Source organism: Neoarius graeffei, chromosome 18 (assembly GCF_027579695.1).
Source record: "Neoarius graeffei isolate fNeoGra1 chromosome 18, fNeoGra1.pri, whole genome shotgun sequence".
Lineage (NCBI taxonomy): Eukaryota > Metazoa > Chordata > Actinopteri > Siluriformes > Ariidae > Neoarius > Neoarius graeffei.
In genome coordinates, this window is record NC_083586.1 from 22,599,039 (window position 1) to 22,736,620 (window position 137,582).

Below are 137,582 nucleotides of genomic sequence, written 5' to 3' on the forward strand. Positions count from 1 at the left end.
ATCTTTGAGGTATTCCTCCATGGCCTTGCGTTCTGGCTGAGAGAGTGAAAACAGTCTGCCACGAGGAGGGGTAGTCCCAGGGAGCAAGTCGATGGCACAGTCGTAGGCCCGGTGCGGAGGAAGAACGGCGGCCCTGCTCTTGCTGAATACCTCCTTGAGATCCCAGTACTCTGTGGGAACTTGAGATAACTCGGTGAGATCAGGGGGCTCGGCAGGAGACACAGGAGAGCTAGAGAGCAGACAAGAGGCATGGCATGCAGGGCCCCATTCCACAACCTGGCTTGTTACCCAGTCTATGCGAGGGTTGTGGCGAGTAAGCCAAGGAAGGCCTAGAATAACTGGGAACTCAGGTGAAGGAATCAGGTGCAGGGATATTTCTTCCTTGTGACCTTGAGACTGGAGGAAAACTGGAGAAGTAACTTGGGTGACTCTTCCATCACCTAACGCTTGGCCATCGAGGGCAGACACAGACAGTGGGACTTCAAGAGGTGCAGTCGGAATATTGATGCTTTGGGCGAAGTGAATATCCATAAAGTTCCCAGCCGCCCCTGAGTCTATCAAAGCTTGACAAGAGTGGACAGACTCACCCCAGGAGATGGAGACCGGGATGTAGATTCCTTGGCCAGGGAGTCCGGGAGAGAGGGTAGGCCCCGTCACAACCCTCCCTCGGCTGGACGGGGCGGTCCTTTTCCCAAGAGTTCGGGACATGATGCTCGGAAGTGACCAGGCTTGCCACAGTAGATGCAGCACTTGTCCCTCCTTCTGCGCTCCCTCTCAGATGCGGAGAGGCGAGTACGACCCACTTGCATGGGTTCTGGACAGTCACTGAAGGAGGTAGACGGTCTCCAGGTAGAGGTAGGGAGGCTGGGGGGGCTCAAGGCTTGGTGGCGTTCTCTCATCCTGTTGTCCAGACGAATAGCATGTGAGATGAGGGTTTCGAGGTCACTTGGGCATCCAATAGAGGCCAGACCGTCCTTGATGGGGTCAGACAGACCATGGTGGAAGGCTGACACCAGGGCAGTCTCGTTCCATCCACTTACTGCTGCGAGTGTTCGGAACGAGATGGCGTAATCTGCGACGCTTCCTCCTTGCCGGATGGACATGAGCTTTCGGGCTGCGTCGGTACTGATGTCTGCCTGATCGAAGACCCGAAGCATCTCTTCAGAAAACAGCTGGAAATCAAAGCACTCAGGTCCCTGTCTTTGCCAGATAGCAGTAGCCCAGGCTCGCGCCTTACCAGCTAATAAGGTGATCACAAAGGCAATCTTGCGGCGATCCGTAGTGTAGGTGGTAGGCTGAAGCTCAAAGGTGAGTTGACACTGGGTAAGGAACTCTCGGCACTCACTGTGCTTGCCGTCATACCTCTGTGGTGCAGGAAGGCTGGGTTCGCGAGGTGAAGAAGGCAGCATTGCAGGAGGCACTGGAGCAGGAGTGGGAGCTGGATCAGGAGCAGGAACTGGATCAGGAGCAGGAGATGCAGGCAGAGATGTCAGCTGTGCCAGGGTTTTCCCAATTTGCTGAAGCAGTTCCTCGTGGCGAGCGAGGGCCTCACGTTGGCTGGTGAGCGTACGTCCATGAGCGTCCATGGTCGCTCCGAAGCGTGTCAAAGCTGCCATAATTCCCTGAAGGTTGGCCGGGTAGACAGTTGAAGCAGCCTCTGCTGAGTCGGTCATGACGGAGTCTTTCTGTTAGGGTTTTGCTGGGATTCGAACCTGGTTCGTTGGTGTGATAATCCAGCAAACCCCCACTAGGCCACCAGGGGGATGACTCAAATGCAGAGGCGTGAGGCGGAAGTAGAAAAAGAATCAAAAGGTTTATTTAAACTATATACAGGGCAAAACAAAAGACAAAAAAAACCAAAGAGTATAATCCAAAAGAAAAGCAAAGTGCAAAAATTCAAAAGCTAAGAAGATCAAAAAACACAGTACAAAGGAAACTGGAGATAAACATAACAGCACAAAGACTCCGTGACAAGAGGACTGAACTCAGGGGTATAAATAGACAAACTAATTAAGGACACAGGTGAAGATAATTAGGCAATTAACACAAACACAAAACACAGGAACAGTGGCGGCCTCTAGAGGCCAAAATAAACACGACATGAAAAGGAAATAACAGCGGCCTCTAGAGGCCAAAACAGTCCTAGTCCTAACAGATTCTTCCAGATTCTCTGAATCTTTTGATGATATTATGCACTGTACATGATGGTATGTTCAAACTCTTTGCAATTTTACACTGTCGAACTCCTTTCTGATATTGCTCCACTATTTGTCGGCGCAGAATTAGGGGGATTGGTGATCCTCTTCCCATCTTTACTTCTGAGAGCCGCTGCCACTCCAAGATGCTCTTTTTATACCCAGTCATGTTAATGACCTATTGCCAATTGACCTAATGAGTTGCAATTTGGTCCTCCAGCTGTTCCTTTTTTGTACCTTTAACTTTTCCAGCCTCTTGTTGCCCCTGTCCCAACTTTTTTGAGATGTGTTGCAGTCATGAAATTTCAAGATGTCTCACTTTCGACATTTGATATGTTGTCTATGTTCTATTGTCAATACAATATCAGTTTTTGAGATTTGTAAATTATTGCATTCTGGTTTCATTTACAATTGGTACTTTGTCCCAACTTTTTTGGAATCTGGATGGATGGATGGAGATGGATGGATAGATAGATAGATAGATAGATAGATAGATAGATAGATAGATAGATAGATAGATAGATAGATAGATAGAAAGAAAGAAAAAGTGTACAGAGTCCAGACCTAAATCCAATTGAAAATCTGTGGGGTGACCTGAAGAAGGCTGTGCACAAGAGACGCCCTTGCAATCTGACAGATTTGGAGCGCTTTTGCAAGGAAGAGTGGGCAAATATTGCCAAGTCTAGATGTGGCAGGCTGATAGACTCTGACCCAAAAAGACTGAATGCTGTAATTAAATCAAAAGGTGCTTCAACAAAGTATTAGTTTAAGGGTGTGCACACTTATGTAACCAGTTTATTGTACGTTTTTATTTTTTATGTTTTTTCCCCTTCACGTTTTTTTTTTTTTGTTGTTGTTTATTTGTTTGTTTTTGTTTTTCAATTGAATTGTACAGATTATCGGTCACATTAAAGGTGGGAAAAGTTTTGAAATAATTTATCATGGTCTCATTTTTTTTACATCATTTTAATGGTGTGTACACTTTTTATATCCACTGTATGTTAAGCAAATAAAAGTGAACAAGGGCAAAAGAAAGAACTGTGACTTATTCTGGAAGTTAAAAAAGCAAGTTCTTCCTTTTTTACTTCCTGTTTTTCCTTTTTCAAATCTAAATTTCATGCCATCAGCAATATTCTTTTGTTCTCTTTGTTGAAGGAACAAAAGCTAAACAAAACATTCAAAATTTTTATTTATAATTACAAATTATCAATAAATGTTTCACCAGTACTTTAGGATTTATGACAATAAATACATTTATGTTAAATTTTCCACACTGTTAATTATTTTTACAAAAAAACATGATTTGTACAATAAAAAAATGCAAACAATATATTAATCTCACATTCTAGCAAATATACAGTGGATACACCCCGTTAAACTGATAATTTTTTCTGATGTAAAAAAAATGAGACCACGATAAATAATTTCAAAACTTTTCCCACCTTTAATGTGACCTATAACCTGTACAATTCAACTGAAAAACAAACAAATCTGTTAGAGGGAAAAACATTAAAAAATAAAAAATAAAAAACATACAATAAGCTGGTTGCATAAGTGTGCACAGCCTTAAACTAATACTTTGTTGAAGCACCTTTTGATTTAATTACAGCATTCAGTCTTTTTGGGTCGGAGTCGATCAGCCTGCCACATCTAGACTTGGCAATATTTGCCCAGTCTTCCTTGCAAAAGCGCTTCAAATCTGTCAGATTGCGAGGGCGTCTCTTGTGCACAGCCCTCTTCAGGTCACCCCACAGATTTTCAACTGGATTTAGGTCTGGGCTCTGGCTGGGCCGTTCCAAAACTTTTTAGGGGTCATTGTCATGCTGAAAGATGAAATTCCTCTTCATCTTCAGCTTTCTAGCAGACACCTGAAGGTTTTGGGCCAAAATTGACTGGTATTTAGAACTGTTCATAAATCCCTCCACCTTGACTAAAGCCCCTGTTCCAGCTGAGGAAAACAACCCCAAAACATGATGCTGCCACCACCATGCTTCACCGTGGGTATGGGGTTCTTTTGGTGATGCGCAGTGTTGTTTTTGCGCCAAACGTACCTTTTGGAATTGTTGGCAAAAAGTTCAACCTTGGTTTTATCAGACCATAACACATTTTCCCACATGCTTTTGGGAGAGTTGATGTATTTTTTTTGCAAAATTTAGCTGGGCCTGGATGTTTTTCTTTGACCCTACCTCATAGTCCAGACATATGGAGAATACGGGAGATTGTTGTCACATGTAGTACACAACAAGTACTTGCCAGAAATTCCTGCAGCTCCTTCAGTGTTGCTGTAGGCCTCTTGGCAGGCTCCCTGACCAGTTTTCATCTTGTCTTTTCATCAATTTTGGAGGGACGTCCAGTTCTCGGTAATGTCACTGTTGTCCCATATTTTCTCCACTTCTTGATGACGGTCTTCACTGTGCTCCATGGTATATCTAATGCCGTGGAAATGTTTTTGTCCCCTTCTCCTGACTGATACCTTTCAACAATGAGATCCCTTTGACGCTCTGTAAGCTCTCTGTGAACCCTGGCTTTTGCTGGAGGAGGCAACTGAGTAAATGTCTGAACTTTATTTGGGGTTAATCAGAGTCATTTTAATTGATGGGTGGTGTGAACCCAAAAAGACTGAATGCTGTCATTAAATCAGAAGGTGCTTCAACAAAGTATTAGTTTAAGGGTGTGCACACTTACACAACCAGCTTATTGTACGTTTTTTTATTTTTATGTTTCTCCCCCAAACAGATTTGTTTGTTTTTCTGTTGAATTGTACAGGTTATAGGTCACATTAAAGATGGGAAAAGTTTTGAAATTGATTATCGTGGTCTCATTTTCTTTACATCAGAAAAAACGATCATTTTAACGGGGTGTGTACACTTTTTATATCCACTGTACTTTAAATAAAATTGTTTTTTAATAAATAAATATGCTACTGTGAAACATGCTTTCAGTTCTTTCAGCTCAATTTCATAAAATATATTTATCAACAACACTTTAACTAAATCCACTTTCAAGTCCATTTTTTTAAAAGTGAAATTTATAATAATTCATTTTAAAATGTGAATACAGTACGTGCTACACATACACAACAATATTTAATAAAACTAATTACAAAAAATGAGAGTTGTATTGCATGTTGTAAAATGTGCTACAATATAGATAGATGGTATTATTATTATTATTATTATTATTATGATGATGATGATGATGATGCAGTATTTTTAGTATGTTTCAAATAAAAATCATGGATTGAAACACATACTGTATATCCACTTAACACAGTTACAGTCTGCTCAGTGTCCATTTTAGCACACGTTAAATGGAGTAATCTGGTTTCGCTTGCTTTAGCCAACTGTTTTTTTTTCACTAGTTTTCCGTAATGCGAACGTCTGACTCAAAACATTATAACAGCACGGCCCTGACCTCATTTATCTTCAACTTTAAAGCTTCAAAGGAAACAGCATGATGACAATCTGCTGATTATAAGATAAGAAACAAAATCTGCAAAAACATGTCCAGATAAAATATTAGCTAGCTCAGAGAGCTGATTGAGCACTAGCCAGATGTGCTGATGTTATGTTTGACTGTAGTTATAACCCTCTATTAATCATCACATTGCTGTTTGCTTGTCATGGTGTTGAATATATCTAAGTGCTGATCCAAACGCTCAGGATAAAGTGTTGGATGAATTTTTGCTAGCTTACTGTGTATGAATTAGCATGAGCTAGCTAGCTAACAAACCTAGCAAGCTACTGAAAATCCCAACGGCTAAGTTAGCTAGCCAAGTTGGGCTGATAACGGAAGTGGTGATTATTTTGTAAAATTGTGAATTATTATTAGTAATTTTACTCACATCAGTGTTTTCTAACCTTTCTTTTTCTTTTTTGTTGCATACATTAATTACATGCCCAGTGATCCCTCTGTATTAACGGCTGTGATCTTTAATGTAAATGATGGTTGTGTGTGAGCACTAATCAGCCAAGTGTAAAACTTCCTCTTTTCAAATCCTCAAACTGTAGAGCAGTGAAGCGAAACGATTCAGAATATCTTGGGCTTTATTTAAACATTGCCGTAATGTTTAAAGGTTATTTCAAACAAAATGGCATTGATGTAGTGGATAAGAACAAGCATGATTACGATTATGTAGTGTTTGGGGGGTTGGTGGTGGTGATGATGGTGCTGGTGGGTTTTTTTCAGTCTTGATTTTTCTTGTGATGGAACATTTACTTCAGACTGATGTTCTGAGCTCATCTACATGAACAACACACATCCAACAAGAGAGCAATCAGGTAACACACTTCATGGCAATGATAAATAAATACAACTATTCCTGGATTGTTTCAGGATATAAAATGTTAACCAAGCTAGTTTAGGATTAGTTAAAATTTTAACTGTATTTACAATTAATTGCAAATCATAAGTACATTTCTGCCAGTTAAATATACTCTGTTCTATAATACATACTGTAATGAGTTTTAAATGTGATGCATCACTTGATGACAAAATAGATCATGGTAGATATTTCCATATATATATATATATATATATATATATATATATATATATATATATATATATATATGAATTATCGCTCCAAATGATGACATTTTATCGGTGAAAATATCCTGTATAAAGTTGAATGTCTCTAGTAGTTGCGATAATAAGATGACAACAAACCAAAAGTATGATTATGAATATTTTTCACTAATTTCAGCTTCAGAATGCAGAACAACACGATGTAAGGCTTGAAATATATAAAAGCATCCAACAACAGATTTTTGCCATATTCAAGATATTTTCATTTGCGAAGAAATACATCTTCTTTTTTTTTTTGCTATGTACCTTGTTTACATTGTTTATACAGTATATTGTCGAGTAAGAAATGTATGTTCTTTTCAGAAAAGTGTACTGCCCTGGAAACTTCAAGTTGAATAAATATACTTAAATCTAAACTAATCGTGAAGGTGTATTTAAAATATTGTAATTTGATTATTATGATATCGTAAAGTTTAGGTTTCATTTTCAGATCAGGTTTAATGTGGGTTCAAGGAAACTGATAATGTTCATTATTCAGTTTATGGGGCAATTAATAAGAAACCATATTATAAAGTAGAAATATTTAAAGTGAGATGGCCTTTCGATTTCATAAAATCGGTGAAATTTAGTTCCCTCTGAAATGTGGTCATTGTGATATATTTTGATTTCTGTAATATCTTAAAATATAGGGCGGCACGGTGGTGTAGTGGTTAGCGCCGTCGCCTCACAGCAAGAGGGTCCGGGTTCGATCTCCGTGGCCGGCGAGGGCCTTTCTGTGCGGAGTTTGCATGTTCTCCCCGTGTCCGTGTGGGTTTCCTCCGGGTGCTCCGGTTTCCCCCACAGTCCAAAGACATGCAGGTTAGGTTAACTGGTGACTCTAAATTGACCGTAGGTGTGAATGTGAGTGTGAACGGTTGTCTGTGTCTATGTGTCAGCCCTGTGATGACCTGGCGACTTGTCCAGGGTGTACCCCGCTTTTCGCCCGTAGTCAGCTGGGATAGGCTCCAGCTTGCCTGCGACCCTGTAGAAGGATAAAGCGGCTAGAGATAATGAGATGAGATGAGATCTTAAAATATCGGGCCATTCTGTAGCTGGGAAGTTATTTAATTTGAGGGGATTCCCTGAGCAAATAATATGCATGAAATCACTTGCTTCGTGCAGTCAAGCATACAGAGGAAGTCCATGTGTGTGCACATGCGCAGGATTACCTTGACCATGCGCTGACAGTTCCATCATTCTGTTGCTAAACAAACAGCTGATCACACCGAGGTGCTCGCTGACCACCGATATTTATTAATTTGGTCCTGTGTTTTTTTCCTTCGTATAGAACATAACGTCTTTTCTTCTCACTTTCTGTTTCTGTAGTCGGTCTTTCACATTTCACTCACATCCTCCATTTTTCTCTCCTGTTTCAAATTTGTATCCCACAATGCCTTGAGTGAACAGGGAAAGCCCACCACGTCATGCATGACGTAGTATCTTGTATTGGGTCATGGTGAAGCAGGAAAAAATAGTGGAGAATTTAGGGCCATGTGGCTCTAAATTCATTAATTGTTCTATTTTTAAAAACCCAATAAAATTGGAAGTCTGTGATTCGAATTCAGTAGCTTTCGGTCCACTAAACAAAAATAATTGGGTGTCAGGGAAAATTCTTTTTATGACCTACACTTGAAAAATCTGAAAGGCAGTCTAGCTGTAATAACATCATGAAGCAGTAACAGAATTATAACAGAAATGGCACAATAACACTTTATATTTCTGATATTCTTACTGAAACTTTGAATAGAAGGGAATATTGATATCCATATGATAAGTTTTTCTTTAAAAACAACTAACTGAAGAAAAAAAATACACAAAACATGATTTATACAAAACTACTTTTTTTTCCATTCACACAATCACTCATATTGCACATATAAATAAATATACTAAAGTGTGTATATATAGGCGACGCGGTGGTGTAGTGGTTAGCACTGTCGCCTCACAGCAAGAAGGTCCTGGGTTCAGGGCCGGATTATGGGGGGTCTGGGCCCCGGGGCCAGGAGTTCCCAAAGGCCCCCCCCCCACACACACACACACACACACAAAGGCTACTGAGGTCGCAAACTAGCAGAGGGCAACATGTGAATGAAGTAAATAAAGTGACATGTGAACATACTGTATGTTTAGAACATTAAGGCATACAATGTTAGTGATTAAAGATATATGTATTGTGTCAAGAAGTTAACAAGGAAACTGATTAGGATATGTCAATAATTAAGCCGTACCTAAGGAATAATTCATTCTAGGCTATATAAGTTTTTTCCTACTCTTCCTTCTTGCAAAGTCATCCACTAATTCATCAAAGTTAAGCTGTCGGACCAACTCTGATTCAATTGCAAGAAGAGAAAGTGAGTTCAAGCGGTTTTGGCACATTGTCATCCTGAGTTCATTCTTAATACGAGCCAGTCTGGAGAATGAACGTTCCCCTTCACAATTTGTAATAGGCAGGGTAAAAAAAAGTCTGAGTGCTATGTAGACATTTGGAAAAGTGGACTGTAGATCCAAATCCACCATGGTCTTCAGCATTGTACTTGGGCATTTTTGATTTTCTGACATGAATGATTTGTATTGTACAAGTTCATCTGCCAGGGTCATGTCCAAATCTGTGGGATATGCCGCAGCAAGTGATTTGGCCCTTGAAGTGAGCTCACTGTTGGACATATTGTCAGGCATGAAAAGAACATGAAAAAGATTGGTCAAGTGTGTGTATGCAGTTAACCGATGGTTAAGACAGGACACAAGTTTGTCAATTAGAACATTGAGCGTTTCAATCCGAAACTTTTCTTTTCCACTAAATTCAACACCTGGCTCTTCACTTTCATCAGCCATACGTTTGCGCTTCTTTGTGTGCTGGAGGTCATGCCTGTAGTCTTGGGAGACTGAATGGGTAACATTTAAAGCTGACCCTTCAAAAAAGGTGAAATTGTCTCTCTGTTCTGCCACAAAGTCACGAAGTGAAAGGAGAAGCCGTGTAGCCGTGTGTATGTCAATGTTATGTTTCTGCAACTGCAGACTTGTGGCTTGGAACCACTGCAGTATCGTATCCCAAAAGTGTGCCATGAAGGCTATCTCTAGGGTGTCCAGCTTGCCACAGAGTGCAGAGGCCTCGCTTCTAGTTTCACGTTTCTCCTGTGAATCTTTGGAAATATTGTTCAGTGCCTCTCTCAATTGTGGATAATATTTCCAAAGAGCCTTTGTGGATTCAGCTCTTGAACTCCAGCGAGTACCTGACAACGATTTCAATGTGAGTTTCACATCTGTATCACGAAACACCTTTCCCCACCTGTGTGTTGATGAGGTACAAAATGTGTATAGTGATTGCACAAAGTCAAAGAAACGGCCAGCTTCTGGGCAACTGTCAACAGCATTGACACCAACTAAATTCAACGAATGTGCTGCACAGGGGACATAACAAATTAATGGGTTTATTCGTTTCAGATGAGCTTGGACTCTATTGTACTTTCCTGACATATTACTTGCATTGTCATAAGACTGGCCTCTACAGTTAGTTAAGTCTAGGCCCAGGTTCTCCACCATAGCAACAACACACTCAGCCAAACTGTTCTCACTATGATTTCCAATAGGCTCAAAAGCCAGAAAACGCTCAACTACTTCTCCACCATTATTTACAAACCTGAAAATAAAAGTGAGTTGGTCCACATGAGCAAGGTCTGGAGTGGAGTCACCTATAACAGAAAAGTATTTGGACTCTTTAATCTCACTGATAATTGCTTCCTTTGCTCTTTCTCCCATTAAGTGGATAAATTCCTCACAGATTGTTGATGAGAGGTAGGACACAGAGCCTTTGCCCTTGCCTCCAAACCTTTGGAGATGGTCAGCTAGAAAAGGGTCAAATTTGGCCAACAGTTCGACAATGCCCAAGAAATTACCATTGTGAGGTGATCCCAGCTGCTCATCATCTCCCCTGAAAGCAAGGCCCCTCTCCCCCAAAAACTGGATTACAGCAACAACTCTTTTCAAAACTTCCCACCAGTATTGCCTCTCTGCATCCATTTGTTTGACAAGATCAGAATCAACTCTTCCTGTGTTTTTGGAGCGATTGTGTAATGCTAGCATGCAAGCCCTATGCTTCTCACTCCTCTCATGCTCACCGATACGCTCAGAATGTTTCCAATCAGAAAACCCATGGACAAACGCATTGTGCTTACTTGAAAATAGCTTGCAAGCAAAACAAAAGATGCAACCAGTTGAAGGGGAGTAAAGTAGCCACTGCCTAGTCACAGATTGGCCATTAGGTAGAGAACATTTGAGTAAGGAATTTGTGAAACTCCTAGTCATGCACCCCATTGTCCTATCCCTACTTGAGGCAGGGTACTTTTCACTTCGATTTTGAAAAGCAGCTGCTCCTCTACTAACCAGAATCTACTTGGCTTGTTCAGTAATGGAACTTGGCCATAAAGCAGGGTCATTATCTGTTTCACACCAGGAGTTTGAGCCCCCAGCTTCTGGTGTGATACTGGTCTCGGTGTACCCCTTCTGACTTGACAAGACTTTCTCAGGTGATGCCTGGTCTGACAGTGAGTCTCCTGTACTAACAAGAGTGCAGTCTTGGTTGGTTGTGGTATTTGGCCGTAAAGCAGGGTCATTAAGTGTTTCACAACTGGAGTTGGAGTCCCAAGCTTCTCAAGTCAAGTCAAGTCAAGTTTATTTGTATAGCATTTTTAACAATAAACATTGTCGCAAAGCAGCTTTACAGAATTTGAACGACTTAAAACATGAGCTAATTTTGTCCCTAATCTATCCCCAATGAGCAAGCCTGTGGCGACGGTGGCAAGGAAAAACTCCCTCAGACGACATGAGGAAGAAACCTCGAGAGGAACCAGACTCAAAAGGGAACCCATCCTCATTTGGGCAACAGACAGCATGACTATAACATTAACAGTTTTAACATGAAGACAGTTTCATTGATGTTATAACTCTTCATTGATGAGCTTCTGGTGTGAAACTGGGCTTCGTGCACTCCTCCTCACTTGGAAACACTTTCTCAGGCGATGCCTGGTCTGATTGTGGGCCTGAGGCCTGAGCCTGACAGGTCGGGTCTACGCTTGATTGGGTCTGTGAGGGCTCCTGTATGATCAAGCCAGTAGTGATCTCTTCATTGCTACAACTCGGGCCACTGATGACATTATCAGTACTTGAATCTTGAGGCTTGTCGAAAAAGTTAGAAATCAGAGGCACATTTTTAAAAAAATCAGCCTGCTTTGGCTCCCTAATTTTTTTGGCTTTTCGTTTTGAAGCCCCACTTTTTTTGTTTGCAATCCATATTACTGATGCCAAGTGTAATGTGGGAGTATTATATCTATTGGATTTTCACTGGGACTTCCTAAATTTTCCACAACTGATTATAATAATAATATATATATATACACACAGACACACATGCACACACTGTTAGGACTAGGACTGTTTTGGCCTCTAGAGGCCGCTGTTATTTCCTTTTCATGTCGTGTTTATTTTGGCCTCTAGAGGCCGCCACTGTTCCTGTGTTTTGTGTTTGTGTTAATTGCCTAATTATCTTCACCTGTGTCCTTAATTAGTTTGTCTATTTATACCCCTGAGTTCAGTCCTCTTGTCACGGAGTCTTTGTGCTGTTATGTTTATCTCCAGTTTCCTTTGTACTGTGTTTTTTGATCTTCTTAGCTTTTGAATTTTTGCACTTTGCTTTTCTTTTGGATTTTACTCTTTGGTTTTTTTTTTTGTCTTTTGTTTTGCCCTGTATATAGTGTATATAGTTTAAATAAACCTTTTGATTCTTTTTCTACTTCCGCCTCACGCCTCTGCATTTGAGTCATCCCCCTGGTGGCCTAGTGGGGGTTTGCTAGATTATCACACCAACAAACCAGGTTCGAATCCCAGCAAAACCCTAACAGAAAGACTCCGTCATGACCGACTCAGCAGAGGCTGCTTCAACTGTCTACCCGGCCAACCTTCAGGGAATTATGGCAGCTTTGACACGCTTCGGAGCGACCATGGACGCTCATGGACGTACGCTCACCAGCCAACGTGAGGCCCTTGCTCGCCACGAGGAACTGCTTCAGCAAATTGGGAAAACCCTGGCACAGCTGACATCTCTGCCTGCATCTCCTCATCCTGATCCAGCTCCTGCTCCTGATCCAGCTCCTGCTCCAGTGCCTCCTGCCATGCTGCCTTCTTCACCTCGCGAACCCAGCCTTCCTGCACCACAGAGGTATGACGGCAAGCACAGTGAGTGCCGAGAGTTCCTTACCCAGTGTCAACTCACCTTTGAGCTTCAGCCTACCACCTACACTACGGATCGCCGCAAGATTGCCTTTGTGATCACCTTATTAGCTGGTAAGGCGCGAGCCTGGGCTACTGCTATCTGGCAAAGACAGGGACCTGAGTGCTTTGATTTCCAGCTGTTTTCTGAAGAGATGCTTCGGGTCTTCGATCAGGCAGACATCAGTACCGACGCAGCCCGAAAGCTCATGTCCATCCGGCAAGGAGGAAGCGTCGCAGATTACGCCATCTCGTTCCGAACACTCGCAGCAGTAAGTGGATGGAACGAGACTGCCCTGGTGTCAGCCTTCCACCATGGTCTGTCTGACCCCATCAAGGACGGTCTGGCCTCTATTGGATGCCCAAGTGACCTCGAAACCCTCATCTCACATGCTATTCGTCTGGACAACAGGATGAGAGAACGCCACCAAGCCTTGAGCCCCCCCAGCCTCCCTACCTCTACCTGGAGACCGTCTACCTCCTTCAGTGACTGTCCAGAACCCATGCAAGTGGGTCGTACTCGCCTCTCCGCATCTGAGAGGGAGCGCAGAAGGAGGGACAAGTGCTGCATCTACTGTGGCAAGCCTGGTCACTTCCGAGCATCATGTCCCGAACTCTTGGGAAAAGGACCGCCCCGTCCAGCCGAGGGAGGGTTGTGACGGGGCCTACCCTCTCTCCCGGACTCCCTGGCCAAGGAATCTACATCCCGGTCTCCATCTCCTGGGGTGAGTCTGTCCACTCTTGTCAAGCTTTGATAGACTCAGGGGCGGCTGGGAACTTTATGGATATTCACTTCGCCCAAAGCATCAATATTCCGACTGCACCTCTTGAAGTCCCACTGTCTGTGTCTGCCCTCGATGGCCAAGCGTTAGGTGATGGAAGAGTCACCCAAGTTACTTCTCCAGTTTTCCTCCAGTCTCAAGGTCACAAGGAAGAAATATCCCTGCACCTGATTCCTTCACCTGAGTTCCCAGTTATTCTAGGCCTTCCTTGGCTTACTCGCCACAACCCTCGCATAGACTGGGTAACAAGCCAGGTTGTGGAATGGGGCCCTGCATGCCATGCCTCTTGTCTGCTCTCTAGCTCTCCTGTGTCTCCTGCCGAGCCCCCTGATCTCACCGAGTTATCTCAAGTTCCCACAGAGTACTGGGATCTCAAGGAGGTATTCAGCAAGAGCAGGGCCGCCGTTCTTCCTCCGCACCGGGCCTACGACTGTGCCATCGACTTGCTCCCTGGGACTACCCCTCCTCGTGGCAGACTGTTTTCACTCTCTCAGCCAGAACGCAAGGCCATGGAGGAATACCTCAAAGATGCCCTGGTCTCTGGGTTTATTCGACCCTCCACTTCACCTGCTGGAGCCGGCTTCTTCTTTGTCGGCAAGAAGGATGGGGGGCTCCGACCATGTATTGATTACAGGGGCCTGAATAAGATCACTGTGCGCAACCGATATCCCCTTCCGCTGATGTCCACAGCTTTCGACCTGCTCCAAGGCGCCACCGTCTTCACCAAGTTGGACCTACGGAACGCATACCACCTCATCCGTATCCGACAGGGAGACGAGTGGAAGACTGCCTTTAACACCCCGTCTGGGCACTACGAATACCAGGTGATGCCCTTCGGACTCACCAACGCACCAGCTGTTTTTCAGGCCCTAATCAACGACGTCTTAAGGGACATGATTAACCTATACGTTTTTGTCTACCTCGACGACATCCTTATCTTTTCCAAGACTGTGCAGGAGCACCGCCACCATGTCCGCCAGGTTCTCCAGAGGCTGCTACAGAACAATCTGTTCGCCAAGGCCCAGAAATGCGAATTTCATGTTCCCGAGGTCTCCTTTCTGGGATTTATTGTACGGACAGGCCAACTCCAAATGGACCCTGCCAAGACCCTGGCCGTCCGGGATTGGCCTACTCCCAAGTCCGTTAAGGAGGTTCAGCGGTTCTTAGGATTCGCTAACTTCTACCGCAAGTTCATCAGGAACTTCAGTTCTGTGGCAGCACCCATGTCAGACCTCACCAAAGGGACAGGTGGATCTTATGGCTGGTCTCCTCAGGCAGAAAAGGCGTTCAAAGACCTCAAGGACCGCTTCTGCACGGCACCCATTCTGGTTCTCCCGGACACCTCCCAACCATTCATCGTGGAGGTGGACGCCTCGGACAGTGGTGTCGGCGCGGTGCTCTCTCAACGTTCGGAAGGAAAGCTGCACCCCTGCGCTTACTTCTCCCACCGCCTGAGTCCTGCTGAGTCCCGGTACGATGTGGGGGATCGAGAACTGCTAGCGGTCAAACTGGCCCTTGAGGAGTGGAGGCACTGGCTGGAGGGAGCACAACATCCATTCCTGGTTTGGACTGACCACAAGAACCTGGAGTACCTCCAGCAAGCCAAGAGACTGAACCCTCGACAGGCTAGGTGGGCCCTGTTTTTCAGTCGGTTTGACTTCACCCTCTCATACCGCCCCGGCTCCAAGAACACCAAACCTGACGCACTGTCCAGACTGTTCTCTGCCACTAACAGGGAGAATGAAGTCGGGCCTATTATCCCTGTGTCCCGGATTGTGGCCCCTGTCCGCTGGGGTATTGAGGAGGCTGTCCGACGAGCCCAACGCCAGGACCCCGGTCCTGGGACGGGGCCACCAGGCCTCTTGTACGTCCCACATCAAGCCCGGGCCAAGGTTCTCCAGTGGGGTCACTCTTCCCCTCTCACCGCCCACCCGGGAGCTCGGAGGACCCTGGACTTCCTGAAAAGACGCTTCTGGTGGCCTAACATGGAGAAGGAAGTAAGGTCATTTGTCCTGTCCTGTGAGGTTTGCACCAGAACCAAGAACCCACGACAGCGTCCCCAGGGTCTCCTGCATCCTCTGACCATTCCCCGGCGTCCCTGGTCCCACGTGGCAGTCGACTTTATCACGGGTCTCCCTGAGTCACAAGGTAACACGGTCATTTTGGTCTTAGTTGACAGATTCTCCAAGGCCTGCCGCTTCATACCACTGTGCAAACTCCCCTCTGCTCTTGAAACTGCGAAACTTTTGTTTAATCATGTCTTCCGAGTCTTTGGTCTTCCACAGGACATCGTCTCAGACCGAGGGCCCCAGTTCTCCTCCCGAGTGTGGCACGGGTTCTGCAAGGTCATCGGAGCCACTGCCAGCCTCTCCTCTGGGTTTCACCCACAGTCCAATGGTCAGACGGAGAGGCTCAACCAGGACCTGGAAACCACCCTGCGAGGCCTGGCTATGGATAACCCGACATCGTGGAGCACCTGGCTGCCATGGGCGGAGTACGCCCACAACACCCTGCAGTCATCGGCCACCAAGCTGTCGCCATTCCAGTGCCAATTCGGGTTCCAGCCACCTCTGTTCCCGGACCAGGAGGAGGACGCGGGGGTGCCCTCGGTCAACCAATATGTGAGACGGTGTCGCAAGACCTGGAGCAAGGTCAGGAAGACCCTCATACAGACCTCCAGAATCAACCAGACTCAGGCCAACCGCCATAGAAGACCTGCACACGCTTTCCGCCCTGGGCAGCGTGTTTGGCTGTCCACTAAGGACCTTCCACTGCGGGTGGAGAACCGCAAGCTTGCTCCTCGCTACATTGGCCCCTTCAAGGTGGTGCGCAGGGTGAACCCTGTCTCCTACCGGCTCCAGTTGCCCCGGACTCTGAGGATCAACCCCACTTTCCATGTTTCCCTGTTACGGCCCGTACTGACGTCTACGTATGCCCCTGCCCCTAGGAACCCCCCACCCCCCCGCATCTTCCAGGGGCAGACTGTGTTCACTGTGAATCGCCTGCTTGACTCCCGCCGGGTCCGCGGCGGGTTGCAATATCTGGTGGACTGGGAGGGCTATGGTCCTGAGGAGCGCTGCTGGGTTCCTGCTCGGGATGTCCTTGATAAAGAACTATGTCGGGACTTCCATTCGGCCCATCCGGATCGCCCTGGGAACGTCAGGAGACGCTCCTAGAGGGGGGGGTCCTGTTAGGACTAGGACTGTTTTGGCCTCTAGAGGCCGCTGTTATTTCCTTTTCATGTCGTGTTTATTTTGGCCTCTAGAGGCCGCCACTGTTCCTGTGTTTTGTGTTTGTGTTAATTGCCTAATTATCTTCACCTGTGTCCTTAATTAGTTTGTCTATTTATACCCCTGAGTTCAGTCCTCTTGTCACGGAGTCTTTGTGCTGTTATGTTTATCTCCAGTTTCCTTTGTACTGTGTTTTTTGATCTTCTTAGCTTTTGAATTTTTGCACTTTGCTTTTCTTTTGGATTTTACTCTTTGGTTTTTTTTTTTTGTCTTTTGTTTTGCCCTGTATATAGTGTATATAGTTTAAATAAACCTTTTGATTCTTTTTCTACTTCCGCCTCACGCCTCTGCATTTGAGTCATCCCCCTGGTGGCCTAGTGGGGGTTTGCTAGATTATCACACCAACAAACCAGGTTCGAATCCCAGCAAAACCCTAACACACACAATACAATAATTAAAGGCAATGAGCCTTTAAAAAGGCTTTGAACCTTTGACGGTGCAGTGTTGTTTCTAGTAATATAATATAATATAATCTCATCTCATTATCTCTAGCCACTTTATCCTTCTACAGGGTCGCAGGCAAGCTGGAGCCTATCCCAGCTGACTACAGGCGAAAGGCGGGGTACACCCTGGACAAGTCGCCAGGTCATCACAGGGCTGACACATAGACACAGACAACCATTCACACTCACATTCACACCTACGGTCAATTTAGAGTCACCAGTTAACCTAACCTGCATGTCTTTGGACTGTGGGGGAAACCGGAGCACCCGGAGGAAACCCACGCGGACACGGGGAGAACATGCAAACTCCACACAGAAAGGCCCTCGCCGGCCCTGGGGCTCGAACCCAGGACCTTCTTGCTGTGAGGCGACAGCGCTAACCACTACACCACCGTGCCGCCCATATCATATAATATAATATAATAAAATAATTAAAGACAATGAGCCTTCACAAAGGCTGTTGGAAATGCACTAGCCTTTTACAAAGGCTTTGAACCTTTGAATGTGCAGTGATGTGTTATATAATATAATATGGCGGCACAGTGGTGTAGTGGTTAGCGCTGTCGCCTCACAGCAAGAACGTCTTGGGTTCGAGCCCCGGGGCCGGCGAGGGCCTTTCTGTGTGGAGTTTGCATGTTCTCCCCGTGTCCGCGTGGGTTTCCTCTGGGTGCTCTGGTTTCCCCCACAGTCCAAAGACATGCAGGTTAGGTTAACTGGTGACTCTAAATTGACCGTAGGGGTGAATGTGAGTGTGAATGGTTGTCTGTGTCTATGTGTCAGCCCTGTGATGACCTGGCGACTTGTCCAGGGTGTACCCCGCCTTTCGCCTGTAGTCAGCTGGGATAGGCTCCAGCTTGCCTGCGACCCTGTAGAAGAATAAAGCAGCTAGAGATGATGAGATGAGATAATTTAATATAATATATAAATGGATATAAGCCTTTAAAAAGGCTGTTGGATGCTAAACTGCTGAACAAGTCTGGTTGAACAGGCTGAACACAGAGCAAGTTGTCAAGCTGAACGGTCAGAATGTTGTGAGGAGTACTGAAGCAGGGAGCCTATAGAGAGCCCAAGTCTCCGCCCCTACTGGTCAGTCCATTGGAAAATCGATATTAGATTTTCACTTAGATTTCCGAAATTTCTCACTGAAAATACACTAGTCCTTACAACGGCTTTGAGGTCATAGCGGCGAATCAAATCGATTAAAACATTTATGTTGTTGATTTGATTGGCCGCCGCAGGCGAAATTCGCTCCTCATTTGCATAATATTAAACTTGGCCAAATATTTTCACTTCACTTCACCCTGTTCGCTTGCCTTCGCCCCACTTCGCTTCCCTCATAGGAATGAATGGCGAATTTTGCTTCGCTTTGCCAAATTCACATGTATGTGTCCCCGGCGTGAGGCACACAAGGCATGTTGTTATCTGCCTATGACATGACATGAAGTAAGGAACAAAAACGAACCCCAACACCAAAACCCTTGGTAAATCAGAGGCCCTTTGTAAGGACATTTGTAATCAGAGGGCTCTCTTCAGGGGCATCAAAGTAGGGGGGAAAGTGGGACTCAGTCACCAGGGCCCTACGTATCGGGGGGCCCCATAGGGAGTCAGTTTTTTTTTTGTAGGGGGGGTCCATTTGAGCTAGGTCCATAGGGCCCAGAATTTGGTGCTACTCTTAACAGTATGCTTTCCCGTTAGGTCTCTCTCTAGGGCCCCCAGATAGCCAGAAGTCATGACCCTTAGCAGGGGCTTTCATAATCATAGGATCCTCTGAAAGCATTCCCCCTACTTCCTTGAACCCCTAGTTGGCAGACGTTATGGCCTCAGGAGTTTTCACAAGAGGCACTACAGCAGGGCCAGGGGCCCTCTGATTGCTGTCCCCCCCGCCGCCCACCAACCCACCCCTTCCCTCTGTTTTCTTCAGATATGCCCTATAACAGTGTAAGTAGTCATAAGATCTTAGAGAATAGAGGCCCTCTGATGTCACAATTGGCATCGGCATCGCTATGGGCCCCCCCAGGCCCCTGGACCCCTTGGGCCCCTGGGCGCCGGCCCCACTGGCCCGGTCCGTAATCCGGGAAAGCCTGGGTTTGATCCCAGCAGCCAGCAAGGGCCTTTCTGTGCAGAGTTTGCATGTTCTCCCCGTGTCCGCGTGGGTTTCCTCCGGGTGCTCCGGTTTCCCCCACAGTCCAAAGGCATGCAGTTTAGGTTAACTGGTGACTCTAAATTGACCGTAGGTGTGAATGGTTGTCTGTGTCTATGTGTCAGCCCTGTGATGACCTGGCGACTTGTCCAGGGTGTACCCCACCTCTCGCCCATATCCAGCTGGGATAGGCTCCAGCTTGCCTGCGACCCTGTAGGACAGGATAAGTGGCTACAGATAATTAATGGATGGATGGATGGATGGATGGATGGTGTGTGTATATATAGGCGGCATGGTGGTGTAGTGGTTAGCACTGTTGCCTCACAGCAAGAAGGTCCTGGGTTCAAGCCCAGCAGCCAGCAAGGGCCGGCCGCTGGGCTGACACATCGCAACGCTGACACATAGACTCCTGTGTGGAGTTTGCATGTTCTCCCCGTGTCTGTGTGGGTTTCCTCCGGGTGCTCCGGTTTCCCCCACAGTCCAAAGGCATGCAGGTTAGGCTAATTGGTGGCTCTAAATTGACCGTAGGTGTGTGTGTGTGAATGGTTGTTTGTTTCTATGTGTCAGCCCTGTGATGATCTGGTGACTTGTCCAGGGTGTACCCCGCCTTTCGCCCATAGTCAGCTGGGATAGGCTCCAGCTTGCCCGTGACCCTGTACAGGATAAGCGATTATGGATAGTATGGAAGAGTGTACTGGCTGAGTTCACTGGTGGCTTACTCAGTGGGTATGATGCCTTTTCTGTGTTTTCCATTTAAAAAAAACAAAACATATCACCTGTGTGTAGGTTATACCTTCAAGATTTTGCTTAAGAAAAGTCAGAGATAGCTGCCTTTAAACCTAAAAAAAATGGTATAGAAAATGTGGATTGAACTGCATTTTTCTTTACTGTCAAAAATAAATAAATAATAAGCCTTTATTTGTCACATGCACACTCAAGCACAGTGAAATCAGGGAGGCTATGGCCAAATGGTTAGAGAAACAGCTTTGGGACCAAAAGGTCACTGGTTCAATTCTGGACTGGCTCAAGTACCCTTGAGCAAGGCACCTAACCTTCAACTGCTCCAGCAAGAGTGGTGGTGTACCTTGTGTCTGATTAGCCAGAGAAAAAATGACGATGTGATTATCAGTTTGGGCAAGAACCCGGCCATAACTAAACAGTGAAATTCATCCTCTGCATTTAACCCATCTGAAGCAGTGAACACACACACACCCAGAGCAGTGGGCAGCTATGCTACAGCACCCGGGGAGCAGTTGGGGGTTAGGTGCCTTGCTCAAGGGCGCTTCAGCCCAAGGCTGCCCCATGTTAACCTAACCACATGTCTTTGAACTGTGGGGGAAACCGGAGCACCCGGAGGAAACCCATGCGGACACAGGGAGAACATGCAAACTCCACACAGAAAGGCCCCCGTCAGCCACTGGGCTCGAACCCAGAACCTTCTTGCTGTGAGGCGACAGTGCTAACCACTACACCACTGTGCCATCCAATATTATGATGATATACAGTACTAATGAGGAGACAGCATGTGTGAACATAAATCTAATAAGAGTCCAGTATATCACTGAGATATCACTGCATGAATAGTCCTAGATGTAATTATCACATTAATCACAGATTGAATAGAACAAAATGGCTTCCACACTCATTATTTATCATGAATAGAATAGCACTTGATCCAGCACTTGATCCTCACTTACAGTTCGAGTTCAGACTCGTACATCACTTCCTGACCTTGTTGTTCAGTCTTAGCACCAGCTGGTATCCCTGAGATTATCCAGTGTTCACTAAACCACACATTCATACTAAAAACTACCGATTTATAACAATATGAACTAAATCTGTTTTTTTTTTTTTTTGGCAGGATGAAGGTGTCACTGTCCATGTTTATCTGTTTTAGCCTGACTTGGACTCACAGTCAGACCTCCGAGAGACCAAACTGTTATGAATGTGATAAAGATCACTTCTGCAACTGTGCTGCAAAGAACCTCCACCATGTACCGAGAGTTCCCACCAACGTTCTTTCCCTTGATGTATCCTTCAACGAGATTGAGTTCATTACTCAGAAGGATCTGATCGAGTATACAGAGCTGAGGACTTTAAAGCTGCAGAAGAACAAACTCAGCATGATCCACAAAGAAGCATTTAATTCCCAGAGCAAACTGGAAGAGCTCGATCTGTCATTCAATAAACTGGAAAACATCTCTTCACTGTGGTTTTCTCGGCTTCGATCTCTGAAACACTTGAACATCTTGGGAAACCAGTATACAACTTTAGGGTCCGTTGCCCTGTTCCAATTTGTCAAGAATCCAGCACTGAGAACACTACAATTCGGTAACCCTTCAATCGAGGCTGTAAAGCGAAATATGTTGGGGAATATTAGACAGCTGGATGAGTTGACATTTGTTGGTGGTAACCTAAGATCTTATGAGAATGGAAGTTTCCAGACAGCTCAACCCATCAGGGCAGTTTCAGTCAGCCTTCAGGGGTTGTTTCAGGCTGATCCAGGGCTCGTGTCAAAGATCCTTCGAGATGTTTCTCACCCTGAGACATCACTGACCATTAGAGATGTTTTCCTGGAGACAAGAGAACCCATAGAACCCTTTAAAGAGGTCAGAGAAGGTTCTACCAAAAGGCTTACTTTGCAAAACATAAGCACAACTGACGAGGCAGTCACCCACCTTCTAGAAGTTTTGGATGGTTCTCCGATGTCTTACATCGGTGTTGAGGATATTTACTTCATAGGTTGCGGCAAGTGGGAAAGAGCTCGGTGGACTCACTATGAAAATCTGAACACCTTGTTTATCCGCAACATAGAAATCCAGGGCTTCTTCAGTTTCAGCAGCATGATCCAGTTGGCGTTTCTGTTGAAGCATCTCACCAAGATATCCGTCATCAACTGCACCGTTTTCGTTATTCCCTGCCTAACCACCTATTTACTACGAAAGGTGGAATACTTAGACTTGAGCCAAAATCTCTTATCAGATATCACCTTGCAAGAATCTTTATGCAACGGTGTCAGCCACATGTGCAAACTTAACACGCTCAACGTAAGTCACAATTCACTAAAATCTCTCCACCTCGTCTCCCGCCTGGTCACACATCTCGACAGGCTTACATCGCTAGACGTGAGTCACAATGACTTTTCGAAGATGCCACAGACTTGCAGTTGGCCTGCAAGTCTCAGGTTTATGAATCTCTCTGCTACAAAACTTCAGCGCATAACTCCGTGCTTACCTCAGAGCCTGACCATTCTGGATTTGAGACAAAATTACCTGACAGAATTTGTCCACCATCTTCCCAACCTTATGGAGCTCTGGCTTACAGGCAACAGATTTATTTCCCTTCCGGAAGGTGGACAGTTTCCCAGCCTACACATGTTGCACATTCAAGGCAACATGTTGAGCATATTCAACAAAAGTGACCTGATGGCATTCCGGTCTCTGCAGTTCTTGGAAGCTGGTCAGAACAATTTTGTTTGCAGCTGTGATTTTGTAGAATTCTTTAAAGATCATATTGACCACTTGATTACTCTAAAGGATGGACGTCATAGCTACATGTGTGACTTGCCTTTCACGTTAAGGGGTCGTACTGTTGATAATGCTCAACAGTCAGTCATTGAGTGTCACATGATCCTGTCAGTATCCATCCTCTCCTCTGTATTTGTCCTCATCCTAATCGCCATCGGGGTCACCTGCTACAAACTTCACGTCTTATGGTATCTACAGATGACAATGGCATGGTTAAAAGCGAAAGGTAAACCAGCCGTACGTAGCGGAGGTGCTATTCTTCGCTATGATGCGTTCGTATCATACAGCGAGCATGATGCAGAGTGGGTCGAAGAAATCCTAGTGCCAGAGTTAGAAAGCTCTGAACCTCCGATTGCTCTGTGTCTGCACAAGCGAGACTTCCTTCCTGGCCGCTGGATCGTCGACAACATCATCGAGTCCATCGAAAGTAGCTATCGGTCTCTCTTCGTCTTATCGGAGAACTTTGTGACAAGCGAGTGGTGCCGCTACGAGCTGGACTTTTCGCATTTTCGGATCATCGACGAACAAAACGATTCGGCTGTCCTGGTCCTGTTGGAGCCCATCAACAAAGAGACGGTTCCTAAGCGCTTCTGCAAATTGCGCAAAATAATGAACTCCAGGACGTACCTCGAGTGGCCTCAAGATGAAGAAAAGCAAGAGGAATTCTGGCACAATCTCCGAGCTGCACTCAAGAGGGAGGACTTCTGATAGGTCTCGGATCAGAACTTTGTCAGCTCAGAGACTGATTCTGTATTTCATTTTGTCAATAATTAAGGTTGTTAATGAGAAGCTTTATGGATTCTTACTAATAAATGTTACCCTATAGTGTTCAGTGTATTATAAAAGCTTCCTAAATATCAATTTAATCTAAACTAACCAACACCGTTAGAGTTCATTGTTCCTGTGCTGTTGTAAAGGTTAGACTCAGACCTAGAGTCCAACCTCTGTCTTAAATCTGATTAAAATCTACTCTCAATAAATACAATTTTTATCTAGTTAAGGATCATTTGCATCAGGGGCTTTCCTTTTCTTGTCAGCTTCCTCATAAAATAGAGAACACACACACCCTTATGAGTGAGTCTTCCGTTATTTATTCAGCGCTCAACTCTACATGACAATTAATTTATAGTCTCTCATTTTAACATGATTTCTATTGCAGTAGTTGAAAAATGAGTAATAATTCACTTGTAAAAGTAAAAGCAGTGATGGAGAACAAAGCCAGTAAAATCAGTCATCTGGTGAAAAACTACGAGAGTCATTATTTCACAAGTGACTATGTTTTGTAATGGAAATTTCTAATAAACAGTTCAGAATGCTTAGCAGTCGTCTTTTCAGTTATTTATTATAGTAGATCATATAACAGATATATAAAATAGGAAAGGAAAGAGAAGAATAGAAGAAAACACCACTTCTGATGATGCCGAGAGTACGCGCACTCTGAGTTGTGTTTTAGTGACTGTTATCTATTATACTCTAAAGGCATTCGCTTACTGCTTGCATCTTCACATGATTGGCTCAAGATTTTCTATGAAGCTTTGTTAAAGCGTGCACCTGGCGTGCTCTGGTATGTGCAGGCAGATGCGTAGTTATGGAGAACTCAGGCACCCTGCTTATCACCAGCCAAGGCCACAGAAAGGCAATTACAGCATTGGAAAAACATCTTTTCTCAGTACATTAAGTCACTTGAGCTCAACATACAGAAACACAGAGAATAAGAATGTTCATCCACTAAATTTCCCTCACATTTCCCCCCTTTTTATCCTATAGGAGGATAATTGCTAAAAGAAAAGAACTGTACACAGTTTCAGTGATAAGAGTTCCCAGAGAGATTCGACTTAACACGTCATTGAGTGTACAGGGATAATGCTAAGGCTGTTTTTTTATAAGACATATAGGCATCTTAAATAAATACTAGCAAGCCATATACATATATCAGGAATAATAGAACAGGAAACAATCATAATGAAAGTGTTTTAAGTCAGGACTAGTTTCATGTCAACTGTGCTGATGTCATCGAACGGTAGGTTGTGGTCTTTGTGTGGGTTTTGGAGGCCAGTCAGGCAAGTCGTCTGGGTCTATTTTCACCATCTGGTAACCAATATTTGTCAGCTGCCTCTGAAACACAGACATACAACTTTGACAGAAAACAGGGAGCAAACATAGCATCACAATCACTAAGCCCAGGACCAGTATGGTGGATAGAATCAGTAGCCTGGCTAACGCGACTTCAAAGCTCTCCGAGCATTTGGTCTGGCCAAGCTATTAAGCCAAACCGTTTCCCAGAGCCCGTGGTTGACCCGCCTCCCTGAAATGCCTCAGTTTGCTACTGGTCGAAGCCAGAAAAGGCTGTGACGAAGTTTAAACCAATCACATCACTCTTTCCTCTGACGTATGTGACGCGATGGAAACTGCTTGAGTAACAGGAAGAAGAAGGAGGAGCTGAAGAGGAAGAGGACGATAATAACACGAGCAGAAATGGAGAGAAACTACTTTTGTCGAACATGTAAAGTTAACATGCGAGTGGCGGGTGTATATTCGCATTGTAGTGTCTTATTTGAAAGAAGGACAAAGCCGCAGTCTATGGCTTCCGGTCGCAGTTCTACTATGTCACTGCCTTGAACACGCCTCTACCCAGGGCCGTTGGAGATGCTCAAAGTTGATTGGTTCCCGATTTTTCGGGAGCTTGGAAATGCTATAGATAGCCTGCCTGGCCAGACTAAGCTCGGAACAGGCCCTCATGTTGCGTCACGCTTAGGATGGGCAGGCCCAGGCTATAGAATCAGAGTCTTCCATCCACTGAACTATCACTATCAGCTGTCTTCAACTCCTCCATGTTCATCTGCTCGTAATTGTTCAGCAACCTTGCGCATCTTGTTCAGTGCCTCAATGATGTTACCGAGTTAACCCTTGCCCTTCTTGACGTGTATTGGTGCTCAGAGGGCGGGCACGCCCTATCAGTCCTCGTCCCACCTCACCGGGACTTGGAGGAAACTCGAAACCCTAAGACTTGTCTATTGGCTAGACACTGAAATACTCTTCCCTATTGAGGGTGCGTACGTGATTGATGTGATACTCACACTGTTCCATGCAGTGATGCCTTTCTTCCTCACAAGCTTTAGTCAGCGTCTGGGTCACTTAGGCCTTCTTTTCCTCCTGCTCAGCCGGTTCAGGAACCCTCCTGCAGTGGCTAGTGTGGATCCACGTCACTCTGCCCGTGACCTTCACTGCCGTTGGGGTCGTGAGCAGGACCTGGAATGGGCCATTCCACTGTGGCCTGTTCCACTTGGTTCGTCGGAAGTCCTTCACCACTATCCATTCCCCTGGTTGTAGATCCCTCAGCGGGTTTGGGAAGTGCTTCTTTTACCTGTTTGTGGATAAATTTCAAAGCAGAGGACAACGTTGCACAGTAATTCAACATTGCATCATCACACAGTGTGGTGTCCAGCAGTGTTCCTTGAACTGGCCCTATCCCCATGTTGGGTACTTGTCCAAACAGAATTTCAAAATGGGCTTAACCCATGTTTAGGTCTAGTTTGCATCCTCATTTGTGTGAGTACTACAGGGAGGACCTTTGTCCATCCTAGCCCTGTTTCTGCACAAGCTTTGCTTAGTTTATTTTTAAGGGACCCATTTTCCCTCTCTACTGCTCCCGCACTGGCAGGATGGTAGGCACAATGTTGTTTCAGGTCTATCTCTAGGAATGCTCCTATTTTCTTTAGGGCTGCATTAACAAAGGGTGTTCCATTGTCACTTGAGTTTTTGCTAGGTATACCCCACCTAGGAATTATATCTCTCAGGAGTGCTTTGACTACTGCCTCTGAGTCTTGTTTAGCTGTGGGGAATACTTCAACCCATTTTGAAAACATGTCAACTATTACCAGGCAATACCTTTTCCCTTCACTAGGTGTCAGTTCAGTAAAGTCCATTTAGAGGTGATCAAATGGTTTGTCTGGTCTTGGGTGTGCTGCTTGAGTTAGTCTGATACCTTGAGCTGCATTATGTTGTGCACATATCAAGCATTGCTTGCAAAATTTTGCAACATAATTTGAAAACCCCTTTGTGAACCATCTCTTTGTTATTTCTGCTACCATCCCCCCTTTTGACACATGGGTGAGCCCATGTGCCAATTTTGCATAGAAAGGGAACATGTATTTTGGTAGACAGGGACGGCCCGAGGGACAAACCCAGACCAAGTTTGCAAAGATACAGCCTGCCTGTTTCCAGACTCGTCTCTCGTCCTGAGTGGCAGTGCTCTGAAGGTCCGCTAGCTGTACGGTAAACAGGGGGTAGAAACCTGAGGAAAAGCAAGGTTAGAGGGTGAACTGGAAGTTAAGGCTGCACACTTTGCTGCCGCGTCCGCCCTGGCATTCCCTTGAGACACAAGATCAGTATTGTTAGTATGGGCAGCACACTTACACACAGCAATGGCTCTAGGGAGTAGAATAGCATCCAACAACTCAGAGACCAGTTTATGATGTGCAGTGGGAGATCCTGTGCTAGTGAGAAAATTTCTGTGTTTCCAAATGGTGCCAAAATCGGGCACAACACCAAATGCATACCTACTGTCCGTAAAAATATTGACAGATTGCCCTGCCGCCAGTTTGCATGCCTCAATGAGGGCATAGAGCTCTGCGGCCTGCGCTGACAGGTTCAAGGGCAGACACGATGCCTTGAGGACCTCGTGATCTGAGACTTCGGCAAAACCTATTTTGTTCTTTCCTGTCTCTGAGTCTCTGGAGGCTGAACCATCCACATAGAGGATCATGTCTGAATTTTCCAAAGGGTCGCTCTTTAAGTCTGCCCTGGGGGAATAAAAATCGTTAGTGAGAGCAACACAGTCATGTGGTTTTCCATCGTCCTCTGTAGGGAGAAGAGAGGCAGGATTCAGAACAGTACAACGTTTCACAATGATGTTAGGCATATCAAGTATGACCGTGTTATACTTCAGCCATCTCTGTGCTGACAAATTTGACGTCTTTTTCTCCAACAGAAGCAGGGAGACAGCATGTGGGACCAAAAGGGTGAGGTTAGAATACCCCACAATATTTCTGGAGGCAGTTACCACCTTTTCAGCTGCAGCAACTGCACGCAGGCAAACAGGAAGTCCAGCCGCCACAGGATCCAGCCTGCTGGAGAAGTAAGCTACAGGTCTCAATCTATCCCTGTGTTTCTGCAAAAGAACAGAGGTCATAAAAACCCTTCTTTTCATCTACACTTTCAACAAAATGGTTTATTGGGGTCAGGCAGTCCCAGAGTGGGTGTGGTCTGCAGGGCGCCTTTTAGGGCCAGGAATATTTCTTCAGCCTCTGGTGTCCATACGACAGGTGACGAAACGGTGAGGGACGAACCGTGCACGAGCTCTCTCACTGGACTTTCCAGGATGGAATAATTCGGAATGAATGCTCTGCAATAGGAACACATACCGAAAAATGACAAAACTTGTTTCACAGTGATCGGCTTGGGAATTTTCTGAATAGCTGAGACTCTGTCCGCAGACAGCGTTTTTCCCTCCCCTGTGATATCATGCCCCAAGAAATGCACCTTCTGTTTTGCAAACTGTAATTTTGTGAGGCTAGCCTTATAACCTTCCTTAGCAAGGTGTCGCAGTAGCGTTACGGTGTCATCTTCACATTGAGCTTTAGTTGGGGCACAAATCATTAAATCGTCAACATACTGCAGCAAAGCTGATCTTGGTGACAAAGTTAACGAAGTGAGGCTGTCTCTGAGGCACTGGTTGTATATGGTTGGGGACTCACAGTAACCCTGGCACAAACGAGTGAAAGTGTATGGACGACCATCATACATAAAGGCAAACCAATACTGGCTGTCTTTATGTAGAGGAATAGAAAAGAACGCATTTGCTAGGTCCACCACTGAAAACCACTTACTGTCAGCGGGCACCTGGCCCAAAATAGTGTATGGGTTAGGGACATCAGGTGTGCGCGGAACAACCGCAGCATTGACTGCTTGCAGATCTTAGACAAACCTCCACTCATCGGGCTGGGACGGTTTTCTTGCCTTCTTAACTGGAAAAATAGGAGTGCGCACTGGAGAGTCCTGGCAAGGGACAATTACATCTGCCTTCAGCAACAAATCAAAGACCGGTCTTATACCTGCGATTGCTTCTGGTTTGAGTGGGTATTGGATCTGTTTAGGCCTGAAATCTGATTTGGGGGTGATCACCACTGGTTCAGCATTCTTTATTAGGCCTACATCATGTTTACCCTTCGCCCAAATGTAATTTGGAACTCCCGCCAATTTGGGGTGCACCTCTGCTGGAGTTATGCCTGTGGAAACAGAGACAAACAGGCCACTATGGCCGGAGTCCCCAGGATCCCGGTCATCAGTGGCTAATATTACACTGCGCTTAACATGCACACACATAGCATGACTTTGTTTGTAGACCCCAAGCTTTTGGCAAAACAACACACTAGGGTCCTCTGTTTGGGACCATTCATTGCCATTGGCTGCGCACTTCTTGACCCACTCCCCACGTCTTTCCAATGGGCAGCTCGTGGCTTTGCTAATGAGACATGGGATATAGAATTAATGATGTCTAAGAAATCATGTTGGCAGCAGTTGACCTCAGAGTCCTCTGACACGAGGCCGCGTATAACATGTTTGAGAACACTGCAATGAACACTGATGCAATTGTTCGGACAATGAGTAAAATGGACCTGCACAGTGCAATAATCTTTAGACCAATATGTAGTTTTGAGGGTCAACCTTTCACGTGTAGGGGTCTGCAAACCAAGTCTTTTCAAACTCCACATCTTGCCCTTGGTGAACATGTGCTGCACAATGCAAATCTTTCTCTTTCATATAATCTGTGTAAACTGATGAGGTGTTCAAGTGTGCGAGCTGTACAAGGTGTTTTGGAGTTTGTGTGAGTTGATCTGAGCAGAGCCGCCAGACATACACATATAGAGGGCTTCCAAACCCATACTGCACACCGCACATTTCACTTACTTCAATAGTTAGTCCATCTGGAGTGGACGTGAGATTTACTCCTAATTTGCACATTAAATCACATGCTAACAAATTTACTGGACATGTATGTGAGATGAGGAATGAGTGGGACGTAACTATTCCTCCCTCGCTTTTACATGGGAGGTTGACTGAGAAAGTTTCGGTTACAGGTCGTCCTGAGATGCCCATCGTCTGAATAGAATTTGAGCTGAGCGGTGGGTCTACTGGAAGTACCCCATGTTGTATCGCTGAATGTCCTGCTCCAGAATCTACTAAAAAGGTTAACACATGCCCACATACAGTGAGGGGCATACAAGGGAGTTTAGAGAAGGGAGTAGTTGTGTATTTTAACAAACTTAATGCAACTTCAGGTGTATCTATTTGGACTGGTGTATCGGGCATTTCTGTGTAGTCTTGCTGTTGCATGCAGGTGCTGCTACTAATGTGTTTAACGTTATGGGAATGCTCCTGTCTATGTGTATGTGTATCATCAGGTGTGTGTGTATTACCTCCCCTGTTTCCTGTGCGGGGCCCATTCCTGGAGTCCACCCATCAGTCTGCTTTGCTGTACTCCTCACAGGGCCTCTGGCTGCTACTGTGGAGACAATTTCGAGCAATGTGTCCCTTCTGATTGCAGTTGTAGCAGGTTGCGCCTTTTATCCAGGACAAGTCACTCCAGGTCGTCCTGTCTCAGCCCCTACCTCGACCTCTTCCTCTTCCTCTTTGTCCAGGCTGAACAGTCTGGAAAAGAGTGAGAGTGGCGGCGTGTAGGTCTTGGTCTCTTTGTGCCGACTTTGTCTTCTCCTTCTCTTTCATCAGACTTTCTGCATGCACAGCGTATTACTCGATCTTGGTGAGACTGGCAGTTTCCCACAGGAGACAGAGCTGCTTTACTAACTTGGCCACTGCTGGATTCATACCGTTCATGAAGCTGTTCCACAGGTGCGCTTCCCAGACCTCAGGAGTGTCTTCCACTCCAGCCAGGATCACGGGTCTGGTCAGGCCACTGTGTTTCTCATGCACGGCGGTAAGACGGGCGAGAAACGCTGACACCACTTCACCATCTTCTTGCTTACACATACTGATCTTAGTCATGTCTACGTTCAAGGGAAAAGCACTGTCCAGACAAGCACAGAGAGCAGTGATGGTATCTCTATACTCACCATTGCCAGCCGCGCTTCAGTCTGGTGTAGTCGCTCGCTGGTCAGCTTCCGGCCACTCTTTGGAAACTTTGTTCCAATCTATACCCATCTTGGTCATGATTAGGTGGCGAAGTTCATGGGTGGTTGGTCGGAATTCTCTGCAAAATATCAACAGTTCATTACCAAATCTCTTTCCTACCTCTCTCACATTGGAAAGAGAAGCCATGCTTTCCTTCATGTCAGCTGTCGTCCAGGGTCTGTGGACTAAAAGCACACCGTCAGCTCCAGCCACTTCCACCATTGGAAGATGAAGGACTTCAGACTTTAGGTTACGGTCTTGTGGACCCACTGGTGAGCACATGGTCAGGTCCAGGAGGGTGTCTTTTCCATCGCCATATGCAAGACCAGATCTCGTGTGTGATGGAGAAGCGCTGAGAGGCGCTGATGCTAGAGGCGGCTGGTAGGCTGGGAGAGATTCCAGAGGCTCAGTTTTTTTTCCTTTGTCTTGACTTCTCCCCCTTCTCTGTGGGTGAAGCGCTTGTGGGAGTGATGCTCTGCCTTGCTGAGGAGGCAGTGTGTGTCGGGGTGGTGGGGCAGACTCCAGGTCAGGGTCCATCTGAAATTTCAAACGCTGAGAAGAGGGTGAGAGCCCTGCCTGTCGTTTCTCTCTTTTGTACTCTCTCTTAAGTGTTTCTTCTTTCCATGCAAAAAACGCCCTCCAGTCCCCTAAAAACTTAACATTATCTGCAGACTCTTCTTTTCCCTTCTGTTTCAACTTTTCTTCTAACTGTCCTATCTGCCTGGGACTAAAACTGCCCTTCTCAGGGAATCCTACTGTAAGTCCTTTACCCATATGTCAAACTGTGCCAAATAATCCTCGCCATATGAGGTTTTCATAAACTGGATGTTTGGGCTGTCATACAAACATCCAATTCTTATTATAGCACATGTAGCTTCAGGCTTACTTGCTTCTTCCTTTCCTTTCCCTAACTTACCATTTCTGTTCCTCATTATACACTGTTATATCAATAGGTTATGACAACAATGGCTGAGTTTTTTTTCAGGATCACAAGAAGAGCAAGTTGGACTATGTCCAAAAATGCGACACAATAATCCTTTAGGTGTGTTCTTATTAGTAAACAATTTATCTAACATTTGCCTTAAACTAAAGTAGGTATCATTTAGCACAACAACCTCAAAGACAACTCACGCAGGTGTACAAAATCTGTTTCTCTGTTTCAGAATTTGGAGGAGGACAGTACTCTGTTACAGTTTTTGCCTGTTGCTTAGACACTAAAGCCCAGTGCTTAAACCAAAGTAGCATAACTTGAAGTTCTTGTTGCTATACTGTAAACAAAATGTGCCATACCTTAAACAAAAGTTCTGCCTAACACTGTTGTAGCAATTCAGCAACACACTTTGTCCCTTATACAACACACTTGCAAATGTTCACTGCACACTTTTTCATTCATAAGACACTCAGTTAAAAAATGTCTCATCATACCATTTGGAAAACACATATATCCAAAACATAAAACACATTGGATGATTGGTTAAACATTGGTTCACACCTGAAAACCCATACCTTCAAAATTGAACACCAATTAGTCAGCAACAAAAAAGCCCCAGTTTAAGCCTTTTGGAGAACTTTGCAAGCATGGATGGAGGGAGAGCCCGAGGCAGAGTTAGAGTGAGAGGAGGAGGAGGACGAGGACGAGGACAACTTAGAGGAGGACGTGTAGTAAGAGGTCAACGCAATGTAATATCGGATAACATTAGGGCAACATTGGTGGACCATGTGGTAAACCATGGTTTGACAATGAGGGAAGCTGGACTTAGAGTCCACCCAAACCTCAGCCGCTTCACGGTGGCCTCCGTCATAAGGACATTCCGGCTGGAAAACAGGTATGTGTTTGATTCTCTTCTCAAATAGCATCTACAGTAATGTATTGTGTAGAATTGTACTGTAATACTGTACCACACAGCCACATCACATATACGTAAGCTACTGTACTGCACTGTGGATGATTCTCCTTTTTGAGCAAAGGTGGTATTCTTGTAACATGTTACAGTTGTACGGTACAGTACAATACAGTTACAGTAAGTAAGGTTACAGTAAGTACAGTGCAGTGCAGAATTACACAGTATGAGGAATATAAAGTGAAAAGGAGTAATCCAATCCATGAAACTTGTCTGCATATTTCTATAGAATGGCCAGAAGACCAAATGGGGTGGGCGTCGACGCATCTTCAGCCTTCAACAGGAGATGTCAATAGTAAACATAGTTCGAGCCAACAATGCTATCCGTCTCTACCAGCTCAGAGCTGAAATTCTGGCTGACCAAGGGACATTTCAAAATGTCAATCAGGTCAGCATATCAACTCTTCGCCGGATCTTGGAGAAGCACAGTGTCACAATGAAGCAGCTGTACCAAGTCCCATTTGAAAGAAATGAGGACCGGGTTAAGGAACTTCACCGTACATATGTTCAGGTATGTATTGTTGTCTTTTACAGTTACAGTATAATGTACAGTAATACAGAATTGGGGTCAGTCCACTGACAGCAGAAATTGGAGCTGTGCAGTAGGTATATTCATAAAGTGGTGGACTGTTGGGTGGGGTGGGATGGTTCCACACATGTTGTAGTGTAGTTGTGCACTTTGAGTATATGCTATTCATACTGTAATTACGTAAAATTAGTATTATGTATGACTGTATTACGTAATTATGTATGTATGTATCTATTCTTATAGAGAGTCCTGGACATGGATGGAGCTGACCAAATACATGAATTTATTTTCATTGATGAGGCCGGGTTCAACCTGTCAAAGAACAGACATCGGGGGCGCAATATCATTGGGCAAAGGGCAATTGTGCACGGCCCTGGGCAGCGTGGTGGAAACATCACATTGTGTGCTGCCATAAGTCTTAGGGGGTTACTTCACCACCACTGTAAAATAGGTGCATACAACGCCCAAAACATCATTGCATTCTTAGATGCACTTCATTTCACTGTTGTGCAGGACAGACCAGACCAGACCAGGTTTGTTGTTATCTGGGATAATGTAAGCTTCCACCGGGCTGCTCTGGTCCGTGACTGGTTCGACAACCACAACCTATTTGATGTAATGTACTTGCCCCCTTACTCGCCATTTCTAAACCCAATAGAAGAGTTTTTCTCTGCCTGGAGATGGCGTGTGTATGACCATCAGCCACATGCCCGTGTGCCTCTTCTTCAGGCAATGAACCAGGCCTGTGGAGACATTGATGTCCAGGCAATACAGGCATGGATAAGGCACTCCAGAGCCTACTTCCCCTGATGCTTGGCAAGGGAGGATATTGCCTGCGATGTAGATGAGGTCATGTGGCCAGACCCAAACAGAAGGCAGGCGCCATAATTGTTTTATTTACGTACTGTAAAATGCAGGCCCCATAATTGTTTTTTTGAAGTGCTTTTGTAAAGTTGTTGTTGTTGTTGTTGTTTTGTTTTTTGAAGTGCTTCTGTGTAGTGGGCCTACTATTGTTTCATTTGGTTTTTATTTTTACTTTGTTTTACAGTAGTTTATGTACTGAAGGCTTTTTGAGTCTACATCATTGAATATTTCTGTTTTGGGGTTGTTATGTGCCTTATCTGCTTTGTGGAGCTGAATAAAACACAGAAACTGAAAGAGTGGATTGTTTTATGTAAAGTAGACTAGTGTGTTACAGTTGAGCTGAACTGTCTTATCATTTGGTGCAAGTTTGTGTGTTTTGTCATCAGAGTTACATTTCGACAAAGGATTGTTAGGTTTTTTTTGTATAGTTTAGGTTTTGATAGCAGAGTGTCATTATGGCATAAATGTGAAGGGTTCATTTCCAAGTGTTGAGTATAATTGGCTTGTGTGTAGAGTTTTGACTCTATGAGCCGAGTTTTGCAAATGGTGTGCAAGCAGTAGGCAAAATCTGTAATTCATCAATATTTTGCGTGCACACCAGTGTGTCTTTGCGACTTCGTAATCGAACCTCTCTATCCAGAGGTTAAATTGGGCCGGGGCTGTCCGGGGCTGAGCCCCGGCACATAAGCTCGGAGCGGATGGCATATGATCACGCACACATCAAAAGCAACAAACCCTTTTCACGATTTTCAGTTCTGAATAATTAAATATCGTTTTATTAATCAATAAACCCATGACTTTTATGAGATAGATCATAGTTTTCCTGATAACAAGACGACCTGTCAAAGCTATTTAGAACAGAACTTGCGATCAGAGATTCTGGTTTCTGGAACACTGCGTGGGTTGCCAATTCCGCTTTTTATAAGCGACTTTGGGGTTTCTTTTTTTGTGAGCTCGCTTTAAAAAAAAATCAGAAGTCGTGGTTTGCGGGTTTTTGGGCTTGTGTTTCAGCGTTGTGACTTGTTTATAATTTTCTCCGTACACCGTTTCCCCTTTTAAAATAGAAGCACAATCATTTGAATGCAGCAAAAGTTTTGCTGCATTCAAATGATTGTGCTTCTATTTTGCTGCTATAATATGCTCATCTTATGTATGTTCTAGACAATACAAAAAGCACCACATGCCAAATAAATAATTGAATACATAATAATAACAATAATAATAAATGCTTCCAATGTTATAGTGTTGTTTGTATTTGGTTGCATTCACTGCATGAATATATTTGATTGACAATTTGACTGACAGTGTTTTGGCATATTTAACATTTATCCTCCAAAATAAATCAACTGTTTTGGTTTAAGATTGTGCAAGCCTTCAAATTTTCTCACTGAACATTTCTCCTTCACATTTTTCACCTGTAGGCATGTGACAAGATTTAACATGATATTGCTCAACCTACCTCTGTAAAGTCAGCTAACAACTTATTAAAATGCACCAGAATTCAGCAAATAACATGTATGATAATAAAAAACTTCTGGGGGAGGACCCCCAGACCCCCCACTAATCATTTCCTTCAAACCAATGTACAACAACCTGTACAATCTGTTACATTGGCCAACCAATCTACATTCAAACTGCCATAATGTGTAGGGGGGCACTACAAGACACACATAGGCCTACAACACACAGATAAGGTGTATATCTCTGTGCAATATGATATGGTTATCAAATTAGAGGGTTATTTTCCAAAAAGTATATTGGGGCAGCGGCGGCAGGGGCGGGTACGAGGCAGAGCCCCCCCCACATAACCAATCCCAATTTAACCCCTGTCTCTATCCCATTCCTCCGACGGGCCAGTTGTTCACACAGAACAAAGGGAGCAAGATTCAATTCTTTCCCAGTTACGAATCGCTGAACATGAGTCTGTTGAGACACGCACCCATACTTCCCTCTCTCAAGTAGGTGAGCCGTTACCTAGTCGTCACTTAGGTGGATAATTCTCTTACACAACCCAATAAACTACTCGCGGTTTATTGTCTCAAAATTGTGTTTTATCCGTTTCGGCAAACATATTGATGGTACCACAGCTTAGCAGTCCACCTGGGCTCGGACAAACTTCTATCCGTCTCTTATATCAGTCTTCCTTGACTGGGACAATCTCTGTCCATCTCTTATATCAGTCTTCCTTCACTGGGACAATCTCTGTCCATCTCTTATATCATTCTTTAAATACTAGGACAAATCTCTGTCCATTTCTTATATCATTCTTTAAATACTGTTTCCACTAATTTCTTTACACAAGAATGCAAAGTTATCACTTACTGGTTCGGTGAGCCCTGATGGCCTGGTCTCTCGTCAGAGTTCTCAGCTCCGCACCGTAACCTTGGGAGTGTTCTGTCGTCCGAGGATCAGACTCATAGGGCCCACCCAGGGGACGCCAAATTGTAATGGAAATTTCTAATAAACACTTCATAACGCTTAGCAGTTGTCTTTTCAGTTATTTATTATAGTAGATCATATAACAGATATATAAAATAGGAAAGGAAAGAGAAGAATAGAAGAAGACACCACTTCTGATGATGCCGAGAGTTCACGCACTGAGTTGTGTTTTAGTGGCTGTTATCTATTATACTCTAAAGGCATTCGCTTACTGTTTGCATCGTCACGTGATTGGCTCAAGATTTTCTATGAAGCTTTGTTAAAGCGTGCACCTGGCGTGCTCTGGTATGTGCAAACGGATGCGTAGTTATGGAGAACTCAGGCACCCTGCTTATCACCAGCCAAGGCCACAGAAAGGCAATTACAGCATTGGAAAAACATCTTTTCTCAGTACACTAAGTCACTTGAGCTCAACATACAGAAATACAGAGAATAAGAATGTTCATCCACTAAATTTCCCTCACAGTTTACACATCTATAATGTTGCATTTCTGAACAGTGATGTTAACTAACCAAGCAAACACCATCTCTATGATCAACAGCACTATTTTCACACACTATCTAGTGCAGAAGTGTGCTATTTACCCATTAGGTAGTGCACTATCTATCAAGGGTGGAAGTATGTAGTTTGCTCACCATCTAGTGCAATATTTTGCGAGTTTGGTACAGTGGGGCTTGAAAGTTTATGAACCCTTTAGAATTTTCTATTTTTCTGCATAAATATGATCTAAAACATCATCAGATTTTCACACAAGTTCTAAAAGTAGATAAAGAGAACCCAGTTAAACAAATGAGACAAAAATATTATACTTGGTCATTTATTTATTCAGGAAAATGATCCAATATTACATATCTGTGAATGGCAAAAGTATGTGAACCTCTAGGATTAGCAGTTAATTTGAAGGTGAAATTAGAGTCAGGTGTTTTCAATCAATGGGATGACAATCAGGTGTGAGTGGGCACCATTTTATTTAAAGAACGGGGATCTATCAAAGTCTGATCTTCACAACACATGTTTGTAGAAGTGTATCATGGCATGAACAAAGGAGATTTCTGAGGACCTCAGAAAAAGCGTTGTTGATGCTTATCAGGCTAGAAAAGGTTACAAAACCATCTCTAAAGAGTTTGGACTCCACCAATCCACAGTCAGACAGATTGTGTACAAATGAAGGAAATTCAAGACCATTGTTACCCCCCCAGGAGTGGTCGACCAACAAAGATCACTCCAAGAACAAGGCGTGTAATAGTCGGCGAGGTCACAAAGGACCCCAGGGTAACTTCTAAGCAACTGAAGGCCTCTCTCACATTGGCTAATGTTAATGTTCATGAGTCTACCATCAGGAGAACACTGAACAACAATGGTGTGCATGGCAGGGTTGCAAGGAGAAAGCCACTGCTCTCCAAAAAGAACATTGCTGCTCGTCTGCAGTTTGCTAAAGATCACGTGGACAAGCCAGAAGACTATTGAAAAAATGTTTTGTGGATGGATGAGACCAAAATAGAACTTTTTGGTTTAAATGAGAAGCGTTATGTTTGGAGAAAGGAAAACACTGCACTCCAACATAAGAACCTCATCCCATCTGTGAAACATGGTGGTGGTAGTATCATGGTTTGGGCCTGTTTTGCTGCATCTGGGCCAGGACGGCTTGCCATCATTGATGGAACAATGAATTCTGAATTATACCAGCGAATTGTAAAAGAAAGTGTCAGGACATCTGTCCATGAACTGAATCTCAAGAGAAGGTGGGTCATGCAGCAAGACAACGACCCTAAGCACACAAGTCGTTCTACCAAAGAATGGTTAAAGAAGAATAAAGTGAATGTTTTGGAATGGCCAAGTCAAAGTCCTGACCTTAATCCAATCGAAATGTTGTGGAAGGACCTGAAGCGAGCAGTTCATGTGAGGAAATCCACCAACATCCCAGAGTTGAAGCTGCTCTGTATGGAGGAATGGGCTAAAATTCCTCCAAGCCAGTGTGCAGGACTGATCAACAGTTACCGCAAACGTTTAGTTGCAGTTATTGCTGCACAAGGGGGTCACACCAGATACTGAAAGCAAAGGTTCACATACTTTTGCCACTCACAGATATGTAATATTGGATCATTTTCCTGAATAAATAAATGACCAAGTATAATATTTTTGTCTCATTTGTTTAACTGGGTTCTCTTTATCTACTTTTAGGACTTGTGTGAAAATCTGATGATGTTTTAGGTCATATTTATGCAGAAAAATAGAAAATTCTAAAGGGTTCACAAACTTTCAAGCACCACTGTATATTGTCTAGTGTAGAAGTGTGCAGTTTGACCATTACACAGTGCACTATTTTGCCACATTCTCTACTATGGGAGTACTGTATTCTATTTACCCATTAGGTAGTGCACTAATTTTACATAGTGTAGACATTTTCAGCATATTCAGTGTGGAAGTATGGTGTTTACTTATTAGACTTAGGCAACCTTTATTGTCATTCAGTATACAACAAGTGTACACTGAACGAAATTTCGTTGCACTTTGGCTCAGCACAGAATTAAATATGAAGTGTATTAAATTAAATTATGCAGCAGCAAAAATATTATAAAGTGCAATAGTATAAAGCAGTGGTTTTCAAAGTGGGGGCCGCCAGGGGGCGCTAGGGGGGCCTCAGAAAGTTGGAGGGACGATAACAAAAAAATTGCGAAATTTTTTTTTTTACTAGACCAATTTACTAGACCAATTTATATCTGGAACTATTTTCAGCCACAGCACAGGCAAAGCACCGCTGCAGGCGCAAAGACACCGCGCAGTGCCTGAAAACAGGTTTTCAGGCGCTGCGCACCCATTTTCAGGCGCTGCGCGGTGTCTTTGCGCCTGCAGCGGTGCTTTGCCTGTGCTGTGGCTGAAAATAGTTCCAGATATAAATTGGTCTAGTAAATCCCTTCGTGTTAATTTGCGTTGATATGTGTACTCGATGTGAATGTACAAGTCATGAGAAATAATTATAAAAAATCTTCCGAAAGAGCCGGCTCCTTATAGTAAGAAGAGCCAAAAGAGCCGAAATTCCCATCACTAGTAAACAATGAATGAAACAGCCGTGGCGGTCACCTGGCGGCAGCGCGCAGTGATAAGAAGGGAGAGAAAATAGTGCCAAGCGATTTCGAGGTCTGACTTTTTATTTGGCAACGGTTTTGTGATGCAAATATATCACTCTTTTGAACACATACTGTTTTGAGACGAAAAACGTTTTACTTTCGTGACCCCAACAAACTTGCCGGACTACTTTCGTCTGGACCAAAACTGGACAAGAACTGGACTCACAGGATGCTGTCAGGGGTAAGTCAGTGTGTTTGCACGACACTATTGATGGGGATGCCATACAGATTCATGTCAAAAATCCCGAACTATCCCTTTAAACTAGAGCACATGGTGCAGCCAGTGGATACAGCCTAACTGTTCGATAAGGATAGCAGATAGCTTAAAAAACCCTTCCGAAACAGGATAGACCTCAGCCTATAGTAGGGGAGCTTTTCTGCCTCACTCCTGCCTTTGTGATGTCTTTCTCTCTTCTTTTTCTTCTGCTATGAAGCATTGCAGAAGGTTCTTAGGGTTTTCAAATGGACAATTAAGCAAATATCAGGGTTTTACAGCTACAGCAAATCATTTTTCAGTTTATGACATTGCCTTCATAAATATGGCCTGATGAATTATTTGGCCAAAGTTTAAAAGAGAAAAATGAGACAATGATATTAAAATTGTTTGTTATTTTGCATTAAGTTACTTAAAAATATCCATTAATTGGTCTATTAATTTTTAAAAGCTCTATTTTAGAAATGAATTTGTAGTGGCCTACATTTGAAACCCTCACCTAAAGGCGATTCGGTACTGTAACTACACTAAGTAACTTTAAAAATTGATAAAACTTGCTGAATTCGTGCTGAGTTTATCTCAAGAAGAAAAGAAATATATCACAATGGAAAAATAACTTCGTTCCGCCCGAATAAGTTCCAAATCTGTGCTCAAATCAGAATTTAAGGGAGTTGTACTCAATAACGTACAATATGACTCGGGTAGTCAATGACATGGACAGGCTTTAATTTTCAAACAAATTTTGCATACACTGTACACACACAATCTTGCCTATAAATACCCGGGGGAAATGATGGGAAAATTGTCATTATTGAAGATGCCACGCCTAAGCCAAAATCAACATGAACAGGCCATCGGGATGTTGCGTGCCGGAAGTACACAGACAGAGGTCGCCCGGCACTTCGGTGTTCATCATTCGACCATTTCCCGTTTGAGTCAGCGTTACAGACAGACAGGGAGCACCAGGGATCGTCCACGCCCTGGTCAGCCTCGAGTCACGACGCCAGTTCAGGATCAGCACATCAGGCTAGCTCACCTCCCGTGACAGATTCCTGACACCCTCAGTCACTGCTGCTGAGACCCCTGGACGACACAGACCCAGAATCTCCAGCATGACGGTCCGAACATGGACCAACTGTCACTTTGAATTTTTTTATTGTGAATTAATTCTTGAGTTTGACAATAAATGTGGGCGGCACGGTGGTGTAGTGGTTAGCGCTGTCGCCTCACAGCAAGAAGGTCCGGGTTCGAGCCCCGTGGCCGGCGAGGGCCTTTCTGTGTGGAGTTTGCATGTTCTCCCCGTGTCCGCGTGGGTTTCCTCCGGGTTCTCCGGTTTCCCCCACAGTCCAAAGACATGCAGGTTAGGTTAACTGGTGACTCTAAATTGAGCGTAGGTGTGAATGTGAGTGTGAATGGTTGTCTGTGTCTATGTGTCAGCCCTGTGATGACCTGGCGACTTGTCCAGGGTGTACCCCGCCTTTCGCCCATAGTCAGCTGGGATAGGCTCCAGCTTGCCTGTGACCCTGTAGAACAGGATAAAGCGGCTACAGATAATGAGATGAGATGAGACAATAAATGTCCTTTATCAGTGTTTCAAGATGTGTGTGCATTACATACAATATCATAAATTTCAAATATATGCATGGATCTAAAGTGATATCGTGTTGAATTCCATTGTGCGTTTTTAAAGTTACTTAGTATATTTTGGGGCGCTGGGGTGTGTGTACAGGGCCTGTACCGGTACTTGTCCTCACCTGGAACAAAGTGTCCCTCATTTGGATATGAGAAAGTTGGCAACCCTACGAACATCCCCAGCAAATCGATACATTGTAGATAACCAGAGTGTGAACGTGGATTTAGCGCCATGAATCACATCCTTACTGATGAGCGCAACAGAATGAATGTATCCACACTGACAGCCTTCTTTTCCTCGCTGTCAATGGGCCAGACGTGCGTTCCTTCCCTGCTGAGAAATTCGCAGAAATGTGGATTAAAGAAGGGCGAAACGCGGCGGATAGCGCACCGACGGGAAAGCAGAAAAGGCCACATGAACTGCGCCATCAGAGCAAACTGTTCATTTAGTATTCATGTATTTCAGTGATTTTCGAGTCACTGTCCATTTAATCCGGAGGGAGAGAAACATCACAGCAACGCGACAAGCAATGCGAACTTTGTTGTGTGTTAGTGTTCGTGTATTTAGTCAGAGAGATAGGAAGATGAATTTACTATCTCTGGTTTAGTGTTCGTTTTCATTTAGTGTTATTCATTTGATATCATCGGATGTTATTGAGGGTGGCACGGTGGTGTAGTGGTTAGCGCTGTCGCCTCACAGCAAGAAGGTCCGGGTTCGAGCCCCGTGGCCGGCGAGGGCCTTTCTGTGCGGAGTTTGCATGTTCTCCCCGTGTCCGCGTGGGTTTCCTCCGGGTGCTCCGGTTTCCCCCACAGTCCAAAGACATGCAGGTTAGGTTAACTGGTGACTCTAAATTGAGCGTAGGTGTGAATGTGAGTGTGAATGGTTGTCTGTGTCTATGTGTCAGCCCTGTGATGACCTGGCGACTTGTCCAGGGTGTACCCCGCCTTTCGCCCGTAGTCAGCTGGGATAGGCTCCAGCTTGCCTGTGACCCTGTAGAACAGGATAAAGCGGCTAGAGATAATGAGATGGGATGTTATTGAGCTGTTAGCCTATTGTTACCTTAATTTTGTGACGTTTCATGATTTAAAAAAAAAAACATCCCCCCTTCTGGTTTTTTGACAAATCGCACCCTGATTATAAGATATAATTATTAATAATAAGACATCATATCGAAATGTTGTTTGCCATGCTCATCTCTCCGATTGCCTGTGACGTTGCGGTTTGCGCCATTTATCAAGCTGCTTTGCTCCTCAAGCTAGTGTATTGTGGAGGAAATACTATTTTGTAAAGCACCTGAAAGAAGAACTACTGGGAAAGACATTTTTCAAGTTTTGGACGATTATATCGAGTCTAACGGATTGGACTGGACCCGTTGTGTGGGGGTGTGTTCGGACAGAGCCGCGGCGATGACCGGGAAGGTGACCGCTCTCATTAAGCAGAAGGCCCCGCATGTAGTGGCCACACACTGCATGCTCCATCGCGAGGCACTGGTCACAAAAAGGATGGATAACGAGTTGAATCAGGTACTACAGGAGGTTATACAAGTAGTGAATTTGATTAAAGCCCGTCCCATGAAACACAGACTGTTTACCCTGCTTTGTAATGAGATGGGCGCTCGTTTTGAGGGGCTGCTGCTTCACTCGAACGTGCGCTGGCTGTCACGGGGCGCAGTTTTGAACCGTGTCTATGAGCTGCGGAGGGAGGTTGCAGAGTTCCTCTCATCTGAAAAGCATCAGCTGGCAGATCAGTTCACCGATGCAACCTGGATCCGCAAACTTGCATACATGTCAGACATTTTCCAGCATCTAAATGTACTGAAAGCATGCAAGGACATGATACATACATACTCCAGGTGCAAGACAAAGTGCGTGCTTTTTCCAAAAAGATCATGCTGTGCTCAAACAAGCTCCAGGAGGGAGTTACAGAAATGTTCCCACTACTTCACCAGGAGCTGCTGTCATGTGATGATTTGGGCTCCGTCTCTCCATTGATCCAGTCCCACCTGGAGCACCTCCAAGGATATTTCAAAGACCATTTCCCTGACCTTGAAAACACACATTTAAACTGGGTTAGGAACCCCTTTGCCCCCGGTGTCGGTTCTAGTCTGGACTTAAAGTCACAGGAGGAGCTGATTGAGATGACAAACTCAGGGGATTTAAAAATGGACTTTGAGGCTCTTCCCCTGTCTAACTACTGGCTACATGTAAGAAAGGACGATCCCAGCTTGGCTGACAGGGCATTGAAATGCCTTCTCCCTTTTACAACAACCTACTTGTGTGAGTCTGGCTTTTCAACTTTGAAGGTATTCAAAACCAAACATAGAGCACGTCTACATGTGGACAATGACATGTGTATGGCACTGACGGAGATTAAGCCCAGGGTTGACAAACCATGTAGGAGCCACCAAGCCCATCCCTCCCACTAGTGTAAACCGTCTGTCACTCCCAGACACACACACACACACACACACAATTGAGAGTGGTTTGATTTCTTTTGTACTGTTCTTATCAACAGTTTGTTGAAAAGTTTATTGTTCAGTGCGAAAATATTTGTGTTGAAAACATGTTAGTTAATAATATTCTTATGCTAAACAAATGTAACAATTATTGAATATTGAATAAAAGTAAGAGAAAACATTCTAAAAGTTGATGTTTCTTTACATATATTGTAGCACTGTCTGTGGGTTTGCAAAGGGGGTCCCCGGCCAGAAGCTAATGCTGTTTGGGGGGCCTTGGCATGGAAAAGTTTGGGAACCCCTGGTATAAAGTGACCTGTTGAATTAGGAATGTTCAAGTTATAAACAGAAGTTTAGAGTTTGGGTTTGGAGTTCAGCAGTCTGGTGACCTGGGGAAAAAGCTGTGACAGAACCTGGTGGTCCTGCACCTCTTTCCAGAGGCCAGAGGGGAGAACAGTCTATAGTGAGGGTGTGAGGGGTCACTGATGATGTTTCTGGCTCGAGACATCCAACGCCTTGGTGCAATGTCCTGAATGGAGGGAAGAGAAGTCCCAATGATTTTCTCCGCTGTCCTCACCACTCTCCTCACATTCTCCCAGTCAGAAGCACTGCAGCCTCCACACCACACAGAGATGCAGCTGGTTAGAACGCTCTCTATGGTGCTTCTGTAGAATGTCGTGAGGATGGGCGGGGGCAGGTGGCCTCTCCTTGTCCTACGCAGGAAGTGCAGACGTTGCTGCACCTTCTTGACCAGTGACGCAGTGTTCACAGACCAGGTGAAGTTGTATGTGATGTGCACCCCCAGGAACTTGGTGCTATTGACCACCTCCACGGCCGTGCTGTTGATGAGAAGTGCAGCATGGCTGGGTTGGGTTTTCCTGAAGTCAAGAATGTATTAAATAAAGTTAATGTTTTGGAAGGGGCGACACGGTGGTGTAGTGGTTAGCACTGTCGCCTCACAGCAAGAAGGTCCGGGTTCGAGCCCCGTGGCCGGCAAGGGCCTTTCTGTGCGGAGTTTGCATGTTGTCCGCGTGAGTTTCCTCCGGGTGCTCCGGTTTCCCCCCCCACAGTCCAAAGACATGCAGGTTAGGTTAACTGGTGACTCTAAACTGGTGACCACAGGTGTGAATGTGAGTGTGAATGGTTGTCTGTGTCTATGTGTCAGCCCTGTGATGACTTGGCGACTTGTCCAGGGTGTACCCCGCCTTTCGCCCGTAGTCAGCTGGGATAGGCTCCAGCTTGCCTGCGACCCTGTAGAACAGGATAAAGCGGCTACAGATGAGATGAGATAATGAGATGAGATGTTTTATTAGGCATTTGACACACTATCTAGTGTGAAAGTATGCAGGTTTTCCTAACAAGCTAGTGCAGTGGGTGGCACGGTCGCCTCACAGCAAGAAGGTTCTGGGTTCGAGCCCAGCAGCCGGCAAGGGCTTTTCTGTGTGGAGTTTGCATATTGTCTGCGTCGGTTTCCTCCAGGTGCTCTGGTTTCCCCCACAGGCACCTAACTCCCAACTGCTCCCCGGGCGCTGTTAGCATGGCTGCCCACTGCTCTGGGTATGTGCTCATTGCTCATGTGTGTGTTCACTGCTTCAGATGGGTTAAATGCAGTGTTACCCCTTTTCCACCAAATCAGTTCCAGGGCTGGTTCGGGGCCAGTGCTGGTGCTGGTTCACAACTCGTTCAACTTGCGAGCCAGCTGGGAACCAGTTTGCTTTTCCATAGCTTGCAGTGCTAAGGGAAGACACGTCATTACGTCGCTGTATACGTCAGTTATGTTGCTATGTTTGCATAAACCTTGGCGCGAATATTGAAGCAAAAACAACACGGAAGAAGCAGCAGCAGCAACAACAACGACAATAATAATAATGGATGACTTCGCATTTGTACAGCTGCTGCTTCTCGTCGCTTAAAAATGGCGATCTTTCGCGGTCTTATTATTATTGTTGGTCTTAACAACTCTGCCCCCCGCTGACGTAAGTGGTTCTTTCCTCTGGCCCAGCAGAGAGTTGGTGCTAGCCTGGAACCGGTTTTTCTGGCCCCAGAGACTTGTCAGTGGAAACAGAAAACCCGGTTCCAAACCAGCCCTGGAACTGCTTTGGTGGAAAAGGGGCATGTGTGATGAATAAGGTTGTGCTTTCTTCAGAAGATTGTGTGTGAGAGAAAGTGTGTTTAAAGGGGAACAGAGGGCAATATATAGAGTAAATATAACAATAAAACACACATTAATGAACCTTATTCAAGACTTACAAAAGTTTTTTGTTCTAAGGTTGGAAAGTTATAGTGTTTTGAAAGTAGCTCGAGCAAACTATTTCCGCAGTTTGAACAGCCCGCCATGATATTAATTTTATCCAATCAGAATGCACGTTCATTTTCTCTGCGTAACGCTCATGACGTATGTATGTGCCCAGTTGTGTTGGCTCATTGAGGTTGGGAATAGCACGTGTGAAATACCTGTTTCTGCCTCTTGCGACGATTTCGCAAGTCCACGGGTGGCGTCTATCTCATTGCAGCAAATAAATTCTGCTGGACTCGTGAGCAACTCCACGTTACATTTTCCGCATGAGCACCACGCCGTGTCACCTGCACGCAGACGCTCTGCCCCACGCTCGCCATGCCCATGGTCAGCATCAGTCTCATCCTCGCTGTCATCCGAGCTTTCTTCTCTTATTTCATCACCGGAGTCGAGAGTACCTCTCCTTGGTTCAAACTGGTACCCTTCTAAGCCATAGCCTGCTTGCAGTGTGTCTTGCGGGATCTCTTCGTATGATTTGACAGAGCTGTCGCTTTCACTTGATGCGCCCGACGCCATGATTACACGCTTCTCTCCTCTATTTCGGAGAGTTCCGCTAGTGCAGTGGGTAGCGCTGACGTCACGGTCTTTTAAAAATGGCGACTCTTGTGCGGTTTAGCGTATAAAGTATTATATTTACAATTACCAAGATATTTCGTTGTTTTCTAGTATATAAATTTGATAGGATACTTAAGAATACGTTACTTTGTCACATCAGCAACTGTATATACACTGAACAAAAATATAAACGCAGCGGTCCATATTTTATGAAATACAAATGTTCAGATAGAAATTCATTTTCATTTTCTATGTGCCCGAGCCCAGTCCAGATGAGAACGTCGTCGCCCAGCAGTCAGGTCCAATCCTCGATGAGGTCTACGTGCATGGAGGCCAGCTTCTCTGAGTCGGTTTCTCACAGTTTGACTGCTGACCCTGCGATTGTGTCTCCCCATGGTCTCATCTGCGGTCCGTGTTGCAGTCCGGCACCGATCACGCAGGTGGGTCAGACGGATATGCCGGTCTTGTGCTGGAGTGGTGACACGTGGCCTGCGTGCATGTGGCATGTTGTCTGTGGTGCCATGCTGCTGAAATCGTCGTCGGAGGCGGACTATCGTGGAATAGCACCCCCAATTGACGCCCTACAGCTCTGATGGACATTCCAGCCTGCAGCATGCCAATGGCTCGTTCCCGGTTGATTCTGGTCATCTGTGGCATTTGAACATTTTTGTCATTTTAGGGTGGCCTTTTATTGGCCCCACATAAAGGATGGTCATGACATGCATTACTCAGTGAAATTTTTGTCTGCAATGGTCACACCCGACTGGATCATGGATGATCTCAAGTCTGGGCACTGCTCAGAACTTGAGTAGAGGGACATTTTTTTTTTTTTCAAAAAATGTTTACTGGTAGGGCGGCACGGTGGTGTAGTGGTTAGCGCTGTTGCCTCACAGCAAGAAGGTCCTGGGTTCGAGCCCCGGGGCCGGCGAGGGCCTTTCTGTGTGGAGTTTGCATGTTCTCCCCGTGTCCGCGTGGGTTTCCTCCGGGTGCTCCGGTTTCCCCCACAGTCCAAAGACATGCAGGTTAGGTTAACTGGTGACTCTAAATTGACCGTAGGTGTGAATGTGAGTGTGAATGGTTGTCTGTGTCTATGTGTCAGCCCTGTGATGACCTGGCGACTTGTCCAGGGTGTACCCCGCCTTTCGCCCGTAGTCAGCTGGGATAGGCTCCAGCTTGCCTGCGACCCTGTAGAAGGATAAAGCGGCTAGAGATAATGAGATGAGATGAGATGAGATGAGATGAGATGTTTACTGGTATGCGATACTATCATTTGATGTGGGCAGAAAAAAAAATCAGTATCGGATGTACAAAATAAATAAAATCTTTAGGTGCTGCGTTTATATTTTTGTTCAGTGTATTATATTTGGTACCCCTTTAATAAATCTTAAATACTACGCCACCTGGTGGGCAATAAGCTATGTTACACGTAATTCTGTGCTAATCATTTCATCACAATAAACACTAACATTCCTTCACTACTATTCTATTTCGTATGCACAGTAGCCTATTAGGTACGGAAGTGCATGCTTCAGAATGCTGTCGAGATGGAAGTGTACTGTTTTCCCTTTAGGTAGTGCACTACTCTGAGACACTATCTAGTGCGGAAGTATGTTGTTTACCTATTAGGCAGAGAACGCTTTTGCTCGAGTGTCCAGTGCGGAAGTGTGCAGCAGGTCTGCCCTATTTTCACACACTGTTCAGTCGGGGAGTGCGCATTCTAAGATGTGACCCAGGGTGGGATATTTTGGACCGGAACTGGGACACGTTTATAAAAGCCATATTTATATATACACACACACACACATCATTCTTCGGATGTTTTCGTATACAAAACGGGCGTGGCTTCAGAGAGGGGTTTTTTTTTTAAACCTCAGTGAAGCAGAAGGGGCGGAGTTTTCGCCCAACCGGGAAGCGGAGCGCGAGCCGGAGCAGCGTCTTCGACGGGAGATTTTCGGGGCTTCGGAAATCGCATCCCGGTGTCTCCCTGAGCTCTGCGTGTGCGTGTTTAAGCGCGTATCCTGGATATGGCCGACCCCGGAGTGGACGGTGACGCGGAGAGCGCGCGCGGTTTTGCGCGACAGGGCGCGCTGCGGCAGAAGAACGTGCACGAAGTGAAAGACCACAAGTTCATCGCGCGCTTCTTCAAGCAGCCCACCTTCTGCAGCCACTGCACAGACTTCATCTGGTGAGCGCGCGCGCGCGTGTGTGTATGTGCGCATGTGTGAGAGAGAGAGTTGGTCTTTGATGATCTGTGCGCGCGTGCGCTGGGACGCGCATTTTGTCTGTGTGCGGGCTTTATGTCAGCGCGCGTGCAGATGCGCGTGCGTATGTATGTGCGCTCGCGCGGGTTTGTGGTTTCGTCCGCGCGCCTGTGTTCTATATGTGTGGCGCGCGCACCTTGTAAAAAAAAAAAAAAATGGTTAATGAGCGTCAATTCGGATCATTAGCGCGCGCGCGCCCTGTCACATCTGCAGTGCCGCTGCACAGAGAGCGCGCGCGTGCAGGCGGAACAGGATGAAGAAATGGTCTCGTGCTTCTGCACTGCGGTTTGCGCCACCGGAGAAATAAATAAAAAAAAAAAAAAAAAAAATATATATATATATATATATATATATATATATATATATATATATATATATATATATAAAATCTTTTTTTCTTATTTTTTTTTTTTTAAACATGGGATCGACTAGTTGCGTAACACACACACACACACAGGGACACCCCACTTGTGTGAGTGTGCCATAGATCTGTCTGTCCCACCCACTTGGGGAACAGTAGGGTTCTTGCTCCTGCGGTTTTACTTGGAAACCTGTGATGTACACTACCGTTCAGAAGTTTGGGGTCACTCTGAAATGTCCTTATTTTTGACAGAAAAGCACTGCTCTTTTCAATGATCACTTTAAACTAATCAGAAATGCACTCTATACATTGCTAATGTGGTAAATGACTATTCTAGCTGCAAATGTCTGGTTTTTGGTGCAATATCTCCATAGGTGTATAGAGGCCCATTTCCAGCAACTCTCACTCCAGTGTTCTAATGGTACAATGTGTTTGCTCATTGCCTCAGAAGGCTAATGGATGATTAGAAAACCCTTGTACAATCATGTTAGCACAGCTGAAAACAGTTGAGCTCTTTAGAGAAGCTATAAAACTGACCTTCCTTTGAGCAGATTGAGTTTCTGGAGCATCACATTTGTCTCATCTCATCTCATTATCTCTAGCCGCTTTATCCTTCTACAGGGTCGCAGGCAAGCTGGAGCCTATCCCAGCTGACTACGGGCGAAAGGCGGGGTACACCCTGGACAAGTCGCCAGGTCATCACAGGGCTGACACATAGACACAGACAACCATTCACACTCACATTCACACCTACGCTCAATTTAGAGTCACCGGTTAACCTAACCTGCATGTCTTTGGACTGTGGGGGAAACCGGAGCACCCGGAGGAAACCCACGCGGACACGGGGAGAACATGCAAACTCCACACAGAAAGGCCCTCGCCGGCCCCGGGGCTCGAACCCAGGACCTTCTTGCTGTGAGGCGACAGCGCTAACCACTACACCACCGTGCCGCCCGCCAGAAAAATGTCTCGACTATATTTTCTATTCGTTTTGCAACTTATGGTGGTAAATAAAAGTGTGACTTTTCATGGAAAACACAAAATTGTCTGGGTGACCCCAAACTTTTGAACGGTAGTGTATGTGGAGTTCTGTGTAGAACCTTGTAACAGTAGGGTTCTCGAGTTCTTCGGATGGTTTGGGTATGGGTTCTTCATGGTCACGTAAACAAAAGATGCCATAAGGTTCTGCGTAAAAGCTCGCAGCGGAGGGTTTCCCAAGCATTCCTTGGAAGATGATTCATAAACCGGTTCTTCTAATGAGGGCAAAACTCTCTCTGATGTTAGGATCCATGTCGAACATCACAACAGAGGAGCTTTAGTGTGGGGGTGTGTGTGTGTGAGAGAGAGAGAGTAGTATGTGGTGCTGAAGTCTCACGCTCTTGTTTCTCTTGCAGGGGTTTTGGCAAGCAGGGATTCCAGTGCCAAGGTAAGACATCAGATGAGTGATTGACGTGTGTGTGTGTGGTCGGGATTCCGGCTTTGTGCATCCTGATTTTCACTCTCCTCTCGTTCCACTCGTAGCCCATTTCCCCCAATGTGGTGCCAGAGCCTGATCTAGAACCAATTCCACGCATTTCAACTGAAAAAAGACTGGTACTGGTTTCAGAAAGCTGGCTCCAGCACGAGTCCACAGAATCACCGTTCCAAAGTTGGTGTCTGTGGAAGGAGCTACTGCAAGAAATTCACCACCATTTTAATAAACATAAACGTTTTGCTGACTTTTTTTTTTTATAAAACACGAGGCTTCTCAAAAGCAGTGAAAAGTTGAGCCATCAGTGTCATCCATATACCACTGTGTGTGTGTGGTTTGTATACGATTATGTTTTAAATTATTCAAACTAAAATGAGCAGACTTATTCTTCTATGTTTTGGTTTCATTGACGGTGAAATAACCGCTGGTGACGCGGGTATGGCGTCACGATTGAGGTGACTACCAGTAGGAGCGAAGGATAGTGTTGACTGACAGGTGACCTCAACACGGAGTTCCTCAAGGAGACAACGTCCACCACTCTGAGTCCTACCACATCAAAACGGAAGATTGTTTATTTAGCACCAAGACTGGCTAAATAATTGGCTAAACGTTTCACCAAAATGACCAATCTGTTATCATAAAGATTTATCAGATTTTCGATAGGAGTGAAGATGTCCGCGCAAACACCGGACTCAGATTCCCAGAATGCAGTGCAGCTATTTAGTGACTGTATGAGGATGAGTTTGGAAGCTTGTGTGTTTGAGCAGAGCATACAGGTCAGGAGGTGAGACAGCTGGACAGACTAAAGGATTAAAGCGCCGCTGCATCGCTCTCGAAGTATAAACCTCGTGCACCTCTGTCAGAACGGCACTGTGGGTGATGTAGGAAACTTTTTAAAGGGAAATTACACCAGAATGTACATTTTCTGGTAATATAAATCTCAGATGTCATTAAGGCATTGAATATTAATGATATGCAAATTGTTCAGGGTGGAGCTTATTAACATAATGTTGAAACTGTAGATTTGTGGTATTTTTTTTTTTTTTTTAAACAGAGACTTTTAAAGGTTTAAAATCTCAACTTGATTACATTAGCAAAATTCACACAGTGCACCAGGTTAATAATTTACGACTTCCAGAACACGCGCGCACATGCATTCTTGCACAACCATGACAGTTATCCACCACTTAATTTCCCAGGCAAATGTCCACTCCAGGTCTCGGCCTCAGCAGCTCCAGGAGAATTTGGTTGCAGCACTCAGCAACTAGCCAGAATATTTTACTGTACAGATACTGTTTCAGCAACTGATTGTAAACGTACCACAAATTTTAAATAATTTCCTGTTTTAAATGAGAATGCAGAGACGCATCCCGGAAAACCTGTAGTTTCAGAAGTTGTTCTAACAAAAAAAAAAAAACTGGTTTCTTTTTACGTAATCTTTGTGTTGCATTGAAAATGTTTTGCAGCTTCAAATGTGAAATCTAGAAGTCATGAATCTGGCTCCATCAGACAGTGTGGCGTGTCATAAAGACCCCAAAAACCATCCGATTAAACGGGTAAAGACCTCATGCACTTCAATTTACTACTTGTTTATGCGTTTTGATTCGGCACCAATTCGATTCGCTGTGGCACCAGTATGTTTTCATTCAGCACTGGCGAGATTTGATTCAGCACCAGTTGAGTTCAGCTGAGCACTGATTTGATTTAATGCGATTCAATTGAGCACCAGTATGTTTTGATTCAGCAGACATGTGATCCAGTTTAGCACAGGCGCATTTCGATTCAGCCCTGACGAGAGTTGATCCAGCGTCAATACAGTTTGATGCTGCTCTGATTTGATTCAGCACCGGTTTGATTCAATTTAGCACGGATGTGTTTCGATTCAACACATGGATAAAATTTGATCAGTAAAGAAGCTTGTAACGTATATTTTTATGCATAGAAACATTTAAAAAGCAACATGCTTCAAATAAAGTCTTCATTTTTTACAATTTCAAAGGTTAAATACGAAAATGTAACATCACAGCATCACCTTCTTCCAGTCAGGTTGTAATTTTATTTCTCTTTAATAAAAACGTGCCCGTGTCTCCCAGCCCTGTTAGCAGGTTAAGATGCCAGCATGCATAAGGAATATTTTGTATAGTAAATAATCGGTTAGATGTGCAGCTAAAAGGCATGTGACTCAAGTACCTATGACGGAACATCTTCGAAGTCTGCATGGAGCAGCTCTGGATTACAACCCCGATTCCAAAAAAGTTGGGACAAAGTACACATTTTAAATAAAAACGGAATGCAATAATTTACAAATCTCAAAAGCTGATATTGTATTCACAATAGAACATAGACAACATATCAAATGTCGAAAGTGAGACATTTTGAAATTTCATGCCAAATATTGGGTCATTTGAAATTTCATGACAGCAACACATCTCAAAAAAGTTGGGACAGGGGCAATAAGAGGCTGGAAAAGTTAAAGGTACAAAAAAGGAACAGCTGGAGGACCAAATTGCAACTCATTAGGTCAACTGGCAATAGGTCATTAACATGACTGGGTATAAAAAGAGCATCTTGGAGTGGCAGCGGCTCTCAGAAGTAAAGATGGGAAGAGGATCACCAATCCCCCTAATTCTGCGCCGACAAATAGTTGAGCAATATCAGAAAGGAGTTCGACAGTGTAAAATTGCAAAGAGTTTGAACATATCATCTACAGTGCATAATATCATCAAAAGATTCAGAGAATCTGGAAGAATCTCTGTGCGTAAGGGTCAAGGCCGGAAAACCATACTGGGTGCCCGTGATCTTCGGGCCCTTAGACGGCACTGCATCACATACAGGCATGCTTCTGTATTGGAAATCACAAAATGGGCTCAGGAATATTTCCAGAGAACATTATCTGTGAACACAAGTCACCGTGCCATCCACCGTTGCCAGCTAAAACTCTATAGTTCAAAGAAGAAGCCGTATTTAAACATGATCCAGAAGCGCAGACGTCTTCTCTGGGCCAAGGCTCATTTAAAATGGACTGTGGCAAAGTGGAAAACTGTTCTGTGGTCAGACGAATCAAAATTTGAAGTTCTTTATGGAAATCAGGGACGCCGTGTCATTCGGACTAAAGAGGAGAAGGACGACCCAAGTTGTTATCAGCGCTCAGTTCAGAAGCCTGCATCTCTGATGGTATGGGGTTGCATTAGTGCGTGTGGCATGGGCAGCTTACACATCTGGAAAGACACCATCAATGCTGAAAGGTATATCCAGGTTCTAGAGCAACATATGCTCCCATCCAGACGACGTCTCTTTCAGGGAAGACCTTGCATTTTCCAATATGACAATGCCAAACCACATACTGCATCAATTACAGCATCATGGCTGCGTAGAAGAAGGGTCCGGGTACTGAACTGGCCAGCCTGCAGTCCAGATCTTTCACCCATAGAAAACATTTGGCACATCATAAAACGGAAGATACGACAAAAAAGACCTAAGACAGTTGAGCAACTAGAATCCTACATTAGACAAGAATGGGTTAACATTCCTATCCCTAAACTTGAGCAACTTGTCTCCTCAGTCCCCAGACGTTTACAGACTGTTGTAAAGAGAAAAGGGGATGTCTCGCAGTGGTAAACACGGCCTTGTCCCAACTTTTTTGAGATGTGTTGTTGTCATGAAATTTAAAATCACCTATTTTTCTCTTTAAATGATGCATTTTCTCAGTTTAAACATTTGATATGTCATCTATGTTCTATTCTGAATAAAATATGGAATTTCGAAACTTCCACATCATTGCATTCCGTTTTTATTTACAATTTGTACTTTGTCCCAACTTTTCTGGAATCGGGGTTGTACGAGTCAGAACAGGTCCAGAATGAGGAAGTGGAGAGATTCTCTGGATTAAAGGAATGGGCGTGGTGCAGAGTGGACTAGCGAGAATCTGATATCTCAACAAGCTAAGTGGCTGAGCGTGTTGTTTATAGACTTTAAAAGGTCATAAATTTTCCATACATAAGTTTGATCAGATCTTCATTCATGAATGATTTGTTTAGTTTAAGAAATTGTGTGGGTTTTTTTTTTTTTTTTATAAAAACAGATTAAGCAAATGGTTGGGGATAGAAGATGAGACCACACACTGTTGGAAACATTCCTTTGAGAACGTTCTGCTCTGTAGTGACTTCACATAAATTCTGAAAATATTCATCTGAACCTTCCCGCTGTGACTCTCCTCCTGTTCTAACACATGGCAGCAGTTCGGGGAAACCACTGAAGGAAGCTCCTCTGAGCTCACGGGACCGGTGACGTTCTCATGCTGAGCCGGTCGGTTCTAAGATACTAAATTCGAATGATGCTGGATTGGTTCGAAGGGTTTCAGTGTGTGTCAGGGGAACACACTATTTCACCAGCAGCAGCCTGAACTGTTCACACTGCACACGGTGATCTATGGACTGATTCGTGCTGTTTCTTTGTTTGATGGGATCTTTAACTGAAGCTCTTGACCTGTGTCTTTTTTTTTTTTTCTTTTTCACATCACATTGCACTGCTGGCATGTGATTGGATGAATGAGCAGGTGTACAGATGTGTCATAAATAATTTCTGTGTAAACCCAATAATCGTTTTGAAAAATGTATTAGAGAGTGGAATGAACATGTAAGAAACATTTTCAAGGGGGAAATCTGGCTATAATGTCTGAACTGGATGTCTTTTGTGATTTCTCATTCACTGGTGCTGTATTTTCATTTCTCGTGTGAGAACTTGGCTATTGCTGGCACAGGTCCACTGGAGAAGAAATTCCAGCGAACAGAAGCGATAAGGATCAAGTTTCTTGGTCTTTTCTTGCACAGTTTTCAGCATCATGTTAATGGAGATATTGGCAGAAACGCTTGACTCAAAATTCAGCTAGTTAGCCATGTATGAGATGACCCTGGTATCAGTTGAAACTTTGGACTAAAGCGCCGCTGCATCGCTCTCTTTAGGTAGAGATGAAGCGAAGGAGAAGTGAAAAATCTTAGAAATTCATCCCCCTTGGTGTTTGTCCTGTTTTCTCATTACAAGCTGGAATTAAAATGGATTTTTGGAGGGTTAGCACCATTTGATTTACACAACATGCCTACAGCTTTAAAGGTGAAAATTGTTGTTTTTATTGTGACACGAACAATAAGATGAAAAAAAAACAGAACTCTGGAGTGTGCATAGGTATTCACCCCCTTTCGTATGAAACCCCTAAATAAGAGTGGTCCAACCATCTCATCTCATTATCTGTAGCCGCTTTATCCTGTTCTACAGGGTCGCAGGCAAGCTGGAGCCTATCCCAGCTGACTACGGGCGAAAGGCGGGGTACACCCTGGACAAGTCGCCAGGTCATCACAGGGCTGACACATAGACACAGACAACCATTCACACTCGCATTCACACCTACGGTCAATTTAGAGTCACCAGTTAACCTAACCTGCATGTCTTTGGACTGTGGGGGAAACCGGAGCACCCAGAGGAAACCCACGTGGACACGGGGAGAACATGCAAACTCCGCACAGAAAGGCCCTCGCCGGCCACGGGGCTCGAACCCGGACCTTCTTGCTGTGAGGCGACAGCGCTAACCACTACACCACCGTGCCGCCCTGGTCCGACCAATTCACTTCATAAGTCACATAATTAGCTGATTAAGACCCACCTGTGTGCAATCAAAGTGTCGCATGATCTGTCACATGATGTCTGTATAAATCAACCTGTTCTGGAAGGACCCTGACTCTGCAACACTACTAAACAAGCAACATGAAAACCAAGGAACACTCCAAACAGGTCAGAGACAAAGTTGTGGAGAAGTATAGATCAGGGTTGGATTATAAAAACTATCCCAGGGAGCACCATTAAATCCCTTCTAGCAAAGTGGAAAGAATATGGCACCACTACAAACCTGACAAGAGAAGGCCCCACCCACCAAAACTCACAGACCAGGCAAGGAGGGCATTAATCAGAGATGCAACAAAGACACCAAAGATGATGATGATGATATGTTCAATTTATATAGCGCCTTTCTCAAAACCCAAGGTCGCTTTACAATAATAAGCAGAAGAAAAAAAAAAGTCCACCAAATAGGTCAGGATGTCATTCCAGCGGTGTAGCAGTCACAGTTCCACCAAAAGGCGCACGAAAACAAGTCCCACATCTCCAGCACAGCCGCCGTGACGCCGCCAGCAATATCGCTCGAACACCACACCATGGATCCACAAAGCGAGCACAGAAGCACTGCCACGCAGAATGCTGGTATGTCCCAAACCACCTGCACAGCTGCCGTGACGCCACTGAGCAACGTCGCTCGGAACATCACGCCAAGCACGAAAGCACAGAGCACTGGACATCCCAACAACAAAGATAACACTGAAGGAGCTGCAAAGATCCACAGCGGAGATGGGAGGATCTGTCCATAGGACCACTTTAAGCCATACACTCCACAGAGTGGGGCTTCATGGAAGAGTGGCCAGAAAAAAGTCATTGCTTAAAGACAAAAAATAAGAAAACACGTTTGGAGTTTGCCCAACAGCATGTGGCAGACTCCCCAAACACATGGAAGAAGATTCTCTGGTCAAATGAAACTAAAATTGATCTTTTTGGCCGTCATGGGAAACGCCATGTGTGGCGCAAACCCATCCCCCTGAGAACACCATTCCTACAGTGAAGCATGGTGGTGGCAGCATCATGCTGTGGGGATATTTTTATCTGCAGGGACAGGAAAGCTGGTCAGGACTGAAGAGAAGATGGATGGCGCAAAATACAGAGCAATTCTGGAGGAAAACCTGTTTGAGTCAGCCAGAGGTTTGAGACTGGGACGAAGGTTCACATTCCAACAGGACAATGACCCTAAACATACTGCTAAAGCTACACTGGAGTGGTTTAAAGGGAAACATTTAAATGTCTTGGAATGGCCGAATCAAAGCCCAGACCTCAATCCAATTGAGAATCTGTGGCATAACTTGAAGATTGCTGTCCACCAACGCAACCCATCTAACTTGGAGTTGGAGCAGTTTTGCCTTGAGGAATGGGCAAAAATCCCAGTGGCTAGATGTGCTAAGCTAATAGAGACATACCCCAAGAGACTTGCAGCTGTAATTGCAGCAAAAGGTGGCTCTATAAAGTATTGATTTTGGCAAGGTGAATACCTACACACACTCCAGATTTCTGTTTTTTCATCTTAATTATTGTCACAATAAAAAAAAAAAAAGTACACCTTTAAAGCTGTAGGCATGTTGTGTAAATCAAATGGTACTAACCCCCCAAAAATCCATTTAAATTCCGGCTTGTAATGCGACAAAACAGGACAAACACCAAGGGGGATGAATACTTTTGCAAGACACTGCATAAAGATTAGAATGTCCTCGAGGTTTGAGTTTTCCTTTAAGGTTTGGACAATGGACGTGGTTAACCTTCGTGGTTGTGAAATCCTGCGCAGTAGCTTGAGTGAAGTAATTAGTGCTGGTTTTGTTCAAGCGAGTGAAGTCATGCTGCTATGTGCCTGGTGTAGCTTGAGGCAATCAAGTTTACCATCACTAAGATCAAGAAGGTTCTCTGGAAAATGGTGGAGCTCTGTAATGCATCACTTCAGTGGTGTGAACGTGTGCACCGAGGGGGGGGACAACTCTGCACGATTAAACATGTCCTTGACATCCAAAAAGCAGTCGGCAAACGGTTCACACTAGTCATTCCTGTCGCTTGTAGTTCAGCTGTTGTGGGCATTTTGCAGCTCCGACTGTGGGCGTGGGTGGCATGGTGGTGTAGTGGTTAGCGCTGTCGCCTCACAGCAAGAAGGTTCCGGGTTCAAGCCCCGGGGCCGGTGAGGGCCTTTCTGTGCGGAGTTTGCATGTTCTCCCCGTGTCCGCATGGGTTTCCTCCGGGTGTTCCGGTTTCCCCCACAGTCCAAAGACATGCAGGTTAGGTTAACTGGTGACTCTAAATTGACCGTAGGTGTGAATGTGAGTGTGAATGGTTGTCTGTGTCTATGTGTCAGCCCTGTGATGACCTGGCGACTTGTCCAGGGTGTACCCCGCCTTTCTCCCGTAGTCAGCTGGGATAGGCTCCAGCTTGCCTGCGACCCTGTAGAACAGGATAAAGCGGCTAGAGATAATGAGATGAGATGAGACTGTGGGCGTGGCCTGGCCTGTCCACTACGTCCTTCCAAGCTTCATCTTTCTTCTTAATGATGGGATGAGATTAGGATGAGTTCCATTTTTGCAAAACTAATTGTGTGCAAGACCTGAAGACGTGTTGAGCTCTACAGGATTCTTTGAGGAGGTGAACGCTGGTGATTTCTTCAGAATGTCGTCATAATTAAGTTGCACAGAATTGAGTCTCTGATGAAATACGGATGAAATCGTGGCTGCGTGTTGCATTTGTACGGAGAGAATGTACTTCGTCGTTGGTGTAAAACTAGCCGTAGCATTTACCGTTTCTGATCTCTCGCTAGATGAAAGGATGGATTTGTTGTTGCTTTTCGCCTTGTGTCGACTTTATCTGGGAGAATTTCGACCTGAGAATTCGCAAACGTCGTTCTCCAAACAAAATGGTGAATGTCTTTTTGCATTTTTGTGTTTTCCTACGATTAAAGGGTTCAACATGCACTGAACCCACTTGGGGGTTTGATTGCTGTGGGTGGGTTTTGTTTGTTTGTTTGGTTGTTGTTTTAATTATACGCTCATCCTCTTGCTTAGAAATCCAAACATTTTCTACAGATTTCATGTAAATATCTGTAATTCTGTGTTTGATCATTTATGCCTTTAGCATGAAGTCGAAACACTGAGGTTTTTGTGGCGGGTTTTTTCTGTATGCTACGATTTTCTTGCTAGCAGTGTTATCAACTCTGTGGGTTCTTCAAGCAAATAAAATCACACCCACTGTCGCTAAAGATGCACGCGAATCACACGAGATAAAATGGCAGCTCCGTCTGGGGCTTTACTGTACTCACTCCATCAGCGGTCCTGTGACTGTAATCACATTCTAACCTGCACACGTGAGATTTTAATTAAATCACTTCTCGTTAGACCGGACTCCGACACGTCTCCGCACGCACACGTGCAAATGGGGGGGAGAAGTGCAAAGAAAAGTGAAAGGTTGCAAGAAAGAAAGAAGGGGAGGACGGAGGGGGAAAGAGAGAAATGAAGAAAGAAAGGGAAGAATAACGAGTAGGAGAAGGAAAGCAAATTGGTTGATAAATGCCGAGTGTCCGAGTGCATTCACAACACAGCTGATTTACATCTGGCCACGCCTCCAAAACTCCATAAAAGGAAAAACCTTAGTAAAGTTGATGGAAGGAAGGAGTAGAGACAGATTTTGGTCCATTTCTTAGAGCCACAGCTCAAAAAATCTGGGGGGGGGGGTTCTACTTGTCATTTAGAGGAGTGGGTGGTTCTACTCTGTTAACCCTTCAGCCTTGTTGCTAGGCAACAGCTGACAGATTGCTGTGGAAATCTTGGAGTGGAAAAACGAGAGAAAGAGAGACTGATGTTGAAGGAGATTATGTACTCGCACTGTGCTTTTAGATCTTATCGGTTCGTCAGTTTTATTCCTTTTTAGTTGTGTGTGTGTGTGTGTGTGTGTGTGTGAGTGAGAGGGAGAGAAGGAAAGAAAGAAAAGTGTGAGGTGATGCATGTTTTGGTGAGTGCTGTGACTCCTGCCCCTGGGTGTCGGGCTGTGTGTGGTTTATAGCTGCCGCCCACGCACTCCTTTGCTCCCTGATTGTTGTTTCTGGTCTCTCAGGTTCAGCAGGTCTTTACAATAAAGTAATGTGTACGTACTCATTCGGGTATTTAATCCACTGTAAAGAACAACTTTCATTCCCTGACCCTCTGCACAAGAGCTACAGCGCTGAGAGAGACACACACGTGTGCACACAGTACTCTGCAAGTCTTAGGAACCCTATTTTTCTTCTTTAGATTTTTTATTTAATGACCTCATCGTCGGCGGCACGGTGGTGTAGTGGTTAGCGCTGTCGCCTCACAGCAAGAAGGTCCGGGTTCGAGCCCCGTGGCCGGCGAGGGCCTTTCTGTGCGGAGTTTGCATGTTCTCCCCGTGTCCGCGTGGGTTTCCTCCGGGTGCTCCGGTTTGCCCCACAGTCCAAAGACATGCAGGTTAGGTTAACTGGTGACTCTAAATTGACCGTAGGTGTGAATGTGAATGGTTGTCTGTGTCTATGTGTCAGCCCTGTGATGACCTGGCGACTTGTCCAGGGTGTACCCCGCCTTTCACCCGTAGTCAGCTGGGATAGGCTCCAGCTTGCCTGCGACCCTGTAGAACAGGATAAAGCGGCTAGAGATGATGAGATGAGAAAATTAACTATTGCAGAAACATGTTTATCAGTAAGGAGACAGTAACACACACACACTTTGTAGCAATTGAACTTACAATGAACAGATTAACGAGTTCACCGTGTGCTGTGTCTGTACTCCTCAATTATTTTGTTCACTGAACCCAGAAAAGTGAGACGAGGACAATAATTGATTGATTTCTTTATTGTTCAGAATAAAGTAGAAAGATATAAAATAAAAATTTAAATAAAAAATACAATAATCAAAACATCATAAACAAACAGAATAGCGTAGCCACAAGGCAATAACATAACAATGTTCAGAAAGGATTAGGAAGAAGTAATAACTTATCCAATCCTAACCCTCTATACCACCACTAATCAAATGTCACTTTCCACCATAATAAACTATATATACAAAAGAAAACAAAAGCAATAAACAAAAAAGAAAACATACCAAAACATACCGACATGGTATAATATCGACCAAATCAAATCATATATACAGATCCACAGCCAAAAAAGAGAAAAAAAAATCTCTGACTAAGGCACTCCAGATTAAAATGCCTTTAATATTTTAGACAAGTCCTACATGGATAAATTAAAAACAAAGCCCACGCGTAGCGGCATGGGTGCCTTCTTCAGGGCAATATCACAAAGGAACAAGGTAGCTTTGTTCAAGATGTAGAAAAGGACAGGTGAAGACAATTGGATAATTAGTCCTGAAACTCTACACATTACTGAGTCCGCCCCTCACACAGCTCCCAGCACTAAAAATTTTCCATCAAAACTATCAATCAATGGCTTGGGCCCGCCTCTCACACGGCTCCCAATCCAAGACAGCCATCATTCAAAATATTGCAAAAACATCAAAAATACACACACATTCCAGTCACTACAAGTATACACAACCCACATACATGCACAAAGGGTACAGAGAGAGAGAAAAAAATATAAGTCTTTTCTTTCAGATAGAACCATGCAAAGCCAAAAACCATCACAAAAAAGGTGTGTAGTCTATTTCCTCATTCAAGCCTGGAAACTCCATTGCTTTTAACTTCCAAATCCAAAAAGTTTCCCGTTGTAATAGTAACTTCAGTTTGTCACCTCCACGGATTGATGTTTTTACAATTTCAATGCCTTGGATTTTCAGGCTTGAAGGGTCACTGTGATGTGCATCTTTATAATGCTTGGCCATAGGATAATCCTCATTCTGAATTCTTATTGCATATTTATGTTCATAAAAACGCTCTTTTAATTTTCTTTTCGTCCTACCCACATAAAAACATAAAAAATATTTATGTTTTTATGAACATAAATATGCAATAAGAATTCAGAATGAGGATTATCCTATGGCCAAGCATTATAAAGATGCACATCACAGTGACCCTTCAAGCCTGAAAATCCAAGGCATTGAAATTGTAAAAACATCAATCCGTGGAGGTGACAAACTGAAGTTACTATTACAACGGGAAACTTTTTGGATTTGGAAGTTAAAAGCAATGGAGTTTCCAGGCTTGAATGAGGAAATAGACTACACACCTTTTTTGTGATGGTTTTTGGCTTTGCATGGTTCTATCTGAAAGAAAAGACTTATATTTTTTTCTCTCTCTCTGTACCCTTTGTGCATGTATGTGGGTTGTGTATACTTGTAGTGACTGGAATGTGTGTGTATTTTTGATGTTTTTGCAATATTTTGAATGATGGCTGTCTTGGATTGGGAGCCGTGTGAGAGGCGGGCCCAAGCCATTGATTGATAGTTTTGATGGAAAATTTTTAGTGCTGGGAGCTGTGTGAGGGGCGGACTCAGTAATGTGTAGAGTTTCAGGACTAATTATCCAATTGTCTTCACCTGTCCTTTTCTACATCTTGAACAAAGCTACCTTGTTCCTTTGTGATATTGCCCTGAAGAAGGCACCCATGCCGCTACGCGTGGGCTTTGTTTTTAATTTGTCCATGTAGGACTTGTCTAAAATATTAAAGACATTTTAATCTGGAGTGCCTTAGTCAGAGATTTTTTTTTCTCTTTTTTGGCTGTGGATCTAGAATACCTTGGATTAAAGAGCACCCAAACCTAAAAAAAAGACTCTAAACTATTGGAAAAAGAGCACGCCATAATCTAAAAAAACTAAAAACAAAAAAAACAAAAAACATATATACAGATACTTATGTTATGCATATACATATACAGTACATACATATACACATACCTATAACTATACACTAAATACAAGAAGACCAGTCACAGACTTACTCTCAATTTCATCATCACCTATATAGTCTGCCTGTCCTCATTCTCATATATTTTTATTAACATGTTTTTATATAATTTTTTAAAGAGTTTTATGTTGGTGCTATTTTTGAGTTCATTTTCCAGACCATTCCACAATTTCACCCCACAGACTGTTATGCACATACTTTTCAGAGTTGTTCTAACATTTACTCTCTTAAAATTCATTTCCCCTCTCAGGTTATACCCACCCTGCCTTTCCATAAACGTGTTTTGTACCTCACCCGGAAGAAGGTTATGTCTTGCTTTATACATAATTTGTGCAGTCTTGTGTTTAACCAGATCCGTGAATTTCAGAGTGTGTGCTTTTACGAATAATGCGTTTGTATGCTCAAGATATCCCGTATTATTGACATTTCTTATTGCTCTTTTTTGTAATGTGCATAACGGCTGCAGGTTAGATTTGTAGGTATTACCCCATATCTCCACACAATAAATAGAGAGTTCAGAAAGGACGTAATCGCAGTCCGTTCATGCTTCAGATGTACGACGGCTGTAGTCCGCAGGTTTCTCCTTGGGCACACGAAAAAAATTCATGAATTCCTCTAACGAGGCTCCTTCTCTTTTAGAACAGTGCAGCCATTTAACACGTTCCCTCATCTCTGGAAACATCTTCCTCCTCCTCCCTCTATGATGAAGCGTAGTCAGGTGCTCCAGATAAACGGCTGGGGCAATAGGTGAAGAAAACGGTGAGAAGTGAAAGATAGGTCTGTGCTATCTTTAGTTTTCTTTCCATGACTTGTCACCCCCCCCATCATTTAAATATATACATTTTCCTTCACTCTTTATTGAAAGGAATGAATATTCTGTACATGGCACAAGTTACGAGTAAGAGAGTAATCACTCTTTACAGCCGTGCTGAGCAGAAAAGCATCCCCGCATGTAAACCGTTCACTTGTTGTTATAAAACTTTTCAGTTTTTTTACTAAAAGAGGGTCGTGTTGTTTACTCATTTGCTTTGTAAACACGGTTGCAAGTAGCGTTTTGCCTCTAATGACATTTTGCCCTTTTTTCGGTGATTGACGATGCTTATGACGATTTCTTCATAATCCTGTAATTGTTTTGCGTCACCGATCGCAGTTTGGAGTCGTACGTGCTCCTAAGACAAGATGAAACCAGAACGACCCTTGGTAATGCAGTCATAATTCCCCTTTCTGCAGCGCAACCCACTTCCTGTTCATTCACAATCGCTTCATCAAGCTTGCTGTATCAACATGTCAGAGTGAAACATGTAGACGTGTGCAAACTCCTCTACGGCTGTACACACTCCTCCGTAAATATAAATCGATCAGCAGGAGATGTTTTCCAGCGTCTTTGACAGAGTTGTGTTTCAGTGAACTTGCTGATCGCAGGTTTTGTCCCGTGATTCCGTTCTAATAACCGAACATCTGCATTAATTCCAGATTAGAGTGCTGTATTTTTTTTTTTAATTCTAGTCTTATAGAATTGCGCAGTTGAAGGAAACCGTGTGCTAGAACACAGAGACGCTGAACATGTAGCACAAAATGGACAAAAATACCTCTCAGTACAGCCGTTACAGGTGTTACTGGAAGAAGGAAAAACGGTGAGGAAGAAAGAGCATGAGAAAGAAAGAAAAGAAGGAAAGAGTATGAGGGGGAAGAAGAAAGGATGGGGAAGAAAGAGCAAAAGAATGTGACTGAGAGGGAAGGAGTGAAAGACGAATGAATGAAAAGGCAAAAAGACTAGGAGAAGAAAGAGATGCTGTGGGGAAAGGATGGTGAAAGGGGTAGTATGGGGAAAATGAAGAAGCAAAAGAAAGAGACTTGAGGAAGAAAGAACAAACTAGATAGAACTCGACGCCAACGGTGTCGATGGGGACGCCTCCGCCCGGTAGACTACACGCCTTATTAAGTTGTGATTTGGGGATGGACATTTGACCTCACAGTAATCTTGACCTGGTGAAATTACTTGTATTAGCCTTGGAGATATTGTGTTCACAAGGTTTTCGGACAGACATTTGACCTCACAGTGACCTTGACCTTAGATCTTTTGATCTCAAAATCTAATCCAGGGGTCACCAAACTTTTTTTTTTTCTCTGGGGGCCACATTGACGTTCCTGACTGTGATGGGGGGCCGGGGTCGGGTCAGCTATATAACATAGAATTGTATGACCCAGACAAATATGACCACCAGCAGGCCTCATTGTGTCATAGAGATTACTAGCCTGGCACAGCCATCCCCACACTACTATATCCCCACACTACTATATCCCCCACTACTACCATATCCCCCACTACTACTGTATATCCCCCACTACTACTGTATATCCCCACACTACCATATCAACACTTGATTCCTGGCACATATTTGTTTATCTTTACTCGTGGTTTGCAAAAGTAGTAATCGAGTCTTCACACTTTTTGTTTTAATTTGAAATACCACAGATATTCCATTAATTTTTTTTCTCATAAAAATAACATTAAAGCTGTCGAGGTAAGAAACATCTGCCTAGTTGAGGTGATTGACACTGGCAAAGGTGAGTGGAAAATTATAAATTGTAGGTAGGCCTGTTGATATTAATAATAATTCTAATAATAATTGTGTGCAGCAATTAATAAAGGTCAAATAAATAGGCCTATAAAATAAATGCATAAAAAAAACAGTGAAATTATAATAATATGAGCAATAGATAACAGAAGTTGTGCTGTGTCCTGCACGTCATTGCTCTCATCCATGGCCAAAGCAAAAAACTCGAATTCTGACGCTCTCTCATTCAGCTGGTCATACACGTTGTCCTCCAAATCTTCGGTTCGCCTGGTCATAGTAGGCGCGGAGAGACTCACCGTGTTGAGCGCATCCTTCTTGTCAGGACACACCTCCTCGGCCACAGCAAGCATGCATACTTTAACAAAGTCCCCATCAGTAAATGGCTTTCCATGGGTAGCTAGTAGGTGAGCTGCCTTATAGCCAGCTCGGACAGCAGCCTGGTTGATCTGGGTTTGGCGAAGGAATACATTCTGTTGTGCAGCCAGTCCGCATTTCATCCTCCGAATCCTGTCTTCTCTTGTTTGCCCTCGCAAACTAGCATACTCTTTGTGGCGGATTTCGTAGTGACGACGCAGATTATATTCTTTGAAAACCGACACACTTTCTTTACATACAAGACAAACTGCACGGTCCTTACACTGAACGAAAAAATAATCGGTGGTCCACTGTTGTTTAAAAACTCTGCACTCTGTCAACTTTTCGCTTACCGCTAGCCATTTTGCTGTCCTGAACACTGACAGTTCTCTGCGCGTGCACTGCCTGTCACTGCTTGATCACGAGCATATGACGAAAATTCGGAAAATATGAATAGTTCATTTTATAACTAAATATCAATTTTAATTGATAAAATCAACAAAATACAAGATGCAGACATGTTATTATTTGCCAAAAAGCAATTTAAAAAAATAGGCCATGACCACTTTTGGGGATTGCCTCATAGGGCCGGTTCAAGTGGTGGGGGGCAGAGGGGCTGGGGGGTCAGTCAAAGGGGGGTGGCGGGCCGGAGTCGGCCCGCGGGCCGGAGTTTGATGACCCCTGATTTAATCAGTTCATGTTTGTCCCAAAGCGCACAAATGGTAAAAGTTTGGTGAAATTCATTTCATCAGCCTTTGAGATATCGCGTTCACAAGGTTTCGGGACGCATGGACAGACGGACAACCCGAAAACGTAATGCCTCCTGCACCTTATGGTGGCGGAGGCATAAAAAGAGAGGGTGTGAGAAAGGAAAGAAGAAAGAGGAACAAAAAAATGAAAGAGAAGAAAAGAGGGTGTGAGAGGAAAGAAGAGAAGACAGGAAGAGGGGAGGGGGGGTGCAGTAGTGGGGGGAGGGGTAGATGGGGACACACCCTTTTAAAGGTTGTGTAACTGCAGAAGGTAAATGTGTGAGGGACGGTGAGAATATCAAATCATACGTTAATAGCAAAATCACAAAATAAGCTGTCTTTTAAAATGATTCTTGTCTGTCTGTCTCTCTGTCTGTCTCTCTGTCTGTCTCTCTGTCTATCTATCTATCTATCTATCTATCTATCTATCTATCTATCTATCTATCTATCTATCTATCTATCTATCTATCTATCTATCTATCTAATGCTAGTACTGTTTATTAGACTAATAGATTACCAGTAGCCAACTTTCCTAGCTAACCTTAGCGAGCTGATGCTAACTTGAAGTAATTTCTTTTCTTTCGGAGAAATATTTTGACTCAACCACTGCTTTATTAGCCCTTGCTAGCCAAAAGACCCGAAGGGGGATTATGTCGTGGCGATGTCCGTCCATCCCAGGAAGGGTGCTCACCTTCTGAAATCAACTCCTCTCACAATTTTTGGAGGAATTTCATGAAACTTGGTGAAAGGCATTGTTCTATGACGGTAATATGCATATTGCGATTTAATTTTGTTTGTGAAAATTTTCCCAGAGTTTTGACCCTTGATTAAATAACTTGTGCTTTGACGATTTCACGAGGGTGTAGGGTCTTCTGAAATCAGCTCCTCTCACAATTTGTGGAGGAATTTCACCAAACTTGGCAAAAGGCTTTGTTATACGACAGTTATACGCATATTGAAATTTCGTTTAATTTGGGCAAATTTTCCCAGAGTTATGCGCTTGATTATTAACAAACTTGTTCTTTGGCAATTTTTCATCAAGGTGTGCTTGCTTTCTGAAATCAACTTCCCTCACAATTTTTATCCCCCGCTGGCCGAAAGGCCCGAAGGGGGATTATGTCGTGGTGATGTCCGTCCCGGGAAGGGTACTCACCTTCTGAAATCAACTCCTCTCACAATTTTTGTTGGAATTTCACCAAACTCGACAGGATTCTTTGTCGATAATACGCATATTGCAATTTTGTTCAATTCAGTCGCATTTTACCAGGGGGATATTGTGCTCTCAGAGCGCTCTTGTTCTACATTGAATGAAAAACAGTGGATTTGATGTTCACGTTAACTGAAGTAAGGAATGATGCCCCCTGGAGGTGTTTTATCCCACAGGTGTCAAAAAAGTGATTTTTAATCGTGTTTCCTGTTAATTAGACGTGTTAACATATCTCGCGTATCGGAGATAAAGGTGATGTCCTGCAAAATCAAATCTCATCTCATTATCTCTAGCCACTTTATCCTGTTCTACAGGGTCGCGGGCAAGCTGGAGCCTATCCCAGCTGACTACGGGCGAAAGGCGGGGTACACCCTGGACAAGTCGCCAGGTCATCACAGGGCTGACACATAGACACAGACAACCATTCACACTCACATTCACACCTACGCTCAATTTAGAGTCACCAGTTAACCTAACCTGCATGTCTTTGGACTGTGGGGGAAACCGGAGCACCCGGAGGAAACCCATGCAGACACAGGGAGAACATGCAAACTCTGCACAGAAAGGCCCTCGCCGGCCACGGGGCTTGAACCCGGACCTTCTTGCTGTGAGGTGACAGTGCTAACCACTACACCACCGTGCTGCCCGTCCTGCAAAATAACGTTTTTCTTACTGCTGAAAATTAGTGCAGTTAAGATGAAATCTGTTCTTCTTGAAACTCTTGGTCAGTGTAGTCCATAGCAACATGAAAAACCGTAACTTGACTCCATCTAGTGGTAATTTTGGGAAGAACAGGTGGGGGCATTTTACCCCACACCTTTAACAATGTGTGTGTTTGGGGCGGGGTGTTGGACTGGGATTGTGTTGATGAAATCCATCCATCCATTATCTGTAACCGCTTATCAGGCTGGCAAGCTGGAGCCTATCCCAGCTGACTATGGGCGAGAGGCGGGGTACACCCTGGACAAGTCGCCAGGCCGTCGTAGAGCTGACACACATTCACACCTACGGTCAATTTAGAGTCAATAATTAGCCTAACCCAGTGTTTTTCAACCACTGGGCCCCAGCCCACTAAGCGCCATCTAGTGGGCTGTGATACCCCCCCCCCCAAGTTGAAGCTAATTTTTACTCGTAGTGGAGTACAGTTGCTGGGTTGCATCCGATGTCAATTCTGCCTCATTAAGCTTTGCAATGGGTTATCGATGAAAATGAGGCATTTTGGTGGCAGTATACACGTGAGCTATAAGTAGTGGTCACACAGCAGGTGAACACTTGACTGTCACGCCTTTGCACGCTCGAGCAGCCGCGCTCACTCACAGAACATGTTATGTGCACGCTTGCTACCCAGTCGTTATGGGAAACACCAGATACTGAGTTGAGCACAATCAGCACAGATACGGAAGCTCTTTTCACGTTGCTGTTTTTTTTCATCATCACTGTCACGTTTGTTTCTAGCTATATTTATAACACTGCTTAAATACTCTGCTTTCTGTTTTGCTTTTGTAAATATCACGCCTGCTAATAAACACGCTCTTCCTGCACTTGGATCCGTCTATCTTGTCGTGTCCTGATCCCCAGATCTTTAACCCAGCCACATATAAAAAATTGTACGCCTCTGTGCTCTTCCAGGTTTTCATCTGTGTTTCCGTGTAGAACGATGTCTGCAGCACCAGGTAGTTTGAAATGTCGGGGAACTCAACGGATGGATAATTTTCCAACTCGGAGGAAAAATCCGTCTTTGTTAGCGTGTAAGGATCTAATCCCATTGAGTGGTTTCTATATCCACTTCTTGGTTTTATTAACTTGCTTGTTTGCTGTACACAAACATGGCAATAAGTTTGTGTTAATGGACCAGACTCCACTTTTGGATCATTAATCCCTTTTGACTGAGAATGCCCTGCATGCATGGTTTGACTTCTGGCACATCCATACAGTTTTATATACAATACCTACAATTAAAAACAGCTTGTTTTTATTGCATTTATTTAATTCCTGGACTTCCGTCTGTAACAGGGAGTGATGTCGCATCCCAGTAATACACTTTACAGTAGATTATTAGATTCTAATAGAATAGATGAGCCAAAATAATTGGATCTTTTTTTTAATGTTACAAGTATGAATAGGTGGTCCTTACAGTAGAAAAGGTTGAGAACCCCTGGTGTAACCTGCATGTCTTTGGACTGTGGGGGAAACCGGAGCACCTGGAGGAAACCCACGCAGACAGGGCGAAAACATGCAAACTCCACACGGAAAGGCCCTCGCCGGCCGCTGGGCTCGAACCCGGAACCTTCTTGCTGTGAGGCGACAGCGCTAACCACTACACCACCGTGTAAATCCTCCGCTGTTAAAGCCAACCTTGAGCAGTCACAGTAAATGTGCTGTAAATAGCCACTAATTTTGTTTCGTCAGTTTCACAAGTGTCCCATTTTACACTAAAAATGTCTCCACATGCACAATCTCATCACGTTCACTTCTGCACTTTCCTGCACTAGTGCAGTAAACATAACGTGTTTATTTTATTCTGATTATTGGTCTCAGTAACTGCATAGCAGCGTGTGGTATAAAGTGCAGAGACTGACAGAACCGGAGTATAAAAATGTGATATTTAAATTGAAAAACAAATAATTGATTCTCTCGCTTTCTCTCTGTGTGTTATTTAGTGTGCTGTTTTGTGGTTCATAAACGCTGCCATGAGTTCGTCACATTCTCCTGCCCAGGAGCGGACAAGGGGCCAGCATCAGACGTAAGTGTCTGTCTCAGTCTGTGTGTGGCTGGCTGGCTATCTCGGTCTGTGTCTGTCTGTCTCTTTGTGTGTGTGTGTTCTCTCTCTCTCTCTGTCTCTGTGTGTGTCTCTCAGTCTCTCTCTCTCTCTCTCTCTCTCTCTGTGTCTCTTTATGTCTCTGTATGTGTGTCTCTCGGTCTCTGTCTGTCTGTGTCTCTCTCTCTCTGTCCTTTCTTTCTTTCTTTCTTTCTTTCTTTCTTTCTTTCTTTCTTTCTTTCTTTCTTTCTTTGAGTCTCTCAGTCTCTGTCTGTCTGCGTCTCTCTCTGTCTGTCTGTCTGTCTCTTTCTTTGTGTCTCTCGGTTTCTGTCTGTCTGTGTGTCTCTCGGGGTCTCTCTCTCTCTGTCTCTTTGTCTCTGTCTGTGTGTCTCTCGGTCTCTGTCTGTCTGCGTCTGTCTGTCTCTCTCTTTCTTTGTGTCTCTCGGTCTCTGTCTGTCTGTGTGTCTCTTTGGGTCTCTCTCTCTCTGTCTCTTTGTCTCTGTCTGTGTGTCTCTGTCTGTCTGCGTCTGTCTGTCTCTCTCTTTCTTTGTGTCTCTCGGTCTCTGTCTGTCTGTGTGTCTCTTTGTGTCTCTCGGGGTCTCTCTCTCTCTGTCTCTTTGTCTCTGTCTGTGTGTCTCTGTCTGTCTGCGTCTGTCTGTCTCTCTCTTTCTTTGTGTCTCTCGTTCTCTGTCTGTCTGTGTCTCTTTGTGTCTCTCGGGGTCTCTCTCTCTCTGTCTCTTTATGTCTCTGTCTGTGTGTCTCTCGGTCTCTGTCTGTCTGTGTGTCTCTCTCTCTCTGTTTCTTTGTGTCTCTCGGTCTCTGTCTGTGTCTCTCTCTCTTTGTGTCTCTCTGTCTGTCTGTGTGTCTCTTTGTGTGTCTCTCTCTCTCTCTCTCTCTCTCTCTCTCTAGGGGGTGTGTTCTGTCCTTCCTTTTTGACAGATCCACTTCCTTTCCAGATTAAAAAGTGCTGTCTCCTCCTGACTAAGCAACAAACACAGCACTCGCATGCACGCGCGCTCGCGCGCACACACATACATGCACTCCTACACTATCAGCATTTCCAATCAGAATATGCTGCCTATGTGCTGCTGAAGCCACACACACTTTCATTCAGTCTTTTATAGCATTCAGTCTGTCCTGAAGGTGTCGGCAAACTAAGCGTACAGCTTTACCTCTGACACTGGAAACTCCTTCCCAAACGTGAATGAGCCGTCACTCTGGAAACCATAACGCATTAGAACATGTGCATTGGGCTGCGAGGGACATCACAGGTTTCTTTGAATGTGCTCGCTGTAGTACGCTGTTCTATTAGAGACGCGTTTTAACATCAATGGAAGGAGGGAAAGCCATATGTTTTCTGCCACCATTTTGTGCAGGTAAAGTAACTCAAAATGGATAAAAAGTATGATCTGCTATTCTTTTATATAAATACATATCGGCATCTTTTTCTCAGTCATAATGAGAAAAAGTATAAAAATTTTCCTGTTAAGTAATGTAATTAATATTCCATACGCACGCAAGCGCACACACTCATACAGGGGCTGGAGAGCTTCTCTTTCTCTCTTCTTTAATGTCTATTTTTATACCTCAGCTTCCTCCCGACATGTGAACACACACTCTCTCTCTCACTCACACACACACACACACACACACACACACACACACACACACACACACTGTCAGGCACACAGTCACAGAAATGCAAAGTGGAAAGAAAAAAGCACTTCCTGTGTATACCCATATCTGTGTGATGCAGCCAGTGAACAGAGTTGATATGAACACACTCGGCCTCACAGCACTGCGCGGCGTTACAGGATGATTCCAAACGCTGCTTTTCACCGTTTTATTAACAACGTGGCCATGTTCTGTTTGAGCAGCGCAGTGCTACTGATTCCTCTGGAGCAAAAAAAAAAACCTCTGCTGTCGCTTCAGGTTTCAGTTCTGAATGCTCGTCTCACAGTTTCTCTTTTTAACCCTTTCATGCGTCAATCTTTTTATCAAAACACACCCAGAGGATTTTCGATGATTTTTACCGATCATAACGCTGACGTGCAAATTATATATTTTTTTAAACTGGTTTCCCCCACAGTCCAAAGACATGCAGGTTAGGTTAACTGGTGACTCTAAATTGAGCGTAGGTGTGAATGTGAGTGTGAATGGTTGTCTGTGTCTACGTGTCAGCCCTGTGATGACCTGACGACTTGTCCAGGGTGTACCCCGCCTTTCGCCCGTAGTCAGCTGGGATAGGCTCCAGCTTGCCTGCTACCCTGTAGATCAGGATAAAGCGGCTACAGATAATGAGATGAGATAAAAGTCAGAAGTTTGCCATCAGGTTAAAAAAAAAAAAATGCTGGAAATCCTTGCAATGTGTCAAAACGTATTTATTTCACTGCAAATTCAGTTCTAAAGTATTTGTCCAAAATCTTTTTTTTTTTTCCTTTTCCACAAAATGTTTTTACTTCACTCATAGTTTAGGTCAAAAATAAATTGCTTTATATTCAGAATTATAGAAAATTTCTTCCGAAATATATTTATTTCTCTTCAGTTTAGGTCTCGAATACTATCCATGTGAGCAGCTCTGGGAAAAATTAAGACACAGTCACTATTAAAAAGGATCTCTTCAGATTTTCCAGAGCTACACGTGTCCAAAATTAGCGATCGAGAAGCGAGAGATCAGTATAGAAAAATATCGATTGTTAAAGTATTTCCTTCACTCGTAGTTTAGGTGTAAACTTTTTTTTTTTTTTCCAGGATAAAAAATATTCACTTCAATAAACACTCCAGTTTGTCCAAAATTATATTGTTATATTGATGTATTTGACTGTACTGAGTGTGTATATATTTATATATAACCACAGTGTAAATGCCCACTATTTATAGAATTTTTAACAACAAATAGAAGTAATGCAGTTTGCCTTAGAATATAAAAAAAAACCCACACACACTTTTATAATGTTTGTTAGTCTGCCTTCTTTATTTCACTTTTTATCCCTCGCTGGCTGAAAAGCTTGAAGGGGGATTATGTCGTGGCGATGTCTGTCTGTCTGTCTGTCTGTCCGTCCCAGGAAGGGTGCTCACCTCCTGAAATCAACTCCCCTCTCAATTTTTGGAGGAATTTCATGAAACTTGGCAGGATTCTTTGTTATATGTCGGTTATGTGCATATCGTAATTTCGTTCAGTTGGGTCACATTTTACCAGAGTTACAGCCCTTAATTAACAAAACTATGCTTCGACAATTTCATGAGCATGTTTTCCTTCTGAAATCAACTCCTCTCACAATTTTTGGACAAATTTCACGAAACTTGGCAAAAGCCATGGTTATGTCAGTAGTACGCATATTGTTTTGTTCAATTCGGTTACAGCCCTTGATTAACAACCTTGTACTTTCACAATTTCATGAAGGTGCGCTCGCCTTCTGACATCGACGACTCTTACAATTCATCTCATCTCATTATCTGTAGCCGCTTTATCCTGTTCTACAGGGTCGCAGGCAAGCTGGAGCCTATCCCAGCTGACTACGGGCGAAAGGCGGGGTACACCCTGGACAAGTCGCCAGGTCATCACAGGGCTGACACATAGACACAGACAACCATTCACACTCACATTCGCACCTACGGTCAATTTAGAGTCACCAGTTAACCTAACCTGCATGTCTTTGGACTGTGGGGGAAACCGGAGCACCCGGAGGAAACCCACGCGGACACGGAGAACATGCAAACTCCGCACAGAAAGGCCCTCGCCGGCCACGGGGCTCGAACCCGGACCTTCTTGCTGTGAGGCGACAGCGCTAACCATTACACCACCGTGCCGCCCACACTTACAATTTTTGGACAAATTTCTCGAAGCTTGGCAAAAGGCCTTGTTATATGACGGTAATACGCGTATTGCGATATTCCGTCTTTCCCAGGAAGGGTACTCGCCTGCTGTAATGGACTCCTCTCACAATTTTTGTTGGAATTTCACCAAACTTGGCAAAAGGCTTTGTTATATGACAGTTATACGCATATTGAAATTTCGCTTAATTTGGGCAAATTTTCCCAGAGTTATGCGCTTGATTATTAACAAACTTGTTCTTTGGCAATTTCATCAAGGTGTGCTTGCTTTCTGAAATCAACTTCCCTCACAATTTTTATCCCCTGCTGGCCGAAAGGCCCGAAGGGGGATTATGCCATGGCGATGTCCGTCCGCCTTTCCCAGGAAGGGTACTCTCCTGCTGAAATCGACTCCTCTCACAATTTTTGTTGGAATTTCACCAAACTTGACAGGATTTTTTTGTTATATATTGGTAATACGCGTATTGTAGTTTCGTTCAATTTGGTCACATTTTACCAGAGTTATGGCAGAATTGCCAGCGGGGGATATTGTGCTCTCGGTGCACTCTTGTTTGGTTAAGGAAACATCCGAGACATGGTGTATGTGTCAGCATCACCATAATGGAGGATTTAAAAAAAAAATCTAGATAAAAGTGCACATGATGTTTATCAGTTTGTCCATGATAACACCCAATACTGGAAGGTAATAAATTTAGCATAAATAAATACATATATCTGCTAGATGTCAATATATTCTGACAGATCAACTGTTTTCTCCTCTTGGTGTCGATAACGGAGTCATAAATAAACCTTTATACTTGGAGTTTTTTTTCCTTTAAACTTTGATGTAACGTAATGCACAAAAATTCTGATTAATGAAGTCAAAGGAGAACTGAAGGCAAATTTTTTTTAAATCAAAATTATATTTCTCTCATTTTATTAAATATCGGAATGCATTTTTGATCGCTATTTTGTCGCTGCTATAGCAAGTTATAAGTGTTTTAAATATGCTCTGTAATATATCAGTCCATATGTCAAAGCGATGGCCATAAACGAGATGCGTTGAGACCTGTGCGAGACATCGTAGGACGAAAGTAAAACATGCAGCGGAAATCAAAGCAACCGACATCTGCCAACGTTGTCAAAAGACGCGCGCGCCCTCTTTCGAACGCTGACATAATCAAGTCGGAAGTTTTGTTTGTTTTGATAGCAATCAGGAAAGTTTTAAAGTAGGCAGTAATCGTCATTTAAACTCGTTTTTGTGCAATATTTTGTTTGGAAAACAGTTTTCAAAATGGCGGCGCTGACACTTTACGTTTCAAAGTCTCGCACAAGTCTCGTGAAGATCGTGCAGATAAGTGACGCCTGCCATGGACCAAACGAACTAAATTCAATACGGCTAAAAACCGAATAGGCCGATAAGTATAATATTTAATTGCAATTAGTTGCCAATACGAGTCACGATATAAGGTTACTAAAACCGAAAACGTAATTGAACAACACGTTAATTAAGAAATAAAGCAAGTTTAAAAATGACTTTCAGTTCTGAAGTAATGAAGTTAGTGAGATGCTGAATTTTAACCTGCTGTTTAGACGCAGGTTGACCTCCAGTCATGTCCAGGATACACTTTTCTAAAAATAATCGTTAAAAATAAACAACAGGTTTTCAGTTAGTAAAGAACAGCACGTCGAAAAGTTCCAGCTTTACTGTTCCAAAGTGTCGACACCATGGATTCTTTCTCAAATATTAAATAATCAATCATGAACGACTTTTTTTGAAAGAAAACGTTGGCTGTACACACCCCTCTGAATGCTCCGTTATTGTAGAAACGGTAACGTATCACAACGAGTGTATTAATATAAACACTACTGACAGAGCTGTTGTTATAGAGAGTTAATCAACACCTGACCAATCAGAGTCCAGAACTCAGCAGCACTGTGGGGTAAATGACTAAATCAATAGTGGGTGCTTTACAGGGATCTCAAGACAAAAGGAAAACTGTGTGTTTTTTTTTTTTTTTTTTGCAGGATCCCCGCAGTAAGCACAAATTTAAGGTACACACTTACTCCAGTCCCACATTTTGTGACCACTGTGGATCTCTGCTTTACGGACTCCTACACCAGGGGATGAAATGTGACAGTGAGTACACGCACACGTTAAACATGCACACACTGCTCTCTAGTGGCTGATATATTCGTGAAACAATGAGAGTAGGTCACTCCTGTGAGCGCTGAGACACTCGTTCTTCTTTTCATCTCAGACGAAATGACCTTCGTTTTAAACATCATAACGCCGCAAACAGCTAGGGGTGGGACAAAAATATCATGTCATGATTCTCTGACATTTCTATGTTACACAATGTGTATCACAACATACGGATTTGCATACATCTTTAATTAAAAAAAACACACTAGAATTTGGTGTACAAGTTTTAATTGTCTTTGGGTTTTCTGAAGTCAACGCAGGGTCAAAATGATACATACAGGGTCAAAAATTTACATACACCCATTTAGATTATTAATTCAGAGGTGCTGAAACTTCCAAAATCTCTCTTATCTTGCCAAGGCCGAGGTCTCTTAACTTCCTGTTAGTGAGCATGATTGACTACAGCTGGTAGCTTCTCTGTGCCTTCAGAAAAAGGGTTTGTTTACAGCACTCATTGGATTGACCAACACACAGTAAAATGGGAAAGTCCAAGGAGCTCAGTGCAGATCTGAGAAAGAGGATCGCAGACGTACACAACTCTGGAATGTCTCTTGGAGCCATTTCTAAACAACTGCAAATTCCAGGATCAGTTCAAACAATTGTATGCAAGTTATTGTGAGGTGGAGTCACTTTGCCAAGCCACTTTGCTTCAAGAAAACCCAAACGGTCACCCTCAGCTGAAAGGAAGTTGGTTCGGATAGTCAGGAACAACCTGGGAACCACCATGGCACAGCCCTGCCATGAACTGGAAGCTGATGGATCATTGTCTACAGTTCAGATCACCATGGACTAAGAGGCTGTTATCCAAGAAATAACCCCCTGCTCCAAAATTGACACCTTCAGGCTTAACTAAAGTTTGAAGCTGACCACACGGACAAAGAAAAAGCCTTCTGGAGGAAAGCTGTATGGGGAGATGAGACAAAGATTGAGTTGTTTGGCCCCAGTGACCACCATGTACAGAGGGACACTGTACCAGCTGGTGGTGGTGGTAGGATCATCATGCTCTGGGGCTGTTTTGCTGCCAGTAGAACTGGTTCATTGCACAAATTGGATGGAATAATGAAGAAGGAGGACGACCTCAGAATTCTTCAGCATAAACCATCAGAAATTTGAACACGACTTGGGAGTTACAACAGGACAATGAACCCAAACACGCATCAGAGCTGGTTGTGGAGGATAAAGCAGGTGAACATTAAGCTTAAAACAAGCCCTGATTGCAACCCTATTGAAAATACATGGACCGTGCTTATAAGTCGAGTCCATGCAAAGAAAAAAAAAAACCCCAAACAAATTTAATTGAACTCTATCAATTCTACTATGAAGAATCATGAAACGTCCAACCAGAATTGTGCCAGAAGCTTGTTCAGGGTAAACACAAATGTTTGGTCAAGGTGAATCTTGCGAAGAGACATTTTACCCAAATATTAGGTGTGCTGTATGTATAATTTCTGACCCTGTGTTGATTTCAGAAAACCCAAAGAAAATTACAACTTGTGCATCAAATTTTAGTGGGGGGGGGTTGCTTTTTTTTTTTTTTTTAATTAAAGCTGTATGCTGTACAATCATTCTGCCACAGAAAAAGAACATTTCAGAGAAATGACTTAAAGCCCAAATATTGCCATGACATTCATATCCACGATGACATGTATGTAAACTTCTGACCACAACTGTATAGTTTCTCATAAGCGAGCTAGCAATATAAATCATGATCTCGTGCAGCTCTGCTAACTACAAACACACCATAACAATTATCAATCATTAAATTAAATTTTCAGATTAATTAGCGTTAATTTCATTATCAATATCTACAGGCGTCACAAAACGCAATATGCAAAATATCTGCATCTTAGTGACGGATCCCTGATGTAGCTGATCTTTATGTAAAACTTTGGATATTTTCTTTTTTGAATTTAGTTTCGTATGATATCGAATCTGATATTTCCGTATGTTTGCATTTATACAATTTGGACAAGAATTCAGGTAACACTGTTTGGTTGTTGATGTATTTCTGCAGCGTGCATGATGAATATTCATAAGCGGTGTGTGACTAACGTCCCGAGCCTGTGTGGGACGGATCACACGGAGAGGAGAGGACGACTGCACATCAGCGCCAACATCAAAGAGAGCACAATGACTGTAACCAGTGAGTGACCCACATGTGTGTCTCTCTCTCTCTCTCTCTCTCTCTCTCTCTCTCTCTCTCTCTCTCTCACACTGTGTTTCAGTGTAATTCCCATCGATTCGTCGCTCTTTAGTGGTTATGCTTGTCCGAGCTTGCGGAGTCCGTTTGCATTAGCGTAGCCTGCGGGAGAAAAACACATCCTGAAATCAGTTGGCCAACGATCGTCCCACATGTTTTACTCATCCTCTTTTTCACACACTTTACTAATGCAGTGTGTATAGTACTCTGTTTAAACGCCATCTTTGGACACGTACTCGTTGAGCACGGGGTGTGGTGTGTGTAATGCAAAGAAATGTTTCACGTTCTTCTCATGTTGAAATTGTTGCAGTATCGCAATCATGGCTTAAAGCAAGTGTCACTATAACTTTTAAACGTGTCTAGAACTTGGTTGGGTGTCTAGATCTTGGATACAATTTCTATTTTCTTGGTTAGAAGTCAAGTCAGTTTATTTGTATAGCATTTTAACAACAGACTTTTTTTGCAAAGCAGTTTTACAGAAAAAAAGATTTTAGACATATGAACTGTTTAATTTATCCCTGATGATCAAGCCTGAGGCGATGGTGGTGAGATAAAGCTCCCTCAGATGACATGAAGAAACCTCGAGAGGAACCAGACTCTAAAGGGAACCCATCCTCATCTGGGTGATAACAGATAGCGTGGTTTATAAAGAACTCACTTCTATAACTGTGTCCTATAGAGTCACAAAGTATAACTGTGTAAACAGGAAATTCATTATGGTTTTACCATGAAGTCTGTTGAGACTTGAACGCAAGACTGTTCATGACAACTGCTGTCCTAAAGTTATTGTGGTGATTGTAATCCTAAACCATTATAGCAAAACTGTAAGTGTCCAGAGCGTCTTCTAAGTGCGACTTTCAACTGTCCATATGGGGCCATCCTCCACAGGAGCGATGTGATGAGACTCCAGCCAGAAGTAGGGCATCAGGATGGATCAGGCAGGTCTGAGGAGCAGAAGAGCTCAGCATCTTGCTGGTGTCTCAGGAGCAGTGTTGGGCACGTTACTTTCAAAAAGTAATTAGTTATAGTTACTAGTTACTTTTCCCAAAAAGTAACGGAGTTAGTAACGGAGTTACTTTGTCATAAAAGTAACTAATTACCAGGGAAAGTAATTATTCCGTTACATTTTGTGTCCCCCCCAAAAAAACAAAACAAAAACAAATTCAATTAGTGTAATCATAATAAAAGTGAATGTTAAATGTGTTTAATGACTGAAATGGACACTTAACAGAACCAGTTAGTAACGTTATCTACACTATATTAATATTTTTGTGGGACAATGTGAGATAAGACATCTATCAAATGTAATATATTTTTGTAGTTATTAAAATTGTTACTAATTACTGGCCACTGACGAGGACAAACGCTTTGTTCCTTGACATAATATGCATTGCACGTAGACATTTTTGCCTTTTATTTCAAGTAATGAAAAGTAATGGCTGTATTTCCAATGTGAAAGCACAGTGTTGGGCTGACCGCTCGCCATCGCTGGGTCTTCTGATTGAAAGAGTGCGCAGTAGTGTAGTAGGCGTGGCCTACCTACGTATGTTGTCCAAATCTACTCTGATTGGCTGACTATGCCGTTGTCTCGCGTCTCCCCGCCCCACACTAAAGCAGAGTAAAGAAAGGCTGAGCGAGCAGCGTGCCAGATGAAAACAGCTTTAATAAAGTAACGCAGAGCATTTTATTGTAAGTAACGGGAACGGCGTTATAATTATGTAAAAAGTAATTAGTTAGATTACTCGTTACTAAAAAAAGTAACGCCATTAGTAACGCCGTTTATTTCTAACGCCGTTATTCCCATCACTGCTCAGGAGTGATGTGTAACGAGAGAGAGAGAGACACCCAGGTTGTTGGGTATGCCCAGTGTCATCTAATAGTAAAGAACAGTGTACAGTTTGTGCTGAGTGCAAGCAGGGACTCTGGCAAGGCTAACCATGACAGCATAACTAAAAGGGAGAGCCAGAAGGTAACACAGACCTGAGGGAGCCCTGGGACATAAAGCAGCCAGCCACTACACCGTCAACAAACCCGAGTGGGGGGGTGACAGCATCCATACATCCCAGTTTACCAAACCCCCTATGCCTGAGGACCTTCCAGATCTACTGCTTTACCTAATAAAACTATTAACAAAAGGCTTGACTAAACAAATGTTTTCAACAGAGACTTAAACACTGAGACTGTGTCTGAGTTCCAAACACTACTTGGAAGACTGTTTTATAACTGGGGCTTTGTAAGAAAAGGCTCTGCTCCCTGATGTCACTCACTCAATCCAATCCCTGTCACCTGTGATCACGGGGGAACCCTGTCATGACACTTCTGGTGGCGGCGTGCGGCCCGGGTTGCTAGTTCAGCCTCACAGCTGGCTCGACCCCGTCGCAGGTTCTGGTGCCACTTGTCTCGGTTTTGTGTCTCTTCATACCAAGTTGTACTGTTGATGTCAAATAGCTTCAGATCATCTTTCGTGCAATCTTTCTATCTTTTTTTTGGGCTGTCCACGCTTCCTGGTGCCATTCTTTAGTTCTCCAAACAAAAGTTGCTTTGAGATGCAGTCTTCTTCCATCCTTGATACATGGCCTAATCACTTTAGACGATTTGTTCTCAGCATTGTCTCCACAGTTGTTGAGTTGTCTCTTGGTTGGTGATATGTTGCCACCAGTTGATGTTCGTGATGTGACGCAGGGACTGTTGGTGAAACACTTCTAGTCTGTGGGTGTGATTTAGCAAGAGTGGCCCAGGTTTCGCTACCATATAAGAGCGTAGGGAGGACAACAGCTGTGTATACTGCAAGCTTTGTTGTTCTGGAGGGTCCTGATCGTTTCCAGCACCTTGAATCAAGGGACTTGTAGGCTGCTGCAGCACAAGATATCCTCCTACTGATTTCATGGTCCAGTGATGTAGCCTTCAGTATATGAGGTACCAACAAATGGCCTGCACCTTTTGATCTAAAAAGGGTCTTGAACCTGATTAGAACTTGATTTTAACATGTATATCTTTATTGGGTTGCCAATATACAATCCATGTTCAATCAGAGAGGATACATTTCACCCATTTTTTCCCCCCTTTTAGAACACCAACAACCCCCTCCCCCTACCTAGAGAGTCATATTTACATAACTTAATCAAATAACAATGAGTAATAATGCTGATAAGCAAACACAACTCTCTCTCCCCCCCCCACCCCCCCCCCACCCCCCCAAAAAAAAAACAGGAGGGGTGAACAGTAGCTAAACCAACCAAAAACAAAATAAAATAAAAAGGGACATTTAGAGGAGTCCAAAATGCTTGGAAGAAAAAAAAAATTAGTTAACTAAAACATCATGTATATGTTATGCCTGTAGTTCGACCACCATTACATCGAATCAAAGACGATCACTGGCTTCTTTCAGAATCCTGACAGGATCTTAATTAGCACCATCCATCATAATCATTAATCATCTAAAGAGGGAGTGGAATCGATTAAGGAAAGAATGGGATTCCAAGTTTTATAAAATTTGTCGGAGCACCCCCTAATACTGTACTTGATTTTTTTCTAAGTATAGGAATGACATTAGATCCTTTAGCCAAGAGTTAGGGGAGGGAGGATTCTTATCCTTCCAATGAAGTAAAATACGTCTGCGGGCTACCAAAGATGCGAAAGCGATAGACTTGTTTTGCCTGTTGGTGAAGTGTGTGAAATCTTCAGGCACGCCAAAGATGGAGGTTAAAGGGCTCGAAAGCACCGGTTTGTTTAGAGCTTTTGAAAAAGTATTGTAAAAAGAGGACCAAAATGAGCTTAATCTTGGACAGGAAAAAAAAATGTGTATGACTGGCTGGTGACAGAGAGCATCTGTCACATGTATCACTTGTATTAAAAAGTTTAAGTTTGGCTTTGGAAAAATGTATCCTGTGTAGAACCTTAAACTGACTTAATGTCAGACTGGCACAAGAAGAGGTGGAGTTAACCCTGTCAAGGGCCCTTTGCCTCCATTCGTCTGACAAGGTATCACCTAGCTCTTTTTCCCACGAATTCCTAATTGCCAGAGGGGATGATGGGGATGATAAAATTAATTTTACCCCTATTGAAATGAACCCACGGACTGCAGGAAGAGACAGAATTGCATCAATGAGAGTACGAGGTGGTTTGTGGGGGAAGTTAGAAAAATTACAATGAGCAAAATTTCTGGTTTGAAAATATCTAAATACTAAATGAGCTTGTGGAAGGGCAAATTTAGTTCGTAAGTCATCTAAGGAGATAAAAATGTCCTTATCAAAAAGTTGATCAAACTTCACCAGCCCTTTCTCTTTCCACAGAGTGTAAGTTGAGTCAGGTGCCGGGGGTGTAAATAAATGGTTTTCACAGATGGGCATTAATGTAGAAAGGGAGGTGATTTTGAAGTGCTGTTTAAACTGTTTCAGGATTTTAATAGTAGACAAAACAATTGGGTTGGAGGCGACTTTAGAAGGTTGTGCATTTAGAGGAGCACATATTAAGACTGATAAAGAAATGGAGTTGCATGAGTAGGCTTCCATCTGACACCAGTCTGTACTGGGGGAGTTATACCAGGTATAGATTTTTTGCAAATTGGCTGCCCAATAGTATGCCCCGAAATCCGGCAGAGCAAGGCCACCCTCATCCTTGGTTCTTTGCAAAATTGAGTATTCTGCCCTTGGATTCTTTCCTGCCCAAATAAAATGTGAAATAATCTTATCCAATTCCTTGAAGAATGCTTTGGGCAGGTATATGGTAAACACTGAAAAAGAAATACAAATTTTGGTAGGACATTCATTTTAACAGAATTGATTCTACCTATAAGCGACAATGGGAGGACATTCCAGCGTAGTAGATCTGATTTAACCTTTTTAACCAGTTCCACAATGTTATGTTCATACAGCAAAGGGAGACTATTCAAGATATTAATGCCTAAATATTGAAAACTAGAAGAGGCTAAGCGGAATGGTAGTGCTTGAGCCGGGATCCGTTTTGCTGCATTATTAAGAGGGAAGCATTCACTTTTATGAATGTTCAATTTATAACCAGAAAAGGAACCAAATGTGTGTAAAATGTCCAGAATCTTGTTGGTGCAGACAGTGGGATTTGAGACATAGAGTAAGAGGTCATCAGCATAAAGTGACACTCTGTGCTCAGTCCCATTCTTATAGACACCGGTAAAAAGCGGTGAACTCCTAAGGGCAATGGAAAGTGGTTCAATCGCAATGGCGAACAGCAATGGTGATAGCGAACATCCTTGGCGGCAGCCGTGTGTTAAAGGAAAAAAGTTGGACTGTGTTGAATTAGTTCTTACACTAGCAATTGGGGTGCTGTATAGCAGTTTAATCCACGAGATAAAATTTTGACCGAAACAGTACCTATATAAAACTGAAAATAAATAATTCCACTCCACCCTATCAAAAGCCTTTTCCGCATCCATAGAAATAACTATTTCAGGGTCTTGCGATTCAGGTTTCGACAGTATTATATTGAGCAGACGGCGTATATTTGAGGATAGCTGCCTGCCCCTTATAAAACCAGTCTGGTCTTTTGAGATGATGCTTAGTAGGCGGGGTCGAGGCGGCTGGCGAGGGTCTTGGCCAACAGCTTAATGTCACTGTTGAGCAAACTGACAGGACGCCAGCTGCTGCAATCTTCAAGGTCCTTATTTTTCTTTGGGATAAGTGATATTGACGCTTGAGTCAAGGACCGAGGAAGGGTGCCGAGTTCAAAGGAGTCATTAAACGTATCCAATAACGGGAGCAAGTTGATCAGAAAATTTCCGATAAAATTCGGATGGGAAGCCGTCTGGGCCTGGTGCCTTGCCGCTTTGCGTTAATTTAAGACTGGCTTTCACCTCTTCCAAGCGAAGAGGAGTATCTAGAGAATTTTTGGAATTAGTATCAACTGAAGGGAAAACTAAGTTATCTAAGAATTTGTTCATTGAGGTAGTGTTTGATGAGGATTCTGATTTATATAAATCAGAGTAATATGAAGTGAAAATATTATTTATCTCGGTTGGGTCTGTAACTAAAGTTTGGGGGTTTTTACGAATTTGTGTGATGAATTGGGAGGAGGATTGATGTTTTAGTTGCCGTGCTAGTAACCGACTAGCCTTGTTTCCATATTCATAGTAAGTGCCTTTTGTACGCCTTAAAAGAAACTCCGCTTTGTTTGTGGAAATGAGGTCAAATTCAGTCTGTAATTTAAGTCTCTCCATCTGGAGAGTGGGATTGGCTGAAGTGGAGTGTTGTCTGTCAATTTGAAAAATTGCCTCCATCGGTTCAAGCTGTCTTTGTTTTTTCCCCCTTTCATATCCTGGCGCTATATGAGAGAATCTCTCCACGCATTACTACCTTGAAGGGTTTCCAACAGGAGAGAAGGTGATGTAGAGATAGATTTGTTAATTTCGAGAGAGTGTGAAATCTTGTCAGAGATAAATTCACAAAATTTGTCGGATGATAATAGCCCAGTATTTAATCTCCAGGTTGAGTGGCTTTTAGTTTTAGGGACTAGTTCCAAGTCTAATAAGAGGGGGGGCATGATCTGAAATAACTATCGATGAGTATTCACATTGTTTCACTGAGGGTAATAAAATCTTATCAAGGAAAAAGTAATCAATTCGAGAGTATGTTTGATGAACCTGGGAATAAAATGAAAACTCTTTTGCTGTCGGGTGGTAAAAACGCCACACATCCACACTGCCAATTTGATCTGTGAATGCAGACAAACATTTAGCTGCTTTGGATTGAGTTAGTTTTCTTGAGCACGATCTGTCGAGTATGAGATTGACTGACAGATAAGTTAAGATCCCCCCCCAAAGATGAGGTGATGTGTATCTAGGCACAGAATGGATGAGAATAGGGAAGTCATAAAATTAGGACAGTCCCAGTTGGGGGCATAAACACAAACCATAATAACAGGAGTTTGGAACAGCACACCAACAACAATAATATAACGGCCATTGGGATCAGATATGACCTGTTCTGATGAGAACTGTACTCGCTTGTGCAATAAAATAGCTGTGCCTCTTGAGCGACTGTTGAAGTTGGAATGAAAAACTTGACCAACCCAGGGTTTTCGTAGTCTGGTGTGGTCGCATAGACGAAGGTGGGTTTCTTGGAGAAACGCAATGTCTGTTTTCAAACTCTTAAGGTGGGAAAGTACTTTTGTCCTTTTAACAGGTCCACCAAGTCCCGTGACGTTCCAACTTGTGAGTCTGATGGTTCGTAGCATGTTCCTCTGGCTTAAGTCAGCCATAGAATCAGTGAAAAAACATCAATCCTCTAATTGCTCTGATGAGGTGGTGCCTTAGCCGAGTTAGCTTAGCAACAGAATGCAAGGTAGCAACAACATATACTGTACAGTGCCATCATGAGAGTCCAAGGGAAAAAAGAACACTCCTCTTCCAAAAATAAGTGAAAAAAAAGAGAAAAAGTCCCAAACGCAACAAATGCAGATGTCCTGAATGACTCTTTCAGGTTCAAAACATGCTTACACACTTGTCCTAACCTCATCTTTAACATGATGAGCATGCAGGAACTACTACCTTACACAACCGATTTAACTGATAGGAGCCTGCTTCCTTTTCAACTGTGAAAAAGTGTACACCTCTGATATTTTCGATTTGGCAACGTAGAAACCTTGGTGTACCAGTTTTTAAAGAAAAATAAAATAAAAATAACAGTAGTAATAATAATAATAATAATAATACCGTAAAATACCAAATAATAGCCCGGGCTATTATTTGTCTCAATCACGTAAGAGACCCGGCGCGTATTAGAGACTAGGCGGCTATTTGGAACAGGCGATTAATTCCTTCTTCACAAACACCTTCCCCAAAATCTACCTCAAAACGGGGAAAAAAAATCATTCTCAGATAGGCCTACTTTTAACCAGTATAACTTGCAGTTTGTTTAGAGTTAGATTACAGATAGCACGGTGCCGACTTCGGGGAATTTTGAAGACGCAGAATGCATCTTCGCATGGCACAGTCGGGGTGGATAAAGGATAAATCACACACCTTTTCCTGTTAATGACTAGTTAAGCGCATGCTTTACAAAATAATCAAGAAACCACACCATTGTCTGTGCGCAGCACTGTGATTTAATTACTCTGCAAAGTTATGGTCACTTGCTGTCACCCTCACCCATGCAGCCTCCACCCTTTGCGCTTCGCGATGTCTGTCAATCTGAAATTGCATGGAGGGCGCGACGTTGAAGCAACATAATTAGGGTGCGAAGTGTCAAACCAAAGGGTTTTTTCTTATGCTGAAAAATAAGTGACCTGCAGTGGCTACATACTGTCATCTTGCATCACGTTTCTCTCCGAGACGTCTCCCTATTTGGCCGATATGAGCCTATTCCCCGAGTGAGTTGGTACGGTGGCTCGACCCCGTAGAAAACTTAAAGTTCGGATGAAAGTTAGTTGAATAGGTTACTGACTTGTAGGCCTACATGTTGCCTGCCTGACGCGTGCTTCTGCCCAACTTGCACGACAGATTACTTGTTGAAAAGGCCCCTTGGATTAGATTGGCCGCGAGCAGACTGAAATGCATGTTAGAACGCTCTCACCTTTTTTGTAAAGCGTCTTCCAGATCCGAATGGGTAAGGGCAAGTGAAATGGTATAAGGTCTTTAATAAAACTCAGTGTGTGCTTTGACGCATGCATTCGGCAATTTAGGTCGTTTAACAGAAGCAGCAGTCCAACCTTGGAAACCCGCAGTCCTCAATGTCACCACACACGCTGGCTTTCGTTGGGTATACCCAAAGGGGTATTCCTCATTCGATGACGTAAGTCACATCCCACACACCCATGTCAAACGTAATTGGCTAAGACATCTGTCAAAAGTTACGGAGTTGCATTCCTCAAGAAATATTACGGTAGACCAAGATTATAACATTGAAATGGCATGTTTATTATCGTGTAAGTTACGTGTCATTCTGAGATGCGCAGATAGACAGTAAAGGGAATTCCGAATTCCCTTTACTGTCTATCTGCGCATCTCAGAATGACACAGGACAATGGGCGAACTAGATTTTTTTTTTTTTTTTTTTTTCCCCAGCCACGGCGCGCCGGAAATCCGGCGCGGCGCGCCGGAACGCTATCACCCCTGCGTAACAAAATGTTGTAAACAGTATTATAGAAATAATTTCATTTTGCATTCATTCATTCATTCATTCATTCATATTGTTTCGGTAGAAAACTATGCAATGCAAAATCGTTTAAACACCAGAAAACCAGAAAAGTGCTGGGCCTCAAGATTCTAGATAGAACGTTCGGACGCTTTTTTTTTTTTTTTTTTTTTTTTTTTTTTTAGACCCCGGCGAGTATTCGGAACCGGCCTTTATTTGTCACAACACACGCGTACACCCGGCCGTTAAAGGGAACTCGGCGGTTAATTGGAACTCGGCTATTATTTGGTATTTTACGGTAATTGAATCTTGCATATTAGGAGCTTAGTTTTAAGTTCAAAATCTCAGCAGGAAAAGCCTGCCTATTCATCTTTCATATTCATTTGACTTCACACAAACATCTCCTCAACAAAAATCAGCCTCGATCTCAACAAGGGTAAATTACAGTGAGGCGCTGTAGGCTTATCAGGCCGTTTGATCAGCCCACAATTTCAGTCCAGTTTTCAGAAAGCATCAAAAAAGTTAAAGATGTGTAAAGAGACGTCATGTTTTCACTTACTGCTCAGATCACGGTAGAAACGTTCCGCTTCATCCGCGGAGTCAAGTATGCAAGACTGCCCATTAACAGTGACCCGTAACCGCGCCGGGTAGATCAGACCGAAACGTATCCCATCCTTCTAAAGGAGAGACTTCACTTTGTTGAATAATGCCCGTTTTTTGGCGAGTGAGGCACTGAAATCCTCAAAGATCCTTATGGGATAACCCTGGTATGAGATGCTCCGTGTTTTCTTCGCCCAAAGCAGCACTCGCTCTTTCTGGATGTACCTGTGAAAGCGAACAAGAATGGGCCGGGATCCCTGTGCCGGTTTCGGCCCCAGGCTGCGGTGAGCTCGGTCCAGTTCAAAGTTAGTATCCAGCAAAGCGTCTCCGGTCACCTCCCTGAACAGCGTAGACATGAAGAGCCGAGCATCAGTCCCCTCCGCTCCCTCGGGGATGCCAATCACACGGAGATTCTGCCGTTTGGATCGCAAAACCAAATCCTCGACAGCCAGCTGCAGCTTTTCGTTCATCTGAGTGGTGGTCTCCACCTTGGATTTCAGTGTGGCCACTTCGTGCTGCAGAGTCGTCAGGTCATCTGAGTGGGAAGTGAGGGCTGTTTCCATTGCGGAGATGGTAGCTGTATGCAAGGCTATGGTATTGGTGATCTTTTGGAGAGTTGCTTGGATAGGAGCCATGGCAGTATTCAGGGAGGTGGTGAGTTCACCTGTTACATCTTTGCGGAGTTTCTCGAGTTCACCGATGAGCATGTCCAGTGTTGGCGGTTGGGCTCCACCTGTTGTTACACTGCCAGCATCTGCCTTGCTAGCTTCTTTATCGTGCGTGCTGAAGTGTTGAGTCAGCTGGGGCTGGCTCTTGCTGCGGTTCCGGTGGGATTTACTCATCTCCGCTCCAAAAAATGTTACGTTGCCAAAATAATTCAAAAAGTCTGAGTGTAGATATGTTAAAGTTACAAATGGTCAGGGAGCAAGCGCCAGGCGTGTGGTCACTCCGCTGCCATTACCCACGTGCCTCCGAACTTGATTTGAATTGTCTAGAATTTGGTTAGAACTTGAGTGGTGCAGGTTTTATATTAATGTGCTCCTTCTACTACATTATTTTCTACTTGCAGGTTACCCAGTGTTGCCTGGGTTTTGCAAAATTCTGGGTTGCCCCCAGACTTCCATGTCAAATTTGGTGAAGATCCGTCAAGAAACGGTGATGTTAATCCAAGACAAACAAAAACCCAAACATCCACCACCCAGAGGCCCACCGGGGACCCCGTGGGGCCCAAATATGGAATTTCTGAGTTCTGCCAAATTGCGGCTACCTCCTGTACCTACATGCCAAGTTTAGTGAAGACCTGTCGAGAGTTTGTGTTGATAAATGTAACGTGAAAGGCATTGAAGGAGGGGGTGGGTGGATGCTGTGCCCCCCAGGGACCTCCCTGGGGCCTGTACATGAATTTTGTTTATATCTGCAAAATTCCGGGTCATCCCCAGACCTACTTGCCAAATTTGGTGAAAATCTGTCGAGAAATGACGACGTTAGCTCAAGACAAACAAACAAAACTTTGCCGCTTATTATATAGATGTTAGTAGCAACTTTGACCTCCTTTAGCTAATGCTGAGCTAACAGCTGTGTGTCCGTCTGTGTTCACTGTCAGTGGTTGGGGTCCGATGTGTTTAGTTTTGTTAATTGTAATATGCTCTTTATTTTGTAATAGTCAGGTCAGTGTGACATTCTATTATACATTTATTGAAAGTGTTTTAGCTTTTTCTATATGCTGCTGGTATTACTCCATTACTGTACAGGATAGGAACCGCCTGCATAATATTGTCAAGGTGTGTTCTAAGATTATTGCACTTCCTGCTCGCCACCTGAATACTGTGTACGAGCAGCAGGCTAGCGGCCTGGCTCGTCGAATTCTTAAGGACTCGACTCATGCTTTGTTCCCGGCATTTGAGCAGCTGCCACCTGGTCGCAGGTTCCGCTGTCCGGCCTGTAAGACCCAGAGGAGGAGAGCAACCTTTGTTCCCAGTGTTCTTCTCCTCCTGAACTCTAAGGAGTCTAAGACAGTTACAATAACTTAAAGTGGCATTCCACCATTGGATGTATTTTTTTGGCATAAAATACAATATATTTTATGACAACATGACTAGACAGAGAAATCTTTTAGCTTCAAAATGATATATCAAACATCATTTTTTGACAACGACAAGTATATTAATTTTGCGACCAAAGTCACCTACCCTTTTAATTTCCGCGCGGTAGTGAAACGTGATGTCATCGGCAGGTTCCCCTTCTTGTGTACCACGTCACGTGTGACGTGGCACAGATTATCAGCAATGGCGGATAGAACGCGATTTCCACTTGTCGATTGCTGTGCCGATATTCACCATCGACCGTCTCCTTTGGGCATCACTTGCTGTTTTCCTTCGCTTCTTTTCCGAAGCTGACAATGGCGTTCTATCCGCCATTGCTGATAATCTGTGCCACGTCACACGTGACGTGGTACACAAGAAGGGGAACCTGCCGATGACATCACGTTTCACTACCGCGCGGAAATTAAAAGGGTAGGTGACTTTGGTCGCAAAATTAATATACTTGTTGTTGTCAAAAAATTATGTTTGATATATCATTTTGAAGCTAAAAGATTTCTCTGTCTAGTCATGTCATAAAATATATTGTATTTTATGCCAAAGAATACATCCAATGGTGGAATGGCACTTTAAGTCTTCTGTACAGTACTCTAGTGCAAGATCACATGTCCTGATGTGCAATATTACAATATCACCTTGTCACTTTAACTACAATGTCACTCTAATCATATTGTCATTTTAATTTTATCCACGCGTCATCTTATTGATTTGCCATATTTTATCTGCTGCCCTTTTTTTTTTTTTTTTTTTTTTTTTTTTTTGCCCACCCTTTTTTGTGATTTTATTCTTTTTGATTTTATTTTCTTGCTCTTTTAATGTACCGCTCTTCGCCCTTCCAATTGCCCTTCAGGGATAAAGTTTTGTCTAAGTCTAACTCCTAATCAGATTATAAGGCAGTAAACCGAGTCGCGGGGTTGTTGACGGCAGGATGTTTGTTTTGTGATATTTATTATTTGTTTCCTCTGGTTACATCTTTTTCTTCTCTTTCTCCATACCAGTCGGGGAGGCTCGGAACCTGGTGCCGATGGACCCGAACGGCTTGTCGGACCCATACGTGAAGCTCAAACTGATTCCTGATCCCAAGAGTGAAAGCAAGCAGAAAACCAAAACCATCAAGTGTTCGCTCAACCCCACTTGGAACGAGACTTTCACGTTGTACGTCAGACTTTTTTTTTTTTAATGGAAATTTTCACAGCCGCTAATCATTTGAAGAGAAAAAACCTTTTTTTTTTTTTCCCTTTTTAAATTTGCCTTGTTCGTGTGCTCCTGTAGCAATCTGCGGATGATGGATAAGGACAGGCGTCTGTCTGTGGAAGTCTGGGACTGGGATCTGACCAGCAGGAATGACTTCATGGGTTCGCTCTCGTTTGGAATCTCCGAGCTCCAAAAGCAAGGGGTCAGTGGCTGGTAAGGTCTCTTTTATTTAAACTCACTCTGTATATTTACACATCTGCATTTCTCACTCATCCTCCGAACAGTTGAGGTTCCACTATTCAAGATACCAACTCTTCTCTCTTGTAGGTTTAAATTGTTGAGCCAAGAAGAAGGCGAGTATTTTAATGTTCCAGTCCAACTAGATGGTGAAGAAGGTAACGAGGAACTGCGGCAGAAGTTTGAGGTTAGCGATCCATTTCAGTACATCACACTAAGTAAAATGTACCTGAACATCCTGAAGGGTTTTATTCCTCTTCTGACCACAGCAGTTTGTCATTTTATGACAGTTTTTTTTTTTTATTTATTAAAGGATGACCTGTCCTACTTTTTATACTCGTCTCAAAATTACGTTTAATTTGTTACAATTATCACTTACGTTATAGCAGCTTTTTTTTTTCTTTTGAAGTCAAAAAGTTAAAAAAGCCTCAGCTCTTCATGTTACCGAGAAACCACGAAACGTAAACTTCCATGTCAGAAAAGTTATAAAAGCGCCAGCACTGAAGACTTCTTCCGGAAAAAACCTTCACCATATCAACAATTGCACACGTTAAGAAAAAATAATAATAATAACTTTTAAAAATGGTTAATCTGTTTCCATAGAAACGATAATGTATTAGAATGAACGCATTCATATAACAAACGTACACGGAGTTCTTTTCTTGTGGCTATATTACTTCAAAATGAGAATTTAACTTCTATATCACCTGTAATTACCTTTTTTTTTTTTTTTTTTTCTTTTTAAAGCTAGCTAGCTATACATTTCTTAGCCACAATGAAAATTTTCCATAACAATTATTAAATGCATTGTGTCGTAAACGGCGTACTAATGTGAAAATATCAAGTAGCTATTATTCTGTGATGTAATATGATGTACTATTAAATGCGAATGTCATTGTGTATTCATAGTCAGTGATGTAATTTTTTTTTTGGGGGGGGAAATTAGCATTTCTTTCTTAAAGGACATGGATTTTTTTCTGGGTATAATTATGTATAAAGGACATAAGAAATGCCATCTAAATCACTGCAGGGCGTCAAAAATGTGAAAATCATCACATTATTCAACTTTTTTATACATCAGCGTAAAACAAGGATTCGTTAATGAGCTAGGTGGTCACGTGACCTGTGACGTCACAAAAACTTTCCAAGGAGCCAGCGCTTGGGTATCTAATGTAAACAGGTTACCGAAATGGACACCATCGACAGTGACATTCCCGATGTTTCACAGAGATGTGAAGTTAGACCCTATCAATTCGAACCGATAGCTGGAAATTCACATGAACATGGATCTTGTCTTTACTCTGACGGGTCAGATGATTCGGAGAGTGAGAGTTCATTCAATCCCCATGAAACTGAAAGCGGTCGGCTCGATAACACTTCCTGGTAAGTTAAAAACAATTCTGCTCAAAGGCTAATGATCTGTTGAAAGAAGTATTATTTTTGTATCATACATTGAAAGTTCATCATAGATCTAGCTAAAGTCCATTGCAAGCTAGTTTTTTTTTTTTGCTGATATTTTTCAAGATTGATCGAGATACAATGCTTCCAGAGTCCGAGATGAAAACATTCAAAATGGCGAAACGAGTCAGAATTATGATGATCAATAATTGATACACCCAAAATTATAATACTAATCCTTACCGCATGAGGCCCATGGTAAAACCACACTTCCAGGAGGGGCTGCCGTCTGCCTCCCAAGCCGGCCGAGAGCGCTCCTCGTCGGGCACGGCCAAGCGGGCGAATGCCCTGGTCCGTCCACCCTGTCTAAAAAATAATGGTACAACTCCGAGTGAAGGTATCAATGCGCTGTCGAAGCGCGCAGAAGGTGTTAGTACGCCTGTCATTATAGTGCGGACTTTCCATAGCATAGAAAATCGCCACGTTTCAGTTTGTGTAACTGAACTTGTTTCATGTCACTGGTCATATAAACCTATGTAAACAGGAAAAACGCGGAAGAGTTTGGTCGCATCTAACTACAGCCCCAAAAATACCATTGGCCGTGCTGAGCCTAGCTACATTGCTAACAGGAGTGACAGCGCGTCTGACTGACTGGGAGGTCGCAATACACCATGATGTTCAATGTACGTTAAACACTCTAAAAACGAAACAATTTTCTTGTCATCCAAGACACACAAACTATTTTGTCGCATTCGTCATCATCACGATTCACACTTCTCCATATTCATCTACCCGCTTGTGCTGTACCCGAAAGTTTTTGTGACGTATGATCACGTGACGGCGGCTCTTCCGGTTGTAAAATATGCATATCGGAGCTCGAGCAGAAATGCCATATAATCATCACGAATATAACGATTTTGCTGAATTTAATAGATGATTTTGTATTTGTTGATGCAATTATTTCATATTTTTAATGGAAAGAAACTGATATAGCGTGCATTTATGTTTCATGTCCCATGTCCTTTAAGCGTTTTCTTAAATTAATACAGCGATTGTTTCACTCTCGTCTCTCATCCTAGCTTTTGCTTTGTTTTTCACTCTTGTTCCTCTCAGAGAGCCAGGATTGGTCCGGGGAATAAGAACACAGACAGCTCGTCGTCCAACAACATCTCCAAATACGACACCAACGGCAACCAGGATCGAGTGAAACTCTCCGATTTTAATTTTATCATGGTACTGGGAAAAGGCAGCTTCGGGAAGGTAAAGGAAAGGTCAAACCGCTTTAATGCTTATACATACATTTTCCGGGGGGGTTTTTTTCCTTCTTTTTCAGGATAAAGTTAGGAATAACGCACTTGGAAGTGTGCTCTTATGGGAAAATAATCAGGAACAGCATGGTGTGATGAAGCAGAGTTGATGCATTGTAATTTTTATAGCTTAATTATAAACAATGTGAAGCGAGTTGCTCCCTCACCTCCCTCGTTTTCGGTTTAACTGAAACTTCCAGCTTTCCCCCTGCCTCCGGAGAGTCCTTCCATAAAAGTTAAATCAGCGTCTCCGTACAGAAAACATCACCATATCGGCAGTTATTTTTAATCTGTTTATTATTAGCGGCGTGTGTGCCATCCATGCTGTGAACGAGATGTTACTATAGGAACAACGGCATTCTAGAATGTGTGCGTTATGTAAAATTTCTAAACACCTAAACTCACTTTGACTTTTCACTTCTTTCTTGCGGATTGTTCCGTATTTCAGAGGACACTAGTGTTTTAGGAACAGCAACAGAAACGTGTTTGATCCCATGAAGCGCTTCGTGTTTCCAGGTGATGCTGGCCGAGCGTAAAAGAACGGACGAACTGTACGCCGTGAAGATCTTGAAGAAGGACGTCGTGATCCAGGACGATGACGTGGAATGCACCATGGTGGAGAAGAGGGTTCTGGCGCTTTCTGGAAAACCGCCTTTTCTCACCCAGCTGCACTCATGCTTTCAGACTATGGTATAGAACCCACACACACACGGCTTAAGCAACTTCTGCTTTCGTCGCTTCTGCATATCGCAGATACTCACGCATTCAGATTCACATTCAGTTCCTCATTTACTCCACGGTTTCCTGCTCAGTCAGTCAGTTTGCTGAACGTTGAGGTCAATGAGTGGCCATGTTGTTACTGACAACGTTGTCATTAAGAACAACAAAAGGGCAGGAACTGCTGACTGCTGAGAAAAATGTTTAAATTAACTTCCTGTTTTTTGGGGTTTTTTTTAATTTAATGGTTCTTTCTGTAGATGAATTCTACATATGATATGATTCATTCCAGTTTATTAAACTATCACCATTGACTCTGGGTGTGTATAACTCGCTAGCATAGTGTGCTAGTTAGCGTTTATCTCAGCTGAGAAGTTAGCTAGCGCTTACAGCTAACAATAACAATGTGTAATAATTAGCAACCAGAATGAAGCAAGACCTTTTATTTAATAAAAATAACACTGTCATAAAACTCCTTAATTAGTGTGAAAATCTGATATTAGCATAAAGTGAACTTGGTTTTAGTTAAAACCACAAATTTAATTCTCTTGTAGGGGGGGAAAAAAAACCCAAAAAACTCCAAGATGAGCTTTATAAGGTTTAAAGTATCTTCCAACCAATCAACATTCAGCATGAACGTAACACAGACACCCTCAGCCAATCAGAATCCATGTTTTTAGTTGCGTTCTGACAGGAGGGGGGAAGCTTGCTTGGGTTCTTGTCGTAGCATGGTGTATAACAAGTTTTAGATCAATATATTTTATATACAGAGTAAAACAACTGAAGGGGGGGAAAAGCAGAAATTGTAAACTTATAAACGTTGTGGCACAGAAGGAAGTCTTTAGCACTGTGGGAAACTGTAGCTGCAATAACATTTAGCATTCAATATAAAATACTGATTTTAGCTCGCTAGGTACAGGATGCAACATGCTTAGATGTTTAAGACTTAAGTTTGGATTTATTTAAATATCATTTATTTTTTTCGCGGTCCAGTTTCCATCAAATCCTGCGCTCTGATTGGCTGGCGAGCGGGTCCGTATCCTACGATACGGACCCCGGTTATGGACCTCTGGCGACTCGCTTGTTCACAACAACAGCAAACATACTCGTAGTAGCAATTTTTGTCAACATTTATTTTCGCATTTCTCAGGAGAATAGCATTAATTTTACAGCATGGATAGCGACAGTGTTCACAGCGAAAGCGAGTTTTACTCCCCTGAGGAAGAAGAAATAAAAGAAAACATTTCAGGAGAAAGCTAAAAACCTGTAACTGTTGTGAACGCCGAGCAAAAACATGGCTGAATCCTGAATGACTTAATTTTGTATAAATAGGGGACTACATAGGCGGCAAAATGTAGTTTTTTTTTGTTTGTTTGTTTGTTTTGTTTTGTTTTCCTGCCATGGAAGTGCACTTGTATACCAAGGAGGAAGCAATTTGCATTACAGCCGTGAATGAGGATTCAAAATGGCGTCACGGCTCGGTTTTCCCTTTTGGGTGCTCTCGTTTTTCTGTTAGAATTTCTTAAAGAAAAAAATAAATATTATTTACCAGCTTAAGGTCGGTCCGTATGGTGAAATACCGTGACCTCGGCCCAGAGGGCCTCGCTCAGTACTTTCAAGACCTCAGTCACGGTATTTCACGGTACGGACCTCCCAGCTGGTAAATAACATGTATATGTATTCTATTCCCTTCTAGTGGGTTTATTGATGGCATGCAGTATTACGCCACCCTCCCCAATGGAGAACGAGCAGATCCAATGACAACTTTTCTGCTGCTCATGCACACAATCGTTTCTTTGTCCACTGGGAAAGAGAGAAGACGAGGCTAATCCAGTGCTACTGCTAGGATTAGCTATGCTATAATTAAGCATTAAATAAACTGAAAACTGGACCTGAAGATGTGCTGAACACCCAAAAGGCTACCCAAACTTCATTATATATTCTTCACGCATATTTACAAAAGAAAAACATACCAACGGACATCGAAAAACTGGAAAAGAGACACGTCGGAGATGTAAAACTTCTGCACTAGTGAGTGACTGTGACCATTTGTAAACAAATATGGCTTCCAGGTTTGCTTCGTTAAACAAGGAAGATTTTGAGAGAATCTAGGCTGTCAGGGCGCTCTGTTGTGTGTAGCTATCGATGTTGATTTTAAAAGTAACTAAATAAATTACACAGGGATGATAATAATAATAATAATAATATATTTGGCTTGCCTGCGCTAGCATTGGCCTTCGCTAACGCTACACCGGCTGGAAGGTAACTGCACTGCCGCGCTAACAGCACTGAGTTGCGGGTAAGCTAGCGTTGACCTTCGAGAATGCTGATGTGAAGTGTGTATGTATAATAATTGTATTGGCTGTTTGTTTTTTTCGTGGTATATCAGATATATTCCATTCAGCTACTCATCTTCAACTCATTCAATATCATGCTAGCTGAATGGAATATCTCTGATATACCACTCAAAGCGGGGCGGCACGGTGGTGTAGTGGTTAGCGCTGTCGCCTCACAGCAAGAAGGCCCGAGTTCGAGCCCCGTGGCCGGCGAGGGCCTTTCTGTGTGGAGTTTGCATGTTCTCCCCGTGTCTGCGTGGGTTTCCTCCGGGTGCTCCGGTTTCCCCCACAGTCCAAAGACATGCAGGTTAGGTTAACTGGTGACTCTAAATTGAGCGTAGGTGTGAATGTGAGTGTGAATGGTTGTCTGTGTCTATGTGTCAGCCCTGTGATGACCTGGCGACTTGTCCAGGGTGTACCCCGCCTTTCGCCCGTAGTCAGCTGGGATAGGCTCCAGCTTGCCTGCGACCCTGTAGAACAGGATAAAGTGGCTAGAGATAATGAGATGAGATGAGATACCACTCAAAGCCAGGCAATATTATTTAAATGTTTTACTGAAATGTTAGCGTTCTGAGGTAAAACATCGTGTTTACAAACAATTTCAGATGTTCGAAAGTCATTTTGATGACTAAAATATTGCTTAATGGTGCAATTGTCAATTTTTTAAAATTTCTTACTAGTACAGAAATCTGTCCAACCTGGTTTTAAAAAAAATAAAAAGAAAAAAAAAACACTTTGATGCATGAAGAAAGCCAAAGCTGAGGAAACCTGTTTGGGAAAACTGTTGTGGTCTGGAGTGCTTGCTTGTGTTTTTATGGACTTGTTGTCAGTCATTTTATAGACACGCCCCCAAGCTTCACTCCACCCACATCTTGATCTGAATTCGGGGGGGGACACAAAACACAGTAAAACCAGAATAAACACTGGCAGCATCCACCCCCCCCCCCCCACCCCCCACCCCCCAAGTTTATTACTGGTGATGGCGATGAATCTGAACACAAAATCAGCGATGTCACTCCTGGATGTGTTTTGTAAACAGTTTAAAACTCATAGGCAACAGTTTTAATTTTATGCACATTTTGAAACTTTATATGTTTAAAAACCCTCTGTAATTTTCTTCTGGTCCCAAGAAGTATTGTTAATAAGTAATAATTAAAATAAGTTAGCACGGATCGCGGCGAATTTCTGTTCGGCTATTTACGTGACCACTCGGCACGTGACGTCATTTAAGCCAAACAAACCGCTTGAGTTGAGTCCGCTTCCATTTACTTACATTGCCGTTCGGCTTGAGTGCAGACGTGCATTCAGGAATTTCCAAAGAAAACCCATGCCTTATTGTTGTGCAGTGAACTGTAACAACGGGACTGGTTCAGGAAGAAGTTTTTATCTTTTTCCGAGAGAGGAGAAGAGGCAGAGAGAGTGGATTGTTTTTTCCAGAAGAGGAGAAGAGGCGGAGCGAGAGGGTTGGCTTTTTCTGAAAAAGAAGAGGCAGAGCGAGAGGGTTGGCTTTTTCTGAAAGAGGAGAAGAGGTGGAGAGAGAGGGTTGGCTTTTTCTGAAAAAGAAGAGGCAAGGCGAGAGGGTTGGCTTTTTGCGAAAAAGGAGAAGAGGTGGAGCAAGAGGGTTGGCTTTTTCTGAAAGAGGAGAAGAGGCGGAGCGAGAGGGTTGGCTTTTTCTGAAAGAGGAGAAGAGGCGGAGCGAGAGGGTTGGCTTTTTCTGAAAGAGGAGAAGAGGCAGAGCGAGAGGGTTGGCTTTTTCTGAAAGAGGAGAAGAGGCAGAGCGAGAGGGTTGGCTTTTTCTGAAAGAGGAGAAGAGGCAGAGCGAGAGGGTTGGCTTTTTCTGAAAGAGGAGAAGAGGCAGAGTGAGAGGGTTGGCTTTTTGCGAAAAAGGAGAAGAGGCGGAGCGAGAGGGTTGGCTTTTTGCGAAAAAGGAGAAGAGGCGGAGCGAGAGGGTTGGCTTTTTGCGAAAAAGGAGAAGAGGCGGAGCGAGAGGGTTGTGCGCATGAAGCCAGAAGTTTTTTTTTTTCTGGAAGAGGAAATGAGGTGGAGAGAGTGGATTGTGCGTGTGAAGCCAGAGGGTTGTTGTTTTCCGGAAGAGGAGAGGAGGCGGAGAGAGTGGATTGTGCGCACGAAACAAAATCAAGCGGTCAAAGAAGAAACGGGCCAACAATGCTCAAGCAAAAAGGAGAAGATTGGAGGTAAACATTTTTACTTTTACTTGCAATTGACAAGTCAAGAATCCTGAGGGATCCTGTACAATCATTGTGGAAATGACACAAAGGGATATTTCCTCGCTTAGAGTCGGCTATAAATAGTATAATGCCGCGGATGGCAGGCTAATGTGGCCTACCAGCGCACTGTCCAGTAATCGTTCCCTATATCCACTAGGGAGGGCGGTTTAATTATTCTTCAAAAGGGCTCTTATTTAGTATTACGACGAAAGTAGGAATTTATCATAACTACCAGGATAAATTGTTTGGGCGCGAGTCTTGTTGAGGTCCGGGGTCACCGCGATCAGAGTCGGCTGAGTCGCTGTCCGATTCCGAGGCCGCACGGTCAAACCAGTGAGCCACATTCACTGATTGCTTCACAACGGCCATAGGTTCATACATATATGGTTTCACCTCTCTATGTTTAATTTGGAGAGTTCCTACTTCAAAATCACTATCGCTTTCAGACATTTTACACAACCTCTCACGACCAAAGGCCGTACACGTGTGCTTGGTTCGCAAGTAAGCACAGAACTGCTCCCAGTCTGTTTGGCTTAAATGACGTCATGACGACGGCCCTCTGGCGGTGAAAGTGCGCATAAGTGAGATGTAAACAAACCTTCGGAAATTGGGCAAAACAGTATATTTTAACCGCTTTATTCAATTTTAGGGTGCAAGTTAGACACCAGGAAAATTGAATTCGCTTTTTGGGTCGTTCTTCTAGACAATAAAGTTGATATTCTATGTTTCTCCTCCGACCGTTGCCTATGACCTTTAAGTCTTCAACTGATTGAATGGCAGATTTACATATCGAAGATTTTTTATTTAAAAAAAAAAAAGACAACGACGGCACATGACATTTTTTGAGAACAATCATTAAAACCCGAGGTTTTTTTTTTTAAATGTTTATAGCGTCATAACTTTGCTTTCAAGCAGCTGAATGGCCTGTTGTTTGGCTAACTAGGCTAATCTTCTGTGCGCTTATTCCAAAGAAAAACAGGACCTTGAAGACACTCGTGAACGTCCGTGTAAATCCGACCGAGCCGAGTTTTGCGTGTTTATAGAGTTCTGACTGGAAAGTAACTTCATGGATGTCCTTGCTAATGCTAACTCTAGGAGCTGGGTTCAGAGGGCGGAGCTTTGTGTGTCCAAGGGCAGGAATTAATAGGTCTTAAATGACATCCTCATGTACTGTCTATTCTGTGTGTGTGTGTAGGACCGCCTGTACTTTGTGATGGAGTACATTAATGGTGGAGATCTGATGTACCAGATACAGCAAGTGGGGAAGTTTAAGGAGCCGCATGCTGTGTAAGCACACGCACAACAGGAATATCATATGTTGTACACTACCGTTCAAAAGTTTGGGGTCACCCAGACAATTTTGTGTTTTCCATGAAAAGTCACACTTTTATTTCCCACCATAAGTTGTAAAATGAATAGAAAATATAGTCGAGACATTTTTCTGGCCATTTTGAGCATTTAATCGACCCCACAAATGTGATGCTCCAGAAACTCAATCTGCTCAAAGGAAGGTCAGTTTTATAGCTTCTCTAAAGAGCTCAACTGTTTTCAGCTGTGCTAACATGATTGTACAAGGGTTTTCTAATCATCCATTAGCCTTCTGAGGCAATGAGCAAACACATTGTACCATTAGAACACTGGAGTGAGAGTTGCTGGAAATGGGCCTCTATACACCTATGGAGATATTGCACCAAAAACCAGACATTTGCAGCTAGAATAGTCATTTAGCACATTAGCAATGTATAGAGTGGATTTCTGATTAGTTTAAAGTGATCTTCATTGAAAAGAACAGTGCTTTTCTGTCAAAAATAAGGACATTTCAAAGTGACCCCAAACTTTTGAACGGTAGTGTAAATTTCACTTTTTTTAAACAAAAACAAAGGATTTTAAGTGTGGTTATCAGTTTTGTGTGTGTGTAGGTTCTATGCTGCAGAGATTGCCATTGGTCTGTTCTTTCTCCATTCAAAAGGCATTATTTACAGGTAAGAACATCTGTTAACGTTCAAATAACATTATTTAAACATATTTTCCAGCTCAATAATAATTTAAGAAGATGCTCCAGAAGTTTCTGGAACAGTAAAGAGTAATGATGCAGATAAATGCATAAACTCAAGTGTGTGTGTGTGTGTGTGTGTGTAGAGACTTAAAGCTAGATAATGTGATGCTGGATTCCGAGGGTCACATTAAAATCGCCGACTTTGGCATGTGTAAGGAGAACATGATCGATGGCATAACTACAAAAACCTTCTGTGGAACTCCAGACTACATTGCGCCTGAGGTGGGTGTGTGTGTTAAAACTACAGCAGCTCCCAGCTAACTACTGTAACACATGAGAATTAAAATAACCCAATTTTCTTTTCATCTGCCTGAAGTCTGCACTCCGTGTTATCTAGAAGTCGACAGGTAATTTTTTTTCTGCAATGACGGGCTTCAAAATTCCTATGAGAGAAAATGATGAAACAAAAACGAGCCACGTTAGCTGCACTGGCAGATCAAAATAAACGCCAGTGGACGAGTGGGGACCCCAAACAACACAATAAATCTGCATCCCGCGTACGTGTCTCTCCGGTACAATGTTTGCTGTCCCCTATTTCTGAAGCGGGACGTGATTTTGCTGCTCAGAACCGATAGCGCGCTCCCATTGGCCAGTACGTAGCATGGCAACCAACCATAGTCCTTGTTTCATATCCCAGCCAGGTTCACCTGTAGCAACAGAATAAAGGTCAGCGTCCGCAACCAAGTTAGCACCTGTACATTGGACAGCCTTGTCCATGTATGCTACGCCAAGATGGCCATTGAGGACTTCCCATTTGAGGAAGCCGCAGAACTTTTCAGGCGTGTGTGAAATCTGTAATGCTCACACACGCTCAATATGTCCATGTAAAGGTCAGTTTCTGTCGTTGGGACAGCCATTGCCAATTTACCACACCATGCTGATCAGGACTGAGCATCGCAAAATTTCTTGAAATTTTGCGATGGTTGAAATGATTTGAGTCAATGGATTCCTTTTTCAGAAATTCACTACCTAAAGAGTTTCTCCCAACTGCTCTTTCATGCCAAGATCACACCAGAGGGTGTCAAATTTGCTTCAATATTTCACGTTTTCCTGACAGAGCATACGCCTGGACCCCACTAGCAGTTCTTTGCTCGGCCATCAGACACCCTTCTGTCAATTTCTCGATAATACCCTGAGTCTGCAGTCTCGGGTCGCCAACTGATTCTCGTATGAGCTTTTTTCTTCAGAGAGTATATTATTAGAAAGACCCTTAAAAACCGAGACAGGAAGTGTGACGAGGCCGTGGTAAAGACTTTCCGCTGTGTCTGCACTTTCAGATCATTGCCTATCAGCCGTACGCGAAGTCTGTGGACTGGTGGGCGTATGGAGTTCTGCTGTATGAGATGTTAGCGGGACAGGTAAACCCTAAACATCGTTGGCACGCTATGGAAATTATGCTAATTAACGTGTGTTTGTAGTTAGCATTGAACGTTGACCTTTTTTGTAGCCTCCATTTGACGGCGAAGACGAAGACGAGCTTTTCCAGTCCATCATGGAGCACCACGTTTCCTATCCAAAATCTATGTCGAAAGAAGCCGTGGCTATATGCAAGGGCGTGAGTGTTTTATATATGCACACACCCACGTTATCATACAGAAAATACTCTAATATTTCACACGATTAGGATAGTAAATTAGTGCGACATCTACGGCTGTTTAGTGACGCAGCCAGCAACAATGACAGAGCTGCTGTTTCTAGAGAATTAATCAACACCTTTCTTGCTAACAGTTTGTCATGTGTTTCAGCTGATGACGAAGCATCCGGGGAAGCGTTTGGGTTGCGGCCCTGAGGGCGAGCGAGACATTAAGGAACACGCATTCTTCCGGTACATGGACTGGGAGAAACTGCAGAACAAAGAGGTTCAACCTCCATTCAAACCCAAATCAGTAAGTACACGTGGGGGGGGGAGGCATTTAAAGTTTGGTGAAAGGTTTTAAGGACTCGTCCTGTGCTAGTCTTCGGTTCCTCCAGTTAAATGCTCTCTCTAACCGATATGCCCCGGCCCTGGAGGCAGGTCTTACTCTACAGTAGCATCTCATTAATAGTAAACAAACACTTCAGCACACAATCACTCTGACTTCCTGTTTCAAAAGGAAGTAATAGCTTTGTCACGTGATCACAGAGGTGGGTGTAACCGTCCTTCCTGCCAGATTTTTAACTCTTTCTCCATTTTCACGCCAGCACAAGATGCCACAGTCACCATTTCTTCTGTAAATATGGTTAGCGTAGCAGAAGACGAGTCCAGGGGAAAGTCGTCTGGATTTCTGTCCTCAGTATAGCTGTGTGCTACAGCCGGCTTAGCATCGAGACACAAACACAGCAGCATTTTTCTTTTCATTTTCTTTCTCGTGGTTCACTGATCTGAGGAAGAAACTGGAGAGAGTACAGGGTTTTTTTTTTGTTTGTTTGTTTGTTTGTTTGTTTTTTTAACTATTTTAAGAATACATCTCCCCCCCCCCCCCCCCCCCCCCAAAAAAAAGTTTGTTTTGTGAAGCTGAATTCTTGTTTTGTTTTTTTCTGGTTTTTGAACGGATCAGTGTTGGTGCATCTTTAGACCGCTGCATAGTTTGGTGGATGTTAGCAACTTAGAATTTTTTTTAAAGGGAGGTTTTTTTTTTCACGTCTATTAAAGTGGCACGCTGAATTTACGACCCTGGTGCTAAAATTCCCAGGGTGAGCTCATGTGACCTGCATGTCTACAAAGTTCCGAGACTGTTCCTGGAGCGAATGAACGGAGTATGTCAGTCATGCACGTGCAGTTGGAGCGAGTAGTGACTCTTGTAGGTGCAATTGCGTTATTAAATCTGTCTCCTATCAGTTCATTAATTTTACTAATCAGTATTTCTATTTAGGGCGGCACGGTGGCGTAGTGGTTAGCGCTGTCGCCTCACAGCAAGAAGGTCCTGGGTTCGAGCCCCGGGGCCGGCGAGGGCCTTTCTGTGTGGAGTTTGCATGTTCTCCCCGTGTCCGCGTGGGTTTCCTCCGGGTGCTCCGGTTTCCCCCACAGTCCAAAGACATGCAGGTTAGGTTAACTGGTGACTCTAAATTGACCGTAGGTGTGAATGTGAGTGTGAATGGTCGTCTGTGTCTATGTGTCAGCCCTGTGATGACCTGGCGACTTGTCCAGGGTGTACCCCGCCTTTCGCCCGTAGTCAGCTGGGATAGGCTCCAGCTTGCCTGCGACCCTGTAGAAGGATAAAGCGACTAGAGATAATGAGATGAGTATTTCTATTTATTAAATTAATGAATGAATTACTCTAGTGATGCACTAGATCAGTGAAGGCAGTGTGAATTCTTTGATGGCAGAGGATGGCTTCAAGTAATACTGCAGCAAAACAGACAAACAGTTTCTTAAAATTTAATTCATTAAAATGACAAGTGAGGATAATACTGATCAGGTATGTTCAATAATACTAGCAGCAGTTTAACAATCAAGGCACAAAATGGTGATATGAGGTGTGTGTTTACTTGCTTGCAGGCTAACGGTTAACAAAGGGTTGTATGCTAAGTGAGAGAGGGAGGTGACGAGTGTTCGAGTGAAGCATGCGAAAAGGGTGCGCAAAAGGTGGAGGAGGGGACGGTAGGCGCTCTGTGCGACTGATTAAAGAAAGGATTTTAACAAAAGGCATATAAATGATCGATGGCCCATACGGGGATCGAACCTGCGATCTTGGCATTATGGTGCGTGGTAAGAAAGTGTTGGAGAGAGAGAAAAGTAAAGAGAGATTGATTTTGCATGCCCTATCAACTGGAGTAAAACCGAGAAATACAGTAACACAAAGCTATGTGATTATTGTGTGCCCACTTGAAACAACCTTAGGTTTCAAGGAGAACTGAAGGCAAATTTTTTTTAATCAAAATTCTATCTCATTTTATTAAATATAGCAGTGCATGTTTGATCGCTATTTTGTCACGGCTATAGCAAGTTATGAGTTTGAAATATGCTCTGTAATACAACCCCGATTCCAAAAAAGTTGGGACAAAGTACAAATTGTAAATAAAAATGGAATGCGATGATGTGGAAGTTTCAAAATTCCATATTTTATTCAGAATAGAACATAGATGACATATCAAATGTTTAAACTGAGAAAATGTATCATTTAAAGAGAGAAATTAGGTGATTTAAAATTTCATGACAACAACACATCTCAAAAAAGTTGGGACAAGGCCATGTTTCCCACTGTGAGACATCCCCTTTTCTCTTTACAACAGTCTGTAAACGTCTGGGGACTGAGGAGACAAGTTGCTCAAGTTTAGGGATAGGAATGTTAACCCATTCTTGTCTAATGTAGGATTCTAGTTGCTCAACTGTCTTAGGTCTTTTTTGTCGTATCTTCCGTTTTATGATGCACCAAATGTTTTCTATGGGTGAAAGATCTGGACTGCAGGCTGGCCAGTTCAGTACCCGGACCCTTCTTCTACGCAGCCATGATGCTGTAATTGATGCAGTATGTGGTTTGGCATTGTCATGTTGGAAAATGCAAGGTCTTCCCTGAAAGAGACGTCGTCTGGATGGGAGCATATGTTGCTCTAGAACCTGGATATACCTTTCAGCATTGATGGTGTCTTTCCAGATGTGTAAGCTGCCCATACCACACGCACTAATGCAACCCCATACCATCAGGGATGCAGGCTTCTGAACTGAGCGCTGATAACAACTCGGGTCGTCCTTCTCCTCTTTAGTCCGAATGACACGGCGTCCCTGATTTCCATAAAGAACTTCAAATTTTGATTCGTCTGACCACAGAACAGTTTTCCACTTTGCCACAGTCCATTTTAAATGAGCCTTGGCCCAGAGAAGACGTCTGCGCTTCTGGATCATGTTTAGATATGGCGGCTTCTTTGAACTATAGAGTTTTAGCTGGCAACGGCGGATGGCACGGTGAATTGTGTTCACAGATAATGTTCTCTGGAAATATTCCTGAGCCCATTTTGTGATTTCCAATACAGAAGCATGTCTGTATGTGATGCAGTGGCGTCTAAGGGCCCGAAGATCACGGGCACCCAGTATGGTTTTCCAGCCTTGACCCTTACGCACAGAGATTCTTCCAGATTCTCTGAATCTTTTGATGATATTATGCATGGTAGATGATGATATGTTCAAATTCTCTGCAATTTTACACTGTTGAACTCCTTTCTGATATTGCTCCACTATTTGTCGGTGCAGAATTAGGGCGATTGGTGATCCTCTTCCCATCTTTACTTCTGAGAGCCGCTGCCACTCCAAGATGCTCTTTTTATACCCAGTCATGTTAATGACCTATTGCCAATTGACCTAATGAGTTGCAATTTGGTCCTCCAGCTGTTCCTTTTTTGTACCTTTAACTTTTCCAGCCTCTTATTGCCCCTGTCCCAACTTTTTTGAGATGTGTTGCTGTCATGAAATTTCAAATGAGCCAATATTTGGCATGAAATTTCAAAATGTCTCACTTTCAACATTTGATATGTTGTCTATGTTCTATTGTGAATACAATATCAGTTTTTGAGATTTGTAAATTATTGCATTCCGTTTTTATTTACAATTTGTACTTTGTCCCAACTTTTTTGGAATCGGGGTTGTACATCAGTCCATATGTCAAAGCAATGGGCGTAAACGAGATTCGTTGAGACCTGTGCGAGACATCGTAGGACGGAAGTAAAACATACAACGGAAATCAAACCCTGTGTCAAATCGCTCACTCGTTCACTCCTCCCTATATAGGGAATTACTATATAGAGGACTATACAGTGAGCTCATTGGTAAAATGGAAAAAAAAAACGTTTTCGGACACTAGTCCATCGCACTGGTATTTACGTCATTACTGTCGCACAATTAAAACGTACCAGATCAGCCGGCTGGTTGGTTTTCAAAATGTTAAATACACGCATGTGTTTTTGTGATAAATCCATATCATACTGAGCGCATTTCCAACATTAATCAATACAAAGTAGCTGCATCTTTCAGTTCTTTTAAATCAAGGCTCAATACTTTTTCTTCTTTGCTGCTGCCTTTTATTAAATCAAATTTGAGACTTTTGATTTCTTTCAGCGCGACTGCAGTGCATGATGGGATATATTGGTTTGGTTAGAGACCATGGTTGTTCACTACTTTTTGTGATTCATTTGTGGGATACTTTGAGTGCACTATTATAGGGTGTAAATCCTCACTAAGGTTTCGGACGGCACTACAAAATGGCCTCCTCACTATATAGTGCCCTATGTAGTGAGTAGGGAGCAGTTTTGGACACAGGGAAAGCGACCAACATCTGCCAACGTTGTCAAAAGACGCGTGCGCCCCCTTTCGAATGCTGATGTAATCAAGCCGGAAGTTTTGTTTGTTTTGATAGCGATCAGGAAAGTTTGAAAAAAGTAGGCAGCAATCGTCATTTAAACTCGTTTTTGTGCAATACTTTGTTTGGAAAACAGTTTTCAAAATGGCGGCACTGACACCTGGCTGACACTTCACGTTTCGAAGTCTCGCACAAGTCTCGTGAAGATCGCGCGGATGAGCGACGCCTGCCGTGGACCAAACGAACTAAATTCAACATGGCTTAAAACCGAATAGGCCGATAAGTACAGTATAATATTTAATTGCAGTTAGTTGCCAATACGAGTCATGATATAAGGTTACTAAAACCGAAAATGTAATTGAATAACGCGTTAATTAAGAAATAAAGCAAGTTTAAAAATGACTTCAGTAGTTCTTTAATTAGCCCTTTTCACATAAACTAATCAAGCTAAGACTAACGTTGCCTAAATGCCAGCCTTACTTGGGACCGCTCTTGCATGGTGGCTGAAGGAGTTCATCAATGATCCTCAGTTTCTGTGGATTATTCTGAAGTGTAGCTTCAATTCAGTTTAATGCAGACTTGCTATGTTGCAGAAGTCCTTCCTGGGCAGGATCTCGTGATCCAGAAGGTCCTTGGTCGGACGTTCGTTGGCTGAAGACATGGAGGGAACTGCTCGCCTTGAATCTTCCTAATTGGTGTTTATTATGGCGTAGTAATAACAGGACCCGGTTTCTCTCTCTCACTCTCACACACACACACACACACACACACACACACACACACACACACACACCAGAAGCAAAACAACGCGACTGAGGTCCTTTTAACCGCGGCCAGTGGTCCATACAACAGCGCATGTTTTCCTTTGTTTCTTCGTTCCTGTCTGTAGGTGGTAGTAGTATCTCTTTAGTACCAACAGTGAATCAGTCAGAGAGAGTAAAATTTGTTCAGACAAGCTTGCATCACGATTTACAGTAGTACGCTGCCCAGCCATGGTGCAGTGAAGGATGAGATGAGGCGGGGCAGGAAGTGAGGGAGTTATGGGAGGCGGAGATGTGCTGTACCTACACTCTCGTGACTCAGTGTGCCGCATGGCATCAAGTTTTGTCTCTCTCTCTCTCTCTCTCTCTCTCTCTCTCACTCACTCACACACACACTTCTGTGCATTTGAGATTTTACTGTAGACCTCAAACTTGGCAAATCGCCAGCAGAGACTCTTGAAATGCTTCAGGAAGCCTGCAGGAATGAAGCAACGATCCGGGCGAGGTGTCCTGAGCAGCCCTCGCACTTCACCGCAGCATGACGAGATCTTCAGGATCCGCTCAGTTTCTTGGACACAGATTCAGATTTGAGTCTGACAAGTTTGAGGTCCGCGGTCAAGTCACAAAAACACATGCGTCACAAGTCGTTCCTGACTTGTGTGTGCCTGACTAACTGTGTCGCGCTCCATTCATTCGCAGCAGGAACAGCCCTGGAACTTTTTGATCACACCTCGTGTTTTGGATATCCGTTTGATCTCTGAGCTTTAATTCTCTTTGCCAAGTTTATTTTAATTAACTGAGGGGTTTTTTTTATTATTATTATTATTATTATTATTATTATTATTGTTTAATGTGCAAGTGAAAAAAATATATATATATGTATATTCAGTTGTGTGACTACTTTTGACGTATAAAGCAGATGAGATGAAAGTTCTAGAACACGTTTATCTCCAGTTCTGGGAAGCCTGTGGTAAATATTTCCTTTTTTTGAATATTTCCTCCATTAACACATGATCAGATCTGCTTGAGTGAAACGCTCATTTATTATCAGTAAGGAATAAAACACCCGGGGGTATTATTTATTTTCCTGTAATGGCGTCTCCCCTAAGTGTTTCATTCCTTTTATACCACAGCAATCTGATGACAATTACAGCTATTTATTTATCATCAAGTATTCGGTTTGATCAGCACGCAGTCCGATTTGCGAATCGGACGACGCTGTGGTATAAAAATAAATAAATAAATAAGCCAACCCACTGACCCATGAACTTCAACATTAATAAAGCATGAATATCACGATGTATCATGAAACCAGTGATCAGCACATACCTACCTACTTGGACGTTCATGAACGCCTTCAGCGCTTCATCTCACAGATAAAACAGCTCCATGGTTTTCACTCCTAACTTTATCTTATTCAACAAATGTTCTCTCAACATTTGTGGTTCATATTTGGTTTCAGTTGAAGAATATTCTGGTTATATATTTAAACAAAACAATGGGATTAAAGCATTTGAAGATAACGTGATTGATTGATTAAAAAGCAATTGATGTCTCTGTGTTTTAATCCCACTTTCACTTTATTTTACATTTTTCTTGCAAATTTCTAGTTTTTGCCATGTTTGACACGTTTGTTTGTTTTATTTTAACCACCATCCTCCCATTGCACTTCTCTCGTCTTCTCCACAGTGCGGTCGAGACGCAGAGAACTTTGACCGTTTTTTCACCCGCCATCCTCCAGTCCTGACCCCTCCTGACCAGGAAGTGATTCTTAACCTGGACCAGGGCGAGTTCCAGGGTTTCTCTTACATTAACCCAGAATTCCCAGCTCAGGAGTCCAAGTAGCCAATAGCAGCGCGGCGCTTGCACCGAGACCAATCAGATCGGAGAGCCTGAAACAACTGAGACCTAATGAGCTAATCATTTGAATCAGTCTGTATCTACATTTACGCTTCCGTTTGCTACATACAGCTCATGCTGGTTGACCATCTTACACACACACACACACACACACACACACACACTGCCCTTCTATGGTGTTATAAACTCGTAATGTTATGAGTTGACTACATGAGGAATATATATGTTTACTTTTTATCATTCAGTTAAAATAACAAATGCTGTATTTACGTATCTTTTTTGGGGGGCAGGGTTTAGAATATAAACACGCCATAAATGATGATTAATATAGATTATATATGTGTTTAAAAAAAACAAAAAACAAAACTATATTTGCCAAAATATATAAAAGGTCACCTAGTTTTATTGTGTAGGTCAGTGTGTTCCTGGTACTTTTCTGGGCCTCGCTTATCAAACTGGATACAAAAGAATTTTGTTCGTAGGAGAATTTAGACAATTCGTGAAAGTTCGGAAAAACTTCGTATGTTTTACGAATTTGTGCAAATTTGCGTTTAACTAACTATTGGCTTTAAATTTTTGCAGAAAATCATTGCTACGGTTTTATATACGGATCACACTGTCGAGTTTAAATCACTTGCTAATTGACTATTAACGATGTAATGACTTCAGGCTAGCTGTTCGATCAGGACGAAAGTAATGGCGCCGTGGGACTGCCATGGCTGATTTCAGAGGCGATCTTATGTTTTGTCAATTTCAGCTCTTGTTATGGAGTTTTGTGAGCGTGGCTAAATGTAAACGTGCCATGAATACAGCTGATAGATGCTGATTAGTTGTTGTTTACGTTATTGAAGACTGTGAGCGAATAATCCGGCAGGGATTTTTACTTCAGTTTGTCTGTGAAAGTTTATATTTACACACATCACCACTGTACGGTTGATAAATGAGGCCCAGCGTAAGCGGGTTTTTTTTTTTTTTTTTTTTTTTTTCGTTGTACATTTGTGCCAAAACAAAGGTCAGGATTAGAGTTTGGTCCTGTGTAATGTAGTTAGTTTACATCAGTGATTTTTTTCCCAAAGCAGTCCTCAGGGGTGGGGTGGGGTTTGTTTTTTTTTTTTTTTTCCTCTTTCCTCCTCCCTTCATCACTCAGCATGTGTGTCAGGAATACAGTGGTGGTATGGGTTGTGGTGTTTTTTTTTGTTTGTTTGTTTGTTTGTTTTTTTGGGGGGTCGTCACGGATTCCTGTCAATCAACATGGTGTGAACATTAGCATGAACTTGGATGCACACTGTATCTAAGGACTGCAAATCCATCCTTATGAGAAATTTTTGACCTTTTCGACAGTCCCAAAAGTGATCTTGGTGATGTGTTGAAAAAGAGAACATATCTTTAGTGGTTAGTTCACCAGATCTGTGTAGTACATTATAATTCTTATTGTGAAACCAGAAGCCCTCAAAGTATTTGAATGAGAGTAATACTTGGAGACGGTACGTTTAAGAATAGTAAATGTATGAATAATCTTTATGGGTTTTTTTGTTTTTGTTTGTTTTTTTGTTTCTCACATGAACTGAAACATCCTCACCCTACAACACATTGTGCAATAATAATAATGTGTTGCTTCCGGAGTTGTCATTGCCCTTTCATGGACCAGAAGCCCGTCCTGCTGAGGTACCAGCTAACATTGAACAAAATAAAGGCATGGATGCGTTGAAATCGTTTACTGTTATGAACTGATTTGTCGTAAGTTCAAAAGTTACATCAGTATTTGCACAGGGAGAGTTGTGCGTACTCAGAGTCGGGTTACTCACACACGTAGCTCAAGTGTCTGAACTCCACGTTCAGATTATTAAAATCGCCTGCATGTAGTTCACCTTAAGACACCCAAAAAAAAAAAGAAAGGTCCCGGGTAGACAATGCGGACTGTGGGGTTTTTTTTTTTAATATATCTGCAATCAAACATAATAACATAAAAGCAACAGACAGTTTAAAAGTGAAAAATCCGAAACACTGATGTAAGCAGTCTTGTGGATCACTGCATGAATCGTCCCAGTTGTAATGATCACATTAATCACCGGTTTAATTGAACAAAATGGCTTCCACCCTCATCATTCAGCAGCTCATAGAGTAGCACTTGATCCAACACACACTCTTCTTTTGCAATGTATTTACTTACTTACAGTTGTGGTCAGAAGTTTACATACAGTGACGTGAATGTCATCTTGGATATGAATGTCATGGCAACATTTGGGCTTTCAGTCATTTCTCTGAACTGTTCTTTTTCTGTGGCCAGAATGTACAGCATACAGCTTTAATTAAAAAAAAAAAAAACGAGAATTTGGTGCACAAGTTTTAATTTTCTTTGGGTTTTCTGAAATCATTTACATACGCTCACTTAGATTATTAATTCAGAGGTGCTGAAGCTTCCAAAATGTCTCTTATCTTGCCAAGGCCGAGGTCTCTTAACTTCCTGTTAAAGATCATGATCGATTACAGCTGGTAGCTTCTCTGTGCCTTCAGAAAAAGGGTTTGTTTACAGCACTCATTGGATTGACCAACACACAGTAAAATGGGAAAGTCCAAGGAGCTCAGTGCAGATCTGAGAAAGAGGATCGCAGATATACACAACTCTGGAATGTCTCTTGGAGCCATTTCTAAACAACTGCAGATCCCAAGATCAGTTCAAACAATTGTATCCAAGTTATTGTGAGGTGGAGTCACTTTGCCAAGCCACTTTGCTTCAAGAAAACCCAAACTGTCACCCACAGCTGAAAGGAAATTGGTTTGGATGGTCAGGAACAACCTGGGAACCACCATGGCACAGCCCTGCCATGAACTGGAAGCTGATGGATCACTGTCTACAGTTCAGATCACTATGGACTAAGAGGCTGCTATCCAAGAAATAACTCCCTGCTCCAAAATTGACACCATCAAGCTTAACTAAAAATTGAAGCTGACCACATGGACAAAGAAAAAGCCTTCTGGAGGAAAGCTGTATGGTCAGGTGAGACAAAGATTGAGTTGTTTGGCCCCAGTGACCACCATGTACAGAGGGACACTGTACCGGTACCAGCTGGTGGTGGTGGTAGGATCATCATGCTCTGGGACTGTTTTGCTGCCAGTGGAACTGGTTCATTGCACAAAGTGGATGGAATAATGAAGAAGGAATGTGACCTCAGAATTCTTCAGCATAAAATATCAGAAACTTGAACGCGACTTGGGAGTTACAACAGGACAATGAACCCAAACACGCATCAGAGCTGGTTGTGGAGGATAAAGCAGGCTAACATTAAACTTAAAACAAGTCCTGATTCCAACCCTGTTGAAAATATATGGAGCGTGCTTATAAGTCGAGTCCATGGCAAGAAAAAAACAAAAAAATTTAATTGAACTCTACCAATTCTACCATGAAGAGTCGTGAAATATCCAACCAGAATTCTGCCAGAAGCTTGTTCAAGGTAAACAAAAATGTTTGGTCAAGGTGAATTTTGCGAAAAAACATTTTATCTAAATATTAGGTGTGCTGTATGTATAATTTTGACCCTGTGTTGATTTCAGAAAACCCAAAGAAAATTGTGCACCAAATTCTAGTGGGTGGTTTTCTTGTTTGTTTGTTTTGTTTTTGTTTTTTTAATTAAAGCTGTATGCTGTACAATCATTCTGCCCCAGAAAAAGAACAGTTCAAAGAAATTACTGAAAGCCCAAATATTGCCATGACTTTCATATTACTGTATGTAAACCTCTGACCACAACTCTATATCGTACTCCAACAGGTGCTCATACACGCAATTTCATGATACCGTGAGATTCTAGATCGAGGTCATGGAATTTTATCACCGTTTTAATTCACTATTTCGAATGAGTAAAGTAAAGCTCACATTTGTGTTAACGCCAATAAAATTCACTCTGAGGTCCCTTTTAAAGGGACGGGATGATGATTATCAAATTAATATGATCATATTTATGGATTTAATAATAACCTCAAATCATCGTTTTGAATTTTTTTTTTTTTAAAGCTGGAATATACATTTCAGCATGCAGTTAGAGTGGTGCTTGAAAGTTTGTGAACCCTTTCAAATTTTCTATATTTCTGCATAAATATGACCTAAAACATCAGATTTTCACACAAGTCCTAAAAGTAGATAAAGAGAACCCAGTTAAACAAATGAGACAAAAATATTATACTTGGTTATTTATTTATTGAGGAAAATGATTCAATATTACATATCTGTGAGTGGCAAAAGTATGTGAACCTTTGCTTTCAGTATCTGGTGTGACCCCCTTGTGCAGCAATAACTGCAACTAAACGTTTGCGGTAACTGTTGATCAGTCCTGCACACCGGCTTGGAGGAATTTTAGCCCGTTCCTCCGTACAGAACAGCTTCAACTCTGGGATGTTGGTGGGTTTCCTCACATGAACTGCTCGCTTCAGGTCCTTCCACAACATTTCCATTGGATTAAGGTCAGGACTTTGACTTGGCCATTCCAAAACATTAAAGGGCTCCTGACAGCAAAATTATGCTCTAAAAATAGGTTTCTGTAATAAAACTACAAACACCACTGATCACGTTCATGATAGAACTAACCACCAGCAGAATGAAATCAGTAGATTTGTCTTTGTGCGAAGTTGCGTCAATCTGGCCAAGCGCTAAGCCGCTGTCAGTGGCCGCCATATTTGCCATGACGTCACATGCAGAACGACTGCTCGGCCTTCAAGGCAGCTGTGGCCGACGAAACAGAACGATTTTCTGACCAGTCTTCAGAAACTGAGGCCCTTTTTGAGGTTGACACTGGACATGTCGGGTTACATGAAGACGAAGCAGTGGGTGGCATTTTTGCCTTATCGTTTTGAGCCATATCTGGATGATTTGCCTGCAGAAGGCAAGATTTCCGACTCGGACACAGACGACGATGGGCCCAATGCAGAGGACGTCGTGATCCCAGCTGACAGCGGGAGGCTCCAAAACACTGAATGGTAATATAATAATAATAGATCTAGTCCTCTGGGGGGGGGGCATGCGGACAATATTACCGCACTGATTGATTTCCTTTTAAAAAAAATATGCTCTCTTGAAAGTTCATGGTCTTTTTAGATTTGGGCCGTTTTCTCACATTTTTATTTGATAAGAATAAAAACTTCTATGAACTGATGAAATTCAATTGCATGTTAGGCCTATAAAGTCCAGCCAACACAGTATTGCAGCGGAACTGTGGCAAAACTTTGAATCATGAACAAATTCACCTATTGCTATTATTTATTAGTAAATATCTCATTACAAGATGGAGATCTACACCGAAAAATCATCAATCAACAGCTAATCAAGCAAGTGTCGCATGTCTGTCAGAGGCCCACCTGTCATTGGGAGTCCACATGTCCCGTGTCCGGCGCACTTTGTTTTGCCCACTCTTTGCGTCTGATGGGAAAGGTATACAGACTATACCCGGCTTCCCTGGTGTTGGAGCAAAATCCAGCCACACAACGAGCAGGCATATTCACCAAAATAAACAACTCAGACGCAAAAATATTCACTTGCAAAAGCACTGGTGAACAACGAGAAGTTGAGAAAATGTCTGTCAGTGGTTCTGCATGTGACGTCATATCCGCCTTCTTCCTCGGCCGTGGGTTGGCTCGCCATGATATCGATTTATCTCCATGGCGGGCCATTCAAAACAATGTTTGTTACTATTCTGTCGTGCGATGTGTGAAGTAAATGTCATTTTATTCAACTTAATATGGCTGAAATTAACAATTTAACATATTTTTTGCTGTCAGGAGCCCTTTAAGTTTATTCTTCTTTAAACATTCTTTGGTAGAACGACTTGTGTGCTTAGGGTCATTGTCTTGCTGCATGACCCACCTTCTCTTGAGATTCAGTTCATGGACAGATGTCCTGACATTTTCCTTTAGAATTTGCTGGTATAATTCAGAATTCATTGTTCCATCAATGAGGGCAAACCGTCCTGGCCCAGATGCAGCAAAACAGGCCCAAACCATGATACTACCACCACCATGTTTCACAGATGGAATAAGGTTCTTGTGTTGGAGTGCAGTGTTTTCCTTTCGCCAAACATAACGCTTCTCATTTAAACCAAAAAGTTCTATTTTGGTCTCATCCATCCACAAAACATTTTTCCAATAGCCTTCTGGCTTGTCCACATGATCTTTAGCAAACTGCAGACGAGCAGCAATGTTCTTTTTGGAGAGCAGTGGCTTTCTCTTTGCAACCCTGCCATGCACACCATTGTTGTTCAGTGTTCTCCTGATGGTGGACTCATGAGCATTAATATTAGCCAATGTCAGAGAGGCCTTCAGTTGCTTAGAAGTTACCCTGGGGTCCTTTGTGACCTCGCCGACTATTACATGCCTTGCTCTTGGAGTGATCTTTGTTGGTCGACCACTCCTGGGGAGGGTAACAATGGTCTTGAATTTCCTCCATTTGTACACAATCTGTCTGACTGTGGATTGGTGGAGTCCAAACTCTTTAGAGATGGTTTTGTAACCTTTTCCAGCCTGATGAGCATCAACAACGCTTTTTCTGAGGTCCTCAGAAATCTCCTTTGTTCGTGCCATGATACACTTCCACAAACATGTGTTGTGAAGATCAGACTTTGATAGATCCCTGTTCTTTAAATAAAACAGGGTGCCCACTCACACCTGATTGTCATCCCATTGATTGAAAACACCTGACTCTAATTTCACCTTCAAATTAACTGCTCATCCTGGAGGTTCACATATTTTAGCCACTCACAGATATGTAATATTGGATCATTTTCCTCAATAAATAAATGACCAAGTATAATATTTGTGTCTCATTTGTTTAACTGGGTTCTCTTTGTCTACTTTTAGGACTTGTGTGAAAATCTGATGATGCTTTAGGTCATATTTATGCAGAAATATAGAAAATTCTAAAGGGTTCACAAACTTTCAAGCACCACTGTACATCCAACTGTAGCTAACGCCACTTCTCACTCAAGCTGAGATCACGCAAGGAAAAACATGTTAAAGTTCAAGATCAGAGTAACGCATCGCTGAGACAAGCCTCTTTTAGATAAACTCCGTGCCATATCTGTAACTCTTGCATAACTTCTGAATAGCGCTTTAGTCTGTAGTTATGACAGAGGTCTGAACACTGATGTGCGCTGTTTCAGTATTAAATCATCACGGAATGCGAGTAACACGGCTCTGAATGCGGACTCTTAGGAACATGTGGCACTGTTTAGGATAATAAACTGCTGAATTTCTTAATTATAACATCTTTTATTTTGACATAATACTTCTCAATGATGGTTGCCAAATGCAGAAATGTACATGATTTTCAGTTTAGTTTTCAAGAGCATCTTAAATCATCTACTTATCCTAAAGTGATGGAGGGTTTGGGGTTTTGCAAACAGCACCATTAAAGTCATAATAAAATCTGTAAAAGACCAAACAGCAACCATTTAATCCAGATGGTCGTGCCAACACACACACACACGTAACTGGATACAGCAGCTCGAGGGCACTCGGACAAATCGACACCATCTGCTGGAAGTTGTAGTATATCTGAATCTGTATGTGTGAGAGAAATACCCCCTTTCATTTTTGTGAGAACATCTGGAAACAGCTGTTGTGTAGGCTCACCGAGACCAGCCATGGGGTGTGCAGGAGAAGGGTGCTCCTCTAAAGGTAGGAATCTATAAACGTCACCTTCTTGGTGTTCCTGATGGTCTGTGCTTTACGAGAACGTTTGCCTTGGTCTTTGTAGCTCCATCATAATTTAATCCAGTGACACAGTTTGACCCAATGGTAGAACATTCAAGAAACAAGAGAGGACCGATTGTAGAGCCTTGTGGAACACCTTAAAAATGTCTACTATAGATGACTTGCAACCACGTGATCAAAATGTGCTACGTCATGAGTGTCTGCCATGATGGTGGATATACAAAGCAACTAGGACGGCAGCCGCTGAAAGCGTGCCTGTAAACAATGCTGAATTTTCTCAGTATTACCATGATTTGAACGATCAAGCGAAGAATCGATACAAAGAGAGGATGGATGTGTCTGGTTTTGACCACTATTATTTTTAAAAAGTCAGACTTTTCTGAAGATAAGGCGCTTCTACTGACCATCGAGTACGAATACAGGTCAGTTCGTCCAAAGCCTTTTTCATACGCACTATCAATTATTTTATATTTCGGGTATCTGTTTGCTCAAAAAAAGGAGGAATTCTCAATGGAATTTGACTGAAGCAAAAACATTTTTGTAAAGCAAATGAGTACCATAGTACATGCACTTCGACACTAAGGGGTGTAACCATGTCGGCCTGTGGCACTTACTGACCCTGGGATGAGTTAACTCCCTTGTCATTGCAGGCTGGATCGTATTAAATTTTCAGGCGCTGAGCAGCGCTCTCACAGGGGCTTCATTCGTGATTCCTGGGCTGAGGCGCGGTCCTACCGACCCAAGACCATGCTCTTTTGAAGGGGGAGGCTTAGAGGGAGGTGCCTGTAAAATTTAGCTTTGGTGTGAGCTTCGTTAACAGAGTTATTAATTTTTAAAGCCGGCTGGATCAAGTTAAATCTTTAGGCGCAGGGCTTTCGTTCGCAAACACAGGAATACCTGAAATATAAAATAATTGATGGTGTGTATGAAAAAGGCTTTGGATGAAATGGTTATTGGATGAAGTGTCCTGATCCCCTCATCTCCTCTCTGTACTAAACCTCAGAGTTTCCTTGCCTTCTTTCCTAATCATGGATGGAATTCTAAAAAATCAGAATGTGCCGCGGTCATGAGTACTGTTGTGACCACAAAGATATGACGCAGCTAAAAGAACGCTTAAAGCAGTGGAAAAACAAAGAGTTGCGCACGCGTGACTGTTTCATATGGAATGTCACTTGACCCCGCATTTGTATCTTCACCAGCATGGCCGACATCCAGGTTTCTATTTTGCTTTGACGTCACTTGCAAGTCAAGGGTTATAATAATAGTAATAATAATAATAGCCACAGGCAGCAATTAAGGAGCCAAGCATTTCCTAGACCTGCTTGTTCAACTGGTTTCCATTCAGACAAATACAACCCTGATTCCAAAAAAGTTGGGACAAAGTACAAATTGTAAATAAAAACGGAATGCAATGATGTGGAAGTTTCAAAATTCCATATTTTATTCAGAATAGAATGTTTAAACTGAGAAAATGTATCATTTAAAGAGAAAAATTAGGTGATTTTAAATTTCATGACAACAACACATCTCAAAAAAGTTGGGACAAGGCCATGTTTCCCACTGTGAGACATCCCCTTTTCTCTTTATAACAGTCTGTAAACGTCTGGGGACTGAGGAGACAAGTTGCTCAAGTTTAGGGATAGGAATGTTAACCCATTCTTGTCTAATGTAGGATTCTAGTTGCTCAACTGTCTTGGGTCTTTTTTTGTCGTATCTTCCGTTTTATGATGCGCCAAATGTTTTCTATGGGTGAAAGATCTGGACTGCAGGCTGGCCAGTTCAGTACCCGGACCCTTCTTCTACACAGCCATGATGCTGTAATTGATGCAGTATGTGGTTTGGCATTGTCATGTTGGAAAATGCAAGGTCTTCCCTGAAAGAGATGTCATCTGGATGGGAGCATATGTTGCTCTAGAACCTGGATATACCTTTCAGCATTGATGGTGTCTTTCCAGATGTGCAAGCTGCCCATGCCACACGCACTAATGCAACCCCATACCATCAGAGATGCAGGCTTCTGAACTGAGCGCTGATAACAACTTGGGTCGTCCTTCTCCTCTTTAGTCCGAATGACACGGTGTCCCTGATTTCCATAAAGAACTTCAAATTTTGATTCGTCTGACCACAGAACAGTTTTCCACTTTGCCACAGTCCATTTTAAATGAGCCTTGGCCCAGAGAAGACGTCTGCGCTTCTGGATCATGTTTAGATACGGCTTCTTCTTTGAACTATAGAGTTTTAGCTGGCAACGGCGGATGGCATGGTGAATTGTGTTCACAGATAATGTTCTCTGGAAATATTCCTGAGCCCATTTTGTGATTTCCAATACAGAAGCATGCCTGTATGTGATGCAGTGCCGTCTAAGGGGCCGAAGATCACGGGCACCCGGTATGGTTTTCCGGCCTTGACCCTTACGCACAGAGATTCTTCCAGATTCTCTGAATCTTTTGATGATATTATGCATTGTAGATGATATGTTCAAACTCTTGGCAATTTTACACTGTCGAACTCCTTTCTGATATTGCTCCACTATTTGTTGGCGCAGAATTAGGGGAATTGGTGATCCTCTTCCCATCTTTACTTCTGAGAGCCGCTGCTACTCCAAGATGCTCTTTTTATACCCAGTCATGTTAATGACCTATTGCCAATTGACCTAATGAGTTGCAATTTGGTACTCCAGCTGTTCCTTTTTTGTACCTTTAACTTTTCCAGCCTCTTATTGCCCCTGTCCCAACTTTTTTGAGATGTGTTGCTGTCATGAAATTTCAAATGAGCCAGTATTTGGCATTAAATTTCAAAATGTCTCACTTTCGCCATTTGATATGTTGTCTATGTTCTATTGTGAATACAATATCAGTTTTTGAGATTTGTAAATTATTGCATTCCATTTTTATTTACAATTTGTACTTTGTCCCAACTTTTTTGGAATCAGGGTTGTAATTTCAACAACAGAGAAAGAAAATAAACCTTATTTCATACTGAATTTCATAAAACAAAACCTGGTGGTTGTGTATGAGGTTGTAAATGCAACACACATCAAGAGAAAAGAAAGACTAATCAGTCAAACACTTTCTGGGAAAGAATACATTCCACATCCATTTCTTGTATTCTTTTACTATTATAGTAAACTAGCTATAATTTTGTCACCTTGTCAGTTATGTTTCCGGGGAACAAAAACACTGGGGGCATGTTAGGGGCTTTCACCCTCCATGGTACGATAGATAGCGACTGAATTTATCGTTTGTCTACAAACCATGATCAAGGTAAACATGGAAAAAGGTTTTGTTTTCCATTTTATCAGCATGATGGAAAAGAAATTAATAAAACTTGAGAGCAATCGTGTACAGTATATGAGCCAAGAATTCGAAACTGATGTCACCCGTGCTGTGTAAATGTGTGTTTGCGATGAGTTATGTCAATAAAAAAACATTTTCAACAAAATATCGCATCATATACAATGTGTTACAACGGTGAACTTTAATTCGATTATTTATATTTAATCTGTTCATATACTGGATGTTGCTATCTTAATATATTAAGAGATTCTATCAGCACTTTTTTATTACACACCTGGAATTTAACTTAATTTGTCCTTCGATAAATACTGTACCACTGTTTAAAAAATGAGTTCTGGAGAAGAGACTGATGCTGATACTTAATGAGAAGTTAAATCTAATATCTTTGGTTCTGCTGAAGTGACGCGGAGGTCATTTTCTTCATAACCACAGAAAACAATTTAAACAGTGAGATGATTAATAATATTACACTTCAATCTTAGTATGATCCAGAAAGGCATACTGGAGTCACTGCTGTTATGACCTGGATATACAGTACAGTACTATTATTCTACACACTCTAAAAGCAAACAATTTTTTGCACATTCCTGCCAAATTATGAACTGGAGGTCACATATTAAATGTGATATTCATTTGCACTGTAATAATTTGTGTCCATGATGTACAGTGTCTCACAAAAGTATTCATCTCCCTTGGTGTTTGTCCTGTTTTGTCGCATTACAAGCTGGAATTAAAATGGATTTTTGGAGGGTTAGCACCATTTGATTTACACAACATGCCTACCACTTTAAGAAACCTGGAGTGTGTATAAGTATTCACACCCCAAAGTCAATACTTTTATATAGCCACTTTTTGTTGCAATTACAGCTGCAAGTCTCTTGGGGTTTGTCTCTATTAGCTTAGCACATCTAGCCACTGGGATTTCTGCTCGTTCCTCAAGGCAAAACTGCTCCAACTCCTTCAAGTTAGATGGGTTGCATTGGTGGACAGCAATCTTCAAGTTAAGCCACAGCTTCTCAATTGGGCTGAGGTCTGGGTTTTGACTAGGCCATTCCAAGACATTTAAATGTTTCCCTTTAAATCACTCCAGTGAAGCTTTAGCAGTATGTTTAGGGTCATTGTCCTGCTGGAACGTGAACCTTCATCCCAGTCTCAAACCTCTGGCCGACTCAAACAGGTTTTCCTCCTGTATTTAGTGCCATCCATCTTCCCTTCAGTCCTGACCAGCTTTCCTGTCCCTGCAGATGAAAAATATCCCCACAGCATGATGCTGCCACCACCATGCTTCACTGTAGGAATGGTGTTCTCAGGGTGTTGGGTTTGTGCCACACGTGGCGTTTCCCATGATGGCCAAAAGGATCAATTTTAGTCTCATCTGACCAGAGAATCTTCTTCCATGTGTTTGGGGAGTCTGCCACATGCTGTTGGGCAAACTCCAAACATATTTTCTTTAAGCAGTGACTTTTTTTCTGGCCACTCTTCCATAAAACCCGTCTGTGGAGTGTATGGCTTAAAGTGGTCCTATGGACAGATACTCCCATCTCCACTGTGGATCTTTGCAGCTCCTTCAGTGTTGTCTTTGTTGCATCTCTGATTAATGCCCTCCTTGCCCGGTCTGTGAGTTTTGGTGGGCGGCCTTCTCTTGTCAGGTTTGTAGTGGTGCCATATTCTTTCCATTTTGCTATAATGGATTTAATGGTGCTCTGTGGGATATTCAAAGTTTGGGATATTTTTTTCTAACCCAACCCTGATCTATACTTCTCAACTTTTTGTCTGACCTGTTTGGAGGCTCCTTGGTTTTCATGTTGCTTGTTTAGTAGTGTTGCAGAGTCAGGGTCCTTCCAGAACAGGTTGATTTATACAGACGTCATGTGACAGATCATGTGACACTTTGATTGCACACAGGTGGATCTTAATCAACTAATTATGTGACTTATGAAGTGAATTGGTTGGACCAGTTCTTATTTAGGGGTTTCATATGAAAGGGGGTGAATACCTATGCACACTCCAGATTTCTGTTTTTTCATCTTAATTATTGTTTGTGTCACAATAAAACAACAGGTTGCACCTTTAAAGCTGTAGGCATGTTGTGTAAATCAAATGACGCTAACCCTCCAAAAATCCATTTTAATTCCAGCTTGTAATGCAACAAAACAGGACAAACACCAAGGGGAATGAATACTTTTGCAAGGCACTGTACTTCTCCAAACAATTACCCTTGAAATATTAATTTGTGGCCACATTTTATTAAAGATCATCCCACAGCACTGCTGAATTCCGGATTCAGAAAGTGTTGATTAGTTTTCTATTACAGCAGCACTGACAGTACCTCCAGCATTCTGGTTGATAGAGCAATAAGAAAAACTAATATTGAAGAAATGTGTGACTGTTGATATGGTGAGTTTTTTTTTTTTTTTTTTTTTTTTTTGTTTTTTTTTTTTTTTTATATGGTGGGACATTTATTTGACCTTTATGGAAGGAGTCTCCGGTGTGGAGTTTAAATGGAAATGTGTCCATTTGATCCACTGTACTATGCAATATTATACTATATTGTATCTCAAACTTTAACCAAATACACACTGTGCTTTAAGATGATGAAGAGCAACACAATAGTGCATTTAGTTAAATCCGATCACACTCCAGAGCTGACACCTGAGACTCTCATTTCCAACATATTACACTCCAGAAGTACACAGGTTTGGGATGCAGTACTAGAGGATATTACACGTTTCCACGAAGGTATGAAATTTATCTTTGAGTGGTGAATGCATATATCATGAGTGAGTGTAATGACTGAGTGAAACTATTTTCAACACGAGAAGATAAACTTCATATCTTCACGCCATCATGTAATGTTCTTTATATTATATGGACACATCAACAAAAAATACATACGTTATTTACCAGCTGGGAGGTCCGTATGGTGAAATACCGTGACCGAGGTCTTGAAAGCACTGAGCGAGGCCCTCTGGGCCGAGGTCAGTATTCAAGGCCGAGGTCATGGTATTTCACCGTACGGACCGACCTTAAGCTGGTAAATAATATATTTATTTTTTTCTTTACCAAATTCTAACAGAAAACGAGAGCGCCCGAAAGGGAAAACCGAGCCGCCATTTTGAATCCTCATTCACGGTTGTAATGCAAATGGCTTCCTCCTTGGTATACAAGTGCACTTCCATGAGAGGAAAAAAAAATACATTTTGCCGCCTATGTAGTCCCCTATTTATACAAATAGGAGTCATTCAGGATTCAGCCATGTTTTTGTTTGGCGTTAGCAAGTTACAGGTTTTTAGCTTTCTCCTTCAATGTTTTATTTCTTCTTCCTCAGGGTAGTAAAACTCGCTTTCGCTGTGAACACTGTCGTTATCGCTATCCATGCTGTAAAATTAATGCTATTCTCCTGAGAAATGCTGGCAAAAATTTATAAGATTTTTGATAAAAATCTCATAAATCTTATAAAAAAGATAAATGTTGACTAAAATTGCTACTAGGTTTGTTGTTGTGAACAAGCGAGTCGCCAGAGGTCCGTAACTGGGGTCCGTACCATAGGATGCGGACCTGCTTGCTAGCCAATCAGAGCACAGGATTTGATGGAAACCGGACTGTGAAAAAAATAAATGCAAGTTAATTAAAAAAAATTAATTTTGAACTGGTTTGCCATTTTGACAACGCACATCTAGTCAGTGTGAAAACACTAGGAGTGACCTCACTGGAGTGAAATATCAAGAGACGCGTCGCTCAGATCCACAATGTGTTTCGTATGAAAAATGCAAAATTTTCAAGACAAGAAGACAAACTTCATGTCTTCAAGCCAACGTGTGATTTTTCTTTTATGATATCGACACATTCACAAACAAAAAGTACGTAAATTTATCAGAACAATTCATCGATATCTTCATGAGTGACACATAGAGATTTGTCACGGTTTTGGTTCTCCGTGTCCCGGATGTAGCTCGCATGAAAAATACAAGTGGCGTATTTCCCAGTAAAACATTCATGTCCATGTAATTTAAACATTTACTGGACAAAATCAGTTAAAAGAAACATGCACTACAGGAGTATTAATGGAAACGTACAGATTTTATCCACAATCCTATACTGTAGTGTGTGTGTGTGTGTGTGTATATATATATATATATACACTTGTGGTTAGAAGTTTACATACAGTGACAAATGACATGAATATCGTCTTGGATATGAAAGTCATGGCAATATTTGGGCTTTCAGTAATTTCTTTGAACTGTTCTTTTTCTGTGGGAGAATGTACAGCAGGGCGGCACGGTGGTGTAGTGGTTAGCGCTGTCGCCTCACAGCAAGAAGGTCCTGGGTTCGAGCCCCGGGGCCGGCGAGGGCCTTTCTGTGCGGAGTTTGCATGTTCTCCCCGTGTCCGCGTGGGTTTCCTCCGGGTGCTCCGGTTTCCCCCACAGTCCAAAGACATGCAGGTTGGGTTAACTGGTGACTCTAAATTGAGCGTAGGTGTGAATGTGGGTGTGAATGGTTGTCTGTGTGTCAGCCCTGTGATGACCTGGCGACTTGTCCAGGGTGTACCCCGCCTTTCACCCGTAGTCAGCTGGGATAGGCTCCAGCTTGCCTGCGACGCTGTAGAAGGATAAAGCGGCTAGAGATAATGAGATGAGATGAGAATGTACAGCATACAGCTTTAAAGTTTTAATTTTCTTTGGGTTTTCTGAAATCAACACAGGGTCAAAATTATACATACAGCACACCTAATATTTGGGTAAAATGTCTCTTTGCAAGATTCACCGTGACCAAACATTTGTGTTTACCCTGAACAAGCTTCTGGCAGAATTCGGGTTGGATATTTCACGACTGTTCATGGTAGAATTGGTAGAGTTCAATTAAATTTGTTTGGGGTTTTTTTCTTTGCATGGACTCGACTTATAAGCACGCTCCATATATTTTCAATAGGATAGAAGTCAGGACTTGTTTGAAGCTTAATGTTTGCCTGCTTTATCCTCCACAACCAGCTCTGATGTGTGTTTGGGTTCATTGTCCTGTTGTAACTCCCAAGTCGTGTTCAAGTTTCTGATGGTTTATGCTGAAGAATTCTGAGGTCGTCCTCCTCCTTCATTATTCCATCCACTTTGTGCAATGAACCAGTTCCACTGGCAGCAAAACAGCCCCAGAGCATGATGATCCTACCACCACCACCAGCTGGTACAGTGTCCCTCTGTACATGGTGGTCACTGGGGCCAAACAACTCAATCTTTGTCTCATCTCCCCATACAGCTTTCCTCCAGAAGATCCATGTGGTCAGCTTCAAACTTTTAGTTAAGCTTGAAGGTGTCAATTTTGGAGCAGGGGGTTATTTCTTGGATAACAGCCTCTTAGTCCATGGTGATCTGAACTGTAGACAGTGATCCATCAGCTTCCAGTTCATGGCAGGGCTGTGCCATGGTGGTTCCCAGGTTGCTCCTCACCATCCAAACCAATTTCCTTTCAGCTGAGGGTGACCGTTTGGGTTTTCTTGAAGCAAAGTGGCTTGGCAAAGTGACTCCACCTCACAATAACTTGGATACAATTGTTTGAACTGATCTTGGAATTTGCAGTTGTTTAGAAATGGCTCCAAGAGACATTCCGGAGTTGTGTATATCCGTGATCCTCTTTCTCAGATCTGCGCGGAGCTCCTTGGACATTCCCATCTTACTGTGTTGGTCAATCCAATGAGTGCTGTAAACAAACCCTTTTTCTGAAGGCACAGAGAAGCTACCAGCTGTAGTCGATCATGATCACTAACAGGAAGTTAAGAGACCTCAGGTTTGGCAAGATAAGAGACATTTTGGAAGTTTCAGCACCTCTGAATTAATAATCTAAGTGAGCGTATGTAAATTTTTGGCCCTATGTTGATTTCAGAAAACCCAAAGACAATTAAAACTTGTGCACCAAATTCTAGTGTTTTTTTTTTAATTAAAGCTGTGTGCTGTACAATCATTCTGCTACAGAAAAAGAATAGTTCAAAAAAATTACTGAAAACCCAAATATTGCCATGACATTCATATCCAAGATGACACTCATGTCACTGTATATATCTGTGTGTATGTGTATATATATTACACACACACACAATATTTTACGAGGTGTGTCAGAAAAGTAACAGGACATAGTGTGCTTCTTCGATGTGAGGGGCATCGTCCACATAGAGTTCTTGCCACAGGGCCAGACGATCAACCAGCATGTCTACAAAAAGATTCTGTGGCGTTTGCTTCATTCAGTGCACGAGAAGAGGCGAGAGTTGTGGCAGGATAACTCGTGGCTGCTTCACCACGACAACGCACCAGCTCACAATGCCCTGAGCATCCGGCAATTCCTTGCCGAGAAGAACATCGCTGTGCTGGAGCAACCTTCCTACTCACCCAACCTGGCTCCGTGTGATTTTTATTTTTATTTTTTTCTCCTTTTCCCCAAGCTCAAGGGGGTTATCAAGGGGACCCTTTTTCCGTACGTGGAAGCCATCAAGAGGGCCGTGACGACGGAGTTGTGGAGAATCCTTCCAAGAGTGCAGGAGAAGGATGGGAAAGTGCGTTAGACTCGAGGGGGATTATTTCGAAGGGGAAAACTTGTAGTTTGGATTTGACATAATTTTTTGTGACCCCAGTCTTGTTTCTTTTCTGACACACCTCGTACTCCTTCTATGACCTACCATGTCACCTCATCAGCTCTGTAAATCTATGACTGATAAAACTCTCTCCTTCTTCCTCTCCAAATTTCTAGAAAAATCGGCAAGACACCGGCAACTTCGACAAGGAGTTCACCAAGATGGCAGTCGAGCTCACTCCAACCGATAAACTTTTCATCATGAATTTGGACCAAAATGAGTTCCAAGGCTTTTCCTACACCAATCCTGAGTTTGTCATTCAGGTGTAACATCTGGCCTGTGATTGGTTTCTCCTTCACTGCAGCATTAAAGTCCATCTTTTGAACGTGAGACGAGGAGATTGGTGTTTTCTTGTCCTCGTTTTCCCATGGCCTGACCAGTTCAGGTATCTCAGAAACACCGGATTGAGTGGAGGGGAACAGAGATAAACGACAATTGTTCATAATCTCCATGAGAATGTTTTGTCATCTCCATGAGAATTATCCTACCACATCCTGTATTTTCTGCTAGCCCAAATTCCTATGAAATCAAACACCAAATTTTCGCAAATAGCATTTTAAAAATAACAATTCCAACAGAACTTAAATGTCATTTAAAAAAAAAAATACAGCCTAAATTATAACAAATAAGTCTTAGTAATAAATAATACATCACCATCCATGTTATTTTCCAACTCAAACATATCATTATTTGCATGTATAACTCCCTTTTGATTAAAAAAAGGCTCACTCATACTAAGTTTGGGTGTTTTATGTGAAATGCAAAAAAAAAAAACAATTTGAACAAGAAGGCAAACTGAGTGGCATAGACGACATTTCAAAATTTGTATTAAGCTTAAATTTAAACTTAAAACCATTTGTGCTTATAGTTGATAGTGCTACAATGGATTGGATAAGTATTCACCCCCTCCTTTGAATTTTCTCCATATCTGTGCGTTAGTGTTACAAAAGCACGATGGTGGTATCATCATGTTCAGCTTTACCCATGGCTTTGTGTTTTACCTGGTCACAGATTTTTAATGGACAGTCTCCTCTAGGAAGAGTCATAGTTGGGTCCTTTTTCATATACAGTGGTGCTTGAAAGTTTGTGAACCCTTTAGAATTTTCTATATTTCTGCATAAATATGACCTAAAACATCGTCAGATTTTCACACAAGTCCGAAAAGTAGATAAAGAGAACCCAGTTAAATGAATGAGACAAAATATTATACTTGGTCATTTATTTATTGAGGAACATGATCCAATATTACATATCTGTGAGTGGCAAAAGTATGTGAACCTTTGCTTTCAGTATCTGGTGTGACCCCCTTGTGCAGCAATAACTGCAACTAAACATTTCCAGTAACTGTTGATCAGTCCTGCACACCGGCTTGGAGGAATTTTAGCCCGTTCCTCCGTACAGAACAGCTTCAACTCTGGGATGTTGGTGGGTTTCCTCACATGAACTGCTCGCTTCAGGTCCTTCCACAACATTTCCATTGGATTAAGGTCAGGACTTTGACTTGGCCATTCCAAAACATTCACTTTATTCTTCTTTAAACATTCTTTGGTAGAACGACTTGTGTGCTTGGGGTCGTTGTCTTGCTGCATGACCCACCTTCTCTTGAGATTCAGTTCATGGACAGATGTCCTGACATTTTCCTTTAGAATTTGCTGGTATAATTCAGAATTCATTGCTCCATCAATGATGGCAAGCCGTCCTGGCCCAGATGCAGCAAAACAGACCCAAACCATGGTACTACCACCACCATGTTTCACAGATGGGATAAGGTTCTTATGCTGGAATGCAGTGTTTTCCTTTCTCCAAATTTAACGCTTTTTATATAAACCAAAAAGTTCTATTTTGGTCTCATCCATCCACAAAACATTTTTCCAATAGTCTTCTGGCTTGTCCACGTGATCTTTAGCAAACTGCAGACGAGCAGCAATGTTCTTTTTGGAGAGCAGTGGCTTTCTCCTTGCAACCCTGCCATGCACACCATTGTTGTTCAGTGTTCTCCTGATGGTGGACTCATGAACATTAACATTAGCCAATGTGAGAGAGGCCTTCAGTTGCTTAGGAGTTACCCTGGGGTCCTTTGTGACCTCGCCAACTATTACAGGCCTCGCTCTTGGAGTGATTTTTTTTTTTTGGTCGACCACTCCTGGGGAGGGTAACAATGGTCTTGAATTTCCTCCATTTGTACACAATCTGTCTGGCTGTGGATTGGTGGAGTCCAAACTCTTTAGAGATGGTTTTGTAACCTTTTCCAGCCTGATGAGCATCAACAACGCTTTTTCTGGGGTCCTCAGAAATCTCCTTTGTTTGTGCCATGATACACTTCCACAAACATGTGTTGTGAAGATCAGACTTTGATAGATCCCTGTTCTTTAAATAAAACAGAGTGCCCACTCACACCTGATTGTCATCCCATTGATTTGACTCGAATTTCGCCTTCAAATTAACTGCTAATCCTAGAGGTTCACATACTTTTGCCACTCACAGATATGTAATTTTGGATCATTTTCCTCAATAAATAAATGACCAAGTATAATTTTTTTTTTGTCTCATTTGTTTAACTGGGTTCTCTTAATGTACTTTTAGGACTTGTGTGAAAAACTGATGACGTTTTAGATTATATGTATGCAGAAATATCGAAAATCCTAAAAGATTCACAAACTTTCAACTTTCAAGCACCACTGCAATATGTTTAATGTTGCTCAGTGGGATGTTTAAAGTTTTGGATATTTTTTTTATATCCTAACCCTGATTAATACTTTTCCCGAACTTTGCTTTGATCACTCCATGATGCCATTTGTTTAGGTTAAAAACTTCCTTTAATTTTGCACTTGTGTATAATTTCACTTCAGTATTATGGTCTATTTTGTGTAGATCCATGACATAAAGTCACAAGTGCATCCATTTCAGTTCCATGTTGTAACACGACAAAAATATAGGAAGGTTCAAGAAGGGGAGGGGTGAATACTTACGCACAGCCAAGTGTGTTTGTCAGCACAATTTTATATCTCTGGTATTTAATTTAAAGGTTGAAACAAGAAATACATGTATTAACACAAAGTGAAATGCTAGTGTTAATTAAAACAAGGACAATTCTGGACTTGTGTGAATTTTGACCGCAGCTTGCTACTAATGCGACGAGTCTAATTAACTATGTTGGCTTGAAAATCGATCGTCTTATCATTTATTCTTCATGTTTTACTTGAATATGTTGTATTTATGATTGTGTTGCAAAACTAAACACAACTCAAAAATAGTACTCATGAAGTTTGTGTTGGTATGCAGCATTTTGGGGACTTCAAAGATTTGGTGTGGAGGGGAAAAAAAAAACCACGAGTCGGAGTCCACCATGTGCATGCTTGGTAGAGCTTTCACGCGTAACTCTCGTGTCGGTATAATATTGTGGTCGGATCTGTGGTCATAGCATAGATCCTTAAAGATTATGACGTATGATCATTTCTATAGCTCTTGATTTTGTAGTAGAAATAAATACACGTACGATAGAGATCCTAGTCTTCCATATGAGCAAGTGTTGTGTGGTCATGTGACTGGTGGTGATGTATTATAACATGGCTCGGTGAATGTTTGTGGCATTTAACACTCGCTAGCAGATGTTAATAGACAGGAAAATCTATTTTAAAAAAAGTCAATTCAAATTAAGTTTTGATTGCTTGTTTTCTTGTTATCTGTGCGTGTGCTGCATGCACACACTTTTTAAACACGCATGTATTTGACGCAGGAGGGTTTTCTTGTTGTTGTTGTTGTTGGTGGTGGTGGTGGTTGATTTGTCAAGTTAGTTTTTAAAAAAATAAAATTAAGGGCTTCCAGTACTAACCTTCCCTGAAATTAAGGATTTAACTATGCAAGTCAACAATACAGCAATGAATAATACGTGAATGTGAATTTAAAGAAAAAACTGACACAGGGGCGAGGGTTTATCCACTGATGGATATTATGCATGCTCCTTTACTCATGGTGTGTGTTTAGGGTGAAATAAAGATGAAATTTCCAAACGTTGTGTGTGTGTGTGTTCATTCTCTGATGTACGTATCAGTTGAGTTAAGCGCACTTAGGATTTAATATTGAAAATTGCACACCTCATATTATGATGTCATCACGACCTCGATTTAGCGTCTCATCATGGCTTCGTTAAGTCGTCGGAGTGCGACGGCAATAAAAATAAAATGGAAAACAGGTGATGCAGGATCAAGTGCTATTTTATGCGCTGCTGAATAACGGAAGCCATTTTGTTAAATTAAAGCAAGTGTGCAGTTTTTTATTGCTGATGTTTACAGGTTTAAAGCTAGACTGCCTTTCAGATTTTTCAAGTGTAGGTCATAAAAAAAATTTTCCCCGACACCCAATTATTTTTGTTTAGTGGACTGAAATCAAATCACAGACTTCCAATTTTAATAATTTTTTTAAAAAAAAAAGAACAATTAATGAATTTAGAGCCACGTGGCCCTAAATTCTCTGCTATTTTTTCCTGCTCACCATGACGCAATACAAGATACTACTGTACGTCATGCATCATGTGCTGGGCTTTCCCCGTTTGCGCAAGGCATTGTGGGATACAAATTTGAAACGGGAGGAAAATGGAGGATGCGAATGAAACGTGAAAGACCAACTACAGTAACGGAAAGCGAGAAGAAAAGACGTTATGTTATGCAGTATATGAAGGAAAGGAAACGCAGGACCAAACTAATAAATATCGGCGCTCAGCGAGCACCTCGGTGTGATCAGCTGTTCGTTTAGCGACAGAATGATGGAACTGTCAGTGCACGGTCAAAGGCAAACCTGCGCATGCGCACACACACGGACTTCCTCTGTCTGCCTGACTGCACAAAGCGAGCAATTTCATGCATGTTATTTGCTCAGGAATGGCCTGTTTTTTTTGTTGTTGTTTTTTTAAGATATTACAGAAATAAACACATCACAATGACCAAATTTCAGAAGGAACTAAATTTCACCGATTTTATGAAATCAAAAGGTCGTCTAGCTTTAAAGGTGGTCGTCTTGACGTTACTAAAAAAAACCCTGCCTCAGACGCTTCTCAAAAAAAATTTTAGTGTACTACAGTCCTGTGCAAAAGTCTAAGGCACGTGTAAAGAAATGCTGTTGACTAAAAATGGCTTAAAAATAATGAAATGAAATGTTTCAGCGTTAAAAAAAAATACTATAAACGGTAATCAGTAAGCCATAATGAATGAAAGTGTGAGACGACCCTTTGCATTAAAAGAAAAAAAAGTAGTCTCAGGTCCAGTGAGTGCAGTTTTATGCGGAAATGAAGTGTAGGTTTTACTGAGCATCTTCCAGAGCCAGCCACAGTTCTTCTGGACTCTTTGACTGTCACACTCACTTCTTCATTTTGCACCAAAACCCAGCAGCCTGGGCGGCACAGTGGTGTAGTGGTTAGCACTGTTGCCTCACAGCAAGAAGGTCGGGGTTCGAGCCCCGTGGCCGGAGAGGGCCTTTTTGTGTGGAATTTGCATGTTCTCCCCGTGTCCGCGTGGGTTTCCTCCGGGTGCTCCGGTTTCCCCCACAGTCCAAAGACATGCAGGTTAGGTTAACTGGTGACTCTAAATTGAGCGTAGGTGTGAATGTGAGTGTGAATGGTTGTCTGTGTCTATGTGTCAGCCCTGTGATGACCTGGCGACTTGTCCAGGGTGTACCCCGCCTTTCGCCCGTAGTCAGCTGGGATAGGCTCCAGCTTGCCCGCGACCCTACACAGGATAAGCGTCTACAGATAATGGATGGATGGCTATTTGCCGTGACTGAGGCTCGCTCAGAACTGATTTCACCTCCATTTACTGCTGGATCTGAACGAGTTGCACTTCGACATGTCATTTCTCCCACACAGACTCTACAACAACATCGATATCTGACTGAGTTCCTTAAAGCATATACGCAGAGCCATGGCCTCACTTTTAGTTTATAAATGCCTTGAGACCTCAAGAATGGCACAGGAATAGTTTTAAGCATTAACAATAAATCTAATATAGTAATTTTTACAATTAAAGTGATTCATATAGGTAGCGGTCTGAGCGAATGACCTTGACGTCCGTAACGTCACAGCAGGAAGTCTATCGGTCTCATCGCCATTTTCGCTATACTACAACACAGAGCTGACTGCAACTCTAATCCTCCATTTTGAGCTAATTTATCACCATGCCACATAGATGTGTTGCTGGGAGGTGCAGCAACACGACAGAAGGTGGATTTATGTTGCATTCATGGCTCAAGAATGTTCAAACTGCAAAGATTTGGACACATTTTGTGAGAAGTTCACGGGCACATTGGGCGCCTATGAAGTGGTCTCTCCTCTGCTCTGCACATTTTACTGAAGGCTCATACAAAACCTCTGATCTGTTGAGGAGCGTTGGCTATAAGCCCGTATTGAAAGAGTGCGCAGTACCAACAATTAAAGGAAAAGAAAACTACAAGAAAAGGAAAGTAAGGTCAGTTGCACCAGTTCTCCCAGAGTGTGAGCCGAGGCTTGTTGCTAAAACCCAGGACGGAATGGGACGGGACGGGACCATATTATCACTCGGGCAGTGACCTCCCTGCAGTTGTTGCTAAAACCGGTGACGTCCCATTTCGTCCCGGGTTTTAGTAATTGCCTGAGCCGAGCAGTAATGGCGGAGTACTCAGTATGGAGAAAATGGAGAATGAGTGGAGCAGCCGTCTGATTTCTCCACTGGATGTGTTCGCCTCAGCAGCAATATCTCACCCTTACATGGAAGAAGCGAATGAACAGAGAACTGAACGAACAACTGAAAGTCAGATTGTTTCAAAACAATCGGCCACAAGATCGGCCTTCAAGAAGCGAGAACACAGACGGGTAAGCTCCGACTCTCATTTGGATATAAAACAACATGTTGTTTACCTGCATTTACAACCCCAATTCCAAAAAAGTTGGGATGCTATGTAAACTGTAAATAAAAACAGAATGCGATAATTTGCAAATCATGGAAACCCTATATTTCATTGAAAATAGTACAAAGACAACATATCAAATGTTAAAACTGAGAAATTTTATTGGTTTTGGAAAAATGTACGCTCGTTTTGAATTTGATGTCAGCAACACGTTTCAGATAAGTTGGCATAGAGGTAACAAAAGACTGGAAAGTGTAATGCTAAACAAGCAAACAAAAAAAACTCATTTGGTTAATTGGCAACAGGTCAGTAACAAGATTGGGTATAAAAAGAGCATCCCGGAGAGGCGGAGTCTTGCAGAAGTAAAGATGAGGAGGGGTTCACTGCTCTGTGAAAGACTGCGTGGGCAAACAGTGCAACAATTTAAGAATAATGTTCCTCAATGTAAAATTGCAAAGAATTTGTGGATCACATCATCTATGGCACATAATATCATTAAAAGATTCAGAGAATCTGGAGAAATCTCTGTATGCAAGAGACAAGGCTGAAAACTGACACTGGATGCCTGTGATCTTCAGGCCCTCAGGAGACACTGCATTAAAAGCAGACACGTGTCTGTAGTGGAAATCACTGTATGGGCTCAGGAACACTTCAGAAAACCATCGTCTGTGAAAACAGTTCATTACTGCATCCACAAACACAAGTTAAAACCAGATATAAACAATATCCAGAAACACCACCACCTTCTCTGGGCCCGAGCTCTTTTATGATGGACTGAGGCAAAGTGGAAAATTGTCCCCGAGGTCTGACGAATCAAAGGAAGAAATTCTTTTTAGAAATCATGTACATCACGTCCTCCAGGCTAAAGAGGAGAGGGACCATCCAGCTTGTTATCAGTGCACAGTTCAAGAGCCAGCATCTGTGATGGTATGAGGGTGCATTAGTGCACATGACATGGGTAGCTTGTACATCTGGGAAGGCATCATTAATGCTGAATGATATATACACGTTTCAGAGCAATATGCCGCCATCCAGACAAAATATTTTTCAGGGAAGGCATTCCTTCTT

The 137,582-nt window shown here is 42.9% G+C and overlaps 4 protein-coding genes across 5 annotated transcripts; 3 read left to right on the forward strand and 1 right to left on the reverse strand.

Moving 5' to 3' along the window:
• Positions 1 to 6,270: 6,270 nt before the first annotated feature.
• tlr2 (toll-like receptor 2) lies at positions 6,271 to 24,309 on the forward strand. Its single transcript, XM_060898553.1, has 2 exons — positions 6,271 to 6,475; positions 21,539 to 24,309. The coding sequence occupies exon 2, from the start codon at positions 21,540 to 21,542 to the stop codon at positions 23,910 to 23,912; it is 2,373 nt and encodes a 790-aa protein (XP_060754536.1). The 5' UTR covers positions 6,271 to 6,475; position 21,539; the 3' UTR covers positions 23,913 to 24,309.
• Positions 24,310 to 24,525: 216 nt separating this feature from the next.
• Positions 24,526 to 28,813, reverse strand: LOC132866007 (uncharacterized). The gene is made up of 2 exons (XM_060898554.1): positions 26,282 to 28,813; positions 24,526 to 25,319 (listed from the first exon to the last, which is right to left on the reverse strand). Exon 1 carries the CDS (start codon positions 28,411 to 28,413, stop codon positions 27,469 to 27,471), a length of 945 nt encoding a protein of 314 aa, XP_060754537.1. The 5' UTR covers positions 28,414 to 28,813; the 3' UTR covers positions 24,526 to 25,319; positions 26,282 to 27,468.
• Positions 28,814 to 32,820: 4,007 nt separating this feature from the next.
• On the forward strand, positions 32,821 to 34,795 carry LOC132866659 (uncharacterized). Its single transcript, XM_060899444.1, has 2 exons — positions 32,821 to 33,806; positions 34,068 to 34,795. Exons 1-2 carry the CDS (start codon positions 33,582 to 33,584, stop codon positions 34,632 to 34,634), a joined length of 792 nt encoding a protein of 263 aa, XP_060755427.1. The 5' UTR covers positions 32,821 to 33,581; the 3' UTR covers positions 34,635 to 34,795.
• A 14,251-nt stretch (positions 34,796 to 49,046) lies between these two features.
• Positions 49,047 to 113,743, forward strand: prkcba (protein kinase C, beta a). Of its 2 annotated transcripts, XM_060898555.1 has the most exons (17): positions 49,047 to 49,594; positions 51,426 to 51,457; positions 71,551 to 71,633; positions 77,490 to 77,601; positions 79,682 to 79,810; positions 92,669 to 92,825; positions 92,943 to 93,077; positions 93,192 to 93,288; positions 95,613 to 95,759; positions 96,323 to 96,496; positions 102,283 to 102,374; positions 103,007 to 103,069; positions 103,227 to 103,365; positions 104,421 to 104,501; positions 104,591 to 104,698; positions 104,889 to 105,029; positions 111,863 to 113,743. In XM_060898555.1, the coding sequence occupies exons 1-17, from the start codon at positions 49,434 to 49,436 to the stop codon at positions 112,016 to 112,018; spliced, it is 2,007 nt and encodes a 668-aa protein (XP_060754538.1). In that variant the 5' UTR covers positions 49,047 to 49,433; the 3' UTR covers positions 112,019 to 113,743. The 2 variants fall into 2 exon arrangements, with proteins under 2 accessions (XP_060754538.1, XP_060754539.1); XM_060898556.1 differs by lacking the exon at positions 71,551 to 71,633 and having other exon boundaries at positions 49,549 to 49,594.
• The last annotated feature ends 23,839 nt before the right edge of the window (positions 113,744 to 137,582 follow it).

What these genes read in the sequence shown, in the direction of transcription:
- tlr2 (XM_060898553.1), top strand. Translation starts at nt 21,540, where the DNA reads ATGAAGGTGTCACTGTCCATGTTTATCTGTTTTAGCCTGACTTGGACT.
- LOC132866007 (XM_060898554.1), bottom strand. Translation starts at nt 28,413, where the DNA reads ATGAAAAGAAGGGTTTTTATGACCTCTGTTCTTTTGCAGAAACACAGG.
- LOC132866659 (XM_060899444.1), top strand. Translation starts at nt 33,582, where the DNA reads ATGTCAATAGTAAACATAGTTCGAGCCAACAATGCTATCCGTCTCTAC. An exon ending in TTCACCGTACATATGTTCAG is followed by an intron (nt 33,807 to 34,067) that starts GTATGTATTGTT and finishes CTATTCTTATAG; the next exon opens with AGAGTCCTGGACATGGATGG.
- prkcba (XM_060898555.1), top strand. Translation starts at nt 49,434, where the DNA reads ATGGCCGACCCCGGAGTGGACGGTGACGCGGAGAGCGCGCGCGGTTTT. An exon ending in ACTCATGCTTTCAGACTATG is followed by an intron (nt 96,497 to 102,282) that starts GTATAGAACCCA and finishes GTGTGTGTGTAG; the next exon opens with GACCGCCTGTACTTTGTGAT. An exon ending in TTTAAGGAGCCGCATGCTGT is followed by an intron (nt 102,375 to 103,006) that starts GTAAGCACACGC and finishes GTGTGTGTGTAG; the next exon opens with GTTCTATGCTGCAGAGATTG.